General features: G+C 33.9%; 14 protein-coding genes, 1 long non-coding RNA gene and 1 other non-coding gene across 19 annotated transcripts in view; 6 read left to right on the forward strand and 10 right to left on the reverse strand.

Annotated features, from left to right (window-relative positions):
• The window catches only part of LOC112758483 (uncharacterized), a 2,751-nt gene extending 211 nt beyond the window's left edge, over window positions 1–2,540 (reverse strand). The window contains exons 1-6 of the mRNA XM_025807180.3: window positions 2,018–2,540; window positions 1,580–1,672; window positions 1,023–1,053; window positions 421–447; window positions 191–323; window positions 1–68 (exon numbers count right to left, since the gene is read on the reverse strand). The exon at window positions 1–68 is cut by the window's left edge and continues 211 nt beyond it. Of these exons, the coding sequence (XP_025662965.1) occupies window positions 14–68; window positions 191–323; window positions 421–447; window positions 1,023–1,053; window positions 1,580–1,672; window positions 2,018–2,083 (405 nt within the window). The 5' untranslated portion in view covers window positions 2,084–2,540 and the 3' untranslated portion in view covers window positions 1–13. The remainder of the gene's footprint in view (window positions 69–190; window positions 324–420; window positions 448–1,022; window positions 1,054–1,579; window positions 1,673–2,017) is intronic.
• Window positions 2,541–13,075: 10,535 nt separating this feature from the next.
• LOC112758998 (probable pectinesterase/pectinesterase inhibitor VGDH2) lies at window positions 13,076–14,776 on the forward strand. Its single transcript, XM_025807804.2, has one exon. It carries the CDS (start codon window positions 13,076–13,078, stop codon window positions 14,774–14,776), a length of 1,701 nt encoding a protein of 566 aa, XP_025663589.1.
• Window positions 14,777–34,838: 20,062 nt separating this feature from the next.
• Window positions 34,839–35,375, forward strand: LOC140179999 (protein MAIN-LIKE 1-like). Its single transcript, XM_072220376.1, has 2 exons — window positions 34,839–34,855; window positions 34,913–35,375. The coding sequence occupies exons 1-2, from the start codon at window positions 34,839–34,841 to the stop codon at window positions 35,373–35,375; spliced, it is 480 nt and encodes a 159-aa protein (XP_072076477.1).
• A 2,261-nt stretch (window positions 35,376–37,636) lies between these two features.
• Window positions 37,637–38,203, reverse strand: LOC114925476 (uncharacterized). The gene has a single exon (XM_029293798.1). It carries the CDS (start codon window positions 38,201–38,203, stop codon window positions 37,637–37,639), a length of 567 nt encoding a protein of 188 aa, XP_029149631.1.
• Window positions 38,204–47,228: 9,025 nt separating this feature from the next.
• LOC112758568 (peptide chain release factor 1, mitochondrial) lies at window positions 47,229–50,411 on the forward strand. 2 transcript variants are annotated; one of them, XM_025807272.3, is made up of 10 exons: window positions 47,229–47,754; window positions 47,885–47,985; window positions 48,096–48,194; window positions 48,311–48,543; window positions 48,628–48,706; window positions 48,833–48,907; window positions 49,009–49,086; window positions 49,273–49,431; window positions 49,817–49,912; window positions 50,004–50,411. In XM_025807272.3, exons 1-10 carry the CDS (start codon window positions 47,625–47,627, stop codon window positions 50,196–50,198), a joined length of 1,245 nt encoding a protein of 414 aa, XP_025663057.1. In that variant the 5' UTR covers window positions 47,229–47,624; the 3' UTR covers window positions 50,199–50,411. The 2 variants fall into 2 exon arrangements, with proteins under 2 accessions (XP_025663057.1, XP_025663059.1); XM_025807274.3 differs by having other exon boundaries at window positions 47,609–47,754; window positions 47,847–47,985.
• A 7,071-nt stretch (window positions 50,412–57,482) lies between these two features.
• LOC112757257 (uncharacterized) lies at window positions 57,483–60,501 on the reverse strand. The gene is made up of 5 exons (XR_011873921.1): window positions 59,766–60,501; window positions 58,789–59,082; window positions 58,429–58,600; window positions 57,963–58,072; window positions 57,483–57,871 (listed from the first exon to the last, which is right to left on the reverse strand). It is a non-coding gene; the product is annotated as an uncharacterized lncRNA (long non-coding RNA).
• A 2,117-nt stretch (window positions 60,502–62,618) lies between these two features.
• Window positions 62,619–65,281, reverse strand: LOC112758421 (uncharacterized). The gene is made up of 4 exons (XM_025807095.3): window positions 64,553–65,281; window positions 63,868–64,454; window positions 63,147–63,662; window positions 62,619–63,063 (listed from the first exon to the last, which is right to left on the reverse strand). The coding sequence occupies exons 1-4, from the start codon at window positions 64,854–64,856 to the stop codon at window positions 62,926–62,928; spliced, it is 1,545 nt and encodes a 514-aa protein (XP_025662880.1). The 5' UTR covers window positions 64,857–65,281; the 3' UTR covers window positions 62,619–62,925.
• A 1,494-nt stretch (window positions 65,282–66,775) lies between these two features.
• LOC112758512 (two-pore potassium channel 5) lies at window positions 66,776–68,871 on the reverse strand. Its single transcript, XM_025807210.3, has 2 exons — window positions 67,642–68,871; window positions 66,776–67,127 (listed from the first exon to the last, which is right to left on the reverse strand). The coding sequence occupies exons 1-2, from the start codon at window positions 68,649–68,651 to the stop codon at window positions 66,980–66,982; spliced, it is 1,158 nt and encodes a 385-aa protein (XP_025662995.1). The 5' UTR covers window positions 68,652–68,871; the 3' UTR covers window positions 66,776–66,979.
• Window positions 68,872–77,757: 8,886 nt separating this feature from the next.
• Window positions 77,758–79,618, forward strand: LOC112759019 (acyl transferase 4). The gene is given in 3 exon segments (XM_025807831.3): window positions 77,758–78,253; window positions 78,573–79,196; window positions 79,199–79,618. Coding segments are annotated over 3 exon segments (1,293 nt in total). The 5' UTR covers window positions 77,758–77,824; the 3' UTR covers window positions 79,439–79,618.
• A 6,099-nt stretch (window positions 79,619–85,717) lies between these two features.
• LOC112759018 (ABC transporter B family member 21) lies at window positions 85,718–90,871 on the forward strand. The gene is made up of 12 exons (XM_025807830.3): window positions 85,718–86,085; window positions 86,175–86,229; window positions 86,324–86,499; window positions 86,598–86,819; window positions 86,931–87,169; window positions 87,247–87,772; window positions 87,860–88,133; window positions 88,228–89,069; window positions 89,168–89,434; window positions 89,521–89,784; window positions 89,880–90,173; window positions 90,247–90,871. The coding sequence occupies exons 1-12, from the start codon at window positions 85,837–85,839 to the stop codon at window positions 90,601–90,603; spliced, it is 3,765 nt and encodes a 1,254-aa protein (XP_025663615.1). The 5' UTR covers window positions 85,718–85,836; the 3' UTR covers window positions 90,604–90,871.
• Window positions 90,872–91,602: 731 nt separating this feature from the next.
• Window positions 91,603–96,158, reverse strand: LOC112758697 (kinetochore protein NUF2 homolog). Of its 2 annotated transcripts, none has more exons than XM_025807413.3 (11): window positions 95,557–96,158; window positions 95,175–95,399; window positions 94,843–94,936; window positions 94,585–94,764; window positions 94,237–94,326; window positions 93,605–93,712; window positions 93,016–93,069; window positions 92,710–92,824; window positions 92,307–92,464; window positions 92,130–92,225; window positions 91,603–91,852 (listed from the first exon to the last, which is right to left on the reverse strand). In XM_025807413.3, the coding sequence occupies exons 1-11, from the start codon at window positions 95,721–95,723 to the stop codon at window positions 91,781–91,783; spliced, it is 1,359 nt and encodes a 452-aa protein (XP_025663198.1). In that variant the 5' UTR covers window positions 95,724–96,158; the 3' UTR covers window positions 91,603–91,780. The 2 variants fall into 2 exon arrangements, with proteins under 2 accessions (XP_025663198.1, XP_025663199.1); XM_025807414.3 differs by having other exon boundaries at window positions 95,175–95,418; window positions 95,557–95,695.
• A 2,131-nt stretch (window positions 96,159–98,289) lies between these two features.
• Window positions 98,290–99,003, reverse strand: LOC140180000 (secreted RxLR effector protein 161-like). Its single transcript, XM_072220377.1, has one exon. The coding sequence runs from the start codon at window positions 99,001–99,003 to the stop codon at window positions 98,290–98,292; it is 714 nt and encodes a 237-aa protein (XP_072076478.1).
• Window positions 99,004–99,049: 46 nt separating this feature from the next.
• Window positions 99,050–102,031, reverse strand: LOC140180001 (uncharacterized). The gene is made up of 4 exons (XM_072220378.1): window positions 101,971–102,031; window positions 101,065–101,904; window positions 100,719–100,947; window positions 99,050–100,016 (listed from the first exon to the last, which is right to left on the reverse strand). The coding sequence occupies exons 1-4, from the start codon at window positions 102,029–102,031 to the stop codon at window positions 99,050–99,052; spliced, it is 2,097 nt and encodes a 698-aa protein (XP_072076479.1).
• A 6,768-nt stretch (window positions 102,032–108,799) lies between these two features.
• On the reverse strand, window positions 108,800–111,604 carry LOC112758360 (uncharacterized). Of its 2 annotated transcripts, XM_025807007.2 has the most exons (7): window positions 111,290–111,604; window positions 111,110–111,184; window positions 110,957–111,014; window positions 110,548–110,603; window positions 110,191–110,253; window positions 109,942–110,010; window positions 108,800–109,321 (listed from the first exon to the last, which is right to left on the reverse strand). In XM_025807007.2, the coding sequence occupies exons 1-7, from the start codon at window positions 111,347–111,349 to the stop codon at window positions 109,013–109,015; spliced, it is 690 nt and encodes a 229-aa protein (XP_025662792.1). In that variant the 5' UTR covers window positions 111,350–111,604; the 3' UTR covers window positions 108,800–109,012. The 2 variants fall into 2 exon arrangements, with proteins under 2 accessions (XP_025662792.1, XP_025662794.1); XM_025807009.3 differs by lacking the exon at window positions 110,548–110,603 and having other exon boundaries at window positions 110,931–111,014.
• Window positions 111,605–118,674: 7,070 nt separating this feature from the next.
• LOC112756709 (sugar carrier protein C-like) lies at window positions 118,675–119,515 on the reverse strand. Its single transcript, XM_072220379.1, has 2 exons — window positions 119,499–119,515; window positions 118,675–119,344 (listed from the first exon to the last, which is right to left on the reverse strand). The coding sequence occupies exons 1-2, from the start codon at window positions 119,513–119,515 to the stop codon at window positions 118,675–118,677; spliced, it is 687 nt and encodes a 228-aa protein (XP_072076480.1).
• A 13,506-nt stretch (window positions 119,516–133,021) lies between these two features.
• LOC112761733 (small nucleolar RNA R71) lies at window positions 133,022–133,129 on the forward strand. The gene has a single exon (XR_003182113.1). It is a non-coding gene; the product is annotated as a small nucleolar RNA R71 (small nucleolar RNA).
• Window positions 133,130–144,179: the final 11,050 nt, after the last annotated feature.

Consider the following 144,179-nt stretch of genomic DNA (forward strand, 5'->3'; position numbering starts at 1 on the left):
ACTTAAGACTCCATCAAGGTAGAAATGGATTGTGTGATGGGTATTCTTCCTTTTGTTTTTTGTAAGCCCTGCAAAACATTAGCAGAAAAGGATGTGTTTTGTGTCAATGAACAAACAACATACTTTATTTGTAAATAAAACCAGAACTGAATGAATCTGCCATATGATTGGTTGTCAATTGTCATATCACCTTGAAGCATTGAAACCTCCAAGTGCAACAGTTCCCAGAATGATACAAATGAAGGGAACTTTAATCAGAGCATGGTTTTTACTTCCTCCTTGACTCCTAGGGACTCCAGTTCTAACAACGCGTGAATACTGAACTGTACAGAAAATTTGCCAAATTAAATTAAGGAAAAAAGGAAAGTGAACAGAACAAGTTTAAGTCATATTCCAAAGGGATTTGGGAGAAACATTTACCAGAGTCTGAAATTCCTCCTCTCCCACCTGTTTCAGGAATTTTGTTCAGAAAGACTAATACACAGTTACACACGAATGAAGTTGCTAATTTTGTTAAAACTCTTACACTCTCGAGGTATTTTTCAAGGGAGATAAATCAACAAATCCATCGAATAAGACAAAAGAAACAGAAGAATACAAGTTTGAATTGCCAGGCTACACTAGAATAGCAAGTCAACGATTTCATTCAAGTTAAAATTCTGTAAGGATGAAGGCAAAATAATGAAATATGCAGAAAAATACATGTGAGCATATTTGCTTTGCAGTTGGTCAATAGCAGCATTTTAATGTACATTTATGGAATTATGGGAACCATGAAAACCGTCTGGGAAAGCTGATCCTTCACTACTGACATGATCTAAAATAATGAGTTTCTGCAAATTTTCATTTCCCATAATCTGGTTATATACTCCAAGTCTCAAGCAATACACTCATTCTGAATTTTGAGCATAGAGTAGGCCACCTTAGAATGCTATAAGTACATCATTTTAAATTTTCAAACAAAAGTCTAAAAAGGGACTCTGGAATGAATAAACTATGAGTCAAGGGATCTCGAAATTTACCAGATAGCAAGCATGCGTATGCTTCCGAAATCTGCAGGGGTAAAAAATGTTCAGTTAATCTTTCAATTTACCAGCCGGGGAATGTGGATATAAGAATGGCTAAAGGAAGGGCCATCCAACTTGAGAAAAACAACTCTCAGTTCAATTTAATTTAACACCCGAAAAACAAGTGTAGATATTGGCGTTCCTTGCCAATGCCTAGAGAAAGAATTGGGTGGGGGGAAAATCCAATTCAAATGAGATTTTTTGATCCTTTGTTTAAGGAATAAATAATATGACCATGAACTTCATTCATGAGTCATGGCATAGGAGGCCATAAGGGAAACTGGATGTTATTATCTTATCTACAAAATAACAGACTCATGTATCAGTCTATAAAGAAAGCATGTTCTGCTATCTGCTATGTTAACACACTGAAGTACTAGGCTTATATTGTAGTCTAACTTCAAATAAAGTATATAAAGGCACCAACAAATTCACAGCTAGTTATAAAAATGCACACACCATCCAAAATTCCCTTGAAATTTGCATACATGTTATAGAACTGAAATGCTCACCAGTTTAAACCTAGATTCAGCAAGAGGCTTTTCATGAGTTGGGAATAGATCAGGGTGAGATTCCCAAACCTTCTTCTTATAAGCTGATTTGACCTAAACAAAAGAAGAGTCAGAATTTTCACAAATAAAACGAGGGCAGAAGCAGAGTAATCTGATGAAGCTCCATTTTTTTTTCCTTTTAATTTTTTTAACTTAAAAGACTGATTAATGTTCAAAGATTATGCATTATGAAGATACCAAATCCAACGAATCAAACAAACTAAACCGCTGGGAGTCAGAGAAACAAGTACCGGAGCTAATAATAAGAACTGGGTAAGGCTCAAAAACTCAAAATGAGTTGATGGAAATAGGAAAGTTTGAATTGGCAATTGCGATTGAAGGATTGAATTGGAAACCCTAAGCAGTAGTTAGTAGAAAAAGGAAGGATTTGTATCAAACCTGGGAGGTAGTGGGACGTGTATTAGGTGGGAAACCGAGCAAGATTCTGGCTTCATTGGCGTCCATTTTGAGATGAAATTGTAGCAGCAGAGACCATTTGGCGGGTTCACTCACAATCGGTGTGAACCTTTAAGCCTCAGCCTCAAAGGGTGAAGGGGTTTACCGGTTTAGTTTGCTTGTTGCACATCGCAGATGCAGAGAGAGAGAGAGATGTAATTAAGAGAGATAAAATTTTCAATTTTATTGGTAACTAAAATTTTGGTACAAATCCATGCACGACAAGTTTGTTTTTGAGAAAGTCTCGATCACCAGCATTTTTATTAAAATTTAAGTAATATTTAATTATTAAAAAATATATAATTTTATATTATTAAATAAAAATATTAATAATAATTAATTAATGATTATAAATCATAAAATATAATGACTCCTAGCATTATTCTTTTCTTTTACTTTTCAATACAGTGCTGGTACCAACAATTTTTCACGTTAAACAAATTAAGAAAGAAAAAGAAAAATAAAAATGGTGGCTGACGGGATGAAGTATAATGATTAAGCAATAAAAATATGACAAGACATGTTTTCTTTTGTTTTTTCCAAATTTGGTTTTTATTAAATCGAAAATAGTTAAATAAAAAGATTAAACCAACTGAATTTATTGATTTTTTTAATAAAATAAAATAATTAATATTAAATAATAATATTTTTTTATTAATTTATTTTATTTTTAAAAAATTAGGTGATTCAGTTGGTTTAGTAATCTTCAATTCAACTATTTTCGGTTCAACAAAAAATCTAAGTTTGATCAATAATAAAATAATGTCATCTGTTGTATTTTCAGCATTTAGTTATAAAAATTCTTCTAATAATATTTTGCGTCTACATTTTAGAATTCTCCAAAAAAAAATTGTTTTCGGTCAAATTAAAGAGTCAGTACTCGAAAAATTTTGCCGCTAATAAAATAATACCTAACTTTTGTTATTGACAAAATATTCCCTAAACAATTTTAAAATTTGACAAGCATGTCTTCGAGTTTGCTGGAACAAATCTTTAGCAAACACAATACTAACGTGGCTACTGTATGTTTGGTGACTTGACAAACCATCCCAAATCCTAATCCCCCCTCCCTCCCCAATGCACACTCAACGAACACTCTCCCTTCCCATCGCAACCCCCTTCCCTCCCTTTACTCAACGAACACTCTCCCTTTCCTCTCTCTCCCCATCACAGCCCCCTCTCCCTCTTTAACACACTCCCCTCCTCTCTTTCCCCAATGCACTCCTCCCTCTCCCTCCCCAACGGTTCCCCTATCATTGGCGCTATCGCCGCTAGCGCAAAACGTGAAATGCTGAAGATGCAGGCTCGTCAACGCCATTAAATTCAGTGATTTCGGGAACAACGTATTTTCATAGACATAATCCCTAGGACAAACAGAGAACTTCAAAGACGTCAACATCTTGCACGAGAAAATCGCCTGAGAAATGTGAACGATATGGCATTTCATCGAGATACCTAAGTTGCGAACCTTATGCGAGATCGCATAATTGGCAATTCTTTTGAGGACATGAGGCTCGATGCAACAATGGCGCTCAAAATCGAGGTTGAGGACGGCAGAGAAGGTGTCGCGGCCAGTGGCGGAGCTTAGTTCAGACAAGGGGTGATTTTCTCATGCAAGACGTTGACGTCTTTGAAGATAATTGTCAAGATACTTTTGGGGGGCCAGATAGAAGATACTTTTTTATTTTTTCAAAAAATAAAAAAGTATCTTGACAATTATCTTCTATCTGGCCCCCCCAAAATTTTGTTTCAAGCTCCGCCACTGGTCGCGGCGGCGAGAAAGGTGGAGACAGATTTCGTGAAGGTTTTGAAGGTGCAGAAGTGGGAAGAGTGAAGAGTGAGGGTTGGGAGAAGCTTCTAAAGATTCCTCTAGCGGCGCGAGAGGACGCAGGTTTGGACGGCGTGTTTGGCGTTCACGAAGGAGAGCACGTAGAGGAGGACGCAATCGGGTAAGTCGCTGAGTCTGTCTTTGGGATTATGTTTCAGTGTGCCTTGGTCTTTTGCTGTTGGGCAAAAATGACATATCGTATTCTGAAGAAGATATTGGTGTCGGTTTCTCAGGTGGAGGGAGATCAAAGACAAGGTTGGGAGACTGTTATACTGCTACGACTGGCTATTATTATTACAGCAAAATACCAATAAAACAAGAACTGGAATAGCAAATCGGTAGAGAGAAGGAGGAACCGTTCTCGACGTATGAGAGATTAAGGGAGGAACCTTTGGGGAGGGAGAGGAGGGGAGTGCATTATAGAGGGAAGGGTGGGGACTACGTTGGGGAGGGAAGGGTCAAGGTTGGAGGGGGTTTGCCAAGTCCCCAAACCATGGTGGCCACGTCAGCATTGTACTTGCTGGATACGCTTGTTAAATTTTAAAATTTTTTAGGAATTATTTTGTCAATAACAAAAGTCAGATACCATTTTGTCAGCGTCTAAATCTTTCGGATACCGATTTGGTATTTACCTCAAAATTAAAACTAAAAGAAAATTCATTATTGTTTACACTAGTAGTGTATGTTACGACTTTAACAGAATAAATTACATTACGAATTCAAAATTTTTACTCATACTTATAAAATGGCTAATAAATACATTTTTTGGGAAAAAAAACACATAATACATATATAATAAAGTTTAAATTATATCTTTTATGGCTAATATACTGAACTTCTTTAATATTAAATTTAATTAAATTTTATTTTTAATTTTTAAATAAATTTTAATTTTTTTCTTCTGTAATTTCAATTTTTTTACAACAGAAAATTATTCAATTTACTTTTTAATTTTTCTCTTAATAAAAAATAAATTTACTTAGAATCAAAGTAATGTGGTTAAGAATAAAATTAAAAAATAAATTTATTTAGAATGAAAGTAATGTGGTTAAGAATAATTTATTTAGATGTACTTAAAAAATAATTGAATAATTATCTATCGTAAAAATTTGATATTATTAAAGAATAAAATTAAAATTTATTTCAAAATTAAAAATAAAAGTTAACTAAATTAAATATTAAATAATTTTAGTAAAAAAATATAATTTATATTTTGTTGAATATGTACTATGCTCTTTTTTTTGCAAATAAATGTACTAATCATTCTACAAGTATTCCGTGATGAGTAAAAATTTTTAAATAATAAAATTAAAAAAAAATACTTTGAATAAAAGTAATGTGATTAAGAGTAATTTATTAAAAAAATAATTGAATAACTATGTACCATAAAAAAATTGATATTATTGAAGGATAAAATTAAAAATAAAATTTATTTAAATTAAACATTAAAAAAATTTGATACATTAGAGACAAAAATATATATTTTATATTTTATTTTATATATATATATATATATATATATATATATATATAATTTTTTTTTATTTTATTTGATTTGATAATTTTTTTAAGAATAATGTATTATTTTTGTCTCTAATATTTTTATCCTATATGTGTTGGGAAAGCCAACAAAAATTTATTCAGGTAAGTCCAAATCCAATATATTTTTAATGTTTAAAACTAAAAATTATTGTGCAATAAAAATAAAAAATAAAAATTAAACTTAGATGTTTTAAATTATAATAAATTAAAAAATTTAGAGAGTCAGACTCGTTACCTCAACTAAGTTCCGCCCGTGAATCCACCCGTCCTTCAAATATTCATACATTGAAACATTGAGACCTACATATGGTATCTGGATAATGCCAAAACAAAGTATATTAACAAAGAAGAAGAACATAGGGAAATCTTTTAAAAACATAAAGAATGAAAAATAAGTTTTGGTTCAAAGGTGTTAGCAGAAATAAAAGTCAACACATTTTTAGTTCAAGAATAAAAAGAGACTTGTGTGCGTAGTACATACAACTCCTATGACTGATTGTAGCCATCCTTTATACAAGGATCGAGGGCATGCTGACAGAGCATGAAAAATTCCTCTGTATTGGTGTTATAAAATTATGGAAGATAAATTAAAAAGTTACAGCCAGCAGTGCTAACTCATCTTCCATAAACAACACTAGTAGAAATAATTACAAATGAAGTAAAAATCCTAAGTTTCTTCTTTTTAACTATACCTGGACAATTAGCAGGATCAATTAGAATTATTTAGTATATTTTAATATGAAAAAATTTAGGAGGTCAACAATTTAATTTTATTAAATTTTACTTAGTATATAAATAGCAAAATAAAAATGAGTAATCTTATACTATTGGAGAAAATCTCACACCATTAAAAATATTATTAATGGCTACTTAATGACTACAAATCACAAAAGTGACTGGCCCTAACATTTTTCTTTGAATATTTATTATAAAATATTATATTTTTATTATTTCGATTCTCTTAACACTTATAAATATCTTTTTATATTGTATTATTTTAATACAACTTAAATATATTTAATAATACACAAATCCTTTTTTCAGTTTAACCTCCATGTCTATACGGTAAGTTGCAAACGTGGCAATGATTCCAGTACATGCGCCGGCTCCAAGACCCAAATGGTTTTCAGATGCAAAATTATTTGAGAATGTATAAATTTCCTTAAAAAACTAACATGCATGCGCCTTGGTTAAGAAAATTTTAAAAGGACAAAACATGTTCTAATGACGTTTAGATGCATCGTAGAGTGATCTAACGAGAAATGCTTTCATTGTATGATTTACAGTTTGTTGCCGATAGAGCTACAAAATACCCCTGCATTAGTATTAAGCAATAGTTTCAGGAACACAATCGCAACAGAAAAATAAAATAAATATCAAAAGATAAAAGCATACTTGGATGCTTCATCATAGCTTAAGAACTTCACTATCCAATCTTTTGAGAATTAAATCAACACAAACATCACGATTTTGACCATTAACGCCTATTGTATAAAGTCTTAATACAAGATTGATGTTTTAATGCATTGAAAAAAATATATAAAAACTTTATTTTTTTAGTACTTTTTATAAGATGTTTTTTTAGCATGTTTTTAACTGAGGGTAATATTAGAGAGACAAAAAAAAAAAAAGTCAAAATTTATCACAATAATTAATAAATATTAAATAAGATAAATTATAACTATTTTTTATTATTTTTTTTATTAGCAAATATTTCCGTTCTTTTAATCAAAGTGGGACGAAAAGCGTTTCATTTAAAGTTTTACTAAACTAAGTTGAATGATAATGTAATAGTTATTAAAGTATATACCAAAGGTAATTATCTATTTGCAAATTAATAATTATGATTAGAGATAAAGTTTACATGATTCAACAATAAACATTACATGGGATAACAATATGGAGTACATAAGTACATAACACGCATTGTTGTTCAATATATAGCCTACATATGTATCATGTATGTATCTGTTTCATCATTTGATCATACGAAATCAACATCATATATATCCACATAGATCCTGTAATATTGTTGATGAATTTATCTAAATTTTCTTTAAATTTATTTTTCACTCCAAACATTATAAATAAAAAATTTAAAACAATGTTATATAATATATGAAAACTCATGTATAGTTATTTTTATGTAAAATTAATAACTAAAAATTATTAAATGATTTGATATGTTTAATTAAATTATTATCTAATTATTTTTAATTATTAATTTTATATAAAAATAACTGTATATAAATTTTAACATAAAATTGATTAATTTTAGTAATATTTGATTAATATTTTATATTTTAAATACTAAATTTTAATTTTAATTTTACATATTGACTAATATTAATAAAAAGTTAATTTCCTGACATTTTCAAAAATAATCCACTTTAAATATATCAGATTAGAAAGTTAACAATGATAACTATTATTATCGTTTCCATAATACATAAGAGTACATAAAAAGTACACAGGATAACAATCCTTGTTATTTTTGGAAAATAGTTATTTTTTAATTTATAATTAAAAAAATCCTTGTTAAATATGGCTTATTTCGGTGAACCTATATATTTTTAGAAACGATAACAATGGTTGCCATGGTTAAATATGACTTTTTATATTTATTTATAATTAAAAAAAATCCTTGAAGAGGTCATGTTTGTTGTCTGTGTATATTTATGTATTCTTATATATATTGTTTGTAGATCTATATACTACTTGGAGATGATTATAATGGATTAAAAAGCGGAATTAAAAAAACTTAAAAGGAGTTTACCGAGGGTTAGGCGAACTTGATTAAATGAAAAAAAAAAATCATATTTAAAAAATTAAAGTCCAAAAATTATATTAGGAAAAATAATAATTTTTTTTAATTTTAATTTTATATATTGACTAATATTAATAAAAAATTAATTTTCTGACATTTATCAAAGGCTTTTATACACCGTTGATGCACAACCATAAACACATTGTAGAGACATGCTCACTACAAGAAAAAAGGGTCTGTCGGCACCTTTTTTTGCCACGCTTTTAAAGCATGTTCAAAAATGGTATATGGGCATGCTTTTGCGAGGGTGGCCATTGATTTGTGATTTAGTCACGTTTTTTTTGCCACGCTTAAAAAGCGTGGCCATAGAGAGAAATCGGCACGCTTTTATGAGGGTGACCACTTATTTAAATTTTGGCCACGCTTTTTTATCGCCACGCTTAAAAAGCGTAACCATAAAAGAAAATTGGCACGCTTTTGAAGCGTGGCAAAATGGTTTCATTATTGTTACATTTTTAAAGCGTGGCCGTTTCCTCTAAATCTTTTGGCATGCTTTATAAGCGCTTGAGCTTAATTAAATAACGATAATTAACGATAATGTTAAGAAAGATAATATTTAAAATAATTTTATATAATATAATATTTATAATTTTATATATATAATATTTATAATTATATATTTATTATATTTAAAAGGTTGAATTACTCTGTTGGTCCCTATAATTTCGCAAAATTTTTAAGTAGGTCCCTATACTTTTTTTCCTTTTAATTGGTCCCTATACGTTAATTTTTTTTTCAATTTAGTCCCTACTAACGTTAAACGTCTAAAAAATGTTAGTGAATTGTGAAATTACTTTTATACCCTTAGGGACCTAATTAAAAAGAAAAAAAAATATAGGGACTTAATTGAAAATTCGGTAAAATTATAAATATTCAATGAAAGATATTTCTATAATCCCTATTCAATGATTCTAAGACATGAAAAATATTCCTATAATCCTTTTTATTTTGTCACTATCATTCTTTTCCTTATTTATATACAAATTGTACCAAAAATACTTTCTCTCTTTTCTTTTCGACTTTCAAAATACCTTATCTTAAGAACCTCAAAAAAAGAATGGATAAAATGAAATAGAAATAGTAGTAATAAGCATATATCAAATTCAGTTTTCATCCTTCAAGTATTGATTATGATAATGCATCCAATTTACATAATAAACTTTACATTAATACTTAAGAGCATACTTACATCTAGTTTGGAATTGGAGGAATGCATCCACCAATTGATATTGTATACAAATAAACAATAATCGATGTAAAATAAAATACTACAATTTTGTATGCGCCCTTTAGCAAATGGACAAAAGATTATCACTATGAAAATCCATGCTATGCCTAATGAATACAAAATTGGGTGACTTCAATTCAATAGGTAACTACTCATGCCTGTCTAAGAACTTCTCTATAACGACTGAGAATGCCCCAAAGCCAGCACAACCAGCACATGCTGCTTTTGGACCACCTACAATCACAAAGCAACACCAAAGCATTCTGAAACAAAGGTAGAGAACAAATTTTTGAACTAAACAAGAAACATTTAAATCTTAATTGAAAACAATGTATTCATGCCGCATTGCAGCCCAATATTAATTCATACCACATTGCGCATGGTATCTCACTCGTCTTTCCTCTCTCTGGCGCTTTCTCGTCAGAAGTTCATCCTTCGCTCTCTCCTTCTCGAGCTCTTTCCTCTTCTTTTCTGCATTAATCTTTCGCTTCTTTTCCTGGATGAGGTTCAGACAAAACACGGGAAGAAACATCATTCTAAATATTGGAATTCTAAATATTACCAAAGGAGTGCGTATAGAAATGAAGTTGCATTTGGTTAGATACAAATATGTTTGATTAAAATGCGAAAGTGTTCTACTTCTATATTTCCTTTTTCAACGGTTAACTTCGAGCAGAATAGATATTATCTATCTTGTATTGCATATAAAAAAGAACTGAACAAATTAGAAGAAATTCCACACCTGAAATCCAACTGGGGGACTAGGACCTTATCCAACTTTAATATCCTTGTATTGCAAACCTGATTCAGTAGTTACCATAGGCACCTTCATTGTATAAAATGTTCAAAGTCAACATTAGTCATTTGGCTATGGATATTCCAAGTAAAATCCATTAATACCATGGTGGTCATTGATCAAGGATCTTAAAAATGTGAATATTAAAACTTAAGTGCAATAATATAGATTGGTTATTAACACATTCTTTGCATGGTGCACAAATTCTTTGAAAATATAAGAATGTCTGCTATTCCTTTAATACTAATAATGCTTTGAATTTCCAAGATTTATTTGAAGAATTTCTCTTAAAAAATAACTGACATTTGAGAAACGTGCTGACTAACATTAGTAGAAACAGGAGATGTAATGCAATTACATCAAATATCAAAGCATTATTAGCAATTTACAACAACCATTTGTAATGTCTTAGCAGAGAAAAACAAAGAAAGGAGGCAGAGAAGGAAACAATGTATTCTCACCATACATTTTTAAGCTCCTTCTCACAAGCTTTATCACGTAGTTTCGGCTTATCTTTCGGGGGCAAACCAGCTCCTTTGGCTTCCAATGAACCAACAAAGAGGCTTGAGATTCCCAAAGCCAATCCAAGAAAGTCTCTGCGGGAATTGGTATTAACCATAGCAGCACATTCAGTTGTACCTGAGGCCTTTGTTTTTACCACCGATCTTCGGTATTGCGGAACCAAGTATCGAAACCTGTCAGCAGCAATGCCTTGAGGATTGCAGCCCAAACTTTTACAAGTAGAACCTGTATGCCTCTATGACAATGATCAATTAAACTCATAATCAATTAATTATAGATAACATACATAATCAAAACTCATAATCAATTCAACTCTCTCAAAGGCATTTAATCAAACACCTTATTTCCAATCTCACCTCTTTTCTTATTTCTAACATAATGAATTAATTACAAATAAAATACATAATCAGAACTCATAATCAAAATTTTTTAGCATAATCAAAACTAATTTTAGCAAACTAAACTTCACAATTAGATCAATTGGTTTTCTTTATCATTCAGAATGCTGGTTACCTAATCAAATAAAGTCAAATTATATACAAGCAGCAACAAAAAATAAGCATAAGCAAAATTAGAGGTATTTAACAATTAAGATTTCTCAACATTGAACCTGAAGCATTAGAATCGGGAGAGGATGCCGTTTGACTACTAGTTATTTTAAGTATAACATTTCTCCCGTTCTTAGTGTAGTGGGAGGAAGACATTATTGAGAAGAATTATTATCCAATGTTGAAAAACTAAAACAAAATTCAATCATCACCTGTTGTTGCAGAACCAGTCCAGACAGAAAAACGCAGAGTCGAGGAGCGGCGATTTGAGGCAAGGCACCGCGAGGCGCGATGAGGCAAGGCGGGACGAGGGGATGCAATAGACAAGGCGGATGAGCGGAGCAGAACAGTGCACCTGTGGGCGACGCAGAGGAACGACGACCACCCAGCGACAGACGACGACGATGCCATGGAAGACGGCAGCAGAGTGCGACGGAGGAGAAATCCAATTGAGAACTTTGGAGAATAACCTAGGGATAGTTAGAGTTCTCTGATTTTGGGGACAAAAATATAAAGGGTATTTTTGGTATTTTATAAAAATAGAGATGTTTTTAATTAAATTTTTTGACTAAATTATGAGAATATTCGATTTTTTAATGGAATATTCTATTATTTCAAACGATTTTATGACGGTAAGGACTAAATTAAAAAAAAAAAAAAGTATAGGGACTCAATTAAAAGAAAAAAAGTATAAAGACCTAATTGAAAATTTTGCGAAACTATAGGGACCAACAGAGTAATTAAACCTATTTAAAATTATATAATTATTATAATAATAATTAATAAATATTAAATAAAATAATTTTTTGTTGTCATTTAAATATTATTGATTAGATAATATCATGTATGTATTTGTTTTTATCGTACAAAATCCACAGCATATCACATAGATGTTGTAATATTATGTATGAATTTATCTTGATTTCTTCAAATTTAGTTATAAGAGACATGCATGCGCTTAATTAACCTTCCCCATTCCTCTTCCGTTAAGAGCTCACACCACATGCACTTAGGTAGCGTTTGGTGGAGAGACAGAGACGAAAAGACTGAGACTGAGAGACAGAGACTAAGAGACAGTGACTGAAATAAATCTCAGTATTCTGTTTGGTGCAAAATGGGAGACAGGAATTAAAACAAGAATGAAACTCTAATTTAATTTGCACAAAGGGTAAAATTGGAATTAATTAATTGAAATGAAAGTATTTTAGGTATAAAATGTTATTAAAGTTTCAATCTCCATCTCTAAAAATTTCAGTCTCCTGTGTCCCTACTTTTTGGAGGTACTGAAATACTGAAATTTTAGAGACAGAGACAGAAATTTTAGTACCAGTCTCTGAACTAACAAACACGATACTGAGTCTCAGTCTCTCAGTCTCTGTCTCAGTACCTCAAAACAAACGCTACGTTACAGATCAAAAGCTTTTGCGAAAGAAAAGGTAAACCTCTAACTGTCTCCGTTTATCATCCTTTTTTTAGTAATATCAGTCACTATTTAAACCCCACCCTCCTCCATTCTTCTTCACCACTCTCCATACCCACAACCATTAGGGTAGGAAGGTGCTTCCTTCCCTAGTTATTTTAGCATTTTTTTTTCTTTTTTCCTTCTCCTCTCGGATATCAGTATCTTTACTCAAACTTTCACCGGAGGTTAATTTAAAAAAAAAAAAAAAAAAAAAAAAAACCGAAAATCAACACATTCCCAACAACAAAATGGCGGGGTCGGGAAAGATTATAGCTGCTGTTGTTTCAATTCTACTTGTAGTAGGAGTTGTTGTTGGTGCCGTGGTAGTTGTGAACAACAACGGCACCGGAAACAATGGAGGAGAGTTGAAGACGTCGAACAAGGCGGTGAGCGCAGTGTGTCAAAGCGCCGATGATCAGAAGCTCTGCCACGACGTGCTGACACCTGTGAACTCATCAAATCCCAAGGACTACATCACGCAGGTGGTGAAATTCTCCACGGAAAGCGTGTTGAAAGCCCTTAACATGAGCGACAGGCTCATGGTGGAGAGCGTGGCCAACGGCACCAGCGACGGAGGCGTCAAGATGGCTCTGGACGACTGCAAAGACCTCTTGCAATCAGCGATCCACGAGCTTGAGGCCTCCGGCGTGTTTGTGAACAGCCAATCGCTTCCGGAAGTGTTCACAAACAGTGCGGAGCTGAAGAACTGGTTGGGCGCCGTGATCGCCTACCAGCAATCTTGCCTTGACGGGTTCGACACCGATGGGGAGAAGCATGTCCAAGGTCAGTTGCAGAGCGAGAGCTTGGATAGCGTGATGAAGCTCACCGCCTTGGCCCTGGATGTTGTCGCCGGTGTCTCTAAGGTTCTGTCTGAGTTAGGGCTCAACTTGACCAACAGGCCCGTTCGTCGCCTCCTTGGGCTTGATAAATATGGCTTCCCAAGTTGGTTGTACCCTCATGACCGTAAGCTCATCAATGAGGCCAGCCAGGGTTCCATTGTCCCGAACGCTGTTGTTGCCAAGGATGGTAGTGGCCAGTACAAGACTGTTTTGGAAGCCATTAATGCTTACCCCAAGAAACACCAAGGCAGGTGGGTTATCTATGTTAAGGCTGGTATCTACGACGAGTACATCACCGTCGACAAGGCCAAGCGTAACATCTACATGTACGGTGATGGCCCCGCCAAAACCATCATCACCGGTCGCAAGAACTTCGCTGAAGGTGTCAAGACCATGAGGACTGCCACCTTCACCACCGTTGCTGAGGGATTCATTGCTAAGGGTATTGCTTTTGAGAACACCGCCGGTCCAGGTGGACACCAAGCAGTGGCCCTCCGCGTGATGGGTGACCGCTCAGCCTTCTTCGACTGCGCGTTCCGTGGCCACCAAGATACCTTGTACGCCCATGCTCACCGTCAGTTCTATCGCAACTGCGAAATTAGCGGCACCATTGACTTCATCTTCGGCTACGCTTCAACCTACATCCAGAACTCCAAGATCATCGTGAGGAAGCCCAAGGCAAACCAGCAGAACATCATCGTTGCTGACGGTACCGACCAGAAGAACATGCCATCGGGTGTAGTCCTCCATAACTGCCAGATCTTGGCAGAGCCAAGCCTGGAAGCAGAGAACGGGAAGGTGAGAACCTTCTTGGCAAGACCATGGAAGGCGTTCTCGAGGGCAGTGTTCATTGAGAACACCATCGGTGGCTTCATCAACAAGGAGGGTTACATTCCATGGTCACCAGCTGCCCCCAACAACGAGCACGCATACTTTGGTGAGTTCGGAAACATTGGAGCTGGTGCTGATGCTTCTGGAAGGGTCAAGTGGGCCAAGGGTCTTATCTCCAAGGATGAGGCTTCTCAGTTCACTGTTGACAATTTCCTCCAAGCTAACTCATGGTTGCACGACACTGGTTTTCCTTTTGATGCTAGCTTCACCAAGAACTAAATTTAAATACGTACAATTGTAACTGTATCTAAGACTAGTCATGGTGATAGCTAGATGTATAACCATGAGTGTGAATTGAAACACACCAGCAATTTGTATAACAGTGTTGAAAATTAAAGAGTGGATCATAAATTTGTGGGACATAGTGTTAAGTCTTGCCCTTTCTTTTCTTAATCATCTTTCTCCTCCCACGCATCTTCAAGTTCATTACAGTATTATCCCGCGGAAGTTAATTTTATATAGATGAGTGCTACATGGACAGCAACTTTTGTGTTTTGTAACCATCAATTGGTCATCAATAGTGTAATAGAAAGTATGAGAAGCCAATAAAATATTTATACAATGGAAAAGTATAGATAACCAACAAGGTTTTTAAACAATGTGTAGACAATGTGAATGAATAGGATTAAAAGAGTAAATTTGATTAGTAGCATTAAATTAGGGTGCAGTGTATTTTCATTTGATTGATGGTTGCTCATGTTGTTCAAAATTTTTATTGTTCCCCTAACACTCCCCTTATACAATGTGTACAATGGAGGATTAGGGAGTATTAGAGATATGACCATTAGTGTTACCTTTTGCCATCAGTTGAAGCTTTTGGGATGACATGGTATTAGAACTCTGAATTTAAAAGGTAAGAGTTCGATCCTTGGAGATGTTCATTTTGTAACTCAATAGCTCATTGTACATATTGTACAAATAGTCCATTGGCTCTCTAGACTCACAGTATAATAGTATTTTTAATAGCGTGAAATTAAATCCAATGTTGTAGAATCAGGTTAAATATTAGCCAACTTTTTTAAAAGTTGCTCGCCTCCTATATTTTCCCTTTTATATATTATGAATTTGAGTTTATTTTGCATTTCGATTGAGCATCATCAATTCATAACCAAGATCTTCATTGGGCAATTTTCTTTATAAAGATTTATATGAAAAATTCAGTGCAATAATTATGAAAATCAGGAAAAAATATTATTCAGATAACTATTTAAAAGAAAAAAAAATCAAAACAAAATTATTTTTTTTTAAAACATTAATCATTTACAAAAATTATTATATTTTTTTTGCTAGGTGGACATCGAGGGTGAGAAACTCCAAAGCAAAAACAAATAACTAAGAAAAATAGGATCACTTTAATAAAGATACTAAAAATGTCTTTTTTTGTTAAGATGTTTACATGTGTTATGTTATTATTGGATAATAAACCTAATTGTCTGCATTATAATTATTAGACTCGATTTGATTCGATCGAATTATATAATTTAAACTGAATATCTTTAAATTTTTTGATAAAAAAAACAAATATATTCCTAACTTTTTGTTTTGTGGACATTTAAATCTTTAAAAGTTTAAAAATACAATTAAATTTTTAAAAAAAATTAGATTTATTATTATTGTTATAAAAAAAATCAGTTTTATTCTAATTTGTTAAGAAATTAAAAATTAACCGATTCATTAATACGTCAAATAATAATGCGACACGTAAACGTCTTTACAAACAAATGGTTTTACGCTTTTTTATGGAGCATCCCAAAACAATAAATAAGAGTACATACTTCCTTTACATACTTAGAGAACAATGGGATAAATATTGTTTTGATCCTAACATTGAGGGTTAGAATCGAAACCGTCCCATCAAAATTTTCGATTTAGAATCATCTTTAAGGTTTTTTTTCGTATTAAAATTATCATTTTTAATAAAATTTTTAATTTTATTCCTAAACTATCCTTATTTTAATAAAAAATTATAAAATTTTAAAAAAATAAAATAAAACACGCGTGGGGTGGGGGGAAGGGGAAAGGGGGAGGGGGACGGCAGCAGCGAAGCTTGGAGCCGCCGTCGCCGTCATCGTGGCCGTCGCTGCCTCGCCGCTTCGCAACCTCACCGCCTCGCCCCCTCGCCACCTCGCCGCTTCATCTGCACCTCGCTTTCTGCTTCTGCATCTTGCTTCCACTTTTTTGCTTTCCTAATTTTGCTTCTTGCTTCTGCTTCTTGCTTTTTGCTTCTGCTGCTTCTACTTCTTGGTTTGGTGGTGGTGTTGGTGGTGATGGTGTTGGTGTTGATGCTGGTGTTGCTTTTTGCTTCTGCTTCTTAGTTTGCTTTTGCTGCTTCTTGCTTTTTGCTTCTGTTGATTTTGAGTTTTTGCATCTGTTTCTGCTTCTTGGTTTGGTGTTGGTGGTAGTGGTGGTGTTGGTGGTGGTGGTGTTGGTATTGGTGGTGGAGGAGGTAAGTGCTGGTAGGGGTGAGGGTATTTTTGTTCGAAAAAAATTAATAGGACGATTTTAATACGAAAAAAACGTTAAGGATGATTTTAAATCGAAAATTACGATTGGATTCTGACCCTCAACGTTAGGGACAAAAACAATACTTATCTCGATAACAAATTAAGCAATCCTTGTTAAGGTATGTAAGGTTTCTATAGCATCAAAAGCCTAGGAAATAGTATAAATCAAGAGTTGGAATATAAAAAATGTAGAGATCATGGAGAAAGATTTTAACCTTTCTTGGCTAGTCATTTATAATATTTGTATATAGATTATATATAATATTTAATTTATTTTTAATACATACTTTATATTTATATTATATATTCTGTACAAATGACAAGTTTTTTTTTTTTACAATAATATAATTGCATATAAAATTATAAATTTTAAAGATAAAAATATTTATTTTTAATTATAATTGCAAAAAAAATTAAAATTCAATATTTTTTTTTTAAATAAATGTCTACATTTAGTTATTTTTATTATGTTTATAAATATTTTTAAAACGTTTTTATCTTTTTTTTCTATCAAATTTTTTAGTTGAGAGATATTTTTACAGTACGGATCAAAATTCTCAATCTTCTAAAAGAGTTATATAACAAATATTTTTAATGGAAAGTAGAGAAGATGCTTGGAACTATGCTAAGAGTACAGTCAATGAACTCATTCATTCCAGAGATAAATTTGTTCAAATTTGTGTGGAAGTAAAACTGAAAAAGAAGCAAGTACCTGCATTTTATCATTTTATGCCTTGGAAAGGAATTTAAAAGTGAATACTAAGGCGTCCATCAAAATCATTTTAGACTAAAAGATATGGACATAAAATAGATGATTGTCGAGAAAAAACCAGTAAAGCAGACGAAAATGCTAAAGGAGAAGCGACTATGGTCAGCCGAAACAACCACCATGATGACAGCAACACTGTTGGGATTAGTCAGCCAGAGCAGAATCACAACAGTATCAATTATGCACTAAGAAAAATCATACATCAAGATTTGAGGTTCTAAACAATCATGAACCCTTCTGAGGAAGATTTGGAAGTAAATGCTGAAAGCAATCAATATGCCAACAATTCTACTCGATAATTACCAGCAGCGCACCAAGAATGGAAAGCAGAACAAAAATATATAAGGCAACTTGAAAAATAATGCATCTAGCAGAGTTATAAAAAAGAAAGAATACATAAACCAGCAAAATTAATTCTGAAGATCAGTCCAAACCTAGGAGCATCGTTCTGACCAAGCAAAAGGAATTAACGAAACAGGTTACTGATAACAATAATGAAAGTAGGAAGACAGAAAAATAAAAAAGATTTCAAAAAATACTGGAGATAATTTAACAAACTCAGCAAAGGAAATCTATTCTATTATATAAAAATCGAATTTCTCCACTTAATAATAGAAACTGACGTGGCATGCTTCTGAGAGTATTTTTCGATTTATTTCTTTTAACTCATTAATATACAAGTTATTACGATAAACTAACTATATCAACTAATTGATTTGATTAGATATTTAAATATCATATAATCATATAATTTATTATAATTTATATCAATTTGATTTGGTAATATTTTCTAATTCATTTATTTTAATATTCTGTTAGTATTTTTTAATTTAATTCTTTTAATTTATTAAACCAAATTTATTGTGTATACTAATTAATTAATTTGATTAATTTATTAGTCATTAAATAATAAATTTATGAATAAAATAGACAACTGAGATATTTTCAACTAATAATTAAATCAAATCAAATCAAATAATATATATTAAGCTAAATTCAAATAATGTGAATTAAATACTAAATTAAAATAAGATAATTTCTTACTTATTCAAGTTGAGTGCAATAAATACAAATTAATTTTGTTAGATAATCATAGTTGTCTGATCTACTATGTAACACCCTACTACACAGTGTTTTATGCTTAAGTCATAGAACAGAGGTAGTGTGGTATTACAGACCTTTAATAGTAAGGATATACATATAATACTGAAAGAAATAATATACTAGGAGCCTTGAAACAGAGCGGGTAAACAAAAATCGCAAAATAAAAAGCGCAACGCTCAAGGAATAGGATTACTTGCGTGCTAAGAAACCTAATAGGAACATGATAAAACAATAAACGAAGGGATAAAGAAAAGCCAAGGAACAACATAACTAGCCTCTGACTCAGCTTGCGAAGCTAAGGCTGGCCGGAGGATACATATATACATATAAACATACATAAGTGTCCCCAAAATATACCAAAATACCAAAGTAAACTCCTATCTCTCCCTCAACCTCTAAGAGGAGCAGCATACATAAGTTACTTGGAGAGTAAGCTACACATATACATACATATATACAAATAGAAACCAAAATATACCCAAGGACTACTTCGCTTTCCAGAATCCAGACGCCTAGCGAGGAGCCTCTCGACCTGCATCTGAGAAACAACAATACAATATGGAATGAGAACCGGAGGTTCTCAGCATGGTAAAAGTGCCACGCGTATAAGAAATACGGTCCTGAGAATGCCATAGGCAATCCTAGAACTCCGTTATTCAATTAACCAACTTAAGTACTAAACAGAAGCCATAAACAGGGGTAGGTATTCTAAATCTGCCTAACTTACTCAAGTTCAAGCTTAACCTAACATCAAACCATTTCCTCCGTTTTCTCCATCCTTTCATCATTCAGAATGTAACAGAAACAAGCAACCAAACAAGTTCACGCACAAGTAATGATCAAATAGTACAAATAACAAGTATAACAAATAGCAGGTAATATATATCAATTAGGCATACCCAAAAAAATGCATAGCAATCAATACAAACAAATGCATATGATGCATGCCTGTCCTATGGCTGATGGGGCCCATCTGTCGGTTATCCAGCCAACCCGACAAGTCCGAAAACCTTAGACTGTCCCCCGTCGCGCATCCCCAAGAGTCTATGCATAGAGTTCACATTCAATCATCATATAATCACTCAATGGGGGCTATCCATACCCGGGAATTTATACGTGCCCGGTCACCCTTACGACGTAGGGTCAACAGAGTATCGAGATTCAACCTGGAACACGTGGTGGCGAGCCACGGCTCTTACCCAGGGAACTCGTATCTCAGATAGCATTATTCATAAGCCATTTCATAGTCATAATCATTATTTAATCATTCATCAAGCCATGGCATATTAACTCCTTTTATTAACAACCTCCCTTTCACATTTTTCATCGTCATTCCCTTATAATTCAACTTGATTACCCTTTCCGGGTCCTGACCAAACTTTTTATCAAACTCTTCTCATCCTTCTTAATATCGAATAATCTTAAAATCAACCCAACTCTAACATTAAATCAATCACATCACACGAGGATTGAACTTTAACTTCTCGAACTCATGACTATCACTAAGACATCCTCGACACTCTATTTTCTTTTCTATTTTTAATATAGCAAATGAACTCGGAATTGCACAAACTTTATGTCCAGGCGTTCATATTGAAATAAGCTTTCTAACAAACTAAATATCATAATTTTCTGATTTTTCTAGCCTCAGGAATAAAGGAAAAACCGTGACTGCTCTGCAGTGCATAAAACCAGAAAAACAGCAGCAGCATGTGATATTCAAAATTCAATATAAAATCCAAGTTAAATCCAATGACTTTGAAAATTAATGTAGTTAAAATTTACTCATCCAGGTTTCTTTCTCAATTGGTTCTGAGTCAATACCATTTTTAATGAAAAAGTTACATTACCTGGAAGTTAAGTAAAAATGAGACAAAATCTGTTTTAAAAACCAACAAGCTTAGTACCTTTCAATTGGAATAACTTTTATTACAAAACTCCAATTAAGCTAAATTTTGATTTGAGAACCCCTAGCTCATCTAAAAACAAGTGTGTCTTGGTTGCAACCCAATTTCTATTTAATTCTAAGAGTTACAAGCATTGGAAGTTGATGCATAGCTTGCTGAAATCTGTTTCTTTTTAGTTTTGACCACCAATATTCAAAAATTCACAGCTCCCAATCCTCAACTCTTAAAATTCTGAAATTTTAGAGAACTAAAGAAAGTTAATCAAATTTTATAACAAAATTGGTTTCGCTCCAAGACTCAACTCGTAAAAGTCGCAGCAAGACAAACAAGTTGCTGCCTGTTTGATCTTTTCTGCTGCTGGACAGATTTAACAACCTAACTTTAAAAATTTGCCATAAATTGTATATTTAACAAAAAAGTCCCAAAATTTCCAGTTTAGTTCCTTATATTCCCAAGTTTAGCCCAAACTTGGTCTCATGCAATTCCGATCATTACATAATTAGTTACAGCATATACAATACCACCACAACACAACTCTACATCCTTATTAACAAACACCAATTCTAATCCATCATAAATAAATATAAGAGCACACTATTAATAGCTTTCACACCTCATAATTCTAATATATAAATTCACTAACAAATCTATTCTAACAACATTACAAGGCTAATCATTAAATACAACAAACAATCCAACTTATTCTATGGTTCCTCTAACCTGAGTTTTCACAACACCGTAAATATTAAACGTGCGAAACTTAAACCATACCTTGGCCGATCACTTAATTCACCCAAGGCAGCTTCTCAACATAAAATCACAGCCCCTCCAAGCTCAATCAAACAGCCCCAAAGCAAGCCTTGTCACCAACAAAGCTCCAAGTAATCCAAATTCAAGTTCAATGCATAAACACCCTCTTAAACTACACCTAATACACATATATATGTTCCAATTCAGTTCTCTATTACCAAAAACAAGATTGAGCTAGGGTTAGGGTGTTCTTACCATACCCATATGCTCAATAGCTTGAGCCCACAAGTTCCGGAATCTAACTTGAACCTAGAACACAAAAATTAGACAAGATTCACTATAGGTTTTCAAGTTTACCAAAGAAAGAGGGATAGAGATTCTGAACTCAATAGAAGGCTTACCAGAGAAATTGTTTGGATAGAAAGGTAGAGCTCGACGCGCTGAGCGCGTGGCCGCGAACGGTGCGGCAATCGGAGCCCGGATGAGGAAGTTATGGTAGTTGGAAGGAATGGTGAGGGTTAGGTTTCTTCTCTTCTCCCCCTTGCTGTGTTTTTCGTTGCTGTGGTGAAATGGAGAAGATGAAGCTGCTGCTTCATTTATGTTAGGGGCCCGGTTGAACCCATGGGTCCGGTTTGGGCCCCGGTTCAACCGGTTCGGCCCTTCCGGTCCGATTTTGGGCCAAATTATCGAAATTGGTATCAAAATTTTCGTTTCGACGAGCTCTATCCTATTTCAATATTAGTTTTGTATTTTTAACTTTCCTAATTAAAATTCAATATATTAACTAATAATTTACCGATTTTAGCGGGGTTTACATCCTACCCACCTAATTAGGAATTTTGTCCTCAAAATTCAGAGGGAGTTACCTGAAAAGAGGTGTGGGTAGTCCTTTCGCATCTCTGATTCAAGCTCCCAGGTATGTTCTTCAATACCTGCCCGACTCCAAGCTACTTTCACCAAAGAAACTTCCTTTCCGCGGAGACGTTTGGTGCTGGTATCATCAATCCTAACCGGAGTTACTGGAAGCGTCAGGTCTTCTCTCACTTGGACTGATTCCGGTTCTAGGACATGACTAGGATCAAAAGTGTATTTACGAAGCTGCGATACATGGAACACGTCATGCAGGTTCGAAAGATGTGGTGGTAACGCGATCCTATACGCCACTGGTCCAATTCTCTTCAGGATTTCAAACGGTCCAATGTAACGGGGATTTAACTTCTTGGTTTTGATGGACCTCCCTATTCCAGTGGTTGGAGTAACCTTCAAGAAGACGTACTCTCCTTCCTCAAATTCTAGAGGCTTCCGTCTTCGGTCTGCATAGCTCTTCTGACGGCTTTGAGCTTCAAGCATTCGACTCCGAATTCTCTTTATTTGCTCAGTGGTTTCACTTACCATTTCAGGTCCTATCAAGCTCTTTTCTCCTGCTTCGTACCAACATAATGGAGACTGGCATTTTCTTCCATACAAAGCCTCATATGGAGCCATTCCAATACTTGCATGATAGCTATTGTTATAAGCAAATTCTACCAAAGGCATATATCGATCCCAGCTCGCCGGTTGATCCAAAACACAAGCTCTTAACATGTCTTCCAAGGTTTGGATTGTTCTTTCTGATTGGCCATCCGTCTGAGGATGATAGGCAGTGCTTAAGCTCAATTGAGTGCCAAAAGCTCGTTGAAATGCACCCCAGAACCGTGATGTAAAGCGAGGATCTCTATCCGATACAATGGTGGAAGGTACGCCATGTAACCTCACAATCTCCTTTATATATAAGCGCGCCAACTCCTCCATAGAACAACTTATCCGAATAGGCAGAAAATGAGCTGATTTGGTCAATCGGTCTATAACCACCCAAATAGCATCACAACCGGTCCGAGTCCTTGGTAAGCCCAAAACAAAATCCATAGCAATGCTCTCCCATTTCCACTGTGGAATCTCCAAAGGTTGAAGGGTTCCTGCTGGCTTTTGGTGTTCGATCTTAACTTTCTGACAAGTTAGGCATTTAGAAACATGTAACGCCACATCATTTTTCATTCCTGGCCACCAGAACATCGTTTTTAAGTCTTGGTACATCTTAGTGCTTCCAGGATGAATGGAGAACCCGCTCTTATGAGCTTCCTTCAATATGTTATGTCGCAAATCCCCAACATCTGGCACAATTATCCGGCCCTTGAACCTCCACAATCCATCTCTATCTTCTGACACTCTCCATTGCTTGCCTTTCTCAATCGCCGGCAAAATCTTATACAATTCTTGGTCGTTCTGATGAGCCTTTATCAGTTCAGCCTTGAATTCGCTTGAGATCTGTAATTGGCTTAAGCATAAAGTCCCAAACTCTTCTCTGATTCCCAATTTCAATCCTTCGAAGGCTCTCAACAACTCTTCCTCTCTCAGCATCATCCAAGCAGCACATAGGGATTTTCTACTCAAGGCATCCGCCACTACATTCGCCTTTCCCGGATGATAGTTTAGCTCGAAGTCATAATCCTTCAGAAGTTCCATCCACCTCCTCTGACGCATATTCAATTCTTTTTGTTCAAACAGGTACTTCAGACTCTTATGGTCCGAGAAGACTTGAAATTTCACTCCATAGAGATAATGCCTCCAAATCTTCAAGGCAAAGACAACGGCTGCAAGTTCCAAATCATGAGTCGGATAGTTTCTTTCATGAGGTCTTAATTGACGTGAGGCATAAGCTACAACCTTATGATGCTGCATCAACACGCATCCTAAACCTTTCAAGGATGCATCACAGTACACCTCGAATGGTTCTCTCGGCTCAGGCAACACTAGTACAGGGGCGGTAGTCAATATCTGCTTTAAGGCAAGGAAACTCTCCTCACACTCGGGAGTCCACACAAAAGGAACATCCTTCCTGGTCAGCTTCGTTAAGGGTAAAGAGAGCTGTGAAAACCCTTTAATGAACCTTCGATAATAACCCGCCAAGCCTAAGAAACTCCTGATTTCCGTCACTGAAGTTGGCCGCTCCCAATTCATCACCGCCTCAACCTTAGCGGGATCCACTGCTATTCCTTGTTTACTTACCACATGGCCAAGAAATTTCACCTCAGACTTCCAGAACTCACACTTGGATAGCTTGGCATACAACTTCCTATCCTTCAGAATTTGTAGCACTGTTCGCAAGTGTTCAGCATGCTCATCCTCAGTCTTAGAATAGATAAGAATGTCGTCAATAAACACAACAACAAACTTATCCAGATATGGATGGAAAATTCTGTTCATGTAATCCATGAATATCGCCGGAGCGTTAGTTAGTCCGAAGGACATCACGGTATATTCATAGTGGCCATAGCGCGTTCTGAAGGCAGTCTTTGGGATATCCTCATCTCTAACCCTTATCTGGTGGTATCCGGATCGTAGATCAATCTTGGAGAACACGCCAGCTCCCTGTAATTGGTCCATCAGGTCATCAATCCTTGGCAGCGGATATTTATTCTTCACTGTAACCTTATTCAGCTGCCTATAGTCAACACATAAGCGCATGGTTCCATCTTTCTTCTTCACCAATAATACTGGCGCACCCCACGGAGATACACTTGGTCGGATAAAATTCTTACCCAACAGATCCTCCAGTTGAGACTTCAATTCGGCCATTTCTAGAGGCGACATCCTGTAAGGAGCACTCGAGATTGGTCCGGCCCCAGGTACTAAATCAATAGCAAACTCAACTTCCCGTTTCGGTGGAAATTCATCAATATCATCAGGGAACACCTCCGGAAACTCACACACAACTGGGATTTGTTCCAAATCTTGATCATCACCCGAAACACCCGCAGCTAGCAACAATATCCCCTGACATTCAGCCCCAGAACAGTTCACCATCATGGAATTCAAGTAGTAGTTATTCACTACAACCGGCCCTTCAGTGTCTTCAGGCATGAAATACACTGTTTTCGCCGAGCAATCTAATAGAACGCGGTTCTTGGATAACCAGTCCAATCCCAGAATGAGATCAAGACCAGTCATCGTCAAACAAATTAAGTTATGCACGAAATCACGCCCTTGTACTCGAAAAGGAACTTGGGGGCACCCTAATCTAGTCACCATAGCCTCGTGGGTAGCATTATATACCTTTAAATCATACCCCAGTACTACTATTTTCAATCCTAGCTTATCAGCCTTCTCAAATGCAATAAAAGTATGTGAAGCTCCAGAATCAAACAAAGCATTCAAAGTTTTACCCGCCATCTCACATTTACCTCGGATCAATGCCTCTGACCCCTCAGCGCCTATAGAAGAAGTAGTGTATACCCTTCCTGGTTGCTGCACCCTGCCTGTCTCATATCTCTTCTTCTCGGGGCAACCACTAGCCAAGTGTCCCGGCTGCCCACAGGAGTAACAGACTCCAGTCCCAAACCTACATTGTCCTGAATGATACTTTCCACATCTGTGGCAACTCATATCCTGCTGTGGCTGCTTACCCTGTCTCCTTCCCTGATTAGCATTGGTATTAGGCCTCCTGGAGTTGCCTTGCCCCTGATTATTCTGAGGAACAAAGCTACCACGCTTGAACTGTCTGCCTCTGGGTGCAAAATTTCTCCCTGTGGTCCTCTGGAATGGCATCCTCATACCCCCTTTTTCTGCTGCAGCCCTTCTAACACAATCCTCTGCCACCCTGCTCCTATTTACCAACTCAGAAAACACCCGAATCTGCATAGGCGCCACAAAGCTCTGAATGTCACTCCTAAGGCCTCCTTCATACTTTATGCATTTCCACTCAGCAAAGTCCTCAGGAGCTCCCTGACAGATGCGTGAGAAGCGGCACAATTCCTCAAACTTACTGGTATACTCAGTGATGGTCATCTGTCCCTGTTTAAGCTGAAGGAGTTCGAGTTCTCTGGCATTTCTAACTGAAGTGGGGAAATATTTTTTATAGAATTCATCTCGGAACAACTCCCAAGATATCACAATCCCATCAGGTTGCAAAATGCGCCTCATGCCCTGCCACCAGTGCTGAGCTTCACCATGCAACTGATAGGTCCCAAACTCAACCCACTGCTCATCCGGAACCTGTTGAGCCTGTAATGCTCGCTCAATGGCCTGTATCCAATTATCAGCATCAGTCGGATTCGAGGTCCCTCTGAAAGTTGGAGGGTGAACCTTCAGGAAGGAATGCAGTGACATAGGACCATTCTCACCATTATTGCCATTATTTCCATTATTAATTTGATTTCCCAGGGCTTCAGCTGTTGCTTGCATTGCTGCTGCCATATTGCCTAATGCAGCCATGAAGTCTATAGGATTAGGAGTGTTTCCTGATGCCTCAGGCATGGCATTGCCTATTCGGCCTCTACCTCGCCCGCGTCCGCGTCCGCGAGTAGACATCTGGTCCCTATACACACCAAACAGGTGATATCAAGTTGATCAGTCTCAATATCGCAAGTTCAGTGCTTTAAGTCCCAAATGCATGCTCAGGAACGTTTATGCCACATACATCAATTAGATATCCTAATAGCACATAAACACATACACAGAGAATGCACAAAAGCACAATCAGTCCGTCCTCAGGCTCTATAGGAACGAACAGCTCTGATACCATAATGTAACACCCTACTACACAGTGTTTTATGCTTAAGTCATAGAACAGAGGTAGTGTGGTATTACAGACCTTTAATAGTAAGGATATACATATAATACTGAAAGAAATAATATACTAGGAGCCTTGAAACAGAGCGGGTAAACAAAAATCGCAAAATAAAAAGCGCAACGCTCAAGGAATAGGATTACTTGCGTGCTAAGAAACCTAATAGGAACATGATAAAACAATAAACGAAGGGATAAAGAAAAGCCAAGGAACAACATAACTAGCCTCTGACTCAGCCTGCGAAGCTAAGGCTGGCCGGAGGATACATATATACATATAAACATACATAAGTGTCCCCAAAATATACCAAAATACCAAAGTAAACTCCTATCTCTCCCTCAACCTCTAAGAGGAGCAGCATACATAAGTTACTTGGAGAGTAAGCTACACATATACATACATATATACAAATAGAAACCAAAATATACCCAAGGACTACTTCGCTTTCCAGAATCCAGACGCCTAGCGAGGAGCCTCTCGACCTGCATCTGAGAAACAACAATACAATATGGAATGAGAACCGGAGGTTCTCAGCATGGTAAAAGTGCCACGCGTATAAGAAATACGGTCCTGAGAATGCCATAGGCAATCCTAGAACTCCGTTATTCAATTAACCAACTTAAGTACTAAACAGAAGCCATAAACAGGGGTAGGTATTCTAAATCTGCCTAACTTACTCAAGTTCAAGCTTAACCTAACATCAAACCATTTCCTCCGTTTTCTCCATCCTTTCATCATTCAGAATGTAACAGAAACAAGCAACCAAACAAGTTCACGCACAAGTAATGATCAAATAGTACAAATAACAAGTATAACAAATAGCAGGTAATATATATCAATTAGGCATACCCAAAAAAATGCATAGCAATCAATACAAACAAATGCATATGATGCATGCCTGTCCTATGGCTGATGGGGCCCATCTGTCGGTTATCCAGCCAACCCGACAAGTCCGAAAACCTTAGACTGTCCCCCGTCGCGCATCCCCAAGAGTCTATGCATAGAGTTCACATTCAATCATCATATAATCACTCAATGGGGGCTATCCATACCCGGGAATTTATACGTGCCCGGTCACCCTTACGACGTAGGGTCAACAGAGTATCGAGATTCAACCTGGAACACGTGGTGGCGAGCCACGGCTCTTACCCAGGGAACTCGTATCTCAGATAGCATTATTCATAAGCCATTTCATAGTCATAATCATTATTTAATCATTCATCAAGCCATGGCATATTAACTCCTTTTATTAACAACCTCCCTTTCACATTTTTCATCGTCATTCCCTTATAATTCAACTTGATTACCCTTTCCGGGTCCTGACCAAACTTTTTATCAAACTCTTCTCATCCTTCTTAATATCGAATAATCTTAAAATCAACCCAACTCTAACATTAAATCAATCACATCACACGAGGATTGAACTTTAACTTCTCGAACTCATGACTATCACTAAGACATCCTCGACACTCTATTTTCTTTTCTATTTTTAATATAGCAAATGAACTCGGAATTGCACAAACTTTATGTCCAGGCGTTCATATTGAAATAAGCTTTCTAACAAACTAAATATCATAATTTTCTGATTTTTCTAGCCTCAGGAATAAAGGAAAAACCGTGACTGCTCTGCAGTGCATAAAACCAGAAAAACAGCAGCAGCATGTGATATTCAAAATTCAATATAAAATCCAAGTTAAATCCAATGACTTTGAAAATTAATGTAGTTAAAATTTACTCATCCAGGTTTCTTTCTCAATTGGTTCTGAGTCAATACCATTTTTAATGAAAAAGTTACATTACCTGGAAGTTAAGTAAAAATGAGACAAAATCTGTTTTAAAAACCAACAAGCTTAGTACCTTTCAATTGGAATAACTTTTATTACAAAACTCCAATTAAGCTAAATTTTGATTTGAGAACCCCTAGCTCATCTAAAAACAAGTGTGTCTTGGTTGCAACCCAATTTCTATTTAATTCTAAGAGTTACAAGCATTGGAAGTTGATGCATAGCTTGCTGAAATCTGTTTCTTTTTAGTTTTGACCACCAATATTCAAAAATTCACAGCTCCCAATCCTCAACTCTTAAAATTCTGAAATTTTAGAGAACTAAAGAAAGTTAATCAAATTTTATAACAAAATTGGTTTCGCTCCAAGACTCAACTCGTAAAAGTCGCAGCAAGACAAACAAGTTGCTGCCTGTTTGATCTTTTCTGCTGCTGGACAGATTTAACAACCTAACTTTAAAAATTTGCCATAAATTGTATATTTAACAAAAAAGTCCCAAAATTTCCAGTTTAGTTCCTTATATTCCCAAGTTTAGCCCAAACTTGGTCTCATGCAATTCCGATCATTACATAATTAGTTACAGCATATACAATACCACCACAACACAACTCTACATCCTTATTAACAAACACCAATTCTAATCCATCATAAATAAATATAAGAGCACACTATTAATAGCTTTCACACCTCATAATTCTAATATATAAATTCACTAACAAATCTATTCTAACAACATTACAAGGCTAATCATTAAATACAACAAACAATCCAACTTATTCTATGGTTCCTCTAACCTGAGTTTTCACAACACCGTAAATATTAAACGTGCGAAACTTAAACCATACCTTGGCCGATCACTTAATTCACCCAAGGCAGCTTCTCAACATAAAATCACAGCCCCTCCAAGCTCAATCAAACAGCCCCAAAGCAAGCCTTGTCACCAACAAAGCTCCAAGTAATCCAAATTCAAGTTCAATGCATAAACACCCTCTTAAACTACACCTAATACACATATATATGTTCCAATTCAGTTCTCTATTACCAAAAACAAGATTGAGCTAGGGTTAGGGTGTTCTTACCATACCCATATGCTCAATAGCTTGAGCCCACAAGTTCCGGAATCTAACTTGAACCTAGAACACAAAAATTAGACAAGATTCACTATAGGTTTTCAAGTTTACCAAAGAAAGAGGGATAGAGATTCTGAACTCAATAGAAGGCTTACCAGAGAAATTGTTTGGATAGAAAGGTAGAGCTCGACGCGCTGAGCGCGTGGCCGCGAACGGTGCGGCAATCGGAGCCCGGATGAGGAAGTTATGGTAGTTGGAAGGAATGGTGAGGGTTAGGTTTCTTCTCTTCTCCCCCTTGCTGTGTTTTTCGTTGCTGTGGTGAAATGGAGAAGATGAAGCTGCTGCTTCATTTATGTTAGGGGCCCGGTTGAACCCATGGGTCCGGTTTGGGCCCCGGTTCAACCGGTTCGGCCCTTCCGGTCCGATTTTGGGCCAAATTATCGAAATTGGTATCAAAATTTTCGTTTCGACGAGCTCTATCCTATTTCAATATTAGTTTTGTATTTTTAACTTTCCTAATTAAAATTCAATATATTAACTAATAATTTACCGATTTTAGCGGGGTTTACATACTATATATAGATGGCCACACAAAATTATAAGAATCATAATTCTTATTACTCTTGCTATTTCAACTCTTTCCTTCTTCTTTTTTTTTCTTTATGTATAATTTCTTTTATGTATAAATGTACCCAAAATGAGAAAGTACGGATGAGTGTTTTATTAATTGTTTGTTTGATAAATATATCTCAATTTAGACATTCTACTAATGTGGATGGAAGTTGACCTGTAGCAATTCAAAGTTGCCAATGTATTTTTTTTATAGTAGACTTGTGGATAGAAGAATATTTGTTAAAATGAATATACTCATTGTAATAAAAAAATTTTTCAGTTGTTATATTTTTATGTTAGTCGTGTAAATTCTTTAAAGGCACAAGATAATAAAATAGGTTGACTTTAATATCATTAGAAGCTAAATTTAATGGTTCAAACAAGCACCACTAATTATGTTAAAAAAGTAATTTGTAATAATAATGTGATTTACATATTAATTTTTTTGAGTAAATTCATTTCAAAATGTAGAAATTAGACTTAATTACGCTAAAATTTTAAAGGTAATATAGAATTTGACAACAAATTTAACACTCATTAAGGAAATAAATTTATTTATGGCTATTTCCTAATTATAAATAATAACAAGACTTATGAAAAAATATTAATGTCATCATTCTTATTAATTAAATCATAATATTAGATAGTTGATAGCTTAATAGGCGAAAATTATTAAATAATTACGTAAAAATTAGCAACGAACAAGCAATAAGAATTTAAAAAAAAATCTATTATATAATGCCAATTTCATAATTAAAATATGTCTTATATCATATTCTCATATATTCTATTTATTATCTATTCTATTATATAAAAATCAGGTTTCTGCACTTAATGATGGAGTTGACGTGACATGCATGCTTATAAGAGTGTTTAGCTATTTGTTTCTTTTAAGTCATTAAATACAATTTATTATGATAAATCAACTATATCAACTAATTTATTTGATTAGATATTTAAATATCACATAATTTATTATAATTTATATCAAATTGATTTGGTAGTATTTTTTAATTTATTTCTTTTAATGTTTTGTTAGTATTTTTAATTTATTTTTTAATTTATTAAATCAAATTAATTATACTAATTATTTGTATTAATTAATTAATCATTAAAATAACAAATTTATGCATAAAATAGGTTCTCAATATATTTTTCACTAATAATGAAATCAAATCAAATCATATATATTGAGCTAAAATTAAATCATGTGAATTAAGAACTAAAATAAAATAAGATGACTTTTTATTTATTCAAATTGAATGCAATAAATAAAATTAATTTTGTTAGATAATCATAGTCTTCTGGTCTTCTATATATAGATAGCCATACAAAATTATAAAAATAATCATTTTTATCACTTTTGCTATTTCAACTCTTTTTTTTATGTATAAATATACTCAAAATGAGAAGGTATGGATGAGTGTTTCATTAATTATTGTTTGTTTGACAAATATTATAGTCTGAAAATGTCTCAATTTAAGCATTCTATCGCTATCGATAGAAGTTGAACCTATAGTAATTCATGGTGACCATGATATTTTTTATAGTATTATATAAAAAAAATTTAGTATAAAAAATATTTTTTAAAATGAATATACCCATTGTAATTAATTTTCTTTGTCAATCTGTTATCTTTTACCTAACAAATAATATCCATGTTGAATATATTATTTTCATCAGAAGCCATACATAATTGATTGATAATTCTATATATAAAAATACTGATGTGGTAACTAAATACCATATTGTTATCTCTCTAAAGTTAATTCTCCTATGATTATGCAAATATGATTCTCCTATGATTATGCGAATGTATAGCACTATCAGATAAAAATTGATTGGATTATATTTATGTCCAACGAGGTAGGTGATCTTTTAGACCTAATCACGATGAGTTGAGGAAGATTTGAAAAATACTAACAATACAAATACTTTTTATTTTTAATACCCAATAATAAATATATAAATTAAAATTAATATTGTTTTGTACAAAATCATAAAATGTATAACATACTCAAAAAATATCCAATCCGTATTAACTGTTATTGTTTATCAGTTACATTATGACAAATTTGGTTATTAAAAAAATTAAAATTAACTTAAATATACACAATATTATTTTATACTTTTTATTTTTATTATCATAAAAAGTCATACATATTATAAGAGAACCTCATCTTTTTACTAACGGTTCTTCCATTCAATGGTTTCTATAAAAAAAACATAATAATATTGTGTTTGGCAAGAATATATGAGATTTTGAAAGGTTAAAACATAGGTTTAGTCCTTAACATATTCGTAGATGAAGTGTAGAGTAGATAAAAAGATAGCTAATAAAAAAGAATAAATTACCATTTGTATCCATGAAAGATACAAACACTGACAAATGTATCCATATAAGAATAAAACGACAATTGTACCCACGGAAGATAGCTTCTGTGTGCCAAGAATACCCTAACAGACCAATTGTGTAACCAACGTCTAGGTACTCTTGGCATACAGAAGCCATCTTCCGTGGTTATAATTGTCATTTTATTCTTATATGGGTACATTTGTCAACATCTGTATCTTTTATGGGTACAAATGGTAATTTATTCAATAAAAAATAAATGGTTAAAGCTTTCTCAATACTAACCGTCATAGTGTATGACAAGTGTTCTATAATTTTTTTAGATTTGATTGTTTCTTTATTATTATATGTTGTTCTATTTAATTTATGCTAAAAAGACTTGTGATAATTATCTTATCGTGGTAGTGTAAAAGTTGTAAGTGTTATATTTACTTTGTATGCTCTTAAATCTCATATCCTTGATGGATATTTGTGACTGAGTAATTATTAAAAGAAATAATTGGTTTAATATCTATTTTATATTCTATTTAATTATAATAATGAGTAAATATTTTTTTTCAAAATAAATAATACAATTTTTCATAAAAACAACATTTAAATAATTGTAAAATTAGATTATAGGGTAAAAAACGTTATTAAGCCATGGGAGGAAACATTTTACTCAAATCAGCCAAAATGAATTCTGATACACCATTCCACCAAATAACACTTTTATATAATCCGAATCAATAAAATTCGAATTAGGTTTACACGTAATTCGAATTGAATCACATCGAATTACTCCCAAGCAATATTCGAACGTAGTTCGAATCAAGTAGTATCGAATTATGCATGCATAGTTCGAGTTATATTAACTCGAATTACTTGGAGCACGTGGCCTAGGGTAGCTCGAATCCAATTGATTCGAATTACGTGCATTTTGGTTGCAATAGGTAGTTCGAGTGGAATTGATTCGAATTACAAGTGTTTCACCTATATAAGGAGTTCGAACCAAGTTCATTCGAATCACTTCTTCATTTTTAAACCCCACCAAATCACAGAGAAAACGACCAACAATCGGGCCGACAAAGACCGGAGCGGCATATTCAGGCGATGGGGACGATTCGGGGAGGCTTTACCGTTTGGATGGAGTTGCTCATATCGCCGAGGTGATCAACAACGAGGTTAGTGGTTTCTGATATTGCGCTGTTGATAGCTTTTTTTGTTAGTGGTTAATGGTAGTCTTTGATGATAGCCGTTTATGATAGTGGTATTTGTTAGTGGTTTAGGATAGTGATTTTTATCAGCGGTTTAGGATAGTGGTAATAGCCTAGTGGTTTATGTTAATGGTTTTTGATAGTGGTTTAGGATAGTGGTCTAGCCTAATGGTTTTTGTTAATGGTTTTTGATAGTGGTTTACGTTATTGTTATCGGTTTAGGATAGTGGTATAGGCTAGTGGTTTTTGTTAATGGTTTTTGATAGTGGTTTATGCTAGTGTTAGTGGTTTTTGTTAATGGTTTTTGCATGTGGATTATGTTAGCGCTTTTTGTTAATGATTTTTGTTAATGGTTTTTGCATGTGGATTATGTTAGCGGTTTTTGTTAATTATTTTTGTTAATGATTTTTGCATGTGGATAATTTTAGTGGTTTTTGTTAATGATTTTTGCATGTGGATTATGTTAGTGGTTTTTGTTAATGGTTTTTGTTAACGGTTAATGATTACCTTTTTGGTTCTTTACGACGTGAATTTTATATGTTAGTGGTATTTTAATTTGTTCTAATTATGCGGTTCATCTGTTGGCTAGCCCCAGCGTTGCATATCGAGCGTGCGGCGGCAGCAGGGGATGCGTCTTGATGATAGGTACGTTCCGTACTTGCAGATGGCCGGATTATACCATCTTGCGAGACTGAACGACAGATGGTTCCGCATAGACGAGCCCCTTGTGAGTGCATTCGTCGAGAGGTGGCGGCCTGAGACGCACACCTTCCACATGCCGTTCGGAGAGTGCACCATCACGCTTCAGGACGTCGCGTACCAGCTAGGGTTGCCAGTGGACGGACATTACGTTAGTGGTTTCCTGACAGACTTCCACCTATACATTGAGGGTGGCCGGCCAGCTTGGCAGTGGTTTCATGAGTTGCTCGGCGTCTTACCTCCTGAAAACCAAATTAAAAAATTTGCAGTGAACTGCACCTGGTTCCAGGAGACTTTTGGGGAGTGCCCCGACGGGGCCGATGAGGAGACAGTTAGGCGCTTTGCCCGTGCCTATATCATGATGTTGTTGGGCACCCAGCTGTTTGCCAACAAGTCCGGCAATCGTATACACATCAGATGGCTACCCTTCGTTGCTAGGCTTGAGGAGATGGGTGGCTACAGTTGAGGATCGGCGGCACTAGCGTGGTTGTACCAGTGCATGTGCCGAGTGACCAACAGACATGTCGTGAAGTTAGGTGGGCCATTACAGTTACTCCAGTCGTGGATCTTTTGGCAGTTTCCTGGTTTTAGGCCTCGTGGGTATGATGCGTTTAGCTGGCCCCTTTCCTCGAGGTACCACTATTGTTTTCTACTATGTATTCTTGTTGTAGTTATTTTCAATTTTGCAAGCAATTTAATGGCTTTTAAATTCATTCATGAATGTAGTACAATGTTTAACTTCTTAAGCAGGTGGTCAGGTTACAATCCTGGGATTAGCAACAAGGGACCTCGGGTGCAGAATGTTCGACTGAGGATCGACTTGCTACAGCCTCGGGATGTAAGTGCGCTAAGCTCATATTTATATTTAATACTTGTTTCAGTCTATATCGTTTAACAAATTCGTCAAATGGATTTCATTTGCTTTTTTCAATTTATATGTATGCCCTATAGCGCACTCGACGTCATCCAGGTTGTCCATCCGGAGGTCTTGGAGCCTAGGCATACGATGTTATGGCGGTGTGTGACGTCCCTGATATATTTTGCGGTGGTTGAGTGGCATCAGGTTGATAGAGTGTTACCGCAGTTTGGCGGCGTACAGCCCCCACTGCATCCCGCCCTGAACATCGACTTCTTGATGTCGAAGGACGGGAGAGGAGGTGACCGTTGGTTCCCGTCCCACTTACAGTACTGGCATCTTCACTGGGAGACTCGAGCGGAGCACATTTTACAGTTCGACATCGTGGCCGACCCGAGTCCGTCGCATGAGTTCTTGGGATGGTGGCATCAGCACGGAAAGAGATTCTTGTCACCAGAGATGTACTTGGGGGATCAGAGAGGTATTCCTATTCCGGACGAGGCGACGCAGAGGGGTGCCGGCCGAGTTCCTGATATGGAGCGAGTCGACGACGTTCCTGACAGGCGTCGGGACACGTCGTAGCCAGCGTGAGTGGCGGTAGCTGGATCATGCTATGGAGGAGGGTGATGAGGCTGGTAGGGGGGCGGGAGACGACGTGGGCGTGGAGGCAGGAGGAGGGGGGCTGCTGCTAGAGACGATGTCCCTGATCATGGTCGGGGTGCAGCTGGAAGAGGTGCTGCTATGGGGGATGCTAGGCCCGTTCACGGGGGGCATGATGGTGAGTGGTATGGATCTGGTATGGGAGATCCCTCGAGTCAGACTGCCACTGGGCTTGGCATAGGACCGCTCGGAGATTACTTCGTCGGTGTTCCCGGTGACGACCAGACACTTCAGGAGAGTACGCCATGGGTGAGTTCGGGGTCCATGTTTCCAGACTTCCTTGCTGGTGATGGGATTGTCGCCGAGTTCGGTGGACCACATTTCCTTGATGATATCCAGACCATCATGCAGGAGGATGAGGCTGCCCGAGGACGGGGTCAGACGACAGGGACACAGGCTCCGTTAGATGTAGATTTGAACGAGCCTCCCACGGCGGCTCCTGTGCAGGCTTTTGCCCTCGGTGGGACGCCAGCATCCGCACATACTCCTGGGTCACATTCAGTTGCTAGGCCGTCATCATCCAGACCCATACATGTCCCGCCCGGGACGCCCACACAGCCTGCTCCGGATGATGATGGCGATGATATTGAGGATGAGGAGCCGTTTATACAGAGAGGTCAGAGGACACGGGTTCCACGCCGTTGTTTCACGGGGTCGCACCTGTTTAGATGATTGGGGGATGATGGTGTATGATGTCTCTTTATGTTTGTATTATGTATTTTGTTTTTGTTATCGGTGTTATGTCTGAGTGCCCTAGGTCATTATTTCATGCAGCAGTTACGTTGATGTTATCGTATTTTGTATTAGTCACTTCCACAGAATGTGTACTTTGTTTATGTAACTTAATTTTATAATTAGAAAGACATTCAACATACATATGTGGGTCGAAATACAAAATTCATCACTAAAAAATTATAAATGACCATACCTAGAACATCGCTTTCTAACGAAAATAAAATACAACTGACGAAACAAAGACAAATAAAAACAAACAACAGCACGTTCCTATTCATTCCCCCCGTGTGGGTGGCTCCTCCGGCCTGCGAACAACTCCGACGAGTGTGTCCTGCTTGCCTGCATAGGCCACATCTCTTTGGCCGGTTCGGATCTGCCTCATCCATATTGGTACGTATGCGGGTGGACCTCGGACGACCCTCCCTCGCACGCCTCATGTTCGGATCCGGTATAACGGTAGGCCCGTCATATGGTGGTCAGAAACCCTCCAGAATTGGAGGTGTAAATCCCAGCCGATAGACACCGAAAACGGAACTAAGGCGATAGACCTCGTGGACGTATGGCTGCCAAGTAAGACGTGAGTAGGCACAGCATGCCAGTGCGTGTGGACACGGGAAATGAAGTGCTTGGAAGTATCCACAATCACAAGTCTGAGAACCTAGTGAGACCCTGTAGCTACCCAGTGAGAACGAACCAGTCGGAGTCGTTTCTGCTACGGTGTACTCCGAGTTATCCCTATCATAAACAGTCACCGTGAAGCACCTAGCCGTCTTGAGGTTGGCCTCGATACACTTTACCAGGTATTGACTGAATTGTTGTCCGGTGCCCAGCTGCGCCTCGGCCTCCCTCCCCTTACGGACAAATAGCTCTGCCAACCTTCCGTATGTGGCCTTCACCAGCGAGCACACAGGGAGGTTCCTTACCCTCTTCAGGATTGAATTCACACACTCAGAGATATTGGTCGTCATGTGACCGAATCTCCGACCCTCATCACAATACTGGGTCCACAACGAATACTCAATCCGGTTTGCCCATTCACACATTGCCGAATTCTCAGAGCGCAGAATGTCAAACCAGTAGTCGAACTCCACTTCGGTCTTGGCATATGCGGCATTCACAAGAAGCCTCTAGGCGTCCTTGCCCTTGAAGGTGAGGGCGAAATTCGCTGCTACATGTCGAATGCAGAATGCCCGGTATGCAGCCGGAGGTAGCCATCCCCCATCAGGAGCCTCGAGCGCTGCCTTGATGCCGTTATGCCTATCTGAAATAACTAACAGACCTGGCTGAGGTGTCACGTGGTGGCGGAGGTGGGAGAGAAAGAAGGACCAAGACTCAGCATTCTCACCCTCAACTAGTGCAAATGCCACAGGGAGTATGCTGGAGTTCCCGTCTTGTGCAATCGCGACAAGCAACGTTCCCCCATACTTGCCATATAGATGGGTGCCGTCAATACTCACCAACAGCTTGCAATGACGAAAAGCCTCGATACAAGGGGGAACGTCCAGAATAGCCTCTGAAAAAAAGCCTGAGACTCGTCCAGCTGTCCCCCAACTCGAACAGGACAAGTCCTGAGGACTGCAACAGTACCAGACATCGTCAACTGAACTCCTAACACCCACCTAGGAAGCTCGTTGTACGAATCATCCCAGTCCCCATAGATGACAGCAACGGCCTTTTGTTTCGCCATCCATACCCTCCTATACGTAGGCCTGAACCCAAAGTGTGCGGCCGTGGCATTTAGAAGCACCTTGATGTTGACGGATGCATCAGCCCTCACCATTGGCATAATGAACGTCGCTATGACATGGTAGTCCAGACTCCTATGGTCGCTGGAGATGGAGGTGGCGAGACAAGTATGCGGTCCGTTGTACCGTTTGACTTCCCAGATGTCATTGCGCTGCCGGAGACTCAACCGAATCAACCATGTGCACCCATTCCCAAACTCAGAACACTTTCCCACATACCTGCGATAGTCAGACTCAACTACCTTGTACTGTACCCCTCGGCGGATGCTGTAGGTCTTCACACTCAACAGCGCCTCATCTTTATCCTAAAATTGTTGACCAACCTGGAACTCTGTCATACCGGTAGACCCTTCCGTATCTCTAGCGCCAAATCCAGTAAGCTACCCAGGATGTCCATCCTGCCTCATGGCATCCAGGTCCAACGATGAAAAATGGGGTGGGTACTGCTGTGTGCCAGAACTAGATCCACCTGTAGCCCCTCTCGGATCACTCGCTCCGAGATCATCGCCACTGTCATCAGCGATCATATCCGGCTCCACATCATCGTCATCTGGATCATCAAACAATCCTTCACCAACACCAGCCGGTGTAGGACAATGTACTTCGGTCGGAAGATGTTCCCCATATCGAACCTCGTCGCCAACGTTGCCGCTGAGATCAACAGCGAACGAAGGGGAGGCGACAGGCTGGATCTGTGGCTCATACACAGGTACGGAGGATGAAGCAACTGCAGGTCTCGAGCTTGAACCGGCCACCGTGGCTATAGTGTTGGTATTCTGGTTCGAACCACCCGAGCTGTATACCACGTCAACCAACTTTGCCAACAGCTCTGGTGTCCTCACCTCGGGAAACTGCCTGCGACAAAGAAACATGACCTGCAAGTCCTCATCACTCCCGATCGTGAAACAATCATACTTCACCGTATCATGGAGCACCGTGGTTGGAATGCGATAGAAAAACTTCTTAACCCTTTTCACTCCTTCCAGACCAAGCTTCACCAGCACAGAGCTAACGAGGGCATCGTAGCTCGTCATAGGCCTCACGATAATACATAGAGGATCCTTATCGGTGAACTTCACACCGGACCGAGTTTTTCTCTTAATCCCCCCTCTGTGGTGTACCAAGACTAGAAAACTATCCTCACTAGCCATCTCACCTCTCTGTTTAGAGCAACTCACGTTTACAGCATATATATAGAGCTCTGCTTCACAGTAATTCGAATCAACTTCATTCGCACTATATATATAATTCGAATCAACTAATTTCGAATTCACAAACTTTAGTAATTCGAATTAATATGATTCGAACTACATCTAACGTCACTCTTCCTTAGTAATTCGAATTGAATTGATTCGAATTTCTCCTATCTAATTCGATACATATTGTTTCAAACTACTACTACTTCATGCATGCATGTAATTCGACGTTAGTCAATTCGAACTATGTACAAGTATAATTCGAAACGTATAGATTCGAATTATATTAAATTATGCTTTGGTTGAATGGTGTATTAAAATTCATTTTGGCTGAAAATGGCTTAAAATGCCCTTTATTCTAGGCAAAACAATTTTAAAAAAATGGCTTAAAAAAATGTTAGGAGTACTATAAAAATTTGTAATGTCCTAATGACTTAGGACATTAAAGAAATACTCTACATAGTCAATAATAATTTAGAAATTAAAAAAAATATAGTTACAACCGTTATTTACCTAAATTACTAGGACATTACAATTTTTTATAGTACTCCTAACATTTTTTTAAGCCATTTTTTTTAAATTGTTTTGCCTAGAACAAAGGGAATTTTAAGCCATTTTAAGCCATTTTCTATACAAAATAATTTAAAAAAATAGCTTAACAAATGTTAAGAGTACTATAAAAGTTTGTAATATTCTAATAATTTAGGTAAATACTGGTTATAACTATATTTTTTTAATTTCTAAATTATTATTGACTATGTAGAGTATTTCTTTAATGGCTTAAATTATTAGGACATTACACATTTTTATAGTACTCCTAATATCTTTTAAGCCATTTTTTAAAATTATTTTGTATAGAATAAAATATTTTGTTAGCTTTTTTTTAATGCATGAAATAAAATATATATTTCTTAATTTTTAAATTATTAATTTTTTTAATCAATTATTAATTTTTTAATAAAAAATTGGCAGAATTAAATCATGAGTAATTCGAATCAACATGATTCGAATTAGTGTGTGTGCGCGTTTGTGTATAATTCGAATCAACATGATTGTTGATTCGAATTATGTGTGAATAGAGTTCGAATGAACCTGATTCAAACTATATAGTAATGCGCATTGGTGGATTCATGAACCAGTTTTCCATTTGGCTTATTTGTGTAAAATTTCATTCTCCTTGGCTTATTATAGTGTTTTACTATATATGATGATAAATATCTTGATATTAGATCTGCTATAAAACAAATTTTTAGGAATATTATGTTGTATTATATAATTTAGTTATATTTTTTTTATCTTCAATATATATTATTTAAATTGGCATATTTCTAAAAAGGGTTATTCAATTTTTTTTAATTATTAAATCAAATCAGTTACAAATTATGATTAAACTCAAACTTTTATTTATTTTGTCATATTATTATATATATAAATATTAAATTCTTTGATTAAACACTTATTTGCTTACGAAATGATATTATATGTTACTTTTATATTCAATTACTACACAAATATTATATTTTAAGTAATTGTATATTTTATTGTTATTTTGAAAATTATTATATAACTTTAAGATCATTTAATTATATTTATTTTTTTTAAAAGTATTGTCATTATTGGAGAGTAACTAATGTTTATAATAGTCTAAAATTAAAAAATAAAAATATAAAATATTAATATACTGAATTTTTGAAGTATAAATATTGAAGTAAATATATGTGATTATAATAAATGATCATAATTAAAAGTTTTTATTTTATTTCAATTTGTTCAGGACATATTTATCTTAAATTTTATTTTTTATTAATTAGTATTTTTTATACATTTAATTGTCATTAATTTATATAAATTAAAATGTATAACTTAAAAAAATAGATATGTGTCTAAAAAATAAAAAAATATATTTTTTTGTTAGTGAAAAATTTATGTCGCTTTAGCTTTTTTTTTTTGGCATCATATCTTACATTTTTATTATGATTAAAAGTTAGAGGTAAATTATTAAATATAAATTAGTAAAAAAATATAATACTTAATGAATTATCATAATCACATTTAAAAGTATTTAAGTTATTTTTATATAATAAAAATGATATACTTCAAAAAATATTTGTATATAATTTACTAACAAATATATAAGATATTTATCATAATTTTTATTTTTAATAAAAATCATTGTATTAAAGTGATGCATTTTAAAAATGTATAAATAAATTTTTTATAAAAAAAAATTTTAAGATAGCAAATACAATTTTGTTTTTATTTTATTCTTAACATTTAGTTTTAATTTTACCTTTAGAGTTTCGATATGTTTCAATTAAACCATTAGGGTGAACAACATTAATTATAACTAATTAATTATATTATATGATTTGACCAAAATTAAATAAAAATTAAATTATTTAATAAAAATGATATAATAAGGATACATGTGATTGTATAAAAATGATATAACTTAAACGTTGATTATCTGAGAATTTATTGAGTGGCTAGAATAACTCCACGTCACAAACCAATGAATGCTAGCAATATGGATGATCACAAAAACAGCTAAAAAATGTATTTGCAGGGATTACTCGCATTTTAGGGTTAGATTGGGACACGTGAAATCCTCATGACCTGCCACCCGAAAATGGATGGGAACTTGGGAGTGCAAACGGGCCAAAATCCGTCGGACTGACCCGCATAACCCGACAAAAAAGGAGGGTTGAGCTGAAAATTTGAGACTGCCAAACTTAAAAAGTCTGCCTACCCCGCACTGCCTAATCCATGAGCTTTGGTGCGCTTCGGTGAGACGGTGCAGGTTTTCCCGTTGGGCCAAGCTTTTATTTTGTCAAGACCATCTTTTTACAAATTTCTATGATGTTATTAATCTACAAGAGGATAAAGATGATAATTGAAGATGTTCTATTTATATTTTGGATTATATTTTTATGTTTGATTGATTATAAACTTGAAGATGTTTAATTATATATTTTCGACAATATTTGTTTTGCTTTAGACAACATTGATTTTATTATTTTGTTTCAAAAAATTTGGTTTATAATTATGTTTATTATATATTTATAATTATAATTATTTTATATTTTTAGAAATTATAAATTTATTAAAATTATTGTGAAATTATATATATTATTTAATATTTAATAATTTATAAAAAAATGAAAGCCTGCCAATCCACCAGCCTACCATTAGGTGGGGTAGGAGAAAAATTTTAGACCGCCTTACTAGGCGGGGCGGGCAGGCTAGCCCACCAGATCGTAGATTTTTGGCGAGACAAGACGGGTTTTTCTGTTTGCCACCCCTAATGGGGACACAGACATACGCACCCGCCCCATAGAATAAAATTATTAATTTATCCTAATTTATATATACATAAATTCATTTCTTGAATTTAGTAACCCTAATTTCTGCCTCCAATTCGAATTCTTCCTTTTTCTTTCAAACTCATTCTCAGCCTCGAGCCTCGATCCTCTCTCTTTAACTCACTTTCTCTGCCTCTCAAGTCCGTCACTACATCGCTCAATATCATCCCAAAAAATTATGTTATGTTATTATGTTGGAATATATTTTTATGTTTTCTCCTTTTGAAATGTTATTTTTTATAACAAATATGTTATAAATTGTGTTGAATTATATTGAACTGATTATTTTATGATTATTACATTATGTCTTTTTGTGTTAATTTTTTTCAAAAGTTTACCGAGGAGATCTGCATTTCCTAAGGAGTAATTAAACAAAAACTGAAGAACCTGCAATGACAGAGAAGGAACAGGGATATTTTTTTTTTAAATAGGAGAGAGGGATGAGAAGGGGAATTCTCACGCTCCTCTGAGTACTCATTATCATATCTAACTAGCAACGGAGATCCAATCTGAGTCTATTTAAGAGGGGACGTGAGGACTTCATCTGCATTGAGCCTTTAAGCTAATGAACCTAAGTCGGATTTGGGACCTTAACAATGGATTTTAGTTGATCTTGCTTCCATTGAGGTCTTACTAGGCCCAAATATATCTTAGATTAATATTTTGAGTCATTATTATAGCAAATACTATACTATTTAATATTATAACACTTAATATATGTAAAAGTTGAATATATTTACAAGACATTTTTTAATTCAAATTAAAAAAAATTAATTATCTCTTTTTTACTTTTAAATATTATTTTTAATGTAACAAAAAAAGTAAAAATAACAATAATAACTCACATAATTAAAATATATATATATATATATATATATATATATATATTAAGGATTATTATATATGATATATAAATTTTTTTTCTGTAATGAATATTTATATAATTTATTGAACAATTTTTTATCTTAATATTTAATAAATTAACATACAAAATATTATTTAACATATAAGATAAGTAATTTAAGTCATCATCTAGGACAATAAATATAATAGTGTAAATATTTATTTATTTATTTATTTATTTATTAGTAGTGAAAAATATGTAAATAGTATAAACTAATTTTTTTACTATAAAAATAATAATAAAAGTTATTAATTAAGTTAATTACCTAATTAAAAAATTATGAAAAGTTGTTTAAATAATAATAACAGATCACTATTTTTTAATATTACAAAGTTTATGAAAAAAAATTTGGATAATAAATCAATTCTCAATAGATTATACATTAATTCTGTCAAAAAAATAAATAATTAATACATTGGATATTATTATTTACGTGTGTATATATATATATATATATATATATCGATTATTAAATTTATAATTAATTTTTAATTCCATTTTTGGTAATTAAAATTTAAATGATTGAAATTATTAAATGCTAAATATTTTGCATCTAATCAATTTATTTTTTTATTGAAATTAAAAAAATAGTCATTAATCAATTCTAAATTTAAATTTAAATTTGAGTAAGAAAATAAAAAATATTTTAAATTTTATTTCACTAACCAAAATTAATTTTAAGATAAGAAATTATTTTGCACATCATATATATATAGATATTATGGTCATTTGTTATTTTTTAATAGTAAATATTATCAAATAAAATGGTATAAGAAATTAGAAAAAAATGTATTTATAAATTTAGGAAATATTAATTTATTTTTTAATAGAATAAATTATATATTGAATAACAAAAGTTATTATTGGTTTCTCTTTACACTAATTAATACTCAATGATGGTGTTTCGATACACCATGTTATCAAGAAATATTAATCAATCTAATAACTTTTGTAATGACATAAGTTTATGAATTTGAAAATTTAAAAATTATTTCATAAAATGTGAAGTTTTAACAAGTAACAATGTTGATCATATTGTTTTGACTTTAAGAATGAATATGATACCAATAAATAAAAGTGTCCTAAGTAAATTTCAACAAAGACAAAAGTCCATAAGTATTGCTATTAATGAAAAATTAATTTATTTTAAAGACAAATAAATTTTTTTTCTACGAATTTTCTAACTCGGCAAGTTGAGGATTAATCCACCACATATTGATACTCTATTTAGTAAGGGTGAGATTGGAACTTTAAATACTTGCTTAAGCAGACAAATAAGATAATCATTCAACCAATTCAAATTGATTAAAATAAATATTAATTATTTTTAATATTTTTAAATTATAAAATATTTATAATAATAATTACTATATATATTTTTTATTTAAATTTTAATAAAAAATTTTTTATATAATTTTATGGCACGTTCCTACACTAGTTAATAGGAGTTAAAATAGGAAGAAGTCATTTCAATTAGTGGTACTGTTGATCAACATTCAAGGGACTTAATTGCTAAAATTATGAAAGGCAAAAATAAAAAGCAAGATTCACTCTACAAGTGAAGACAAGATTAATTCAAAAGATGCTATAGTGGAAAATGATAATGCTATGCAAGAAATATAATTTTGATTTGATTATAAAATAATAAAAATACTAAATGCCTCTGTAAGTTAATTTTTTTTCATATTAAAATGTCTTATTATGATAAATATAAACAAAAATTAAAATACCGTTTAGTTCTTTTTTAAAGGATAAAATACTTTTTAAGTGTTCATTTTAAGAAATTCAAATTTAACATTAAAAGATCTTTTTAATTAACTTTATAGGACTATTCTTGAGATCTCGCAGTGATCAAACATTGTGGTTAACAAAAACAAAAGGATAAATTTTGTTATGAAATAAAAATTTGTTGAAGGAAAAATGTTAATATAGATCAAGGGATAAAAAATCTATTGATGTTTTAAAAAACAAGATTTACAAGAGAATAAATACGATTATACTGTACTTTTAATAAATTGAATTATTAATAAATATAATTTTTTAACTTTTACGAATGTAACGAATCAAAAAATAAAAATATATTAATTTACATTGCTAAAATATTTATAAAAGTCACTATTAATAGAAGATCTATTTCGTATAATTTTTTTAATTGTTAATAAAATAATAATTTATAAAATAAAAAATATATTTTATTATTAAGACTATTTAATAATAATGTTATAAAATTTTTTATTTTGAGGGTTAGAAACCGGAAAGCAAAAATAGAAACCAAAATCCAAAAAAGACAAGTAAAAAGGAGTACGTACTCCCTTAGTCCCTTCACATACTTAAAGAACAAATTAAGCGATCCTTTTCAAGATAAGGGTTCCCATAACATCAAGGGCTGTACCAGGGTGTAAATCGAGAGTTGGAATATAAAAAATTTGGAGATCATGGTGGAGGTTTTGACCTTTTTCTTTTAACCCAGTCATTTACAATATTTGTATATAATATTTAATTTATTTTTAATATATATTTTATATTTATTATGTATTCTATATAAATGATAAATTTTTTTGGTACAATAATATAGTTATATATAAAATTATAAATTTTAAAAATAAAAATATCTATTTTTAATTATAATTGCACAAAATATTAAAATTTAATGCTATTTTTTTTAAAAATAAATGGCTACATTTAGTTGTTTTTATTGTGTTTATAAATATTTTTAAAATGTTTCTATTTTTTTTCTATCAAATTTTTGAGTTGAGAGATATTTTGGTAGTTTATCAAAATATTTTCCATCTATATTTTTGAACATTATTAACTTCTGCTGTTCCTATAATATTTCTCAACTAACTTAAAAATAGAGCTGAGTCCACCAGTTTTTTTGTACTTTGAACTCTTTATCTAAGAAACACGCGCAGGGGTGTCTCCCTCAAAATGCAGTCCCTTTTAGAATAATTTGTTTTGTTGTTGCAAGAGAGGGGCTAAAAGCTCATACCCCATAGGGCCCAGGACCACGAACAAAACACAAGGAATGTTATACACCGTTGGCAAGAGGCTGATTAAAGATGAAGAGGGTGGGCTTAACGTAGCCCATTACCCAAAAATTAATCAGATTTCCATTAACAAAAGTGCGGCGGATTGGCAGTCGGGCAGAGCATCTAACGACCTAACCGCGAAATTGGCAGCCCGTGATCTCTTCTTCTCAATACTCTCATTATTTACGGTGAAACTTCGGGAATTTGGAAAAGAGAAAGGAATCGACTATGAGAACTCTTGCAAAATTTATTTGTCGTTCTCTTTGTATCTTGCCCAAGCACTTCCAATTAACTCCGCCATTCTCACACCCAATATTCCACCCTCGAATTCCATCTTTACTACGTTTTTACTCTGCCGGTACCTCATTCCATTCTTTTCTTCTTTATTTAAAATTTATTGTATTAATTTCTTGATGATGGATCGTTAGAGCTTGTGAAATTCATTTATAGCTAGAAGATTGATCGCATTTGAATTGATTCGTTAACAGAAGTGCAACCTCAACTATCTACGGAGCTCTTGAGCATAATGGAACAGAGACTATCTGCTATTGAGTACAGGTCTGCCACTCTCAACAATCTTCTCAATCAGGTAATGCAATGCCTTATTTCATTTCTCTTGTTTCTTCACAATTTCTAAGTTCAAATTTCACTCTTCATGCTCTATCTTATGTTTTAATTTTTCTTGTTATTTGAAGACAGCCCGAAATACCACCATCAGAATACGCAAGAGCAAATAAGGAGCTTCGTAAACTGAGCAGTTCGTTACACCTTATTAACGAGTTGAGGGCTAAACAGAAGGTATTGAACTCTCTTCATCATGTTTCTTTCAATAAAGAGTAATGTTAAGAAGCTTGTTTTGTTTTGTTTGGTTTTGTCTTGCGTTAGCTTGTGTTATTTTTTTCTACTGTGTGCAGGAAATTGATGGCTTGAAGTCACTGGTGGCTGAATGTTCCGATGACAAAGACATGCTTAACATGGCGACAGAGGAAATGGGACAAGCCATAGAGGAAGAACGAAGACTGCAACATTTGCTGTTGAAGTCCTTACTTCCTAAGGATGATGCTGATGAAAGGGACTGCATTTTGGAGGTCAGAGCAGGCACTGGTGGGGAGGAGGCTTCTTTGTTTGCAATGGACATTTTCAAAATGTAAGGTTGCATTTGTGTTATCGAAATCAAATGGAAACTATTATTACAGTTTTCTAAAAAGTGATATTGTCTAACATAATACAGGTACGAAAAGTATGCTCACAAGAATGGCTGGAAATTTGTAGTAGTAGATATTGCTCAATCAGATTTTAAAGGATACAAGGTACATATTTTATACATTTTGTTTTTGTATGATCTGATTTCTGTGCTTTCCTCAAGTTCTTGATATAATAGAACTGCATTTCATCCTGCATCTGATGGATTTCTTGATTGAACTTTACTTTCTCAGGAAGCTAGTGCAGCAATTGCAGGAGATGGTGCTTTTGGGAAACTAAAATTTGAAAGTGGAATACATAGAGTACAGGTTTTGGCTACAACCGTTTACCATCCATGAACAAATCTACTTTCTATCATTTGCTGACTTCTTTCTTTTTTGTTTAAAAAAAAAAAACAACAAAATAAAAGAGAGTTCCGGTGACAGAAAAATTAGGTCGAGTTCATACCAGTGCTGTTTCTGTCGCAATCCTCCCCCAGGCTGACGAGGTAATTAAATAATTAATAGCTTATCAAAATTGAGCACATTTTATTTAAGTATATGAAGTAGTAGTTTTAACATTTTGTTCTCTGGACATAATTCAAAGGGAAAGGGTATCCTATAATTTATGTACAGTCTAGTATGAGACAATATGATATGTTCCTACTTGTCTTTGCTTTTGTGCCGTTATGCAGGTTGATGTTCAATTGAAGAATGAAGACTTAAAAATTGATACCTACAGATCTGGTGGTTCGGGTGGTCAGCATGCAAATACAACAAACAGTGCTGTTAGAATAACTCACATTCCGACTGGGATTACAGTTGCTATACAAGATGAGCGTTCTCAACATCAAGTGAGTATTTTCAAAAGATTGGGTATAATTTTCGTTTGAATGATTTTAACAAGAAATGTGTTCCATCAGTTAAGGTATCTCAAATTTGATGCACAGCTTGTATTCCTTGGCTATTTTTTTGTTTAGAGAAAGCAACTTTGCAGTATTGATAGTTTGATACATTTTATTCTCAATACTTTCTGAGTGCATGGATTGACTTATCAACCTGAAGAAAAGCTAGAAAACATATTGGAAGCTTATTGACTGTTATGTCTTTCTATTTAGTTTGTTGATGAATTCAATATTTTGTTGCTGTGGACATTTCTCGTAATTGTGTGTTTATGTTTGTCTTTTTTTTTTTTTTTTGCTTCTTTACATTGTACATATGTTTCCTTATTTCTTTTAGAACAAGGCCAAAGCACTTAAAGTACTGTGTGCAAAGCTATTTGAAATGGAAAGGGTCCGAGCTCATAGTACACGATCAAAACTTCGGTCAGAACAGGTAGGAGAGTTTTTTTGGTTGTGAACTGTGTTGAATTGCCTATACCTTAGTTTGCTTTTTGGATTGACTTCGAGTTTGTCAAACTGTAAAGATTGGCAGCGGTGATAGATCTGAACGCATCCGGACATACAACTTTCCTCAAGGTCGTGTCACCGATCATAGAGTTGGTATAACTTATCACTCAATAGATGATGTGATGCAAGGTGAGAATCTTGAGGTATTTATTGATGCTCTTTTATTGCAAGAAGAAATGGATGCAATTGCAACTTTTAGTTCTTCTCAGTAACACCAACTGATGGAACCAAGCATTACTGATTAGTGACTGTTAGTTCGGGGACTCATTTTTGTACTTCCCATGCTGAAAAAGAAAGGTTATTGTATTTTGAATAAGATATGCTAGATTTAGAGAGAAAAAAAAAGTTGAAATTCTGATAGCATAGTATCCAATGATGTGTGTATGATTATTTGATAATATAATTACACGATATATTTGTTCGCTTGTGTTTCCCATTTCAGATTATATCCCTTTATTTTTCAACTTTGCTTTTGCACTAAAACTCTTGCCTTTCAAAAGAGCAGAGTATATTTTGACAAAATCCAATAAAGGAAAAAGAGTATAGTATGACTTAAATTAAGAATATGCACAAAATTAAATCATTTTGCTAATATGAAAATGTTTTTAAATAATTAAATCATTTCGTGTCTAATCACCAAAAAAAAAAATAATTTGGTGTCCAATCTTAGAACGTTAAAGCGTTTTTAAATTCATAACCACGACAAGTCACTTACTTTTCTTGCAAGACATAACATTGAACTATGAAAGATCAATGATAAATTGATAACGATAATTAAAAAGTGATAAATAGCTTTAGGTTTGCCTTCTCTGCCCTACCATGGTACAAGTATATTATGTTAGAAAAATATTCCACATATTTATTTTATTTGATACATCAAATTAACATAAGATAAATGTTAGGAGACTAATATTTTTAATGGTAAAACATGAAGAATTGGTTAGTATTAGCTCAAATGCAAGATAAATATAATAAAAAAATTGATCTATTAACATTTTTCCTAATACAAATCTGTTTACTTATTAAATTGAGTGAGAAACTTGTCTTATATATTATTTATGACAGAGAAATGTTCATTATAATATTGTGCGAGACAAAAAAATAAATACAACTTATAATATGGTTTGGCTTAAGGTACTTATTAGTTTATGCTAATTGTTACCCCTTTTTTCTCTTTATTTGGCTACTTCACAAGAAACCGAAACTTCAGATTTCTTTTGAAGCAGAAGCACTCCTGTTGTTCCTAAATGTTCCTTTGTTACTAGTTGCATGTTTGTATTTGTGTTCAATCCATACACTGCTAAGTTTATTGAAAAGCATGATATTTGTTCCTAAATGTTCCTTTGTTACTAGTTGCATGTTTGTATTTGTGTTCAATCCATACACTGCAAAGTTTATGATATTTCGGCCCAATCTAGCCTAACATTAACGTAATGTTGTAACTTGTAATATTCAATTGCAAAGTGATGGTAATAAGTGGCTAAGAGAAGGGGCTTGAATCTTAGTCCATTTTTTTGAATATTAATTTCTGTTTTTTTAAAAAAATTTCAGGAGATATTTCTGCTTTTGTCTGATAACAAGTCAAGAGACATTTTTTTTTGTTTCGTAACGAGTTATGAGATATTTTTTATTTTTGTTTCCTACACTATAGAAACAGAATAGGAGTAGAAGAGAAAGAGAAAATCACACCAAGATGTATCTTGATTCAGCTGCTAAGTGCAATGCAGCCTACATCCAGTCTCTGTCACAATAGTGACGGAATTTCACTATAATCATAAGATTACAAACACCAATTCTTCCCTAGCATCTACCCAATCCTATCTGGGACAAATTCAAATTCTATTTCCAAATTTGAACTTGACTTGGACTCCTACCAAGCTTTCAACTGCAAAGTGCTAACCCAATTTGCAAGGGAATCCCCTCAAGATCATGACAACAAAACAGAAATACATACAAATAATTTCTGAGATAACTATAGCTTTTTCTTTAACTCTCTGTCTTTTTTCACTTATTGACTTTTTCTTACAAAACCTCATAGTTTGCCTTTTACCAATAAAACATAGACAGACTCACTGAAAAAAAGAAATATTCAATAAAAATCATGAAGGAGAAGAATAAACAGCTCAAAGAGTTATGGGAACCCAAACGTGTGCTCTCACTCCTTGATCTCAAACCTTGGCCATTCACCCTTATTATAGAAGGGGAAGCTTCCAAGATTGAAACCGGTTCAACCAAGCAACTTCTTCTCCAACCAAAAACAGCTTCAGTTCCGACAGAGAGAAGAGAGAGAGAATACCAAAAACTAACATGCAAGTACCTCTCTCAACCCTTTTCATCAAACTTTTTCAATCTGAGCTCTTGATCTTGACTTTGGCTCCAAGAAAGAATTTCAACCCTTGATGATTCTCTGGTCCTTGATAGCTCCAACATTTTCATATTTGCTTCTTCCTCTTCGTAACTCCAGTAGCTACCTTCTCTCTTGGATGAACAAAAACGGAACAGAGCTTTAGCCACAGAGATCTTCCTCTCTGACCGAGACGGATTGCTTCTATTTTTGGCTTCGAAAATCTTGAAGCCCTTCTTCAAATCATGCCTTCAATGGCAAAAATTTTGCCATGCCTTACTTCAGATCTTCCTTCCTTATAGCCTTTCTTCCATAGGCTTTTCTTTGTGACTTTACTTTTCTTCTGATAACTTTCTATCTTCTTCTTTCCTGTTGATATGACCGAAAGACAAGAAAGAGGAGAGAGAAGAGAAAAGAAAATTTTTGAAGAAAGTAATGAATGAAATTAAAACAAATTGAAGTTCCACTTCCATTTTTCTATGCATAAAGTAACGTGTAAAGCACTCAATATGATTAAATCAAATTTAATTTTCACTTCCAGTTACCAATGTATGGAGTCACGTATTAGGCTTTTTGGTTACCAAGGAATGCATTTAATTGAATTGAGATTTGGGTTCCAGTAACTATGTCATGAAGACTTTCCAATGAGATCACCATATGGACTTTAGGAAGCTTTGGTTTCTTACTTTAATTCATCATGGGCTTTGATGGATTTGGACTTATTTTGGATTTCTTTCCATTTTATCATTCAGCCACCTGATTTGATTAATTTTGTCCAAGGCTTGAATTTGTTCGATGATCAAATTGGACTTGTTTAACTTTTGGCCCAATATGAAATTAAATTGCTTGCATGCACTCTTGAATAGGGATGTTAATGGGGCAGGGCGGGGGCGGGGGATGCCTCCCTGCTCCCCATCCCCGCCCTCAGATTTGCTCCCATCCCCGTCCCATTCCCCGCTGTGGGGGAATATTGCTCCCCATCCCCATTCCCCACGGAGCCCCATTTCCCGCGGGGATCCCATTCCCCATCTACATAATAGTTCTAACTAATTATTAATTTTCATATGAATAGAGCTACAAGTATCTATCTTATACAAAAACTGCAAGATTTTATACAAAAAGTCTAAATGACACGATGGTGACTTCTTTCGAAATAACGCAATGGGGGGACGCAACGACGAGCCAAAGGAAAAAGCAGTGGACGAGGTGGGAGACGCGGCAACAGAAAGGAGAATGGACACGACAGCAGAGTTACGAAAAGGAACGCCGCAAATAGAAATTACGACGCGGTAAGGGTGATGGCACGGTGAGGTGTGACGATGCGGTGAGAAGGGTGACGAGGGGGTGGCTGCAGAGAGGTTGGATGGAGTATGGACAGCCTTAGGGATCTCTGAATTGAAGAGGGGTTATGCAAATAAAGTTTTGGGTTTCTATATATATGTGTGTGAGAAATGACTAAAAAATATATATGAGAAATAAACTATTAAGGATAATTCAAGGAATTCATAAATTTCGGGGAATAGCGGGGACGGAGCGGGAATCCCCGCTCGGGTCCCTGCACCTGCTTCGGGGGAATTTTGTCCCCCATCCCCATCCCCGCGGGGAAAATTCCCCACAATCGGATCCCCATTCGGAGCAGTCCCCGCAGGGATCCCCGCGTCTCGGAGAATTTTGCCATCCCTACTCTTGAACACAAATCATCAAACAACCTATTGGAAATTATTAAATAAAATACTCAATAATAATTTTAATAATTTTCTAATTTATATTTTAATAATGTTTGATCATCATTTCAGTTTTTCAAACTCAACAATCTCCCCTTTGATGACAAACATTATTAAATTGAATGGAAAGAGTTAGGATAGATAACTTCCCTTTAAAGATTTGCCAAAATCTCCCCCTTTCTTTTGTTCAATGTGCTCCCCCTTAATGTGTACCTGATTAACAAAATATTCAAGAAAACCATCACCTGTATATAAGCTCTAAAGAGTTCCAAGAAGACAAAGTTTTCAAAACCTGAAACCTTTAAGACCGAGCCATTATTTTCACAACATGATCCAGACAGAGCTCAAGGTGAAATTCTCTAACACAAAGTGCTCAAAACAATGAGCCAAAACAGAGCACAAAGCAGAGTATAAATATTAAACAGAGTACAAATATGAAACAGAATGCTCATGTCCAAATAGGGCAGCAAAGAAACCGTTTCAATTCAGCAATTCAGCCCTTCTTTCGTTTTTCTCCCCCTTTTGTCATCAAGGAGGGACACATCATATGTCAAAATTTGTAAGACTCTTATCAATTCACAAAAATCATCAGCCAGCCTTGAACCAAGCATGAATCAGAGCTAAACCAAATATTAATTAAAAGATATTTCTTCAAGAGCTCAGATGCTAAGCTATAAACAATATTCACAACCAGATCAAACTGCAGATTTTTAAATACAAATTCAAAAAATAAATAGCAGAAAATTCAAATTATAAACAACAGGTTCAAGCATTATCATCATAGATCAATATAGAAATAGACAACAGCCTTTCAATTCATTTTTCTTTCTCCCCCTTTTATCATTAAGGAGGGACATCTGCATGAAAAAACAGTTCACCATATATGCAAAAAAATGTAGAACAGGTAAAAGTGTAAAGATTAATTTACAGTCACCCAATAGAGTTCAACAACTAAAATAAAAAAATAGAACAAAAATAATGATAAACCAATGTTTCAGAAACAGTTTTTCAGCAGCAACATCATGGAACAGCCTTAAAAAAAAAGACTCAGATACCAAAACAAAACAAAAACTATAATAAATATAAGCAATATTTATAATCAGACCAATATGCATACTCATAATTGCCTGAAATAATAGTGTAAAACAAAAAAAATTGCAGCCAGTCTCGAGCATCATAAGTTCAACTTGTTTCACTATAACTGTTTTAATTTATTTTCATACAATGCTTACTCCCCCTGTTATTATCGAGAATAGTAATCCTGCACGCAAAAACAGTTCAATATGCAATCCACAAGTGCAAAACAGGTATGAGTGTTAGTGTCAACAGAAGTTGTAAAATGTATCATCAAAAAATAGATTATAAAAAAACAGCTGCATCAAGTTAGACTAGACATCAGATCCCTCATCCTCGGTTGCAAGAGGATCTTCTTCTTCTTTCAAAATTGTGTCATTGGCTGCCTTTGTGCCATTTTTCTTAGATTTCTTTATAGCACCACTACCCATAAGATATAAATTCTATCCTGGGTTTCATTACTCAGATCGACACCAAAATATTCAAAAATGCAAGTTAAAAGTATTCTATATGTAAGAAAAAATGGGAGTAGTAGAGAAGATGAGAAGTTATCATAATAACTGTTTTAAATGTTCAAAAATCCTTTGAAAACACAAACCAATTCAATAAAACGAGATTCAAAGAATTTTAAATTTTAAAAACAATATAGGCAGTTTTGAAATGACAAATCAAATAAAAGATTGAAAAGATTTTGAAACTGATTTGACTTGAAAAATGATGAATGCAAATACTCTTCTTTTTGGCGTATGTGATCAAAATAAGCAATGAGACCCACTACATAAAATAAAACAACTTTCTCTTGGGCTTAGTGGTGGTTTTAAGGAAACAAATTTGACCACCAAGAATTTAGTTCAGATCTAAATTCATTTAAAATTATCAACACATAGTCTGAACTTTATAGAATCTAGAGGGAGTCATCATCTGCCCAATTTTGTCTCCCTGTAACCTGCGAGACAAAAACAACCAGAAAAATCTTTAAGCATATTTAATTCAAAAACTCAGCAATCAATAGTCCCTAGAGTAGTTCTCAATTTACAAAATCTATCTTCACATAGAGGTTTTGTAAAAATATCAACCAACTGATCCTCAGATTTCACAAATTGTATGTCAATTGTTCTCTTTTGCACATGTTCTTTTATGGAATGGAATCTTACTTCAATGTGCTTAGTTCTTGAGTGTAAAATATGATTTTTTTAAAAAAATTATTTCACTCAAGTTGTCACAAAACATAGGGATACTATTGACTTGTAATTTGTAATGTGCAAGTTGTGTTTTAAACCAAGTCAATTGAGAACAAGAGGAAGTTGAGATATATTCAGCCTCAGCCGTGACACAGGTAGCTTGCTTCTTGCTTAACCACACATGGATTGTCCAAGACAACAACAAATTTTTGAAATGCTATTCCTATTCACACAATCTCACGATCTCAGCAAGATCTTATTTTGCTCAAATTGGACCAGTTCTTCCTCCATTCCTTTTATCCAAGAGGGATCTTCAATAATGAATTTATGAAGATGGTTCTTCAAGAACTTTCTTTCTTGATTTTGGTGAGGTGATCTCAGGTTGAGTATGAACATGATCAGTTCTATTGTGATTTTCAGAAATCTCTGTATCAGGAGGAGACAAAATAGAATCGTCTCCTAGATTCTGGTCTGCAGAATTGTGAACAACATCTTCCATTGTAAGTTTAAATTTGTCTTTTCCATGAATTCTATCTGAATTTTGTGCAATTTCGGTTCCTGCATCAATTTTCTCAACAGCACTTGAAATGGAGTTAGATTCATCAAAAAATGATATTTGAGCTAATACTAACCAATTCTTCATGTTTTATCATTAAAAATATTAGTCTCCAAACATTTATCTTATGTTAATTTGATGTATAAAATAAGATAAATATGTGGAATATTTTTCTAACATAATTTACTTGTATTGTACCATGGTAGAGTAGAGAAGGCAAACCTAAAGCTATTTATCACTTTTTAATTATGGTTATCAATTTATCATTGATCTTTTTCATAGTTCAACGTTATGTCTTGCAAGAAAAGTAAGTGACTTGTCGTGGTTATGAATTTGAAAACGCTTTAACGTTCTAAGATTGGACACCAAATGCTTTTTTTTGGTGACTAGACACCAAATGATTCAATTATTTAAAAACATTTTCATATTAGCAAAATGATTTAATTTTTTGCATATTCTTAATTTATGTCATACTATACTCTTTTTCCTTTATTGGATTTTGTCTCACAGGATTTTGTCAAAATATACTCTGCTCTTTTGAAAGGCAAGAGTTTTAATGCAAAAGCAAAGTTGAAAAATAAAGGGATATAATCTGAAACGGGAAACACAGTTACACAGGTGACCAAATATATCGTGTAATTATATTATCAAATAATCATACACACATCATTTGATACTATGCTATCAGAATTTCTACCTTTTTTTCTCTCTAAATCTAGCATATCTTATTCAAAATACAAGAACCTTTCTTTTTCAGCATGGGAAGTACAACAATGACTAACTCAGTAACGCCTGGTTCCATCAGTTGGTGTTACTGAGAAGAGCTAAAAGTTGCAATTGCATCCATTTCTTCTTGCAATAAAAGAGCATCAATAAATACCTCAAGATTCTCAGCATGCATCACATCATCTATTGAGTGATAAGTTATACCAACTCTATGATCAGTGACACGGCCTTGAGGAAAGTTGTATGTCCGGATGCGTTCAGATCTATCACCGCTGCCAATCTTTACAGTTTGACAAACTCAAAGTCAATCCAAAAAGCAAACTAAGGTATAGGCAATTCAACACAGTTCACAACAAAAAAAACTCTCCTACCTATTCCGACCGAAGTTTTGATTGTGTTATCTATGAGCTCGGACCCTTTCCATTTCAAATAGCTTTGCACACACTACTTTAAGTGCTTTGGTAAGTGCTTTGGCCTTGTTCTAAAAGAAATAAGGAAACATATGTACAATGTAAAGAAGCAAAAAAAAAAACACAAACATAAACACACAATTACGAGAAATGTTCACAGCAACAAAATATTGAATTCATCAACAAACTAAATAAAAAGACATAACAATCAACAAGCTTCCAATATGTCTTCTAGCTTTTCTTCAGGTTGATAAGTCTATCCATGCACTCAGAAAGTATTGAGAATAAAATGTATCAAACTATCAATACTGCAAAGTTGCTTTCTTTAAACAAAAAAATAGCCATGGAATAAGCTGTGCATCAAATTTGAGATACCTTAACTGATAGAACACATTTCCTGTTAAAATCATTCAAATGAAAATTATACCCAATCTTTTGAAAATATTCACTTGATGTTGAGAGCGCTCATCTTATATAGCAATTGTAGTCCCAGCGGAATGTGAGTTATTCTAACAGCACTGTTTGTTGTATTTGCATGCTGACCACCAGATCTGTAGGTATCAATTTTTAAGTCTTCCTTCTTCAATTGAAACATCAACCTGTATAACAGCACAAAAGCAAAGACAAGTAGAAACATATCATATTGTCTCATACTAACTGTACATAAATTATAGGATACCCTTTGTTCCCTTTAAATTATGTCCAGGAAACAAAATGTTAAAACTACTACTTCATATACTTAAATAAAAAGTGCTCAATTTTGATAAGCTATTAATTATTTAATTACCTCGTCAGCCTGAGGGAGGATTGCGACAGAAACAGCACTGGTATGAACTCGTCCTAATTTTTCTGTCACCGGAACTCTCTTTTATTTTATTGTATGTTATAAAAAAAAGTCGGCAAATGACAGAAAGTAGATTTGTTCATGGATGGTAAATGGTTGTAGCCAAAACCTGCACTCTATGCACTCTTTATCGTCCCTACTGGGTATGAGCTTTTAGCCCTCCCTTGCAACAACAAAATAAATTATTTAAAAAGAAACTGCATTCTGAGGGAGACACACCCGCCTGTGCATGTTTTCCTAGATAAGGAGTTGAACGAAAAAAAATGGTGATTTAACAAAAGTTAATAATATTTAAAAATATAGATAGAAAATATTTTGATAAACTACCAAAATATCTCTCAACTCAAAGACTTGATAGAAAACAAATAGAAACATTTTAAGAATATTTATAAATACAATAAAAATAACTAAATATAGATATTTATTTTCAAAAGAAAATAACATTGAATTTTAATTTTTTTTGCAATTATAATTAAAAATACATATTTTTATCTTTAGAATTTATAATTTTATATACAACAATGTTATTGTACAAAAAAAATGTAATTTATATAAAATATATAATCAAATATAAAATATATATTAAAAATAAATTATACATATATTCTGTAACTGAGCCAAGAAAGGTCAAAACCTCCCATGATTTTCACAATTTTAATATTTCAACTGACTGATTTACACCATATCTTAGCTCTTGATGCTATGGGCCAGTATCCTTAGGTTGAAGAGATTGCTTAGTTTGTTCTCTTAAGTATGTGAAGGGAGTACATGCTTTTTTTCATTTTTCTTTAGTTTTCTGATTTTGCTTTGGGTTTCTTTACCATTTGTAACATCCACCTATCAATTGCAGAAGAAATAGCTAAAATTCACTCTTTCGTTGCAAATTACTTTCTTTATTATGGAACTCAGAGAAATTGTACCTCTTCTAATACGACTTCAACATTTCTCCGTCTTATTTCAATATCATGTTTCTTATATTCTACATCAGATGTTGTACCATTTAAGTATTTTGTTGATTTATCCCGCGTAAATAGTGCACTCTTTCTCCATCTGCCTTTTCTTTTCTTTCATCTGTAGAACTAAAATTAAAACGCTGAAAATATTTATTCTGTTATGTAGAAAATGATTGGAATATAAATTTTTTTATAAAATATTGACGGTAATATTTATTTATAAACTGTACAGTCTATAATATTAGCTTGGGGAAGTAATTTATAGATTGCAGATGAGAAAAATATTTATAAACTGTACAAGCCACTTGACATAACAGCTTGGAAATATTGAATTGATAGAAAAATTAGGTGACTGAATAATAGAGCAGTTAAAGGTAATTGAATAGAGCAGTTAAAAAGATAGGATTTATAAAATAGAGTAGATTATTGCAGCAATTATTCCACGAAGAAAAGATAAATAAAAAAGGAAAAAGAAAGAGAGAGCCAGGGAAGAGGCAGTGCATGAGCGTAGCCACAATAGATGAGATGATGTATCATGTCTTTATCTATGTGTGTATGTATATGTGTGTGTTTCCCTCTGTAACTCAATGAACAAATGTGTCTATTGATAGCTCCATTCATGCTCTGCCTGTTCCCAGTCTTTATCATCTCTTCTCTTTTTCTCTGGCTATTATCTCTTATCTGGTTTTTCAGATTATGCAATTATATGTGATGCAATCCTATTCCTTATATAACATTATTATGAATTAATAATTACATATTTATTATAGTACAACATGTACTACTATATACTATGTCCAATGTTTCTCCTGTACTACTTGTTAAATCTTAATTGTGAAACAAGAAGCTCCAAGGAGATCTCAGTTGTACTACACTACTACTACGCACAAGAGTACCAAAAATATGCCTATGTGCTTATGTCACTTTCTTGTGCTGCTGAAATGACCATTTGTCACTTGCCAAAACTATTTTGGTTAATAATTATTCATGAACAAAATAGTATGCTTCCTAATTTTATTTTCATTTTCTTCCCCTGTTAAAAGAAAATGATAGCATTCGTTATGCAAAATAAGGGAAACTATCATTTGACAAGATGTAATAGGTCAAAATGTTAGAGTTGAATTGAGTATGACAATTTTTCTGCTGAAATTGTGAGTATTTTCATTAATCGTTTTCTAATTTTAGAGAATAAAAAAATTGAAAATAGTATTTTTGCATGTGGATAGAATAAAAAGTAAAAACATCTAACTTAATCACCCGATCGTGTTTACCTAAAACATGTGCAACTGGCCATGTGCAATTCAAGAGAGACAAAGTCCAATTTCATCGAAACATGAATAGTGGGGATCCAATCCTAATTAGTGTTAAGTAGTTAATGGATTTAGTTAAAAGGAAGCATAAAGAGTAATGGGTGGTTGCAGCTTGTAGAGCAATTACGGATAAGTCGCACGCCTGCACATTCAAACTCGCTACTTAGGTTAGTTTGGATAATCAGTTTAATACTTTAATTAATTTTTTTAAAAAAATAGATTAAATAATAAATAGCTATATTAAAAATGATTTATAAATAAATTATTTTATGTTTGAATTTTTAATTTTAAAAATATTTATTTTATAAAAATATGATAAAATGTAATAATATTATAAGAGAAGTAATTTTTTTTAATTTTTCTATAAATTTTTAAATAACTTTTTAAAAAATTGTAATTTAATTTTAAAAATTACACTTGACATTAATATTATTATTTTTTATAAATTAAAAACTCAAAAAAGTTATTTTTAAAGTTTCTCAAACATATCCTTAATGGTTATTACTTATTACTTATTAGGTGTGTATTATAGAGATTGATAGAATCTTCCACTGCATGTGGTAAAATTAATAGAGATATAATTGGTCACGGTAATATTTATTCTGTACATCGAACAAAATTAAAACGCAAGAATTAATCGCCCTATGTAGATACATGCTACTATAAAATAATAAAATAGTACCATGAACCTACCCCTCCCCTCCATAAAGTCCTAATTATCCAAGTCCTTTTTGGTGGTTGTAGAATGGTTACAGTCATCGTTATCATCATGATTTATTTTAAAATGCGTTTGATATTTTATAAGATCATTTAATTATATAATTATTCACAGAATTAATATAAAATATAATTATTTTATTTGTGTAGTATTATATAATTGGATCTACATATTAAATTTTTTTATACTAGTGATACATTAAAATTAAATTTATATTTGAAATATAAAGTTGACGGTTTATATTTTTACAATATCAATTCATTTCAATTTCATTGAAATCTTTTAAAAAAAATAAGAGTATAATATCAGTTATAAAATAAATCTATAAATTTTATAGCTCAAATCAATTTCTATTTTTTTATATATGTTTTAAACGGAAAAAAGCTAATTTCTAAATCAAATAAATTTCAATTGCGAAAAACTCACCTTAAATAAAAAAACAAAACAAGGAGTTGCTAGCTAGAACCCATGAAGCTCATGGTGTCTTTTGTTCCAAGACTAGAACTTAGGTTGATAAGTTAAAGTTAGGTGAGGGCACGTGGTGGTAGGTCCTTTGGGCTCAACTATCTGCTATTGCTTTACATAATTACATGGAGTCCTTCACGGACCGTGATAATTGTGTGGAATGACTCATCCTAACTTCATTTGTGAGTGTGAACCTTTTTTTTCTTCCAATTATTTGAATTTAATTTCTTAATTAGCTGTTTTGCAAATGGATAATTCTAGGTGATTTCTTCTCTTAATTGATCATCTTATAGATCGAGTATTGGATATATAATATAATAAGCAGCATTTAAAAACTAAGCTCTTTTATTAACATAACATCAAATGATCCAATAGGTGGCTTTTGAATTAGCTCTGTGGCTTCTTTAGAAGAGAAGGGGAAGAAAAAAAGTAAAAGTTAAAAACTAAAAATTGATCTCTTTTTTTTGGTGATTTCTGAAAGCTTATTAGCAAGATTAAGATGTCTTGCCCTTTTGTCTCAGTCAGATAATTCCTCCTTGCTAGTTAGTTTCTGCCAATCAATCTAACTCTTACAACAGAAAAAAAGCAGGGAAAAAAATAAAAATAAATAAATAAGTAAATAAATAAATTTGATTCATGACTTTGGTTCTGTAAGAATAACATCAAAATCACTAAGAGTCCACTCTGCTACTTCATCTTTTGTGCTGACAAATATCTCAGTTCCAGTATCCACAGAAGTCCATATTCTTTTAGCAGGAGCTGTTCCAGGATCCTATACCAACATAAATTAAAACATGCCCATTATTCATTTTTCTATTATGTAACAAAACATAAACTCAAATAACATTAACATACCTGATAGAAGTATAGTCTACTTGAAAGACCACCAACATCAAGTTCCCAAGTTCTTGGATCTCCAACCCAACCATCTCCTTTTTTTGTTGGATAGCCATAATCACCCCATATAGGGTGAGGCAACAACTGAACAATCTCTTGTGCTTGAGGATTGCTATAAGGATCACAAGTTTTAACAGGTTGCTCTAATTGTTGAGCATTACCAGGAGCACAGTAAAAGTGATAAGCAGAATAGGGGAAATTTTCAGTGTCATTTCTATGGATTTTCTTGTTGTCTGGTGTGATATGAAATGGAGGGCAATTTTCCAAACCCTTTGGGCTGCACCAGGCTGGTGTTTCAGGATTTATGATCATCTCACTGTATCTGGTTACATCAGTTAGGACATCTCCATCACAAGGAGCACCATTGTTCTTCCAGCAGCTACCTATGTCTAACAGGTAGAACTGGCTCTTGGGACCCCCACCCTTTTTGATATCTAAGCTCAACTTGACCTTAAAATTTGGTGATTCTGGAAGCTGAAACATGGACTCAAATGGTTAATAATAGTGCCTAATCATCCAACTTATAATTATTATAAATAAAAACAAGCGGTTGTAAATGTTCTTAGAGCAGACATTAAATGTGTTCTAAAAACATGAAAGTATGGAACGAAATTGAGCAACTTTACCAAATTTTATGGTTTATTGAACACAGAGAAGATAAATTAAGCTATATACTTACAATTTTAAGCATTCCTCTTGTGTCATAATGATACCCTCCAGAGAATCCTGTGGTTGCATCAGCTCTAAGGTACAGCATCAACCATGGATATTTCTTTGAAGTTCTGAGCTTATGTTTGAAGATCCAACTCCCAGAATCATCAACTTTCTTCTCCCACACAACTTCATAGTAAGACAAGCCATCTTTCTCACCCTTGCAATCAGAATCCAAATCATATGTACCATGAAACATTCCATGCATTGTTCCATTTTTTATCCTTGTTTGTTGATGACACAAGATGGGTTGGTTCATGCACCCTTTCCCAAAGCAAGGAAACCTCCCATGACTACCAAAAGGTGGAACCTTTCTCCCATCCATGGGACACAAACCAGAGCTTGTGTCATAGTTTCCATTCTTCAGCATTATCATCCAAAATTGCCAAGGCTTTGGTGTGTCTTCAACTTCACACAATGAACCAAGATACAGTTCTTTTTCAACAGCATAAAGGTCTGTGTTGTTTATATCAATTGAATCTGATTTTATACCAGGAATTGGTTTTCCAACCCCAAGTTTGTTATCATCTTTTGTTACCTTGTGTTTGAGAGAATCTGTGATAACATTACAACCAATGCATCATAAAATTTAGAACCAGATTCTTTAACCAAAGACAAAAAGATCTATATTTTGTTGTGTGAATTGGACTTACTTGAAAGATCAAAGCAATCAGCAGCTCTTGGGCTACCCATGTGAGGAGCTTCTTCCCCAACCTCATTGCAGAAATTCCAAGCTTCAAATGCTACTCTCAGTTCATTTCTCTTCATTCCTGGATCTCCTACTGCAGAAACATGATTCTCACTCTCTGCTACTGTTGAGAGATCAAAGAAGCTGAACACAATAAGAACATTCATCAACACAAACAACCTATGCAACTGCTTATCCATAATTATCATGTGTGCCTCAAAATTAGAGCACACTAGACAATGGATATAGGGTCTAATGTAGCATTTCATTACGGTGGTTTTGCTTTTGAAGGATCTTCTTGTTATAAATACTAAATAAAATAAGTTATTATTACTTTTGATTTGAATTTTAAATAAAAATAAAATTAAATATTTTATTTTATTTAAATCTATAAAATTTAGTGAGAATCAATAATTAAATATAAATGAAAATTTTGGTTCCTAATATACTAAAATCTTTTTGTAATTCTTATTATATTATAGAGTTGCTATTTGAAGTAAGATAAAGATTCAGTATATTTTGGTCGAGAAAGATCAAAAGAATTACAAGAACTAAATTATCTCAATTATGCTCATAAATTCAAATACATTTTGACACTCCTAACTTTTTTTATAATTTAATATGAATAATCTTAAGATAAAAGAATCTAAAAAAAAAAATATTCATCACTTGGTACTTTTATCTCCAGCATTATTTATAAGGACAATTCCTCAGATACCTAACCATTTTACGTTTCTAGTTTCTACTGCTTTTTAAGTTTTTTATTTTGTGAAGGACTTGTTTTTATTGTCTACAAATTAAAATTTGGTGTATCATTTTTGTCATTTTAAGGAATTAATTAAAGGGTCCCAACTATATGTAGAAATTATATTCCAATTTTCATATTAAAAAAAATATCACTCCATAAAATCTTGTACCTATAAGTGGGTGAATGAAAATAATGAGAATGATTTTATTGATGTTAAACTAATTTAATTAGATTTAATTGAAAAAGAACTTGTACCTATAATATTACTCCATGAAAAACCTAAAACAGATTCTCATGTAACTCAGATAAAAATAGTAATAAATCACAAGGGAATAATATGGGTTGGAAACTTGGCATTGTTCACAAGTAACAAAGAAAGGCCATTCTAGCACTCGGGTCTTCATTTTTATATTAAAATTTAAAAATAATCCCACTTTTTACAATCTTTTAATATTTAAGTATTGTTATGGCTTTTCTCAAATTTACTGTCTGATTAATCACTTTTTTATTTTTCAATTCAGTACTCTTACTCATTTTCTTTTTTTACATGCCTTAGTGCCTTATGGTCTAACACGTGTGATGTGTACCATTTCTGCAAATTAGCACACAGGAAATATCTACACCTATCAATTTTGTAATCACACTTATCATAAGCAGTGTTGGAGATTCAAGTATAATTATTTTTATGTCAATTATTAATTTGACATAAAAATTAATGCACCTAAATCTCTCATGAATTTGTAATTTTGTGTATATGAATTGTGAACAGAATAAATTAACTACAACTTTTTCTTTTTGGTATTTAAATTAACTAATTTTTTTTTTTTGGTAATAAAAATTAACTACTTTTACTTTGCATGAAGTCGTCTTCTTTTTCTTTTCAGTGTTCGTTGAGTGTGTGGACCCTTTTTTATTCTGTCCACCATATAAAGTCCAAAAATAGTGGTCCACCTTAGCTCTAAAGCCCAATGTGAAGCTGATTAGAGTGGGAAAAAACCCATAGCAGAACTGTAATTGTTATTACTTATTATCGTATCTCCCAACCTGACAAACTTAAAAACTAATCCGTTACGAATATTAATTCTATTTAAAAGTCTGTTGTTAGTCAATAAATTAATTTATATACAAGACAGAATTCGAATTCGACACCTATTTAAACAGACTAGTGAGCTGACTACAAACTTTAATTTTCATAATTTCTTTAAATTTACTCCAATAAATCTTAGTTGTAGAGATGAGTGCCATTTGGCTTAACAGAATGCCATTGATTACAGATGCATTACAGTTTAATTTGATCAACCTAAAATTTTCAATGTGTTATTACTTATGATGACAATATACTGTATAATATAATGAAGTAATAATGCGAAAATCTTTTCCATGGTATGGTGTTGGGTATGGAATGATATGGGTCTCAAGCTTTCTCCTTTCTAGAGAACCTTTCTACAAATTGATTGATTTTTATTTTTGTACAAAACTTACTTACAAATAATTTCATGAATCATACCTCCCACTACATCAAGATAAGGTACATCTGCATAATTCTTGCAGAGCTTCCTATCCTCTTTTCTTTGCTGAAAAATTATGCATATATACATATGAATGTTATGATATAGGCTGAATTGAAGTGCTTCTTATACTGTGTCATGAGTTATCCCCCAAGAGATGAGGAAGTGTAATCTTGCCACAGTTAGAAGGGTCAAGCTTCCTGAATTGGTCACATATTTGCATTACATCTTTTTCCTGTATTTTACCCATTTCTTTCAGCTTGAAAATTACATACTCTGACTTACTGCAATAAAAAATTCAAAAATAATAATTCTCAGTAAGAAAAAAATCAAAGTAGAATGACACATTTGTTATTGGTCCTATTAAATAACCAGACAGAAAAAATTGCATAAATGCATGCATTATTTATGCCTAATACTATCTATCATTACCTATATAACTCTGCATAGTAAATACAACTTCATAGGACTAAGACAACTTTTTCTTCTTCTTTTCCCTTTGTTTTTTTAAGAAAACGACATGTAACCGTCACATGTATGATACAAGATCCAAGCCAAGAGCTAATGTCTCATTGTGCTTACTAAAAAATGTCTTGCTACACATTTATAGCTAGCTGTCAAAACCAATAATACCAATAATATCATAATAATAATCATCAATAATCACCTGCCATGTTATATTAGCTAATAAGGATGGCAATTTGATGAGATTAGATTCTCCTATTCTATTCATCAAGTACTGATCTAAATCCAGAAGCATATGAATGAAAAATTAGGAGAGTAATTAATGAACATTACCTGATGAAACCAGTGTTGTTGATATCAGCAGCAAGCCAATCATCAACAGTGATATCTCTATGCAAAACCTTCTTAGCCATTCTTCTATGCCTTCTATCGATTCTAGCTTCAGCCAAATACAAGAATGCCCTTGCAACCATCAAGGTCGAAAACAAGAGCCAAATAGCCGCAAACAAGCGACCTTTACGAGTCTTGAAAGCTCTATCACCATAACCAACTGTTGTAACAGACATAACAGACAAGTAAATGGAATCAACCCAATCCAAACCCTCCACAAAGTAGAGCACAAAACCCCCAATCCCAATGCAAAGAACAACCACACCAAGAGCCAAACCAACCTTCAATCTTATCCTCATCCTCCCCTTTGCCACGTCAATAATGTAATTCCTTGCTGAGAACCCTGCTTCTTGTTGCTGTTCCTGATGAATTGGAGACCCCATTTGTAAGCCAGCAAGGATGGTGTTTTCTTGCAAATCCAAGACATAGTTGACGAGTCCGCTTAAGAGTATGTCTATGAATCCAAACCCAACTAAGACGAAGACGCAAGCGAAGACCTTTGTGACTGGGGTCAGAGGAGCTATGTCACCGTACCCTATGGTGCACATGGTGACTATGCAGAAGTAGAGTGCGTCGATCACAGGGTGTGTTTCAATGCCGGAGAAACGTTCCCTGTTGAAGGAGTATATGGCAACTCCAATAGACAGGTATATCACAAGCAAGATAAGCCCTTGTCTGATCACCGAGCTGTTCTGCGGTTTTGGAACTTCCGCTTCTTTCTTTTTCACTTCTTTCATTGTGATCATGGCTGGAGCAGTTTTGCAACGACTCAGTTTCTTCTTCTTCGAAGAAGCTGGCAATGGCGGCTGTTGCTGCTGTTGATTCAAGGATTCTATCTCTGTGTTCTGCAGGGTCAGGGTTACCACATCGCTGAAGGATTTTGAAGGTCCGAAGTATTGTACATCGCGGTTGTCCATGATTTTGGAGGTGCTTAACAAAGGTTCACTCTCCATGGCAGAGAGAGAGAGACTGAGAGAGAGAGAGAGAGAGAGAGAGAGAGAGAGAGAGAGAAGAAATAAAAAAAAAGTGTGTTTTTGAGTGGAGGAGATGAGGTTTGAGGTTTGTGGTTGGTGTGCGGAGAAAATTATTCAATTGATTATAATTATTTAATTTTTATTTTTTCAAATATCTCTTATTTTTGTTAATGATTAACTGAATAATTCAAAATGAGTTTAATTTTATAATTTTATTTATTTGGTTTGGTTGATTGCACCAATGGAGTGACAAGAGAGCTAACTGTTTGGGCAAATAAGAGGGGACCCCAATGCCACGCAAGACGAATGTGACATAACCTAATAAATATTTGCAAAAGTAAAATAAAAGATGGTGGATTCTCATATGAATTCTTAATTCTAGCTAAAGAAAGAAGGATTAGGGTGCAATTTGTTTTTATGTTTTGCTTCTGTTTCGGGAATATAAAGTAATGAAAAAGGAAAAATCATTATGAATTGCGTGCTAAAGTAAAGTTCAAAGGCAATCATACAAAAGAAGAAGGACTAATATATTTCTGGTATGTGTGGATTAAAATAAGACCAATTGGATGGGTGTGGTTCGTTTTTGTTGTGCTCCAAAAAAGAAAGCACTGGTTTTTCTAGAATGGATTCGATAAGTTTGGTAGGTTGATTGTTTCGTTCCTGCGCCGCCGGCAGAGTGACTGTGACAAAATAGATTATATTTTTTATTTATTCATTGTTTATTGTTATTATTCAAATTTAAACTTATTATTCATATGATTTTGGTACTTAACATAGAGGTTAAAAATTTATTTCGTCTTCGACCTTTTTTTTATTATAAAATGGTCCCAAAGGTTTTAATTTGTTTTAAAATCATCTTTTTTACCTATTTTATTTTTTTATTACTAAACTACCCCTCATTAAAAAATTATAAAATAAAATAAATATAAAATAAATCAAAAAAAAAGAAGAAAGAAAGGGATACAGGGAAGGAGGGGTGGGGAGAGAAAGAAAGAGGGGGCGCGAGAAAAAGGGGAAGGGGGGAGGGAAGGGGACCGCCGCCCGCCGCCTTGCCGTCCTGCCGCACCGCACTACCACCACCACCTTCTTCTTTTTCTTCTTCTCTCCTCGCTGCCGCTACCGGTCTTCATTACTGCCGCCGCTCTTCGCTGCCATCGTCGCTCTGCTCCTCGGGAAAAGGGGGAAGAAAACGCGAAGGGAGAAGAGGGGGGAGGGGGGTTTCGGGAAGAAGAGGGGGAAGGGGAAGGGTCCTCGCCGCCGCCACCGGTCTTCACGGACGTCGCCGCTCTTCGCTATCGCCGCCACCGCTGCTCCTCCTCGTCTCTGTTGGATCTCACCGCCAGATGTCGCCGCTGCTCCTCTTCCTGGATCGACGTCGGCGCCAGCAGATCCGCGAGGGTGGACGTCGTGCGCCGGTCGCCGTTTCTGTTCCTCCTCCTTGCTCGGCCGCCGAGGTCGCTGCTCTGGCCGGTTTCTAGTTTCTGGTTTCTTGTGGTTTCTTTTGGTTCTACTGCTTCTGCATGCTTATGATTATCAATCTGGTTTCTGTGTTGTTGTTGTTCTTTTGATTCCATTATCGATTGAGTTCTAAGTTATGGGTTTTCGTTTTTCTGATTTTGGATTCTGAGTTTTGACGATGACGATGATTTTGAATTCTGGGTTGTTGTTCTTCTATTATTGTTGTTCTTCTATTTCTTGCTATTTTTATTGTTGTTTGTTTGAGTTTAGATGATGATTTTTTGAGTTTTGATGATGATAATTTTTCTGAGTTCTGAGTTCATTGGTGTTGTTTCTGCTTTTGTTTTGCTTTTGTTTCTGTTCTGCTTCAGCTTCTGTTTGGCTTTTGTTTCTGTTATGCTTCAGCTTCTGGGTTCAGCTTCGCTTTTGGTTGATTTGGGAGAGAAGGGATAGGGGCATTTTGATCCGAAGGACGGTTTTAAAACAAACTGAAACCTTGGAACCATTTTGTAGCGAAAAAAAGGCCAGAGACGAAATAAATTTTCGGCCTCTACGTTAGGGACAAAAATCATACTTATCCCTATTATTTATTATGAAATTAACTAAATAATTCTCAAATATAATTTTTAAATATATAAATAATAAACATTAAAAACATTTAATACATTAATAATAGTAATTCTATAATATACTATTAGTATTATGATCTAAATAATTTTTATAATAAAATAAAAATTAATAAACATATTATTCGATATTATGAGTAATAACAAATTAAATTTTTCATCTCTTTAAACTAAATTAATAATTCTATTTAATATCTTTGCATTAAAACATATATATACTATGGAGACCATTTATAAACTCAACAAACTCAAAACATCAATAATATTATTAAGAGGTAAATACCAAATTGTTACCTGAAAGATTTTGGCGCTGACAAAATAGTACCTGACTTTTGTTATTGATAAAATAGTCTCTACAAAATTTTAAAATTTGACAAGCGTGTCATCGAACTCGCCAAAGTAAATCTCCGACAAGCATAATGCTGACGTGGCCATCGTATTTTGGTGACCTACAAACCACCACCAAAGCCCCCCTCCCAAACACACACTCTCCCTCCCGTCGCAGCCCCGCTCTCAACGTACATTCCCCCCTTCCTCTCCCTCCCATCGCAGCCCCCTCCCCAATGCACACTCCTCCCTCCCTCCGTCAACACCATCACAACTTCCACAAGTACCTAAAATCCGGTGTTTTAGTCCGAATCCGCGATTCGCGTATCATCAGCGTCAGATCTCACTGGATCGGCTCCATCTGCTAGATCCCTCTCCGTCACACTTCTCCTCTTTTCTCCCCGTTGCATACGCCGCAGGACACTGCCGCTGCTCAGCCTCAGGCCAACGTTGGCGCTTCCGCTAACGGTTTTTCATTCTTTGTTGCAAGGATCTATGGACCATGTTGTCCAATTGAAAACATTGCTTTGTTTATGATTTTCGTCGCCAGGCCTTATTGTGGCTACGATGGTGTGGTGGTGGTCTTTGATGGTTGAGATTGTTGTTGTTGTTGATGTTAAAATTGTTGTTGCTGCGAGTGGTGGTGTTGAAAAAGGGAGGGGAGAGTGTGCGTTCGGGAGGGGGAGTGATGGAGGTTCCGGTTGTTGTTGATGTTGAGAGACTATTTTTGTCAATAACAAAAGTCAGGTACTATTTTGTCAGTGTCAGAATCTTTCGAGTACCAATTTAGTATTTACCTCTATTATTAATCAATTAATAATACATATTGTCATAAGGGAGCCACTCAGATAAAGATGCTTAAAACGTCTTTTTCTAAAGATATTTTTTAATCATTAAAATTCGATACATATAATTGATTAAACTATGTTATTTTTATCAAAATTATATCAAATAAATTAATTTGGCCAAAAATCAGTAAACTATACCTTGAACCGGTCTAAATTAATATTTTTTATAAAAAATAACTATAATATTCTTATTATAAAAAATGACTAAAATAGTCTTTTTATTTTATATATATATATAAATTTTGAGAATCTTAAATTCTAACCCTTCTCTTTTCTCTCTGTCGTTATAGGATTAGGATTTAGGGTTTTCAATATATATATATAAAGAAGTATTTTAGTCATTTTCAATAAAAAAAAAGAAAGAATATTAATGTAGATCAGTTCAAAGTTTGGTTTATCAATTTTTCGGCCAAATTAATTTGTCTGATCTAATTTTGACAAAAATAATATGATTTAATCGATTATATGTATTAAATTTTAATTACTAAAAAATATCTTAATCTGAGTGACTCCCTTGTCATAAAGTTACAAATCGACAAAGATTCATCAATATAAGAATAATGTGGATTAATTAAAAATTTACGTATATTAAAATTTTAGGTATATTTTGAGTAAAATATATGTAAATTTAATTGAATTTTAATATACTTAAAATTTTAATTAATTTACATTATTCTTATATTGATAAATTTTTATCGATCTAAAACTTTATGACAATATATATCATTAATGAATTAATAATATTATTGATTCTTTGAGTTTGTTGAGTTTATAAGTGGTCTCTATAATATATATTATATTTTTATTTCGTTTAGTATTAGTAGCCTACTCATAGTGCATTTTAATGCAAAGATATCAAATAGAATTATTAATTTAGTTTAAAGAGATAAAAAAATAAATTTGTTATTACTCAAAAAAAATTTACTATATATCAAATAATGTGTTTATTAATTTTCACTCTGTTGTGAAAATGATCTAAATTATAATACGAATAATATATCATAGGATTATTATTATTAATGTATTAACCATATTTTAATATTTATTATTTATATATTTAAAAATTATATTTGAGAATTATTTATTTAGTTTCCTAATAAATTATATTTTAAATTTGAATAATTTATTAATTAGTTTGTACTTATTATACCATATATTAAATAATTTATTAAAAATAATATTAATATAATGAATAAAAAAATAATTTAAAAAAGATATTATTTAAAAAATAAAAACAAAGAAACTCCTAATTAATTTGAATTTAGAGACAATTAGTCCTATGTCCATTTCTAAACCTCATACGTTAGTGTTTTTTGTTTAGAGTTGACAAAAAAATACCCACAGAAACTGCAGTGTTGTGTCGCAATAATAGAGAACATGAATAGAAAAAAAATCATTTTTATTTTAAAGAATTGCAATATCACTTTAAAAAAAATAGACAAAAACTGAATTGGTAGCTCACTCAAGCTATAATATCTCATTACACTTCATAGACAGGTATAATAACATAAAATTCCGTAATATTCTTGAATGTTGAGTGATATATATATAAAGAGAATATGGACAAATTAGTGTATATATTTTTCTTTTTAAAATATTTTTTTATTAAATATAATTTATAAAAAAATTTTTGTTAATTATCAAATTCGAATCCATAATTTTGTAGCTTTAATGTAATATGCTTACTCTTTTGATAATATCAAATTTACTACTATTATTTATATCTAATTTATAAAAAAATGAATTAATAAATAGTACACTAGCATATATAAAATCCTTGAAACAAAAGCAGAGATATCAGAGCAAATAATAATAATAATAATAATAATAATAATAATAATAATAATAATAATAATAATAATAAATTTTGAAACAAGTAATTTTTAGTATTTTTTATCATTATTTGACCAATATTAATAATAAATTATTTTAATAAATAAATTTTATTAATTTATGTGTATAAATTTAAAAAATTTTAGGTACAAATGGTATTAATTTATGTGAGCAAATTTTGATAAATATAAATACAAATAAACTATATACTCTTTATATGTAAAATATCTGTAAATATAAATACGAATTATTACTGGCGAAATACTAATAAAAAATAATAATATTTGTTGGATATCTAATCTACTTAATATACTAAAATTGGGTTTTTCCCCAACTAATAAAGGTGAAGTGTCATCTCTCATGATTCCGTTTTCCCTCCAAAATGAATGCAGTTTTCTCTATTCTAAATTATTTTATAAAAAATATCTTTATAATAATTATATTATGAGTAATATATAATGAATAATACATAATTATACTAACTTAGAAATAAATCTTCATTATAATTATATTAAATTAATATTTAATACATTATTAGACTACTTATCAATTATCAATTAAAAATATTTTTAATCATTTTAATAATACTACTACTAATAATAATAATAATATATGATAATGATATGATAATGGCACCGGTCTAATCATGATAAAAATATTTGATTCTAATAATAAAATGATCAAATCTTATGATATTAATAACGCACATTGATTTTAAATATTTTTAATTATATTAATTTTAAAAATATTGATATAATTCTAATTTTTATTCATTATCTAATAATAATAATAATAATAATAATAATAATAATAATAATAATAATAATAATAATAACTTGAAAAATCCGTATATAAACTATTTCAATTACCCGTGTATTATTATTAAAATTCTATATATTCCTAAATATAAGTCTTAGAAAATACGACATGGCACGGGCTATTATTAGTGTAGAGTTGTTTAAGAAGATATAATAGAATTTATATTTCTAAATTTCAATCTGTGTATATCAGGTATAATATTCTTATTCATTGTCCAGAATTTCTCTGATCATAATAGAAGATAATAATTCTAATCATGATATGACAAAATTATATAATTTTAACAAAATTAATATATGATGTGTAATTATTGTATATAATAAATAATTACCTTAATAATAAGTAATTTACATATTTATTTTTATTTTACTAAAGTCTATATAATAAAAAATTATCTTAATAATAAGTAATTACCTTAATAACAAAATTATATAGTAATCTCCTCAGTATTTACGTTTTAGATCGCTCAATTTTTATTAAGTGTAATAGAAACCATAAAAACCAATAAATCCTTACTTGAGTTTTTCGTTATTCTTATATATAGGCTTTATTTTTTAATAATACAGTCTATATATATTTATATCTATTTTTTATATATTAATAATATTATATATATTTATATATTTCTTTTTTAATTCTTTTTTAAATATTAACATATAATTAATATAGATAACATATATACTGAATAAATATCTCTATTGAATTAATTATAACGATTAATACAAGATAATAACATAAGAATAACCTATTTATAGCAAGAATTTGCATTAAAATTATTGACTAATAATTTGAATACGATTGATATGGTTAAATTGATATATAGTAATTATATCAATTATAATAATAATTCACGTGACTTCATATGTAATAATTTGAATTATAATTGTCACCTAATTATACTTGAATATTATTTAATTTTAGATATTTTATAGGTAAAAGTTATGATCATATGAATTATCATCATTATTCAATAATAATAATAATAATAATAATAATAATAATAATAATAATAATAATTTCGAATCAATATAATTGATATAGTTCTAATTCTCATTCATATGGAATAATTTTATCAGTAGATATTCACAATTTTAATCAGTATATAATAATAATAATAATAATAATAATAATAATAATATATGGATATAAAATTAATTAGTTAACAAATTGAATTTTTATTATGGAGTTTTGTTTCCCCTCAAATTTTTAATCATTAGTAATTTTATTTTTTATATTCACAGTAAATTTTGAATATAAAAAAAATAATATTAATCGTTATCTATTTTATTTATTTAAAGTCATAATTAAATTTGATATAATTATAGTAAGTCCCTATAATTATAGCAATTTAAACATGCTTCATATATAGTAATAATATTATACATATTTATATATCTCCTCTTTTATCTCTTTCGTAAAAATTTTGACATATAATTAATGTGAATAACATATATATATACTTAGCAGGTGTCTCTATTTATATAATTTTTTTTTTAATTGTAGCAAGTATCTCCATTAAAAATTCGTACCTTGTGTGTATATATATATATATGTCGTAATAGTCAATTGTTACAATTATTTATCATCTAGAAAATTCGTACCTCATTCATATTTCTTTTTCTCTTTATTATTTTTCATACCTAATGGTTACAAGCTATGATTCTATCAACAGTATTACTTACAGTAGATTATGTAATGAAAATGTTTGAAAAATAAAGGCAAGGATTATAAGGTTATGGAAAGTCCCATCCAAATTTGACAAGAGTAAGATAACTTACCTAGAAATGGTTCTCATGGATGATAAGGTAGGTTGATTATCCTGTATGATTTCTTCAAGTGATGCTAGGTCCAGTTTATAGATATTTTTTGTTCATATTTTAAATTTATTTGATAAGTAAACCCTTGGACGAATCAACGAGAGTGTGATTTAATAGAGTTATAAGTGCTAATAGTATTCATTTTTAATTTGTTTTACAGTGTGATAAAATCCATTGTTCAATCAAGAATTATTTGGCAAAAATGTTTGACAATGATTTGATCGAGGGAAAGGTTTATGTCTTTTCAAATTTTTTGATTGAGGAATCAAGCGGAATTTATCTTCCGACTACACATGTGTGTATAATAACTTTTTAAGAAGGAGTCACGTATAGTAAATACGATCGATGATCGTAACATTCCTGACAATCATTTTAATTTTCTCGATCATTCTAATATATTGAGACAAACAAATGAAAAAGCTAACTTATTTGGTACGTAGTTAATTTGTATTATTATTATTGTGTTGTTCATTTATTTGTCTTTAATTTCATGCTTTTAATTCGTTTTTTTTTTTAATTAGATGTTATTAGACTCTTGAACAGAAAAGGAGAACTTATGTCATGGTCAAAAGTAGAAAAAAGTGGTCATTACATTGTGTTGATCTCCATGATTTACAGTATGTGAAGATTTAAATTTTCACAATTATAATTTATTTTGTAATAATTATCTATTCATATGCAAAATCTTTTTTTTTATATTATTCTGATAAAATTATATTAATCATATAATTTTATATACTAACGTTGATACAGTGTTGTTTCAAGTATATATTTTACAGGTATCAAAGGATAGCGTTGAATTATTATTCGGTAGGTTTAAATTATTTATTGTTTATTGCAGAACTTTCTGCATTAGGATTCTCTATTAATTTGTTCTTCATTTTGAGCTGATTTTGATATGTTCTAACTTCACAGTAAACTAACATATAAAACTTTGTTGGTAGATTTAAGTATTATTAAATTATTTATAGTTATATTGAGTTTATATGTCTGATTTATTAAAAAAAGTAAATTAAATAAATATTTTATAATTAATACAATTAACACTATATTAAAAAAAGAAAATAAATACATACAAGTTATTTTTTTATTAATTAAATTATTATAATTGAAATTAATTTTAACACAACAGTTTAAAATTATAATTTCAATATTATAACGTGCATTACATATTATTACATGTGTATGGGCTATATGGCTAGTAATAATAACAAGTATAAGAAGAATAAAAAATTAAAAATGCTTGGCGGAGGAGTGCAGTTTTGTACTTAATCCACCAAACAAAAAGTTCAGACTTAAAAGCCAAGAACCTGAAATAGAAAAATATTCCAGTATAAAGATTTGATCAATTATAAATAAACATTAGTCAGAATTCATATTGATATGCCAAAAATTGGATCTCCATAGCAACCTTGATAGTTAGCATGATGGGCACCATGTGTGTGATAAGAACAAAACGTAGTGTCGTTAAGCCAGCTGAAGAGACACCATTGACCACACTAGACCTATCATTGATCGATAAGATACCTGTTCTAAGGTGCGATGCCAGAACGTTGCATGTGTTCAGGCATGGCCCTGAAGCTGCAAGTGTCATAAGAGAAGCCTTGTCTAGAGCATTGGTTCCTTACTACCCTCTTGCTGGGCGCCTCATTCACAAATCGGAACAAAATGATGAAGCAGGGTGCCTCCAAGTTCAATGCTCCGGGGACGGTGCCTGGTTTGTTGAGGCTTCTACTGATTGCACTCTTCAATCCCTTCATTTCTTTGATGACATTCAGTCTATTCCATATCATCATCTTCTTCCTGATGATGTTCCTCAAACCGAAGGCATTGACCCCCTTGTCAAAATGCAGGTATATATGTCTTTGACTTGATAAACGTTATTTAGTTAACTATATAAAAGATTTTGATTATTCAAGTTCACCAATACATGACCAACAATAATTTGGCCTAACACTTAGAAAAAATAATATTTTATAAATTCTAATGGTATAAAATATTAATATTAATAAAAGTTATAATTTTATTCCGAGTCATTAATCAGATATAACCTAATCATGATAATATGAACTAATTTTTATTATAAACATGTTAATTGTCCAAAAAAAATTAGTTATTAAATTATGATGTATATACTAATATATGTTGAATTTTTATGTATGTTATGATCAGGTGACACAATTTGGATGTGGAGGATATATGATAGGCCTCGTATTCTGCCACACCATTTGCGATGGCCTTGGTGCTGCCCAATTTCTCAACGCCGTAGGCGAGCTAGCTAGAGGTCTTCACACCCCCACCATTGAACCGCTCTGGCACAGACACTTCGCTCCCTCACCACCACCATCACCGTCGCCACCTCCACTCCCTAAACTACCACCAACCATGCCAAGCTACAAGCTAGAACACGCTACCGTAGACATCCCCATGCATCGAATCAACAACCTCAAGCAAGAATTTCAGCGGCTCACCGGACTCGCTTGCTCTTCCTTCGAAATTGTAGCCGCGGGATTATGGACAAGCAGAGCAAGAGCCATTGATTTCGAACCCAACGCCGAGCTGAAGCTTGTGTTCTTCGCTAACTGCCGTCAAATCTTGGACCCTCCTCTCCCCGCTGGCTTCTACGGCAACTGTTTCTTCCCAGTGACGATCACCGCTTCCTACGAGTCGCTCAGAGACGCGTCGCTCTTCGATGTGGTGAAAATGATACAAGATGCAAAGACCAAATTACCCTCCGAGTTTGGCAAGTATTTGAAGGGTGACTGCGGGGATGACCCTTTTGCCCCTCCTTTGAGCTATACAGGACGCTCTTCATATCGGAGTGGGGGAGGCTGGGATTCAACCAAGTTGACTACGGGTGGGGTCCACCGGTACACGTGGTGCCCATACAAGGGTCAAGCATAATCCCCGTAGGAATTGTGGGGTACATGCCTCTCAGCCTCCTCCCAAACAAAGGAATTCGTTTGATGACGTGGTGCGTTGAGCAAGATCATCGCCATCCCTTCCTCCATCAAATGCATGCTCTCATGGATATATGATATTATTATTATTATTATAATAAGCTCTTTTTTAATTTATCTTAATCAATAATGCATAGCTAAGGTCTTTGCCCTATTTAATTAGTGTTTACGTGATCCCATGAAATGGAAAAAATATTATTTATATTAAAATCAACTATTAAAATTTATCGATATATATAAATATATATGTTTGTTTAATTTATTTTTAAAATATATTTTATATTTTAATATATATTTTATACTAATAATTAATTTTAATAATTATTTTTAATATATCCATAATATAGTTAATATGATAAAGATGTATATTCTAAAACTAATTAAATAATAATATTACATATATATATATATATATATATATATATTAAAATTAACTATTAAAATTAGTTATTATTATAGAATATATATTAAAATATAAATTATATAGTAAAAATAAATTAAATTATACATAAATATATAATGATAGATTTTAATAGTTAATTTTAATGTATAAATAATATTTTTGTACATTCGGTGAACTACATACTCTGAGATATATATACCTTGCTTCTGCTTCACTTTCGTCTTTCTATTCTGGCTTTGTCTATTCTTAAAGGAGAGTTGACAAATTGATTCAAATGGAAGGATGAATGTAGGTCCTTTTGCGTAGACCTTGTTTTGGTTACGTGGCCAATTCTTTGAGTGAGTTTATTATTGTTGTGTTTGTTTGGATGATAATCGAGAGTTTTGTGATTTCTTCAAAAGTTGTTTTTGGTTCTTCTTTAAATATTTTTGAAGTAAAAGTGCTGCTTAATTTTTAGAAAGCACCGCATTTTTTCCTTTTTACGGAAGGATATTAGAATTGGTTGTTAAGGAAACAGTTTAAGAATTAAACCTTTCTTATTATACAATAATGCTATATGAGTAATTCTATATCTATGTATAATAAATAATAGAAAAAGTATAAGTAATCAACAACATTTTTTAACATTTTTAACAATGGGTAAATAATGTGAATTAATAGGATTAAAAGAGTAAATTAATCTTAAATTTAATTAGTAGCATTAAATTAGAGTGTAATATATTTTTATTTGATTGGTGATTGTTTATGTTGTTCAAAATTTTCATTGTTCCCCTAGTACTCCCCTTCTCCTAAATAATAATATGCAAATTTGATGCATCGGATGTATGAGGAAGCAAGCCAGGTTGCTCATGATGCAGTTGGAAGTATAAGGACAGTAGCATCTTTCTGTGCTGAAGAAACAGTTATGAAGCTATACAGAAAGAAATATGAAGGTCCAATGGAAAAAGGAAAAAGAAAAGGGTTGATCAGTGGAATAGGATTTGGGGTTTCATTTTTCTTTCTCTACTGTGCCTATGCAACCTGTTTCTATGCTGGAGCTAGATTTGTGAAGGATGGCAAGACATCATTCTCAGATGTTTTAAGGGTACTTAGTATTAACTCTTTTAGCACCACTTAATCTGATTAAACATATCAGAGTGACATTGTTAATCATTAGAAGCCTCCTTCTCTAAATACTTTGCAGGTTTTCTTTGCTTTAACTATGGCAGCTACGGGAATTTCCCAGTCAGGATTCAGTTGCTCCTGATTCTAGCAAAGTCAAGTCAGCGGCTGCTTCCATATTTGGACTACTTGATATGAAGTCAAAGATAGATCCAAATGATGAGTCTGGTACAACACTGGATTGTTTAAAAGGTGAAATTGAGTTTAGCCATGTAAGCCTATGTTTGACCATCCATTCTGGCAAAGTAAATTAAACACCCTTATTTCAAACTCTATTTCATGTTAGTATCAACGTGATGAAAATGCATTTTAATCAAATATTGTTGTTCTATGGCCACAGTGCATTGGATGCAGAGTGAGAGAGAGTTGTTCATGATGCATTGTCAATAGAGCCACTGTAGTTGTGGCACATCGTCTATCCACAATTAAAAATGCAGATGTCATTGCTGTGGAAAAGGAAAGGCATGAGACTCTCATTAGTAAGGAGGACGTATTTTATGCTTCCTTGCTCCAACTTCATTCTAGTGCCCAGTGCCCATTCTGAGGGTTTCTAAAAGGTAGTTAGAATCGCAAAATCGATTCTCATTCTATTCCTCCTTTCGTCACGTTCTTGCTCTGCGTCTCAGAGAAGCAGTGTTCGCGCAGAATCGACGAGTAAGCACGCCAAATCGCCAGGCTTGAACCCTAGGTTTATGTGTGTTCAGCTTCATGCCTCCATTTTTTGCCTCTCTCATTAACATGTTTCTTGCTCTCTCCCCTATGTGCTGGTGGCGCCGTAGCGGTGGCTCAACCTCTCCCAGTCTCGCGCCATCTTCATCGCTCTCCTCTCTTCTCCTCTGTCAGTACTCTGCCTGTCGTGCTTCTCTCTCAATCTCTCCTTTCACTTCTCTTCTCGCTGCTGTGTTGTTGTTGTTGCTGCCGTTGGCTTTGCAGATTCTTCTATGCTCTTATCGATCGGTTTATTTTTGCTAGTTCTATTGAATATCTTGTGTGGAAGTGATAGAATTTTAAATGCCAAAGGAAATAGAAGGGAATAAAAGTAACTGTTTAGTCCAATTTAAAATAATTTTTTAAAAAAATTTATTTATATAAAATAAATTGATTTTTTTTAAACCATATATCCACTGCAAGTGAATTTCTGCCTTCTTATAATCTTATTCTAAGCTAGTTTATATATTGCTAATTTAACTGAATATTATATATTGATTATTATACTGTTATGAGCTATGTTGGATCTATTTATTTTATAATTTTGTTTAATTAATACATTTTTGGATTGTTTTTGAATGATTGAATTGTTTTTGTTATTGTTATAATTCTTTAAGGGAAAGTCTTGGAGGTCAACAATTTTTTAAAAAGTTGGCCAGCATTTAACTATCAAAAAAAGATTGAATGATTCTATACTATTGAATTTAATCTCACACCATTAAAAACATTATTGATAGCCAATTGATAATTACAAAATACAAAAATTGCTGATCCACTAGCACTCCTCATTTCTTAATCTTTTTCTGGTAATGGAAAATTTATTGCAAATGAACTAGACGAGGAATATTCATATATATATATATATATATATATATATATGAAAATCATCCTTTAAATGATTTACTTGAGATTTTAATTATTTTTTTTTTTGGTGACTTGAGATTTTAATTGTTTATTTCTAGTAATTTGGTTTATTTAAGATTCACATTTTTTTATTTATTTAAATTAATTTTATGTCATCAAATTATATATTTATAATTTACAAGTTAGGTTTACATTTCGGGTAATGCTAGGTAGACAAAAAAAGCAGTCAGAACTTGTCTTATGTAGCATTTATTAATTATCGCAACAATTAATGAATGCTAAATAAGACAAGTTATTGCTGTTTTTGGCTGATTTTCTTTGGTTACTAAATATTCTTGATTCTATATTAACACTTTGAGTTGAGATAAAAACTACAATTTTATTATATCTGTCTTTCTATTTATAATACCAAAAAATTTAATATCCACTATCCTATAGAAATTTAATAGCTTAATGGATTAAAAGTAGAGTGTTAGGAATAGTAAATTTTGTAATTTGTAGTCATTAATTACTTATTTTTTTTATTGGTTAAGTACCCGCTAGATTTTAATAAAATTGCTGCCCAAAAACTTTCTCGCATTAAAAATTAGAATTACTAAATTTTTGTACGTTACATGGTATTTTGAACAATTTTAAATATCTTATACCCGGTAACAATTTACATAAATTAAAAGAAGAAAAAATAACTTAAGGCAATATGATAATTTTACTTTCAATTAATTTAGTTAAATCGTTTTGAAACAAAGTTATGCGTGGTTGATTCTTTTCTTCCTCTCTGGTCCTTGTTCAAGATTTCTCATAAACATGGGTGCCTTGGTGGTATAAATTTTTTATATTTTATATAGTGATTAGAAACAAAATACTTACGATGATTGTTTTTAGATCTATTTATTTTAGAAGCCATTACAAATTTACAATTTTATTTAATTTTTAATTTTAATTTCTAAATCAATTAAGTATTATAATTTAAAACTTTTGTGATCAAGAAAAAGTTTTTTTCTTTTTGTATATTTACTTACAATTATTATTTTACCACCATAGAATAAAGTATAAATCCTAACTAAAAATGAAGTTATTGTCTTTCTTAAAATAAGTAAAATGACTTGTTTCAAATAATTAAATGAAAAGGGAGCTGTAGGAAAATAATCTTAATGCAAAAATACTAAATACACGTTAAAATTTAGCCACTAAATTAGTTATTATATATATATATATATATATATATATATATATATATATATATATATATATAAATTTTTAACTAAATAATTAAATTATTCATAGTAGAATAATTAAATCTACTCTAATAGAATAATCAAACTTTTTTACATTAGGATAATAAGGTTTTTTTTATGAAATATTAGATATGTATTTTTATACGGTGTATTTCTATACTGATTTTTATGTACCGAACCATAGTTGTTCGTAATATAATATATAACCCATAAACTAAACTTATTTTTCTCTCTTTCCCTCCAAAACTCAACTCCTAACGGAACAACTTAAAAACTGTTTTATTAATAAATAAATGCAAAAATAATTCAGTTGTCATTCACAACACATTAAAATTAAAAGATAAAATCAAATCAAATAAAAAAAGTTATCTAACAAAAAAAAATAAGAATAAAAAAAATCATCTAACAATCAAATTAAATAAAAAAAATTATCTAACAAAAAAAATAAGAATAAACAAAGATCATAATAAAAGACACGCTGCTTTGCTAGCAGCTTCTCTATTCGTATGTCGCAGCTCTATTCAACAAGCAGCACTCCTTTTACTTTTGAGTTCAAATATAAAAAATTAGATATTTTTTATTTATTTAATTTAATATTATTTTATATTTTACTATTTATTTAATTTAATTTTTTATATGATAAAAAAGATTAGAATATCCAATAAGTATTAATATTATTGTATTTGTATAAATTGATAAAAAAATTCAATAAATATCATAAATGACTAAAAAGTTTAATTCTAATTTAATTATTGAAGATTTTAAGTCACTAAAGACTCGAAGAATATTATTATAAACTATTTTATATTTTTTATCTGTAGAATTATTTATTTATTATCTTATTAGTAACAAATTTAAAAAAATAATTATATTTATAAATTTTATTTTAATATAAATATTATTATTAAATTTTTATGTTAAATTTTTTGTCACTCCAAAATTTTGTTTGAAGCTCCCACTGATTGTGGGCGAGGTGCTCTGTATTTATGGCTGGGAAAATATTTGTCAACCCCTTTGCTTTTCTGGGTTTTTACACTTTTACTACATAGTTTTGACTTTTGCGTGTGGTTTGGGCCTCTTGATATATAATACATATGGAACCATGCATGATGTCAATCAAAGTCTTGTTTAAGTTACCGTATTTTGTGATGCAATCCACACTCCCACTAAGTTGCTGGTATTTTAATTGTGAATATATAATTTTACCTGTTATTATTATTAATAATATCTTCACAGTAGTATTTATTTATCTCCTATACCAAGTTACTATCCAATAGACCAATACCATGACTAAGTAATATATAATGCATGACTTTTTGGCATTCTGTTGTTTAGTTTCTTTCTGCGGCAGTTAGTTAGTTGGTTGGTCAGAAGATGGAAAATATTTTCGGTCCCTCCTTTACCTGGATAACCAACCCAAAGTGTGTGTTGCTGTTTTTCTGCAAAATTATAGTACCTTCAAGTCTATGTTAATCGAATTGGAGAATCAATAAAACACACTTCAATTTACTTCATTAACATTTTTTTTGGTTGCCCATAATATTCTCCAACCCGACAGGCTAAAGATTAATCCGTTGCGGATCTAAGTTTCATTTAAGGACTTGCCGTTGGCCAATGGGTTGTTACATGCACAAGGCGGGATTCAAATATCCGACACCTGCTTAAGCGGACTAGTGAGCTGACCGCTCGACAAACCCAAGTTGGTTTATTTCATTAACATTTTATTTATGTATTTATAATTTGGTGTTCTTGTTTTTGAAAATCCTGTGGGATAAGTCCATGTTCTAAGATTAAAAAAGAAAAGGATATCAACCCTTTGCATCATTATGGAATGGCCATGAAGGAATCTACCTTAGGGGTACTTCCAGGAAACACACGTCGCAATAATATGTCTATGTGCTCCTTTTGTTTGTTGCTTAGCCTTCACGTATCTTTAGAGTTTCACATTTAGTCACAACTTGGTATGCTATAAAACGTTATTATATACATGATAAGAATTTTTCTAACTAAGTTGTTTGGTTCTGTTTCAACCTTACACTGCTTCAATAATTTTGTTATTTTGTAGTAGTGTTACATAACATAGGACTTAAGAGTGTACTAGGGAGATGGGGCGTGAGAACGGTTACAAACGTGATGATGAGACAAGTTCATCAGAGAACCAAAAAGAAACAGTTCCATACTTCAAGCTGTTCTCGTTTGCAGATTCCACTGACATCTTGTTGATGATTGTTGGGACCATTGCCGCCATTGGAAATGGTATGGGAATGCCTCTCATGACATTAATATTTGGCCAAATGGCAAACGTCTTCGCTGATAACCTGTACAGTGAAGATATTGTCAACCAAGTTTCCAAGGTAAAATCCAGGAAACTAATATTCAGCTTAATGTGTATGTAATTGTGAAGAACCAAAATAATATTTAGTTATGCTGACCAAAATTGCAGATCAGTCTGAAATTTGTGTACTTGGCAATAGGCATAGGTGTTGCAGCATTCCTTCGTAAGTACCCCATAATTAGGTCACTGATTTTTGTTAACTCAACACAGTTATATATGAGTTATTCAGCAATGAAGATCATTGTTTCATGCTGCAGAGGTGGTATGTTGGATGGTGACAGGGGAAAGACAAGCTGCAAGAATAAGGGGTTTGTACTTGAAGACTATTCTAAGACAAGATATTGCTTTCTTTGATAAAGAGACAAACACTGGTGAGGTCATAGGTAGAATGTCAGGTGACACAGTCCTTATTCAAGATGCCATGGGTGAGAAGGTAATACTAATAATACTACTATATCTATATCTATATCTATATATGTATCATATGCTGCTGCAACATTCATATACTAAAAGGCTTGCTTGCATAAACAGGTTGGGAAATTTGTGCAGTTAATTGCAACATTTGTTGGAGGGTATGTGATATCATTTGTCAGAGGGTGGCTTCTAACTCTTGTCTTGTTGTCTGCTCTTCCAATTCTCGCTATAGCTGGCGCAGCTTTGGCCATCACCATAGAAAAGATGGCAACCATAGGTCAAAATGCTTATGCAAAAGCAGCACATGTAGTTGAACAGACAATAGGTTCTATAAGAACAGTATGTTAACAAAGCCTAAATAAATATCTTTGAAATTTATTGTTAGCTTCAGAGTCTTATATCAGGTTCTGCCATGATATTGATTGTTTCCTTTTTTACATGTATTTCAAGGTTGCATCCTTCACTGGGGAAAAGCAAGCAGTATCTAGTTATGAAAAACGTCTTGAAGATGCATACAAATCAGGAGTTAGCGAAGGCATAGCAGCTGGAATGGGTTTTGGTGTTGTTACCTGTGTCATTTTTTGCGGTTATGCTTTGGCTGTATGGTATGGTTCAAAGATGATAATGGAAAAAGGATATAATGGGGGTATGGTGGTCAATGTCATGGTTGCTGCGTTAAGTGCTTCCATGTAAGTACATAGATACCTTCGGGATAAAACTAGATGCATTCTATTTGCTTGCCTAATTCTGTGTATGTATATGTTAGGTCTCTTGGGGAAGCAAGTCCTTGCTTAAGTGCTTTTGCTTCGGGTAAAGCAGCAGCCTATAAAATGTTTCAAACAATTGAGAGAAAGCCTGAGATTGATGCTTATGATCCTACTGGAAAAACATTGGAAGATATTCATGGCGATATAGAGTTGAGGGATGTCTATTTCAGTTATCCGGCCAGACCCGAGGAGCTGATATTCAACGGATTCTCTCTGCATATTCCAAGTGGCACAACTGCGGCTTTAGTAGGACAAAGTGGAAGTGGGAAGTCCACAGTTATCAGTTTGATAGAAAGATTCTATGATCCACAGGCAGGTGAAGTTCTTATTGATGGCATTAACATTAGAGAATTTCAGGTTAGATGGATCAGAGGAAAAGTTGGCCTTGTCAGCCAGGAGCCAGTGTTGTTTGCATGTAGCATCAAGGATAACATTGCTTATGGAAAGGAGGGAGCAACAATTGAAGAGATTAAAGTTGCAACTGAACTTGCAAATGCTGCTAATTTCATTGATAAACTGCCACAGGTTCTACAATATCAAAGGAATTTTTGGATTCATAATCTAACTCGTTAAGTAAACTTAATTAAATGCTTCCTTGTGATGTGTATGTAGGGATTGGAAACAATGGTTGGTGAGCATGGAACACAACTATCTGGTGGACAGAAGCAACGCATTGCCATTGCAAGAGCTATCCTAAAAGATCCAAGGATTTTGCTTCTAGATGAAGCCACAAGTGCACTTGATGCAGAATCTGAAAGAATAGTGCAAGAGGCCCTAGACAGGATCATGATCAACAGAACTACTGTTATTGTAGCTCATCGCCTAAGCACGGTGAGAAATGCAGACATGATTGCTGTAATTCATACAGGGAAAATGGTTGAGAAAGGTACAGAGCATGCAAAGATAAGACATGGATTCTCTCATCATGATAAAATTTTGTTTTATATATATTTGTAACTGACTTCATGTTTATCAATCAGGAACACATGTTGAATTAGTCAAGGACCCCGAAGGAGCTTACTCTCAGCTTATACGTTTACAAGAGATAAGAGAGGATGATTCATTAAAGAATGCAGACAATCAAAACAAGTCTGAACTCTCAAAAAGTAAAAGGTGGTCATTTCAAAGATCAGAATCATCTGCTGGTAGCAGTAGCCGCCACTCGACTTCCTTCGGCTTATCTACAGGAGCTAATATCCTTGACCCTAAAGTTGAAACTCCAAGAGAAGAGGATGTACCATCACAAGAGGTTCCACTATGGTGGCTTTTTTCCCTTAACAAACCAGAGATTCCAGTGCTTCTTATGGGATCTATAACTGCCACAGCAAATGGTGCTATATGGCCAGTGTTTGGTTTGTTGCTTTCTAGTGCCATCAAAACATTTTATGAACCATTCAATGAGTTAAAAAAGGACTCAAGGTTTTGGGCACTAATGTTTATGACCCTTGGACTTGCATCTTTAATTGCTCTTATAGCAAGAGGATACTTTTTCTCTGTGGCTGGCCATAAGCTAATCCAGCGAATTAGGTTGCTATGTTTTGAGAAGGTGATCAACATGGAGGTTTCATGGTTTGATGAGGCTGATCATTCGAGTGGCGCAATCGGTTCAAGGCTCTCGACGGATGCTACATCTGTTCGCGCCCTTGTTGGGGATGCATTAGGACTACTAGTTCAAAATATTGCAACAGCATGTACAGGCTTGATCATTGCTTTTGTTGCAAGCTGGCAATTGGCGTTGATCATTGTTGTCATAGCCCCTCTTGTTGGACTGAATGGATATGTTCAAATGAAGTTCTTGAAAGGCTTCAGTTCAGATGCAAAGGTGAGACTTTTTCCATCTCAATACTTTGCTATGAAAGTACTTCATGGTTTATTAGACTCAGCGAAAAATCCTATGATAATGTGCATATTTTTATGCAGCGGATGTATGAGGAAGCGAGCCAGGTTGCTAACGATGCAGTTGGAAGCATAAGAACAGTGGCATCTTTCTGCGCTGAAGAGAAAGTTATGGAATTCTATAAGAAGAAATGTGAAGGTCCAAGGAAAACAGGAATAAGGCAAGGCTTGATCAGTGGAATAGGATTCGGGGTTTCATTTTTTCTTCTCTATTGTGTCTATGCAACCTGTTTCTATGCTGGAGCTAGATTTGTGAAGGATGGCAAGGCATCATTCTCAGATGTTTTAAGGGTACTTAGTACTAACTCTTTTTAGCACTTGCACCTGAATTTTCAATATTTCTTCACTAAAAGCTTCCTTCTTTGGATTTGTTGTAGGTTTTCTTTGCTTTAACTATGGCAGCTAACGCAATTTCCCAATCAAGCTCACTTGCACCTGATTCTAGCAAAGCCAAGTCAGCTGCTGCTTCCATATTTGGACTTCTTGATATGAAGTCGAAGATAGATCCAAGTGATGAGTCTGGTACAACACTGGAAAATGTACATGGTGAAATCAAGTTTCGCCATGTAGGCTTTAAGTATCCATCTAGACCGGATATACAGATTTTTCGAGACCTAAGTTTGACCATCCATTCTGGCAAAGTAAATTAAGCACTCTTCTTTCAAGCTCCATTTCATGTTATCAAACTGATGAAGATGCATGTTATCAAACTAACCATTTCAATCAAATTTTCCAGACAGTGGCCCTTGTTGGTGAGAGTGGAAGCGGGAAATCCACAGTGATTGCTTTGTTACAAAGATTCTATGATCCAGATTTTGGTCAAATCACACTTGATGGGATAGAAATTCAGAAGTTGCAGCTCAAGTGGTTGAGGCAGCAGATAGGACTTGTAGGTCAAGAGCCAGTATTATTCAATGACACCATTCGTGCCAACATTGCATATGGTAAAGGAGGCAATGCAACTGAAGCAGAAGTCATACAAGTAGCAGAACTGGCCAATGCTCATGGCTTTATTAGTGCCTTACAACAGGTAAAAACAACACTCAACTTGTTGGTATTTGTGTTTTTCAATTGAGTTATGGTTTTTGGATTTGGTGTAATAGGGTTATGATACTGTGGTGGGAGAGAGGGGAATACAGTTATCTGGTGGGCAGAAGCAACGTGTAGCCATTGCACGTGCTATAATAAAGAGTCCAAAGATATTGCTACTTGATGAGGCCACAAGTGCATTGGATGCAGAGTCGGAGAGAGTTGTTCAAGATGCATTAGACAAAGTGATTGTGAATAGAACCACTGTGGTTGTGGCACATCGTCTATCCACAATTAAAAATGCAGATGTCATTGCTGTAGTTAAAGATGGAGTTATTGTGGAAAAAGGAAGACATGAGACCCTCATTAGCATGGAGGATGGTTTTTATGCTTCCTTGGTCCAACTTCATTATAGTGCGTCAACAGCATGACAATAACTTTGTTATGATGCTAGGCAATTCGTTATCCTTGCTTATCTTTTCCAATTTCCAAGATGAAAATTGGTACGTAGTGTGACTAATGTAATAGTTGTGTTGAATTCTTAGTAAAGAATTGGAAATAGATCATGCAATCACCATTTGGTAATGTTTGGAAAAAAGACAGACTGAGAGACTAAGATTGAAATAAATTTTAGTATTGTGTTTGATGTAAAATAAGAAACAGAGATTGAAATCAGAATGAAATTCTAATTTAATTTGCACAAAAGATAAAGTTGGAATTAATTAATTGAAATTGGAATATTTTAGGTATAAAATATTATTAAAATTTTAATTTTCGTCTCCAAAAATTTCAATTCTCTGTGTTCCTACTTTTTGAAGGTACTGAAATACTGAAATTTTAGAGACAGACTAAAATTTGAGTAATAATTTTTAGACCAACAAATATACTCAGTCCCAATCTCCATTTCAGTACTTCAAAACAAACGCTACCTTAATATTTTAGAGAAAGTAAAAAAAGAGTTTATAATATCCTACAAAAAGGTTAGTATTAAGAAAATTTCACCTTTTACAAAAAGGTTAGTATTAAGAAAATTTCACCTTACGCACAACACATACATGTATTTGTTAATGTTACAAGTGCGAGGAATGTATGAAATTAGTCTCACATTAAAGAAAACAAGGAAGAGTGAGAAGTTTATAAGATGAGAAACCCATTAACTTATAACCTTAAAGTTTTGAATTGGATGTGGTGTCTTCTCATTTTATGTTATCTCAGTTGATTCCTCCCCGAAATCTCCGCGTACTGTACTTAAAATGGACTATTTGTATCCAAAATGCATTTTATCTTAATAGTAGCCTTAAATATAGGTCGGAACCAAAACTTTGTTTTTGGATACAAAATTTAGAGGATAAATCTGCCTATTTTCTATTAAAGTGACATGCATGAACAAGAACTAACTAGATCATGAGCCATAAACAAAACGCATAAGCTAAAAGAAGCCACGAAGAAATAGTTTGATTTGTCCATACTGCCCTTTCATCAAAGATCACAAACTTCAGAATCAGGTCTATATTATCTTCATAAAAAATATATATACAAAATGAAATAAAGATGCTTCACTGTTGTGTTTTAGCAAAAGTAAAGGATGTATTGCAAATTGCTTACGAATTAAATATCAACACCAACGCCTTCTGGCCCAGATTCAACCACACGTGCAATCGAGTTTACATACTTTCGAAACTGCAACAATCAATGCATTATAGTTAGCTATTTCTCATTCATTATTACACCACCACTAAATTTTCAATCTCATCAGTGCTAAGAGTAAGGATTTAAGCACTTAGAAAATTGGACTTCTGTAGTAGGTATAAGTATAACAAATATAGCTCAAGTCATGAATCTTAATTTTCATTTCCTTGTGATTAAGGAGGCATTATGGATGCACTGTAAAGCTATTCAAGGCAACAAGGAGACTAGAACAGGCACAAATAGTAAAAGTAAACAATTGACCATGTACCTCTTCGATTATCTCTTCAGACTTGTGACCTAACAGTTCCACTTTAGCAGCTCCAGATTCCTTTACTGACTTCATTTTACCATTTGTAGCATCCACCTATCAATTGCAGAAGAAATAACAAAAATTCACTCTTTCATCACAAATTACTTTTTTTATTATGAAACTCAGAAATTGTACCTCTTCTAACACGGCCTCAACATTTCTCCGTCTTGTTTCGATGTCACGTTTCTTATATTCCACATCGGATGTTATACCATTTAGGTATTTTATTGATTTTTCCTGCATAATAGTGCACTCTTTCTCTACCTGCCTTTTCGTTTCTTCCATCTGCAAAACTAAGGAAGGGAAACAAGTAGAGAAGTTGCATGGTTTTATACTAAAAAAGCATTACAAAATAATCTAGCATATAGTTATGCCGCATTTCAGTAAACAGATGCCATTGAAAAGTTTGAAGAGAAAAATACAGCATTGAGTGAAAATAATTTAGGTCATTTGTGAACAGCTTTCAGCAATGTCTTCTGTAAAAATAGCAATATAAATTGGAAAAGGAAATGCGAGCGTTGCCTGCCCAAGAATGTACCTTTACTTTGTTTTTCAGCCAATTTGGACTCAAGGGACTTCTCCAATACTTGTTCATCGCTAAGTTTAGCTTTCAAAGCTTTAAGCTCCTTTTCAACCGATTTAGCAGAATTTACCTATATGAAGTGCTACTGATATCAAACAAGAGGTTTTGCACAATAGTAATCATTGAAGGAAGTTATATATATATAACAAAAGAAGCAGCTTTTCTCTCCATAGACCATGTTAATGTGGAGAATTCATATTATATTTTCAATCACTAAGACAGAATGAAAGCAGAACTCCAATGGCAAAACTACGTTGATACCTGTTCCTTTATAGCCAGCATTTGCTTGTAGTGCTTTGACATTTTCTTGCCAACCTAAGAAAAGAAGTTAAAAAGATAAATTGATTTGTACACTAAGAACAAAAGATTATTTATATATGCATGTTCATGTTGACATTGTGAATTTTATAGGTGGATTGATGGCTAGAAGCTGAGACAATCTGTGAATAAAATCATTTAACAGTATGACACCGAAGAGAAGAGGAGGAGGAGGAGGAGGAGGAGGAAGGGGGGGGGGGGTCAGGAAAGACAACATATGAACATATAGGCTCTTGGGTTCATAGAGTGGAAAAACACAATTCATAATAATAAAACAGAAAACTTATTTTGGAAAGTGAAGTCTGCTGCTCTGCTGTCTAAAATGATTTCTTTCAAGCTAGGCAGCAGTATCCTAACTCTGAACTCTTAACAGAAAACAACAATCAGGAATTAGAAATACTATGGTGGCCACCTAAGCTTTTTCATACTATAAGAAGAAGAAAACAAAATAAGAAAATGTCTATACTAGATTACTTTACTGCTGCCTAAAATACAGATGACGGAAAGAAAAACCTGCCCTGGAACAATATACCTTGGAATAAACTTCAAGGAGAGAAGTCTTCTCATGAAAAGTTTGCATTGCCAACCTTTCAGCTTTCATTGCCTCTTCTCGAGCTAATTTCTTCTCTTCTAAAGCCCTCTTTAGCAAAAAGTAGAGAAGATAATTTACATTAGTGAATAGGCAGAGAAAATATCTTAAGTCTCTACACAACAATAAAGAAACATATAACAATTAGTCAGTTATGCAAACAGAACATGTTAACTTGCATCATTAACAAAACAGAACAGAACAGTTTAGTTCAAACCTCACATAACAAAACACAATTTAACATAAATATAAAAAAGTAATAAACAAATAATGATTAGAAAGAAGTAGCTTATTTCATGGCAATTTTCATCACGCAGACACCTAAAAAATGGAAAGCATTAGTATCTGATCATACTTAAATTATTAAGAAGACAGTAAAGTAGTCCAATAATCTCCAGTTTAATGTTCACACAAGCAGGCTTGCAGGGAGAAAAGTATACAACATATTGGTTGCAAAGAACATAAAAGCAATTAACTTAGGTGATGCCTATAAAAGAACAATGAAGTGAACATCATCAACAAAGTTAATTTGCAATCGATGCTAATTATTGATACGAAACAGATAGAACTTGTACCTGAATTTTGTCAGGTGATTGGGCAATTTTTGAACGTAGATTCTCATTTTCTTGAGCATTTTGTGACAGTGTAAATTCAGCATTAGAAATCTGCATTAAGAAATGGAGAATAAGTCTATGATAAGGTTAACCATTCATTGCTGATTGTTATAATTAGCTTGTAATGTATTCAGAAGTTGCATTATCTATTGAAAGGAAATAAATTTTTACTCCTCTATAGATGTTCTGCCCATATACCATCCAAAATCACCAAGAATAAGCCAATAAGGCATAAGATTTGATAACTCACAATGATAAGCTTCTATAGACCAAAGCTACAGATGATATGATAAGGGAAAATAAACTCACCTTCGCATCCATTTCTTCTGCCTGGTCCTTTGACTTCTTTAAAGTAGTCCTCAGTGACATCTGATTTTTATTAAGGGTCATGATAGTGTTACGAAGTTCCGCAACCTTTGCATCAACCTCCTGAACAACAGCCATCTCTTTTTCCCTAGCTTCATTCAAGTTGGAAATCTCTGATTTCACCTGCAACCAGAAACGGTCAACAAAGGCTAATACTCAAGTAAATTCAATAATGATTACGTGATCCATCCACAAATAAACCTGAGGAATCTCATTCTCCTCCAAATTTATTCGCTGCTCCTCCAGAGCGCTGACTTCGTCTCCAATTTTTGATATCTCAACCAATTTCCCTTCCCTACAATTTTTTAATTGAAGAAAAGAAAATGAGAATTGAAAACAAGCAACAAGTATGACAATTAGGCAGTTATGCCAACACCACATATTAATTTCCCTACAGAGTCTATGAACTATGAAGAAACCATCTCTAAAAGTATATGAGAGACATATATGAATGCAATCGCTTGGATTATTGTGCTAAGAAATGCTTATCAGTTTCTCCTAACTTTCTATAGAAAGGGCAAAGAAGTATCCACCTATAGAGAACAAAATTGACAATAGAGCCGATGAAAAACTCGGTGCGCTGAGTGTCCGGCATAAGGAGATCAGCGAACGTGAACACAATTCTCCTAGGGCACTCGAGTATGGCCAGCACCTCCTTAATCTTGTAGTACAGTTTTGTAGCGCGGATGGACTCCATGTGAAGTTCAGGATCATCGAAATTCGACACCGCTTCAAAATCAAGCTGCTCATTCTCTTCCCTGTTGACAGAGACACCAACTCGCAAATTCGAGAACACAAAACGGAAATAAGAATGGTCCATCGTAACTAACTTTTTTGAGTAACAGAATTCAGGTTAACGCAAGAAAACTAACTCGTAACAGAATCAAAAACGAAGAAAGAGTAACAAATTAGTACTCAAGAAAGTCGAGGTGGATGAGGAGGCGTGTATAGAGTTCGAAGATCAAGTCAGGGTTTGGGTGGATGAAGTCTTGCTCAATCATGTTGGCAATCTGCAATTGCGCTAAGGTTGTGATTATCTCTGGTCTCGAAAGCGTTGGGTACTCGTACTTCGACGTCGCCATTGTCGTTGTCTTCTTCTTCCCCCAGAAGCAAAATCGGCAGACTGAGAAAGCCGGAACGGTGATGATAATAAAAGGGAAAAAAACTAAAATAGAAATTAATACCTAGTTGCACTTGAAATTAAAATAGCGATAACTTTTCCCGCCATTTACTTATGTTGAGTCCGATGGAGGCTACTTATATACAACATTGTTCGCGTATATGTTAGGCCCAATACGGATTATGCCAGTGTCTAAGTGAGTTGAAACTAAGCCCATCATGTCTTCAAAAAGAAAAAATTAAGCCCATCATGGACACTGCTCGTATCGAACATAAGCCGGCGGCTTATTGTTAAGCGGCCTAAATCCTCCATTTTTTTTCCCGTAAAAATAGTCAACTTTCAGCAACTGAGGCTTGGGAAAGATAGAGGAACTGTTAGACTCCCATCAAGCTGCAATAGGGCTTGAACAAATTTCCTTTCACATCTTTCTAATTTCTCAATTAATGAATCTACTCTGAGTTTTTTTAAGTGCTATTAAATTGTTAAAAAAATTCAACAAAAAAATATTTTTTTATTTTTTTTGTATGTTTGACAAATTTTTAAAAATAAAACTAAAAAATTACTAGCAAAAAAAATATTTTTTTTAAGAAGTTATAATTTATATTTTTTAAAAGATTTTTATTTAAAAAAGTGTTTTAACATAATAAATAAACAAAAAATACTTTCGTATTGATATTTCTAAATATAATTGATAGATCAAAAAACATTTTATCATGTCCAAATAACAAATTACTTTTATATTTTTAAAAAATTTTTTAAAAAAAATAACTCAAAAAACATTTTTTTCGAAAGCTCAAGCAAACAAACCCTTCATCCAATACAGATGGAGAAGGAATTAAAAGCTGGACCGTTTGTGCTGCTTACTTGATTTAAAATTCATTTCACCGAAAGGTTAGGTCAGATATGTTATTATATAACAGACAAACTGAAAATAACTATTTTAGGAAAATTTCTTGAGAAAATAATGTAAACGATAATCACGCTGCACCCAATTGTATATGATAACTTCTTTTTTTTTTTAAGACGTGTTTTATGGTAACAGTCCCCAAAAAAGAAAAAAGAAAAAAAAAAAAAAAAAAAAAAAAAAAAAAAAAACTTCTTTGAAAGTAAACGGCTATCATAATTTAAATTTTAACAAGAGCCAAATCCTATTCATGCTCAATTTTCTATTCCACAAATAAAAAATGTACATGGTTAAGTTGGATGTGATTGTGATGCCTTGTTGCCTTTTAGGCATCCACAATGGAAGTGTTAGGCATGAATGACATACAACAGATAACTAGAGGCTATGGCTATATGATAAGGAACAAGATCTCTAACTTGTCATAATACAAAAATCAAATTACAAGTCCTCATCACTTTCGTCACTGTAGGAAACAAGGGCATTTAATGATTGTGCTGGCTTAGGCAAATCATTTTCAGTAGTAGTTTCAGCTTTAGAAACATCAGCATTTGCTCCATCTATCTTGGACTTTTTAGCTTGGGGTTCACTATCATCATCCTCGAGAGTGGTTTCCGCTTTTGAAACTTCTTCAGCATTTTTTTCATCCGCCTTGGCCTTTTTAGCCTGGGGCTTGACTTTTATAACCATGCTTAATGGACGCGAGGACGGATTCTTCTTTACTCCAGCAGACTTTTCTTCCTGCAAGAGAAAAGAGGTTATTCGATAACCATGAAAATAACAAAGTTCTGACATTCAATTGTCACAAAAATCATCGAGCAATGTAAGTATAATACCCACACTTCAATTGGTCCCAAGATCACTCACTTTTTTAAGTAACACTATCATATTTTCAATCTCTAAAACTCACCAACACTCATGAAATAATAGAATAAAGAAGGACTTCACATAATCATCATATCTTTTTTCATTTCATGGAACACACAAAATACATAAGGCATATGTGTCTTTATATAGGTAAAGTTTCATACTAAAAGTTCATGATTCTACTAGCTTCTTAATACACATACTTATCCAACTTTGCTTCTTACTTTGACTATTCAAATAAGTAACTTCTTGTAATTTCTAACACATCTTGAAAATTCTTTATTAAGTTTAATCATCAATCTTGAAGCTTCCAATGCACTTCATGATTCTTTTAGTATGGGGTGATGAGTACAACTTCTATTCAATTCCAATTCAATTTGATTTTGAACTTCTTAAATGTTTTAGTATATTGTAGTTGTACTACTTTCTTGAATATTCTTGATTTAATTTTCTAACATTGCCTCCCTTAAATCAAGCTTATAGAGTTTATCATTCCAACCATCTTCTTCAACTTGTAAAATAACTCGGTCTTCAATGGCTTTGTAAATATATCTGCAGCTTGTTCTTCAGTTGGACAATACTCGATTACAACTTCTTTCTCATTCACCAACTCTCTGATTTTGTGAAATCGAATATTAATATGCTTCGATCTTCCATGGAATATTGGATTTTTGCAAAGTGCAATAGCTGACTTGTTATCACAAAATATTGTTGTTGGAGTATTTTGTTTCTCGTTCAATTCCTCAAGAATTCTTCTTAGTCAAACTGCTTGCGTTGCACAACTTGCTGCTGCTATATATTCTGCTTCTGCTGTAGAGAGTGCTACTACTGGTTGTTTTTTTGACGGCCATGAAATTACACCAGAACCAAAATGAAATACAAATCCTGAAGTACTTTTTCTTGTTTCTATATCTCCGGCCCAATCACTATCAGTGTAACCGACAAGATTTACTTCATTAGTATTTTCATAATAAATACCATCATTTAAAGTACCTTTGATATATCGAAGAATACGTTTTGCCGCTTGCAAATGGTTGGTACAAGGCTCCTCCATAAATCTACTAAGCAAACCAACTCCAAACACAATATCTGGTCTAGTTGCAGTTAAGTACCTCAGACTTCCAATCAAGCTTTTGTAGTATGTGGGATTTACTGCTCTTCCTTTATCTTCTCTTAGCAACTTGAACTTCTCTTCGACTGAAGTAGGAACTGGTTTTGAATGTTCCATCTGAAATTTCTTCAAAATATCATTTGCATATTTCTTCTGAGAAATGAAAATACCATCATCTTTTTGAACCACTTCAATGCCAAGAAAGTAAGACATTAAACCCATATCTGTCATTTCAAAGTGCTTTATCATAGCCTCCCTGAATTGTGTAATTATCTTCAAATTGTTGCCAGTAAAAATTAAATCATCAACATAAAGACACACGATCAAGATATCTCCAGGTTCAACGAACTTGATATAAAGCATATGTTCAAATGGATATCTTCTGAAACCATTCTGAATAAAATAAGAATCAATCTTCTTGTACCACGCTCTTGGTGCTTGCTTTAACCCGTACAAGGCTTTTTTTCAACTTGTAAAATTTATCTTCTTCTCCAAGAACTTCATATCCTGCAGGTTGCTCGACATACACTTCTTCTTCTAAAGTGCCATTTAGAAATGCAGACTTAACATCCATTTGATGTATCTTCCACTTATTTTGACGCGAGAGTGAAATAATCATACGAATAGTGTCTAATCTTGCAACAGGAGCAAATACTTCAAAATAATCGATACCTGGCTTTTGCTTGTATCCCTTAGCAACTAATCTTGCTTTGAAACAATCAACTTCACCGTTGGGTTTGTACTTAGTTTTGTAAACCCACTTTACTCCAATCGGCTTCTTATCTGTTGGTAAATCAGTTAGCTCCCATGTGTCATTCTTCTTAATGGCATGAATCTCCTCATCCATTGCTTTCTTCCAATTGTTGTCTTTAGAGGCTTTTTCAAAGTTCAACGGCTCACAATCTGAAAATAGAGCAAAGTTTATGATTTCTTCATCGGACGGATCGTTGTCATTGCCAACTTCATAATCTGCTAATCTAGCAGGTAGTCTCCGCTCTCTTTGAGGTCTTCTAGATGATTTTGGTTGTTCGGTTGTGTCAGGTTGCATTTCTTCTACTTCATCACATGTATTTGGAATTATAGTCAGCTGCTTTTTTGTCTTTGTGTTCCAGTCCCACAAGTCTTTCTCGTCGAACGTCACGTCTCTGCTAATGATTACTTTCTTTGTTTTTGGATTGTACAACTTGTATGCTTTTGAGTCTGTGCTATAGCCAATAAAGATATACTTCTCGCCTTTGTCATCTAACTTCTTCCTTAATTGATCTGGTACGTGGGCATAAGCAATACACCCAAAGATTCTGAAATGATGAATGGAAGGCCGCTTTCCACTCCAAGCTTCCTCTGGAGTTTTATCACGAACAATTTTTGTTAGACACCTGTTTAAAATATGAACTCCTGTTGCGACTGCTTCTGCCCAAAATTCTTTATGCATTTGTTTTGACTTGAGCATGCATCTGACCATATCCATGATGGTTCTGTTCTTTCTTTCAGCAACTCTATTTTGTTGAGGAGTGTATCTAGTTGTTAGTTGGTGTTGAATTCCGTGTTGCTTAAAGTATTTTGAACACGCAAGATATTCTGTTCCTCTGTCTGTTCTGAGAATTTTGATTTTACAGCCACTTTGTTTTTCGACAAACGTCTTGAATGTCTTAAAGACATCACATGCTTCTGATTTCTGCTTCAGAAAGTATACCCATGTATATCTACTAAAATCATCAATAAAAGTGATAAAATACCTGCTACCACCGTTACTTGGAACTTCTACAGAACAGAGATCTGAATGCACACTTTCAAGTAATCTTCTGGCTCTCTATGACTTTCCTATAGGGAATGGATCTCTGTGTTTCTTTTCCAGTTGACAAATCTCACAAACACAATTGGGAATATGAATACGTGGTAGACCAGAAACAAGTCCTTTTTTTGACAAGTAGTTTAGGCCAGAAAAATGGAAATGCCCAAACCGCATATGCCACAACCAATTATCATCAAGTATCACAGAACTCATGCAAGAGGGATTAACATGTTGAATTTTTAATGGAAACATTCTGTTTGAAGTCATCTTTGCTTTATCTATGAACCTTCTGTTGTTGTCAAACACAGTGCAATATCCATGATAAGTTATCATCTTATATCCCTTCTCAGATAATTGCCCCATACTCAATAAATTGTAATCAAGTTCAGGAGCATAGAAAACATCAGAAATATAACTCAGAGAACCATCCTTCAATCTAATTGGTATGTGCCCTTTTCCTTCAACAGGGATCTTTGTACTATTACCAAACTTCAATAATAGTTTAACTGAATCATCTAGAGAAGAAAATAACTCCTTTCTACCAGACATATGATTACTGCAAGCATTATCCAAGTACCATATATTTTCATCTTCAGCACATGAATTACTTGTAAAAAATAAAGTTTGAGTACCCGGATTATCATTAGCATTTTGATTCTGATTTTCTGCAACGTGTGCTTGATTGTTATTCACCATTTTGAATCTGCAATATGCTGCTTTATGTCCATACTTTCCACAATAAAAGCAGTTAAAATTGGTTCTTTCTTGATAAAAATTGCCTCGACCTCTTCCTCGGTTGATAGGCCTGAAATTCGTTCCACCTCTTCCTTGATTAGGTGGTGTAAAATTATTATAACTTTCTTGGTTGTAATTGCCAGGACCTCTACATCTGAAACTTCCTCTGCCTCTACTTTGAAAATTAAAACCACGACCTTGTCCTACTTGTGTATGACTTGATTCTGCAACATTGTTTAAATTCACTAGACTTTTCAGGGCTTCCTCAATTGATTTTTCTGACTTCTCCAATATTCTGCTGATGTGACTTTTCATGGTTCCTTGCAACTCTGCAATCGTCATGGTGTCCATATCGTGGGACTCTAGTATCGTAGTCACCACATGGTCATACTTCATCGGCATGGTGTGAAGAATTTTCTCCACCACTTTGCTATCGGACATATCTTCTCCATAGACTCTTATCTTATTGACGAGATCTGTAACACGAGTAAAATATTGCTCAACGGTTTCTGAGCTAGACATCTCATACCTTTCATATTCTCTTCTCAAATACTGTAGCTTTGCTTTCTGAACTTTATCTACGCCTTTATATGACAGCTTCAATGTGTTCCATGCTTCTTTTGCACTTTTGGCATTTGTAATTTTGCCAAACACCGTATAATCTACTCCTTGGTGAATTTGAGATAGCGCCAATTGATATCTCCTCTGTTGGGCAGCATCTGCTCCTTCTTGCAAACCTGGTTCAATGAAATTTCACAGGTTCTGGACCTTCAAATGGGTAGACATTAAAGTCTCCCAATAACTATAATCAAGTTTCCCATCTACCTTGGGACCAGACCACACAATATTGAAGGTGTTTGCCATACCAACTCTATGAACAAACAACTATGTGAGAACTCTCCCACACCTCACAAACTCTCTAACACCAGGCGCTGGATTAACCAGCTCTGATACCAATTGTAAGAATAATACTCACACTTCAATTGGCCCCAAGATCACTCACTTTCTTAAGTAACACTATCATATTTTCAATCTCTCAAACTCACCAACACTCTTATGAAATAATAGAACAAAGAAGGACTTTACATAATCATATCTTTTTTCATTTCATGGAACACACAAAATACATAAGGCATATGTGCCTTTATATAGGCAAAGTTTCATACTAAAAGTTCATGATTCTACTAGCTTCTTAATACACATACTTATCTAACTTTGCTTCTTATTTTGACTATTCAAATAAGTAACTTCTTGTAATTTCTAATACATCTTAAAAATTCTTTATTAAGCTTAGTCATCAATTTTGAAGCTTCCAATGCACTTCATGATTCTTCTAGTATGGAGGTGATGAGTGCAACTTCCATTCAATTCCAATTCAATTTGATTTTGAACTTCTTCAATATTCTAGTATATTCTAGTATATTGTAGTTATACTACTTTCTTAAATATTCTTGATTTAATTTTCTAACAAACAATGATCTATTAATCAAATCCAGATTAAATGAGTATTTTTATAATGCCTCATTGCAGAAAGCTGCATAATCATCCATGAAGATCCTTATTAGATTGCTAATTTCATAGGTTGATTTCAATAAGCCATATAATGTGCATATCAAATGACAACTTGTGTTTCTTAAATGCACATTTATCATTTTAAAATCACATGCATTGCTTTCATTGATCAACAAATTAGGCATCCCTTCAGAGATTGGCCCTTGCAACATTACAACTTATGGCTTCTATTTACTTCGTAGTTGAATAAACACAGTTAAATGTGCAGATGTCAATAATAAGATAATATAAGCAGTCTATAATACCGCCACAAAATAAGACAGTCATCATTTGGGAAACCACCATGAATGATTTCGTATAAACTTTGAAATCATGGAAAATAGAACTACAGGGATAGGAAAATGCTGATGGTGGGCATTAAGTAAGGATGTTATTCGAAAACTCAGCAAATCAGTAGTAACATTAATTTAACTTTGGAAGCAACGCACAAAAATTCAAGCACCAACCTGAACCATAAGTAAAGGGGTTCTTTCCTTAATTTCATGCACAAAATTGGATTGTGCTGCCACTCCCTTCTTCATTCACTTAGAGTTAATACTCAAAATCGTCCCTAAAAGATATTCCGATCTCCATTTTGGTCCTCGAAAAATAAAAGTAATCAAAATCGTCCTTGAAAGATACAAGACTTGATCACGTTAGTCCTTCCGTCAGTTGGATGATGACGTGTCACGTTAAGTGCCACGTGGCACATGATAACGTGGTGGGTGATGCCACGTGTCACGAGATGATTGGTTGACGTGTCAGATCAGTGACACGTAATGTAAAAATGTTATTTTTAATCAAAATAATCCTTGAAAGTTTAGACGTAAGTCATTTTCATCCCTAAAATTTTAAAAAATAATCAAATTAGTCCTTATATAATTTTTTTAATTTTTTTATAATATTAAATTTGAAATAGAAATGTAATTGACAAACAAAAAATTAGTAATGGTATCTTTTCTTTTCTCTCCTTTAAATCTTCTCAAAATCTCTCTTATTCTTTTCTATTCTAAAACTTTTTTTTTACATTATCACATTTTGCTAGAATATATATATACTCAAAATTGAAATGTATGTATTTGTTAACCTAAACAAAGTTATATGCTCAAAATCAAAATTTATGTATTAAAAGTAAAATTATATAATCTACCTCAAACATATAAAACACACAAAAATTATATAATCTTTCACAATTATAAATTGAAACTAATTAAATTTAGAAAGTTCTAAGAAAAATTGAATTTCTTTTTAAATTCATTATTTAGAAAAAGTAAAATGACACTCCTTCGACCCTTGAATAACATCACTTATAAATTTAGATGTGATAATCATGTAATTAGTTTAATAATTTCGTTTGTGCTATTTTATATTTGTTTCTTGTAAATATTTAAAAAAAAAAAAAAGATTTAGATTTCTTAATAGATTTATTTGACTCAAACCAAAATAATTTGACAACTAAGATATTAACGCTGGTAACGAATATATATTATGACCAGATTAATATTTTCTTTAGTACTTCCATATAGTTAAAAATATTTAATATTTTGTGTGTCTCATATGTTTGAGATAGATTATATAATTTTTCTTTTAATACATAAATTTTGATTTTGAGCATATAACTTTGTTTAGGTTAACAAATACATACATTTCAATTTTGAGTATATATATATTCTAGCAAAATGTGATAATGTAAGAAAAATGTTTTAGAATAGAAAAGAATAAGAGAGATTTTGAGAAGATTTAAAGGAGAGAGAAGAAAAGATACCATTACTAATTTTTTGTTTGTCAATTACATTTCTATTAAAATTAGTAGTATCAAAAAATATTTTAAATTTAATATTATCAAGAAAAATTAAAAAAAATTATATAAGGACTAATTTGATTATTTTTTAAAATTTTAGGGATGAAAATGACTTACGTCTGAACTTTCAAAGACTATTTTGATTAAAAATAACTTTTTTACATGTCAAGTGACACGTGTCACTAACCTGACACCTGGCGTGCCACGTGTCACTGATCTGACACGTCAACCAATCATCTCGTGACACGTGGCATCACCCACCATGTCATCATGTGCCACGTGGCACTTAACGTGACACGTCATCATCCAACTGACGGAAGGACTAACGTGACTAAGTCGTGTATCTTTCGGAGACGATTTTGATTAACTTTATCTTTCGAGGACCAAAATGGAAATCGGGATATCTTTTAGGGACGATTTTGAGTATTAACTCATTCACTTATTATTATCAACTACTATTTTCTAATTAAAATTACTTTAATTATAATATTTATATGGTCTCATGTGAATTTTAGATGTATTGTCTAGTCACTGAATTGCAAAATTCGTCCCTTTTTCTAAAAATATTTTTCAGGAACAAATACTTGACTATGTGAGACTTTCTAATCAAGAGTCACGATCTGCAATGAGTATTTATTTTTATCGAGTTCCTAGATGTATATGCTCTATATGTCACAGGCAGGATCCAACCATTCTTAATTATTCTAATTTTGTTTAAAATGTATAATTATTTATTTTAGAACTTGTAAAGTATTTGTAACATTCTTATTCAACTTATATTTGAATTGGTTAGGCTTGCTAGGAGACTATTTTCCTGAGCGCCGGTCATAACTCATTTTGGACCGTGACAAAGTGGTATCAGAGCTTAGGTTTAATTTGTGTAATATGAAGCAAGTGTCCTATGGTAGGATCATAAATACAAGCGCACCTATTTGTACAAATTATGGCACTATCAGAGGCCTATAGGAATGTCATCCTTGTCTTTTATGTCATTCTTGACTTTTTTTGTCATTCTTGTCTTGTGGTTCTTGCTATCATGCGTTCTTTGTCGCTTCTTGCCACCTCTTTCTTCTTTATACCCAACCCTGAGTTATTCTTTTGGTAGCTTTTCTTGAATTTGCTTTTGCAATAACTTCAGTTTCGATTTTGATTCGCGATTTTTGCCTTATAGCTAATTCTAATCTTTCTCGCTTTTGTGAATGTATGCTTTAATCTTCTTCATCTTCATGTTGTTCTCTATAATTCTTGATGTCAACATTTTATGCATTACTTGAAAGATTCGAACGGTGTTTGCTGTGAATTATTATCAAATTCCCTTCTAAAACTGTATTTCGATTTGTGGATTGCATGGATTTGCTGAGTTTCTGATCAAAATATTTTGTTCTGAATTTGATAAGCAATATTGAATTTTTTCTTCTTATGTTGATAATCTTTGAAGTTATGACATAATTTTGATTTGCTTTTAATTCTTTCTTTCAAATCAATAATTTTAAAAATTGTTATTTAGTTGCTCAAGAAGGACTATGTGATGAAACACATGAATAGAGTGTTGAAAAAAGTCTCAAAGTGGTCTCTGAAGTTGCACTCGAATCTCATAGTAGTCCTTGAACTTAAAAGTTATCCATATTCGTCCCTAAAGTTGCACTCCGGGACTCAGATTCGTCCTTCTGGCACACTCCATCCACCTAACACCACCAGAAAGCTGATCTAGACTCCTCCGTGACACGCTGGACAGGTAACGGCTAGCTGACGTGGATTAGTAAATTTTTATGGTGCAATTTGGTCCCTAAATTAAAATTAAAAATTTTAATCCCCAAATTTAATCATCATTCTCTTCTCTATAGTAGTAACTCCTCTCTTTTCTTTTCTTCTCTTCTCTTATCCATATGGATGTAAAAGAGATCACAAATTACAACTTCATTGAAAGCACGCATATGTTTTGTTAATTAAAAGTCACATACTATGTCTTTGTATTTAACATTTTATGCACTTATTAACTCTAGTTTAATTAAAATGCTTTACAAAATTTAATTTTATATTTTTATATGACTTTACAAAAATCTATCTCTTATATTTACAGAATTAAAATGTTACATCATTATTATTATATACTACATTACATTTCCTTTCTAATCTTGTTCCAAAATAACCATGCATCATCCTAATTTAACTGTCATTCATATAGTATTAATATAAAGTGTTATATTATGGCATTTCAAATCATATGACATCTTTATTAAAATGACGTGTCTAAGATTTTATTATAATTAAATAGGTATTTCAAATTAATTAAGGGTAATATTAGAGAAACAAAAAATAGCAAAAATTTACCTAATTTAATATTTATTATTTTAGTCTCTAATTAATAAAAAACTAATTAAGCAAAATAAATATAACTAACTAATTTAAGACACTAATTTGATCATATTAAAATATTAATCATATCATTTTTTTGTTTGTAAATGTCATGCTGACATTTTAACATTTTATATTAGCATTAGAGATGAGTTGAGATTCACAATTTATGAATTTAGGAATCAATTTAATCATTTTTAAAAGTCAACAAATTTTTACGAACGTTCACAATTTTAGAAACTAAATTTTTCATTATTTCTTTAATTATATATATCACATAACTTTTTTTATGTTATAATCTCACCATCTTTCTTTAAAAAAAAAAGGGATAAAAGCGATTAAACTTGTTCAAATAATGGTTGTTAAGAAGACTCTAGTTGTTGTTATTGTTATAAGATACTTCAACTAAAAATAAACAAAAAGAAAAATCTTGTGAATTTGGGATATGAAGATCTCTGCATGTAAAGAAAAGAGGGATTACTGTAGAGAAGAGAATGATGATTAAATTTGGGGATTAAAATTTTTAATTTTGATTTAGGGACCAAATTGCACCATAAAAGTTTACTAATCCACGTCAGCTAGCCGTTACCTGGCCAACGTGTCACGGAGGAGTCCAGATCAGCTTTCCGGTGGTGCCAGATGGACAGAATGTGCCGGAATGACGAATCTGAGTTCCGAAGTGCAACTTCAAGGACGAATATGGGTAACTTTTAAGTTCAGGAACTACTATGAGACTCGAGTGCAACTTTAGGGACCACTTTCAAACTTATCTCATAGAGTGTTATTGTTGTTTGTTCGATTAGTGATTTTCTTTGCTTAAGTGTAGTGAATTATTTGGGTGATCAGTTAGTTGAATCGAAAGTCTTTTCCGATCTAGAAGTTTGGTTGTGCTTTTCTAACTTGATGTTCTAGTTCCGTTATGGTTCTTTGTTGTTGGACATGGCTTTTCTGTCACAGAACTATTTTCGGCTTGATCAGTTGAGAGAGAAAGATTGTGAACACTTGTTTTTTTGTTGATGATTATAAGATTAATTTTGTTTTTGGCTAAAATATGAAACTTGAGAATTTTCTTAACCCTTTGCTTTTTGAATATTCTCTTGTTCTCAACCATTGTTTTTATTCTTAGATATTTAGGAGATTTGTTTTTTTTATTTGTAGTACCCTTGAGAATTTTCTTAACCCTTTGCTTTTTGAATATTCTCTTGTTCTCAACCATTGTTTTTATTCTTAGATATTTAGGAGATTTGTTTTTTTGATTTGTAGTGCTCTTGTGAGATTAAGATTGTAGATTTTAGAGATTGAAAAGAATTGATGGCGATTTCTAATAAAAAGGACTAGATATCTAATTTCTTAAAGTTAAATAAATTCCTTATAAGAAAATTTTTTTCTTTGTTACATTCAACTAATTATTATAAACCATATTTTTTTATTATGTTCCCCTTAATAACTCTCGTTTTAAAATTATCTGATTTCTTACCTGATCTTTATTAATGAATCTATAGATTTTAAGTGCTATTAAATTGTTTTAAAAAAAACTCAATGAAAATATATCTTTTTTATTTTTTAGTATGTTTGACAATTTTCTAAAAAGAAAACTAAAATATTAGTAAAAATAAAAAAAATATTTTTTAAGAAGTTATAATTTATATTTTTTTTGAAGATTTTTTTACTTAAAAAGTATTTTAACGTAATAAATAAACAAAAAAAAATACTTTTATATTAATATTTTCAAACATAATTAATAGAACAAAAAACATTTTTACCTAAGATGTCCAAAATAACAAATTACTTTTATATTTTTTAAAAATAATTTTAAAAAAATCACTCATAGCTCAAGCAAACAAACCCTTCATCCAATACAGATGGAGAAGGAATTAAAAGCAGGACCGTTTGTGCAGTTGTGCTGCTTACTTGATTAAAATTCATTTCAACAAGAGCCAAATCCTATTCATGCTCAATTTTCTATTCCACAAATAAAAAATGTACATGGTTAAGTTGGATGTGATTGTGATGCCTGATTGCCTTTTAGGCATCCACAATGGAAGTGTTAGGCATGAAAGATATACAACAGATAACTAGAGGCTATGGCTATATGATAAGGAACAAGATCTCTAACTCATCACAATACAAAAATCAAATTACAAGTCCTCATCACTTTCGTCACTGTAGGAAACAAGGGCATTTAATGATTGTGCTGGGTCTGAAGACTTAGGCTTATCATGTTCAGTAGTAGTTTCAGCTCTAGAAACATCAGCATTTGCTCCATCTATCTTGGACTTTTTAGCTTGGGGTTCACTATCATCATTCTCGAGAGTGGTTTCCGCTTTTGAAACTTTTTCAGCATTTTTTTCATCCGCCTTGGCCTTTTTAGCTTGAGGCTTGACTTTTATAATCATGCTTAATGGACGCGAGGACGGATTCTTCTTTACTCCAGCAGACTTTTCTTCCTGCAAGAGAAAAGAGGTTATTCGATAACCATGAAAATAACAAAGTTCTGACATTCAATTGTCACAAAAATCATCAAGCAATGATCTATTAATCAAATCCAGATTAAATGAGTATTTTTATAATGCCTCAGTGCAGAAAGCTGCATAATCATCCATGAAGATCCTTATTAGATGCTAATTTCATAGGTTGATTTCAATAAGCCATATAATGTGCATATCAAATGACAACTTGTGTTTCTTAAATGCACATTTATCATTTTAAAATCACATGCATTGCTTTCATTGATCAACAAATTAGGCATCCCTTCAGAGATTGACCCTTGCAGCACTACAACTTATGGCTTCTATTTACTTTGTAGTTGAATAAACACAGTTAAATGTGCAGATGTCAATAATAAGAAAATATAAGCAGTCTATAATACCGCCACAAAATAAGACAGTCTTCATTTGGGAAACCACCAAGAATGATTTCGTATAAACTTTGAAATCATGGAAAATAGAACTACAGGGATAGGAAAATGCTGGTGGTGCGCATTAAGGATGTTATTCGAGAACTCGGCAAATCAGTAGTAACATTAATTTAACTTTGGGAGCAACGCACAAAAATTTCAAGCACCAACCTGAACCATAGGTAAAGGGGCTCTTTCCTTAATTTCATGCACAAAATTGGATTGTGCTGCCACCGCTGCCTGAAATTTACAAGAACAATATTTATAAAATAAAATTTGACTAAATAATAGACTCGTACTATTAAATTCAGATCATCAATTATGTTATTTTCAGGTGAATATTCCTTGAGACATACAAGAAAAATGCGTATACTACTTCTTAAAGAAAAGTAAAAAGACAAAAGAGATAAGACGACCAACCTGAAAGCTACGTAATTCTTCAGCTTCCGCATCTGCTACTTTCCGTTCATATTCTCTCCTAGTCTGAAAGTTGGAGATAAAACGAACAAAGTTTACTTAAGAAAAGAAGAAGCATTTTCATAGTTTCATAAACTTTGTGCAACAATGTGTTCAGGCATTTCTTAACCTCTATATAATGTTGAGGACATCAAATTGTTTTTAAACCATCTAAAATAGCTACTTGTACATCCCTTGGAGCAATGTGCTTGTGTACATATCAAAATCAAATCAGATAAATTTTCCCAAATGAAACTTCCAGGCTCTAGTCACGAAAAACTCTAGAAGAATGATGCTGTAAAAACAAAATCAGAAACTCACTGATTCATAGTTATCAAGAAACTCAGTCTCATCTTCATCTAAAGCTTTAGGTGGTCCTGTAATTATTAAAGACAGGTCAAAATCGAATCTGGAATGGAAACTAAAACCACATGCACACAAGAGAAAGGCATAAAACAATTAGCACAATCTAAACCTGTCTAAGAGGGCCAATCAATAATCAAACTCAAGTGTTCATTTAAACTCATGAAACTTAGATAACTCAAATAGTAAATCTCAATTAAACTTGATATGAGACCTAAGCTTGTATTAGTAAACTAAAAGGTTGATAAGCTTGAACGTAATGCACGGATTTATTAACAGGTTGACAATCAGTATTACTACACACTATCACATTCAATTCTTCCAAGTAAGAAATGAGTTACATATTCAATGCTGGCTGAACACTCACTGTGCTTAAACCTTTCATTAAACTCCGCATCCTTCTTATCTTTATTCTCCTTTAGAATCTGCCAAAGAAATATTTTGAAATTAAGGGGAACCGGGAAAAATATTGAAAATTGTGAAATGGGAAGTTTTGAGAATTTAGCAATAACGAGCGAACCTCGTAGAGAGGTCTATCCCTCTGAGCAGTTCCATCTTCGACTCGTTCTCCCCTTGTTCGTTTAGCCTCCACCAGCTGTTCCAATGCAAAATTAAGAAGTAATTTTGAAACCCTACCCTAATTTATGGCGGTAAAAAGAATATTGAAGAGCTTGTGCAAGAGAAAGGTAGATAATTTTACTTGGTCCTCGGAGACGAAGTTCATAATCCTGAGAGGGCGATCGGAGTCATCTTCAGCCATGGATGGTTTTGCGATTTGCAAAGGTCTCAGAATTCAGAATAACGAACAGAGTTTACTGATTTTGCAGTTTGCGATTTCTGTTTCAGGTTCTGAAAGCTTTTGGGCCCTTGCGATATTGTTACATTTGAATCCAATCCAAAAAACAATTTTGTGAAGTTTATGAAGTGGGTAAGTTGGGCTTTCTGGAGTTAATATTTAGAGTAAACACCCAACCCCTTGTTGTCCATTTGTACGGAGACAACGTGATTTCTGTCCAAAAAAAAAGGAGGATACTTCGACCCTCAACCTTTATATTTTGGGACAATACGATCTTTCTATTAAAAAATTCGTTAAATAATCACAAAAGTTAGTTTTGTGAAGGTTTTATTTGTATTTTGTAGGGGTTTTAAACCTCTACAAACTACTAATAAGTTTGTTTTTAAAAAATTCTTTCGCCAATTGTGGTTAAGTGAAGAAAAACTATTGATGAAAATGATGCCGCAAAAAAAGTAATTGTAGTACAAATATCTTTTAAAGGAAAAAAATAACATCGAATAAGAAATGAAAGAAGAGAACTTTAATGTTGATAATATTGGTATTGGACTATTGGTGATGATCACAATAGAAGAGATAATGATGATGATAAAGTATGGTTACACAATAAAAATAATAGAAGTAGGAGTGATAATAATGAGGATGAAGGAAGTAGTGGTAGTAGTGATAGTAATTGGTTATATTGTTGAAAAGAAAATACAAATAAAACACCCCACAAAATTAATTTTTGTTATTATTTAATAATTTTTTTAACAAAGGGATCATATTGTCCCAAAATAAAAAGGTTGAGGATTGAAGTGTCCATTTTTTTTTTGGACAAGGATCGCGTTGTCTTTCGTAAAATGGATAACGACCGGATTGGATCTTTACTCTAATATTTAATTTGGCCTCTAAATTTGCATGTGATTTTTAATTTAGTCTTTAAAATTTTAGTTGTCTTTTTTTAGTTCTCAAATTTTGTAAAGATGACACATTAGTTTTTGAGACAATTTATGACACAAAAACGTTAATGAAGCATTGACATGGACAACCAAATGTTATGCTAGAACTTGTGAAACAATGTCATTTTGGTTGAATTCTCTAAATTTTGAATTTTCACTTTAGAGGGTAAAGTATGATCTCTTACCCTTAAATGGTTTCTCTCTCATATCTACGTCAGTATTCCGTTGACGTTGTGTATCGAAAATCATCCCATGGACTAACATGAATCACATTTACAAAGTTTGGAGACTAAATAGAAGAAACTAAAACTTTAGGGACTAAAGTGAGGTTCGAGTTGAGGGACCAAATTGAGTATTATCTCGAGTTTGATGGTCTCATAACTATTAAATAATTTTAATGGTAAATACCAAATTGGTACCTGAAAGATTCTGGTGGTGACAAATGGTACCTGACTTTTGTTATTAACAAAAGAGTAATTAGCCATTTCTGACCATGAAAGATTGAAACGCTGACAATACTGACCATGACTAATTTAAATTAACTTTGTAACCATGAAATATTTGTTCCGTTTGACATTTCTAACCAAACGTCAATTTTTTAAATTTGCCGTTAGTGAAGCTTCCTATGTGGCAAGTATCCTTTCAACTTGGCTTTCCAACGTGGCATTACTGCCTAATTTTACTATAATGACCTTATGTGCGTCTTTTTCATAAGTGTGTGAATTATTCGAAAATCTGAAACCCTAGTTATGAAAGTAGAATATGGATTTATTATGATAGCTATTATGCTTCTTCTTCTGCGTTTATTATGCTTCTTCTGCGATGATGACAAGATTGCGTTTATCATGCTTCTTCTTTTGTATTTATTATAAAATTAATTATGAAGATAGGAAAGATTAAGGGAGAAATTATAGAAATTAGGATATAAATTTTGTCAATTGTTATAGGACTTGTGTTGTGCTTCTTTTCAATCATGTTTCTAGCATTTAAAATATAGAATTGAGGTTTGATTTGAATATATTCTTTTTCTGAGTTGATGTTGAATTGGAATGGGAAGGGGATAAGTATATATTTGTTGACATATTTAACCACAAAAATTTGAGAATTTGACAAAAGTACATACATCTTTGGCTTATTAACGGCAAATTTAAAAAATTGACGTTTGGTTAGAAATGTCAAACGGAGCAAATCTTTCATAGTTACAAAGTTAATTTAAATTAATCAAGGTCAGTATTGTCAGCGCCTCAATCTTTCATGGTCAGAAATGGCTAATTACTCTTAACAAAATAGTCCTAAAAGATTTTAAAATTTGACAAAATCACCCAGCCGTGAAAGGATGACGTCACAGTGAACGAAAAAATGCTGATGTGGCTATCGGAATAGAGCTCCGATGATGGCAGAGAGCTCCAGCAATCTTCTTCTTTGTGTTCGCGGCATCTTCTTCTTCAACACGATGCTGCGTCCCCTTCCGCCATGGCAGCTAAAAAAAAAAGACCGCCATAACACGTAGCTGCACCTCGTCGCGTTCTTTGTGTTCGCCGCTTCTTCTTCTTCAACACGCTGCTGCATCCCTTTCCATCATGGCAGCACCTCGCTGTTGCGTCCCCTTCTTTGCCATCATTAGAGCTCTCTTCTGACGGCCACATCAGCATTTTTCATTCACTGTGACGTCATTCTTTTTACGGTTGGGTGATTTTGTCAAATTTTAAAATCTTTTAGGAGCTATTTTGTTAATAACAAAATCAACTACCATTTTATCAGCGCCAGAATCTTTCGAGTACCAAATCAGTATTTACCTCATAATTTTAATAATCACAAAATATTTTTAAATTTTTTAATAAATATTAAATAATTATTTTTTATTTTATTTATGAATTAAATTTGTATATGTTATTTAATTCTAAAATATGTTATGTATTTTATATATTATTATTTTATTATCTATCATCTATCATATCTTTATAATTTTATTATTAATAATTTGACATTTTTTGAGTATATATTTTTAATTTCTTTCTCAATTTGATTTTAAATTTAAAATCCTAATTTTATCTTTTTCAATTCTAAAATTAATAATTTCTTAATCTATCATCAATATTTTTTCAATTGTCAAATTCTAAAATGGTAATTGTTTATCATTTATTGTGATTAATTGAATTGTTTGAAAATCCTTTTCTTTTTTTATAACAATCAATTGTTTTACAAGCAAAAGTTTAATTTTTTTTAGATAATCAATTTTATTATCCATCCAATTAATTGGTTAAAATGTCTAATTAATTAGTTGAATTATCCGATGGATTGATTGAAGAAAATAATTAATTAAATATCTTCAGAATTTGATTTTTTTGAATACAAACAACAACTAATTAATTTTAAAAAAAATTTTAATCGATTGTATTCACCACCAACACGCTTTTTTGATTGTTTACACCATCAAACATATCAAATATACAATTTATTATATAAATTATTCTCAAATGGTTTACGTTATTTTTTCTTCTTTTTCAAGTAATAGTTCAATTCATAAAAATAATAAATATTGAATCTTAATTTTCAATATAACACTTGAATTTGAGAAATCAAATTAGTTAAAATTATTCCTACATCGAATTTATGATTATATTCATTTAACATATTAAATCAAAACTAAGGTCACTTTTAATAGATGTTCTATTTCTTTATTGTTTTAAATTATTAATGATAAAGTTATAAAAATAAAATAAATGATAAATAATAAAATAATAATTTATAAAATAGAAGACAAATTTTAAAATTAAATAACATATAAAAACTAATTAATAAATAAAATAAAAAAATAACTATTTGGTAATTAATTAAAAACATATCTTATTACAAAGATCATTTAATAGTCTAAAAATATTTAAGGATCATTTAATCTTTTGTTTAGGAATGTTCATGGATCGGTTAATTCGGGTTCGGGATAAAATAAAAATCGAACCAATTAAATTGTATTTGGTTCGGTTTTACATTTTCTTTTGTCTGTGTATTCAAACTAAACTAAATTGATTAAGAACGTATTAGTTCGGTCAGATAATTAGGTATCCGATGAAATAGAAATTCAAAAAAGAATGAGAAATTGATTTAGAAAAATTATATAAATATGATAAACATATAATATCAACTAATAAGTCAATAATATTTTAACAATAACAAAATACCTATAAATTATTAACAATTATAATAGAGTTAAGTTTATTAATGTAAAAATTATATATATTATTAGAATATATATTTTTTTATTTAATCAAAAGATCATTGGGTTTACGGGTTGGTTTGAGTTTGTTCTCCTAAAATTAATACTCGAACCAATTATAATTGAATGTCATTGAGTTGATCTAATTATACACGATTATCTATTAGTTTTATAATTAATTTAAGGTTTAATTACCCTGTTGGTTCCTATAGTTTCACGAAATCTTCAATTAAGTCCCTATACTTTTTTTCCTTTTAATTGAATCCCTATACGTTAATTTTTTTTTCAATTTAGTCCCTATCGTGACAAAAACATCTAAAATAATAGAATATTCTCTTAAAAAAACGAATATTCTCTCTTTTAGGATAGCAGGACACTCTTATATTTTTAAAATTCCAAAAAAATCCTTCTCACTTCCACACCTACATATCCTTAGCCCTAACATCTACATCGAGCTCTCTCCGGATCTGCCGCACGGTGCCCTCTCGCCGCGCTTCCTCCTCTCGGCATCCCTGTCGTGCCGAGCTTCCATATCCATGCTCTTGGTGACACTACCAATGGCTGCAATTCCACGGGTCCTCACTTCAATCCTCTTAACAAATACCATGGAGCTCCTGCCGATCATCACCATCATGCTGGTGATTTGGGTAACATTCTTGCAGGCCCTGATGGTATGATTTTTTTCAATTCTTTTTATTTTCTCAATTCTTTCTATCAATTGATTTTTCTCCTAACAACACATTTTGTTCTTTTCTCATTCAGGGGTTGCTGAGATTTCTATCACAGATTCACAGGTAATTGCTCAACTAAACTTTGGTTATTGCTGTGTTTGTAGAATTCAAATTTGACATCTTTTTGTTGTATAATTCACATTTCAATTTGATAAATGAACCCTTAATTGTACTTATCTCTTTCAACTTTAAATGTAGTTCAATTGGATCTAGAATGCTTTAGTTTTTCTTTCTGATGCCTTTCCGTTCTCGATGTAGATTCCGTTGAGTAGAGTGCATTCCATACTTGGCAGGGCGGTTGTTGTGCATGCTGATCCTGATGACCTTGGAAGGGGTAAGATAGGCCAAGTAGTTGAACATGTCAATGTGATTTACTCTTCTTTTACTCCATAACCGTTACTACTCTTGGATTATTTTTCCTCAATATTGAGATGTTGAAAGAGAGAATTATTTTTTGTTTTATTGATAATTAAATTGTGCCAGCATGTTAACAGCTCTTTATTTCTCGTAGGAATTGAGCCCTGGACTTTCGTTCAGAGGTTAGGAGAAGCTGTTTTCATTCCAACAGGTTGTCCTCACCAAGTCAGAAATCTGAAGGTAAGAACATACATGATGCATTAGTGATTAGTCACATCTTTAGTGTATTGAGTTGTTTCTTTATATATCTGCAATATTTTAATTCAATAAAAAATATAAAGAATTTTCTTTTGTAAAGTGAGCCGGGTGAAATTGCTAATCATATTCAAAATAGTTATCCCACAACCATTCTAGCCATCACGCCAAATCTGGAGGATAATATTACAACTTTAAATTTAGAAATAGAACCAGATATCGGCTTCTCGAAAGGCCTATTTCTGCTTATTAAGAATTTATTTTTGTATATCAGAAGTTTATTGTCACTAACCAATTTGTTTAAATTTGATAGTTCCAGCATGAACTTTACGTGTCCTTCATATTGCGAGCTTAATAGTTTCTTGCTGGTGTATAATGTAAATGCTTTACACTTTCTGAATTGCTGTGTTATTTACACCAGCTGAAGAAAATTAGAGTACACACAATGAAAGATGTGGTTGAAAATTTGGAGAAAGCACGGTTAGTGTTTGCGATCTTTACTCCTATCTGGTTTGCATTGTGATGCATGCATGATTTGATTACAATTTTCACTTTGATAAGGCATTGTTAGATTATTGTTTCTAGGTTCATGAATCATGACTATGAATTTAAGTTTATTATTTGATTTACTAAATTAGTGATTTTTATACAGGTCTGGGAAAAGTGAGGTTCAGGATGGTTGCATATATTTACTGATGAACTAAAGTCTGCTCTCTCTGCTCTCTTAGAATTCTTCTCGGCTCAAAATCGTCCGTTATCAATGTTATTATTGATCTCTATGCTAGTTCATGGAGTGGGAGGCTGCAACACGAGAACTGATTTTCAAATTTTAAATTTCAATAACACAAATTACATAGCCTTGTGGTTTTTTATTGTGTACCATGATATGATAAAGACACAAATTATATTCTATGAATCTATACAAATGTAAAATGTTACATTATCATCTACTTAATATACTAAAATTGGGTTTTCCCCCAACTAATAAAAGTGAAGTGTCGTTTCCTCATGAATCCATTTTCCCGCCAAAATGAATGTACATTTTCTCTTCTAAGTTTATTTTATAAAAATATCTTTATTATACTTATACTATAATTAGCATTTAAGTATTAATGCATAATTATACTAATTTAGGAAAATATCTTTATTATAATTATATAAAATCAATATTTAATGCATTATTAAACTACTTATCAATTATCAATCGAAAAAATAATAATAATAATAATAATAATAATAATAATAATAATAATAATAATAATAATAATAATAATAATAATAATAATAATAATAATAATAATAATAATAATAATAATAATAATAATAATAATAATAATAATAATAATAATAATAATAATAATAATAATAATAATAATAATAATAATAATAATAATAATAATAATAATAATAATAATAATAATAATAATAATAATAATAATAATAATAATAATAATAATAATAATAATAATAATAATAATAATAATAATAATAATAATAATAATAATAATAATAATAATAATAATAATAATAATAATAATATGATAACTATAGGGATAAGTATTGTTTTGTCCCTAACGTTGAGGGTCAAAATCGAAACCGTCCCCAGCGTAATTTTTTATTTAGAATCTTCTTTAACGTTTTTTTCATATTAAAATCATCCAATGTAACAATAATTTTTTGTTTTGGTATTTTTTCCAGAGATAAATACTTAGGCAAAAACGTTTAAAATGTAGGATTTGATCTCATTCGTTGAATAGATTATAATATATCAGACATAGATGCAAATAAACATCATCACCACAATAGCATACCACACTGGCAAATCACCGGGTTTCCATCAATTCTGAACTTGGCTCCAATAGCAGCGGCTACTACGGCCTGACATATGATCATTTGGGCTCCGCCTTCTAGAAAAAGGGCTCTCCTACCCCACTTGTCAACCCCATATATAGACACAACAGTGGCAGCCACATTTATGACGCCGGTGATGACAGATGACATGAGAGCATAGTTGTCCTTGAAGCCAATGGAGCCGAACAACACAGGCGCATAAAACATGATGACAATAATGCCTATGAATTGCTGGAAGAATGGAATCATGATTGCCATGGTGAGGTGAGGCCTGTACTTGCGCTGCAGCAGATTCCTCCAAGGGTGTTCCACCTTCTTCGATTCCTCACTTGCGGCAATAAGATCGTTGAACTCTTCATCAATGTCTTCCACGCCCGGAACCTTCCTCAGTTGTTGCCTAGCCTTTTCGTGCTCTCCACGCTCGATCATGGAGTTGGGTGTGTCTGGAAGGACCAATGATCCGATTGTGATGATGAGTGCAGAGACCATTGCACCACCAAAGCTAAGCCTCCATCCCCATCCACCTTTGATATTTGCGAAGAAGTAGTTGAGCACATTCGCCACTAGGACCCCAACTGTGATGGATAATTGGAACCCAATGTTCAAAGCTCCTCTGATTCCAATTTTTTAATTTGTTTATAATTTAATTTTTAATGAAAATATTATTAGAGACTTTCTTTATTTATTATTATTTTTTGTAAATTTTGTAATACTATTTTTCTGTTTTTATTTAATTATCAGTTTGATATTTTATTCGATCTTATCACGTGCATGGCACGTGCATCGCACGGGTAATTACACTTGTAAAATTGATATAATTTGGTTTGAATTTTTTTTGTTTAAAATTATTTTTTTAAAATTGTTTGATTTGAAGCCTAAGATCACCTTGATTTTTGTCATCTTAAATTACACTAACCTGTTCTGAAATTAAGTAATATCATGCTTACACCAGGCGTTTTATAACTTAAATGAAGAAATGTCAGTATAATTTAACCTTTTTATTATGAATTGACAAGTGTAGTATCACTTGATTTATGTATTAGTTCTTCTTGAAAGATTGCAGAAGGGCTCACAGTTGAGGGTATATTGAAGACATGGATCAAATTGAAGCCTATTGTGATGGAAGAATGGGATGAGAATAGAGATGAACTGATAGATCTTTTTGGAAAGGTCAGAGATGATTAGTTGCAGAATGATTTCTCTGGTTGGATGGGAGCAAACAGGTAGTTCAATTAAGAGAATGTCTTAAATGTGCCGAGTTAAACTTAGCATTCAATTCACCAAGATGATCTAACAGTATAGATTTAATAAAAGTTATCTGTTAGTACTGTCCAGAATTATGTTAAGATCTTAAGGTATGATGCATGTATATTCATACTATTCGATACACCAGACAAAAACAACTGAGATTTGATTTTCGGGTTTTAGAAAAAGGGTTCGCGTGATTGTGTTTTTGACTTTTGAACTCTTGCTTATTGGTGATTGTGTTTTATACCTATAGATTCTATCCTGGTACTGCTGATGCACTAAGATTTGCAAGCTCAAAAGTTTACATTGTCACCACAAAACAGGTAATAATCCTTAAGAATACATAATTCTAGTCCTATATGAAATTTCACATTGCTATGATCTCTTCTTACTTTTCATTTTTTCCTTCTTCGATTCCTCACTTGCGGCAATAAGATTGTTGAACTCTTCATCAATGTCTTCCACGTCGGGAACCTTCCTCAGTTGTTGCGTAGCCTTTTCGTGCTCTCCACGCTCGATCATGGAGTTGGGTGTGTCTGGAAGGACCAATAATCCGATTGTGATGATGCGTGCAGAGACCATTGCGCCACCAAAGCTAAGCCTCCATCCCCATCCACCTTTGATATTTGCGAAGAAGTAGTTGAGCACATTCGTCACTAGGATCCCAACTGTGATGGACAACTGGAACCTATTGTTCAAAGCTCCGATGATTCCAATTTTTTTATTTGTTTATAATTTAATTTTTAATGAAAATTTTATTAGAGGTCTATTATTGTTTTTTTATAAATTTTGTAATACTATTTTTTATTTTTATTTAATTATCAGTTTGATATTTTATTCGATCTTATCACGTGCATGGCACGTGCATGGCACGGGTAATTACACTTGTTTTGTTAATTTATACACTAATAATAATAATAATATAACATTTCATTATAATATCTAAATTAAATTACTACTTTAAATAAATTAAATTAATATTGTGTATAATTTGTGATTCGAAGAATTGATGAGATCCATCAGAAGTCAAAAAAGAAATTCATATTTCTAAATTTATCTATTGATATAGCGGAGAGATTACTAAACTGTGTACCTATATTTGGTGGCCTGTACCTATATAATCACAATCACGTGAATAATTATTTTATAGTCAATTAGATGTCAAAATATCTTAATAAATGTCAAAATTTTCCAATTATGATAAACTAATTGAATGTATCACGCGTTTTAATTATAATGTATTTGGTAGGTACTCTGAAGTGTCGAAATTTTCCAACTATATGATCAGTTAATTGAATCACCCCACTTTAATTATAATGGCACTATTCAAGAATTCATACAATGTGTCAAAATTACTAGTCAAGGATTTCTACAATGTGCAAAATTTTCTAATTGTCAGTTGTGGATGTAATTTCTCTGCAACTACAACTTTTCATCGATGTCTTCCACGTCGGGAACCTTTCTCAGTTGTTGCGTAGCCTTTTTGTGCTCTCCACGCTCGATCATGGAGTTGGGTGTGTCTGGAAGGACCAATAATCCGATTGTGATGATGAGTGCAGAGACCATTGCGCCACCAAAGCTAAGCCTCCATTCCCATCCACCTTTGATATTTGCGAAGAAGTAGTTGAGCACATTCGCCATTAGGATCCCAACTGTGATGGACAATTGGAACCTATTGTTCAAAGCTCCTGTAATTCCAATTTTTTAATTTGTTTATAATTTAATTTTTAATGAAAATTTTATTAGAGATTTATTATTGTTTTTTATAAATTTTGTAATATTATTTTTCTATTTTTATTTAATTATCAGTTTGATATTTTATTCGATCTTATCACGTGTATGGCACGTGCATCGCCCGTGCATGGCACGGGTAATTACAATTGTTTTGTTAATAATAATAATAATAATAATAATAATAATAATAATAATAATAATAATATAACATTTCATTATAATATCTAAATTAAATTACTACTTTAAATAAATTAAATTAATAATGTGTATAATTTGTGATTCGAAGAATTGATGAGATCCATCAGAAGTCAAAAAAAATTCATATTTCTAAATTTATCTATTGATATAGCGGAGAGATTATTAAACTGTGTACCTATATTTGGTGGCATGTACCTATATAATCACAATCACGTGAATAATTATTTTATAGTCAATTAGATGTATTACCGTTTAGTTAAAAGTTACACTAGTCAAATGTCTTAATAAATGTCAAAATTTTTCAATTATGATAAACTAATTGAATGTATCACGCGTTTTTAATTATAATGTATTTGGCAGGTACTCTGAAGTGTCGAAATTTTCTAACTATATGATCAATTAATTGAATCACCCCACTTTAATTATAATGGCACTATTCAAGGATTCATACAATGTGTCAAAATTACTAGTTAATGATTTCTACAATGTGCAAAATTTTCTAATTGTCAGTTATGGATGTAATTTCTCTGCAACTACAACTCTTCATCAATGTCTTCCACGTCCTTAACCTGCCTCAGTTGTTGCGTAGCCTTTTCGTGCTCTACAAGCTCGATCATGGAGTTGGGTGTGTTTGGAAGGACCAATGATCCGATTGTAATGATGAGTGCAGAGACCATTGCGCCACCAAAGCTAAGCCTCCATCCCCATCCACCTTTGATATTTGCGAAGAAGTAGTTGAGCACATTCGCCACTAGGATCCCAACTGTGATGGACAATTGGAACCTATTGTTCAAAGCTCCTGTGATTCCAATTTTTTAATTTGTTTATAATTTAATTTTTAATGAAAATTTTATTAGAGGTCTATTATTGTTTTTTATAAATTTTGTAATACTATTTTTCTATTTTTATTTAATTATCAGTTTGATATTTTATTCGATCTTATCACGTGCATGGCTCGTGCATCGCACGGGTAATTACACTTGTAATGAATACTTGAAGGATGAAAATTGAATTTTATATATGCTTATTACTATTATTTCTATTTCATTTTATCCATTCTTTTTTTTTAAGTTCTTAAGATAAGGTATTTTGAAAGTAAAAAAAAAAAGGTATTTTTGGTGCAATTTGTATATAAATAAGCAAAAGAATGATAGTGACAAAATAAAATGGATTATAGGAATATCTTTCATTGAATATTTATAGTTTCACCGAATTTTCAATTAAGTCCCTATATTTTTTTGGTTTTCAATTAGGTCCCTAAGGGTATAAAAGTAATTTCACAATTCACTAACATTTTTTTGACGTTTAACGTTAATAGGGACTAAATTGAAAAAAAAATTAACGTATAGAAACCCAATTAAAAGGAAAAAAAAGTATAGGGACCTAATTAAAAATTTTGCGAAACTATAGGGACCAATAGATTAATTAAACCTTAATTTAATTGATTCAATTTGAATTTAGGGATTATCCGAATTTGTGAATACCACTATTTTTCTTGGATAAATTGTAATGCAAAATAACTTTAGAGTTTAAAGAGTATTTTGGGAGAAGATGAGTGTGATCGTTCAACTTGCGTCAATAAAATTGGAAAGTAATTACTCTTATTAATACAATATATTACTTGACTAAATATAACAAATTTTCCTATCTTGCGACTTGACTAGTTATATATATATATATATAGAGAGAGAGAGTCCAGCTGGCCCACTATCCGAATCCGACGTATCGGCTGATCCGTTGGTCTCATACGACCCAAACTGGGAGGCAGTTCGAGTGTCATCACCCTTCTCGTGAGGTATCTGACAGTTGGAGAGGAAGCTTTTTCGAAGGTGGGTCTGCTCATGTGGGATCCGCCCTAGTGCAGACTATATAAGGAGAGGGTCCTACCCCTCTCCAGAGGTATGTCACCTAACTTTTACCCTAACTGCCACATTTGTACGGACACTGATTAGAACGTCGGAGTCCCTTTGTAGGTGGCATCCTCCCTCTTCATTCCACATCGTCAACCCAGGAGGACCTCGAGCTCTGACCTTCTCCCCTACACACTGGTCCTGAAGATCTAGACGCACGAAGGTGATCCGAATCTAGTTTTTCTATCATCCCTGAGCATTTAGCACATCCGACCCGTTTGACACACGAGCAACGAATATTGGCGCTGTCTGTGGAGATCCCTAGCACGAATGGATTTTTTGTTGGGGCCAGTTGAAGGGCGAGAGGAGGGCAAGCCGCGAGAAAAAGAGGGCGCTCACCGAACCAGCAGGGTGAGCTTCCTCCCGCGAACGCATGAGATCCCCCTCTCGCGGGGACGAGCTCCCCTCCCGTTTCCGAGAAAGACATCCTTTCGGAGGGACGGGAGGTGATAACGTGAGAATCATGCAGGAGTAGCGCCACAAAGTACAAAACCTTGAGAGAGAGCTCGCGGCCAGGGACTGTTACCAACCCGGCCCGAGTCAACCTCATGCCCGATCTCCTCAAAGGAGAGGGGAGACCTGGGGAAGAAGCCCTCGGAAGAACCACGTCAGACGTAGAACGGGTTCCCGTTCTCCCTCAGCCTGCGTGGAGTCCGAGAGCCAAGGCAAAAGCAGGGAAATACCGAGAAGACGACAAGACCCCATCATCTACACTCGGCCCTTCGCGACTCATGCTGAGGCGGAAGACTGAGAAAAGAGCAGGGAGAGACCGAGAAGGCGAGAAACCCCATAATCATGGGAGCAACCCCTTTTCACCACTCCATTCTCGAGGTCCGGCTGCCGAAGCACTTTGATAAGCCAACGGACATTAGATATGACGGAACTCAGGACCCTCAGGAACACCTAACGGCCTTTGAGGCCAGGATGAACCTGGAGGGTGTGGGCGACAAGGTGAGGTGTCGCGCTTTTCCCGTAACCCTAGCAGGACCGGCATTCCGATGGTTCAATGCGCTCCCCCAAGTGTCCGTGACGACTTTCGCGGACATAACTCGCAGTTTTCTAGCGCAATTTACCACGCGCATTGCCAAAGCCAAGAACCCGATCAACCTCCTAGGGGTAACCCAAAGAAATGAGGAACCGACCAGGAAGTATCTTGACAGATTCAACGACGAATACCTGGAGATTGATGACCTGACCGACTCGGTGCCCAGCTTGTGTCTGACGAACGGGCTGTCGAACGAAGACTTTAAGAAACACCTCACCACCAAGCATGTATGGACCATGCAGGAAATTTAGAACGTGACAAGAGAATACATCAACGATGAGGAGGTCAGCCAGGTGGTGGCGGCCAACAAACAGCAGCCCACCAACCATCCTCCCCGTCAATCCGGGAATGAGGAAAGGCCCAAGGAATACTCCAAGGACAGCGGACCGACTAAACCTTTCAAGCCTTTCACGCGAGTAGGAAAGTTCAAAAACTATACCCCTCTGACGGCCCCGATCATTGAGATATACCAACAAATAGCCGACAAAGACATCTTGTCGAAACCCCACCAACTCAAGGACAGAACTGGTGGGAACAAGAGTCTCTACTGCGACTACCATAAAGGTTTCGGCCACAAGACCCAAGACTGTTTTGACCTAAAGGACGCTTTGGAACAAGCAATCTGCGAAGGCAAATTGACGGAGTTCTCACAGTTTATAATAGAACCCAGGAGGCGAGAGCACGACTGATCCGACGATGACAGAAGCCGGGGTGTGAAGCCGAGACAAGAGCCCAAAAAGACAACGACTACAGCCTCACTGTCGTCAACGTTGTAGTCGGAAGAGACGTAACACCAAGGTCAAAGTCGGCAGCAAAGAAAGACTCCAAGATCTTGGCCGTATCATCAACTAACCATGGGCCCTCGTCCAGGAGAACCCCAAGGATATTGTTCGGACCAGAGGACAAATAGTTCTACGACACCCCGGAGAACCCCTATGGTGATCACGGCAAGAGTCGGAATAAGTCTGGTGAAACGAATCCTCGTGGACACCAGAGCCGACTCCAACATCATGTTCAGGAATATTTTCGACATCATGGGACTCTGAGAAACCGATCTAAAAACCCACCAACACGGAGTGGTTGGCCTAGGAAACAACTTCATAAAGCCCGACGGGGTAGTTTCCCTCCCGGTTCGCATCGACGGAGAAGGAGGTAAGAGGTCGGTAATGGCGGAGTTTGTCATCCTGAGAGACTCCACGTCTTACAATGTCATCCTGGGAAGGAAAACGATCAATGAATTATCTGCTGTGATATGCACTAAGCTTTTGGTCATGAAATTTGTCACTGACGAGGGATCGGTGGGATCCCTTAGGGGAGACTTAGAAACGGTGGTTACATGCGACAACGCCAGCCTCTCCCTAAGGAAGAGATCAAAGGAAGCATCTGGGGTCTTCCTAGCCGACTTAGATGCCCGGGTTGAAGACAGATCAATACCCGAGCCCGAAGGAGATTTGGAAAAATTCAGGGTTCGGGACACAAAGGACAAATTCACCTTCGTGAATAGGAACCTCCCTCACAACTTAAAAGAGCCCCTTATGAAGGCCATAAGAGAAAACGGCGACCTATTCGCTTGGACACCAGCCGACATGCCGGGAATAGATCCCAAATTTATGTCACACTGACTAGCTGTGAGACCGAACGCTAAGCCCATGGCCCAGAGATGAAGAAGGATGTCCCAGGAAAAAGCCAACGAGGTAGCCAAGCAGACAGCCAGCTTGTTGGAAGCAGGGTTCATCAGGGAACTAGACTACTCGACATGGTTGTCGAACGTGGTCCTTGTCAAGAAGGCCAATGAAAAATGGAGGATGTGTGTTGACTATTCGGAGCTCAATAAAGCATGCCACAAGGACTCCTTCCACCTTCCTAACATTGACGCCCTGGTGGACACGGTAGCAGGTTATCGTTTCCTGAGCTTCATGGACGCATACTTTGGGTATAACCAGATACTGATGCACCGGCCAGACGAGGAAAAAACGCCGTTCATAATGCCAGGGGGCACTTATTGCTACAAGGTAATGCCATTTGGATTGAAGAATGCAGGGGCGACTTACCAGAGTCTGATGAACAAGGTTTTCAACGATTTAATCAGGAAATCAGTAGAGGTATACGTGGATGATATTTTGGTGAAGACCAGTCAATTGGAAGACCTAGTCGGTGACCTAGAAACCGTGTTCAAGTCTCTTCGTAGGCACAATATGAGACTTAACACCCTCAAATGCGCCTTCTCCATGGAAGTCGAGAAGTTCCTAGGTTTCAAAATAACCCAAAGGGGAGTCGAGGCTAACCCCGACAAGTGTGAAGCCATTTTATGAATGACAAGCCCAGGTTGCATCAAGGACGTGCAAAGGTTGGCTGGAAGGCTTAAATCCCTATCTCACTTCCTCGGTGCATCGGTGGTGCACGAAATTGTGATCTCAACGGAGCCAAAAACTTGGTACGCACGATCATAATCTCAATTCTTTTTCACAACTCCGCATAACTAACCAGCAAGTGCACTGAGTCGTCCAAGTAATAAACCTTACGTGAGTAAGGGTCGATCCCACGGAGATTGTCGGCTTGAAGCAAGCTATGGTCATCTTATAAATCTCAGTCAGGCAGATTCAAATGGTTATGAGGTTTTGATAATTAAAATATAATTAAAACATAAAATAAGATAGAAATACTTATGTAATTCATTGGTGAGAATTTCAGAAAAGCGTATGGAGATGCTTTGCTCCTTCTAAATCTCTGCTTTCCTACTGCCTTCATTCAATCATTCATACTCCTTTCCATGGCAAGCTGTATGTTGGGGGATCACCGTTGTCAATGGCTACTGTCCGTCCTCTCAGTAAAAATGGTCCAAATACGTTGTCACCGCATGGCTAATCATCTGTCGGTTCTCACTTATGTTGGAATAGGATCCATTGATCCTTTTGCAGCTGTCACTACGCCCAACACTCGCGAGTTTGAAGTTCGTCACAGTCATCCCATCCTAGATCCTACTTGGAATACCACAGACAAGGTTTAGACTTTCCGGATCTCAAGAATGCTGCCAATTGATTGTAGATTATACCACGAAGACTCCGATCTTTTGGAATGGAGGCTAAGAGATACACACTCAAGCTATTGCAGATAGAACGGAAGTGGTTGTCAGGCACGCGTTCATGGTGAGAATGATGATGAGTGTCACGGATCATCACATTCAACAGGTTGAAGTGCGAGTGAATATCTTGGGATAAGAATAAGCTTGAATTGAATAGAAAAACAATAGTACTTTGCATTAATTCATGAGGAACAGCAGAGCTCCACACCTTAATCTATGGGGTGTAGAAACTCCACCGTTGAAAATACATAAGTGATAATGGTCCAGGCATGGCCGAATGGCCAGCCCCCTTAAACGTGATCAATGATCAAAAGTGATACAAAGATAGTCTCAAAAATGATCAAAAGATGTTAAATAAATCACTAAAAGTAGTTTTTATACTAAACTAGTAGCTAGGGTTACAGAAAATAAGTAAATGATGCAGAAATCCACTTCCGGGCCCACTTGGTGTGTGCTTGGGCTGAGCATTGAGCTTTACACGTGTAGAGACTTCTCTTGGAGTTAAACGCCAGGTTGCAGCCTATTTGTGGCGTTTAACTCTGGTTTGTAACCTGTTTCTGGCGTTTAACTTCAGAATAGGGCAGGAAGTTGGTGTTTGAACGCCAGTTTGCATCGTCAAAACTCGGGCAAAGTATGAACTATTATATATTGCTGGAAAGCCCTGGATGTCTACTTTCGAAAGCAATTAAGAGCGCGCCAATTAGGTTTCTGTAGCTCCAGAAAATCCATTTCGAGTGCAGGGAGGTCAGAATCCAACAGCATCTGCAGTCCTTTTTCAGCCTCTGAATCAGATTTTTGTTCAGGTCCCTCAATTTTAGCCAGAAAATACCTGAAATCACAGAAAAATACACAAACTCATAGTAAAGTCCAAAAATATGATTTTTGAATAAAAACTAATAAAAATATAGTAAAAATTAACTAAATTATACTAAAAACTACCTAAAAATAATGCCAAAAAGCGTATAAATTATCCGCTCATCACAACACCAAACTTAAATTGTTGCTTGTCCCCAAGCAACTGAAAATTAAATAGGATAAAAAGAAGAGAATATACTATAAATTCCAAAATATCAATGAAACTTAGCTCCAATTAAATGAGCGGGACTAGTAGCTTTTTGCCTCTGAATAGTTTTAACATCTCACTTTATCCTTTGAAGCTTAGAATGATTGGCATCTATAGGAACTCAGAATTTAGATAGTGTTATTGATTCTCCTAGTTCAGTATGTTGATTCTTGAACACAGCTACTTTATGAGTCTTGGTCGTGGCCCTAAGCACTTTATTTTCCAGTATTACCACCGGATACATAAATGCCACAGACACATAACTGGGTGAACCTTTTCAGATTGTGACTCAGCTTTGCTAGAGTCACCAATTAGAGGTGTCCAGGGTTCTTAAGCACACTCCTTTTTTGCTTTGGACCACGACTTTAACCGCTCAGTCTCAAACTTTTACTTGACACCTTCACGCCACAAGCACATGGTTAGGGACAGCTTGGGTTAGCCGCTTAGGCCAGGATTTTATTCCTTTGGGCCCTCCTATCTATTAATGCTCAAAACCTTGGATCCTTTTTATTTTACCCTTGCCTTTTGGTTTAAAGGGTTTACTGGCTTTTTGCTCTTGCCTTTTGGTTTAAAGAGCTCTTAGCTTTTTCTGTTTGCTTTTTCTTTTTCTTTTTCTTTTATTTTTGCCATTTTTTTCCACAGGCCTTGTTTTTCACTGCTTTTTCTTGCTTCAAGAATCAATTTTATAATTTTTTAGATTATCAATAACATTTCTCCTTTTTCATTATTCTTTCAAGAGCCAACAATTTTAACATTCATAAACAACAAATTCAAAAGACATATGCACTGTTCAAGCATTCATTTAGAAAACAAAAAGTATTGTCACCACATCAAGATAATTAAACTAATTTCAATGATGAATTCGAAATCATGTACTTCTTGTTCTTTTGTGATTAAAAACATTTTTCATTTAAGAAAGGTGATGGATTCATAGGACATTCACAGCTTTAAGGCATAGACACTAGACACTAATGATCATGTAATGAAGACACAAACATAAATAAAAATAAAGCATAGAGAACAAAAAAAAAAAAAAATAAATAGACAAGGAGATTAAGGAACGGGTACACCTTAGTGAGGGTGGCGTCTTCTTCCTCTTGAAGAACCAATGGTGCTCTTGAGCTCCTCTATGTCTCTTTCTTGCCTTTGTTGCTCCTCCCTCATAGCTCTTTGATCTTCTCTAATCTCATGGAGAATAATGGAGTGCTCTTGGTGCTCCACCCTTAGTTGTCCCATGTTGGAACTTAATTCTCCTAGGGAGGTGTTAATTTGCTCCCAATAGTTTTGTGGAGAAAAGTGCATCCCTTGAGGCATCTCAGGAATTTCATGATAAGGAATTTTCTCATGCTCTTGTTGAGGTCCATGAGTGGGCTCTCTTGTTTGCTCCATCCTTTTCTTAGTGATGGGCTTGTGAGATGAATCTATCCATCTCTCATGACTCGGAGGTGAAAGCAATTGCCTTCCCTTTCCTCTTTCTTGAGGTTTCTCTGGCCTTAGGTGCCATTATTGGTTATGGAAAAACAAAAAGCAATGCTTTTACCACACCAAACTTAAAAGGTTTGCTCGTCCTCGAGCAAAAGAAGAAAGAAAGTAGTAGAAGAAGAAGAAAATGGAGGAGATGGAGGGAGGTATGTGGTTCGGCCAAGGGGTAGAAGTAGTGGTTGTAATGTGTGAAAATGAAGGAGTGGTGAGGGGTTTATATAGGGGTGGGGGAAGGGTTAGGTTTCGTGTATTAGGGTTAGGTTTGGGAGGGAAAGGATTTTGAATTTGGAGGTAGGTAGAGTTTTTAGGGGAAGAGTGTTATGAAAAGGTGTGAAGAAGAGAGAAAAAGAGGTAGGGTAGTGGGGATCCTGTGGGTCCACAGATCCTGAGGGGTCAAGGACTTAGCATCCCTGCTCTATTTAGGCGTGCAAAACGCCCTTAGAGTGCAATTCTGGCGTTAAACGCCAGGTTGCTGCTTGTTTCTGGCGTTTAACACCAGCTTTTCTCCCTTTCTTGGTGTTTAACACCAAACTGGTGCCCTGTTCTGGCTTAAACGCCAGTCTGGTGCCTGTTTTTGGCATTTAACGCCAGCTTGATGCTTCTTTCTGGCGTTAAACGCCAGTAAGCTCTTCCTCCAAGGTGAGCTATTTTTAATGCTGTTTTTCATTCTGTTTTTTATTTTTTAGTTATTTTTGTGACTTCACATAATCATCAACCTACAAAAAACATAAAATAACAATAAAAAATAAATAGATATAATTAAATAACATTGGGTTTCCTCCCAATAAGCGCTTCTTTAATGTCAATAGCTTGACAGTGAGCTCTCATGGAGCCTCACAGATAGTCAAAGCAGGGTTGGGGCCTCTCAACACCAAACTTAGAGTTTGGTTGTGGCCTCCCAACACCAAACTTAGAGTTTGGTTGTAGCCTCCCAACACCAAACTTAGAGTTTGAATGTGGGGGGTTTTGTTTGACTCTGTATTGAGAGAAGCTTTTCATGCTTCCTCTTCATGGTTACAGAAGGAGAACCTTGAGTCTTGAATACAAGGTAGTCCTCATTTAACTGAAGGACCAACTCTCATATGTCAACATCAATCACAGCTTTTGCTGTGGCTAGGAAGGGTCTGCCAAGGATGATGGATTCATCCTCATCCTTCCCAGTGTCTAGGATTATGAAATCAGCAGGGATGTAAAGGCCTTCAACCTTTACTAGCACATCCTCTACTAGTCCATAAGCCTGTTTCATTGATTTGTCTGCCATCTCTAGTGAGATTCTTGTAGCTTGTACCTCAAAGATTCCCAGTTTCTCCATTACAGAGAGTGGCATGAGGTTTATCCCTGACCCCAGGTCACACAGAGCCTTCTCAAAGGTCATGGTGCCTATGGTACAAGGTATGAAGAATTTTTCAGGATCCGGTTTCTTCTGAGGTAATGTTTGCCTCATTAATACATTCAGTTCATTGGTGAACAAGGGGGGGTTCATCCTCCCAAGTCTCAGTACCAAATAACTTGGCATTCAGCTTCATGATTGCTCCTAGATATTTAGCAACTTGATCTTCAGTGATGTCTTCATCCTCTTCAGAGGAAGAATATTCATCAGAGCTCATGAATGGCAGAAGGAAGTTCAATGGAATCTCTATGGTCTCTGTATGAGCCTCAGATTCCTTTTATTCCTCAAAGGGAAACTCCTTTCTGTCCAGAGGACGTCCCATGAGGCTTTCCTCAATGGGACTCATGTTCTCCTCACTCTCTCCAGGTTCGGCCATGTTGGTCATGGTTATGGCCTTGCACTCTCTCTTGGGATTTTCTTCTGTATTGCTTGGGAGAGTACTGGGAGGAGTTTCAGTAATCTTCTTACTCACCTGACCCACCTGTGCCTCCAAATTTCTAATAGAGGACCTTGTTTTATTCATAAAACTTAGTGTGGTCTTGGATAGATCAGAGACTATGGTTGCTAGGCCAGAATGGCTCTGTTCAGAATTTTCTATCTGTTGCTGAGAAGATGATGGAAAAGGCTTGCTATTGCTAAACCTATTTATTCTACCATTATTGTTGAAGCCTTGTTGAGGCTTCTGTTGGTCCTTCCATGAGAAATTTGGATGATTTCTCCATCAAGGATTATAGGTGTTTCCATAGGATTCTCCCATATAATTCACCTCTGCCATTGCAGTGTTCTCAGGATCATAAGCTTCTTCTTCAGAAGATGCTTCTTTAGTACTGTTGGATGCAGCTTGTAATCCATTCAGACTTTGAAAAATCATATTGACTTGCTGGGTCAATATTTTGTTTTGAGCCAATATGGCATTCAGAGTATCAATTTCAAGAACTCCCTTCTTCTGAGGCGTCCCATTGTTCACAGAATTCCTCTCAGAGGTGTACATGAACTGGTTATTTGCAACCATTTCAAAGAGTTCCTGAGCTTCTGTAGGGGTTTTCAGATGAAGAGATCCTCCTGCAGAATGGTCCAATGACATTTTTGACAACTCAGACAGATCATCATAGAATATACATATGATGCTCCATTCTGGAAGCATGTCAGTAGGACACCTTTTGATCAATTGCTTATATCTTTCTCAAGCTTCATAGAGGGACTCACCTTCCTTCTGTCTGAAGGTTTGGATTTCCACTCTAAGCTTGCTCATCTTTTGAGGTGGAAAGAATTTGGCCAAGAAAGCACTGACCAGCTTTTCCCAAGAGTTCAGGCTTTCCTTAGGTTGTGAATACAGCCATGTTCTAGCTCTATCTCTTATAGTAAAAGGGAAAAGCATAAGCCTGTAGACCTCAGGATCAACTTCATTGGTCTTGACAGTGTCACAGATTTGCAAGAATTCAGCTAAAAACTTATGAGGATCTTCCAATAGAAGTCCATGAAACTTGCAATTCTGTTGCATTAGAGAAACTAATTGAGGCTTAAGCTCAAAGTTGTTTGCTCCAATGGCAGAAATTGAGATGCTTCTTCCATAGAAGTTAGAAGAGGGTGCAATAAAGTCACCAAGAATCTTCCTTGCATCTCCACCATTGTTATTGGGTTCGGCCATGTCTCCTTCTTTTTCGAAAATTTCTGTCAGGTCTTCTCCAGAGGGTTGTGCTTTAGCTTCTCTTAGTTTCCTCTTAAGAGTCCTTTCAGGTTCAGGATCAGCTTCAATAAGAATGTCTTTATCCCTGTTCCTGCTCATATAAAAAAGAAGAGAACAGAAAAAAAGAGGAATCCTTTATGTCACAGTATAGAGATTCCTTTATGCGAGTAGAAGAAGAGAAGAATAGAAGAATGAGAAGAGAAAAATTCGAACACAGAGAAGAAGAGGGGGTTCGAATTATGAGTAGAAGAGAAGTGTTAGTAGATAAATAAATAAATAGAAAGAGATGAGAGGGGGAAGAATTCGAAAATTAAATAAAATAAAAATATTTTTATTTTTATTTTAAATATTAGTTATAATTTGAAATTTAAAAGAGAAATAAAATTAAATTAAATTAAAATTTAAAATAATTAGTTAATTAAAAAGGAATTTTGAAAAAGATGGGAGGAGTTTTCGAAAATTAGAGAGGGAAAATTAGTTAGGTGGTTTTGAAAAAGATTTGAAAATCAATTTTGAAAAGATAAGAAGTTAGAAAAGATTTTGAAATTAAGTTTTGAAAAAGATATGAAAAATAAATTAAAAAGATTTTATTTTTAAAATTAAAGTTGATTACTTGACTAACAAGAAACTAAAAGATATGATTCTAAGATTAAAGATTGATTCTTTCTTAATAGGCAAGTAACAACTTGAAATTTTTAAATCAAAATATTAAATGCTAGCAAAGAATTCGAAAATATGAAACAAAATAAGAAAAAGATTTTTGAAAATCAATTTGAAATTTTCGAAAATATGAAAGAAAAAATGAAAAAGATTTTATTTTTGAAAAAGATAGAATTTTTAAATTGAAAATTTGACTTAATTCATAAGAAACAACTAAATTTTTAAAAATTTTTGAATAAGTCAACTCAAATATTCAAAATTTATGAGAAGAATAAAGGAAAGATGTTTTTTTTTATTTTTGAATTTTTAAGAAGAGAGAGAAAAACAACAAAAAGACTCAAAACATGAAAATTATGAATCAAAACACACAATGCATGCAAGAACACCTTGAATGTCAAGATGAACACTAAGAACACTTTGAAGATCATGATGAACATCAAGAATATATTTTTGAAAAATATTTAAGAAAAGAAAAAAATATGCAAGACACCAAACTTAAAAATTTTTATTCTCTAGACACTAATAATTCAAAAACGCATATGAAAAACAAGAAAAGACACCAAACAAGAAAATACAAATCAAAAAAGGAAAATATGCAAGAACCACTTGAAGATTATGAAGAACACATGCATGAATTTTCGAAAATTAAAGAAAGATTAAAAACATGCCATTGACACCAAACTTAAAATTTGACACAAGACTCAAACAAGAAACACAAAATATTTTTGGTTTTTTTTATGATTTTATAAAAAAATTTTTGGTATTTTTCGAAAATTAATTTTGAAAAATAAAATAAGAAAATTCAAAATTTTTAATAAGAATTCCAGGAATCATGCAATGTTAGTCTAAAACTCCGGTCCAGGAATTAGACATGGTTTACTAGCCAGCCAAGCTTTCAGTGAAAGCTTCGGTCTAAAACACTAGACATGGCCAATGGCCAGCCAAGCTTTAGCAGATCATTACATTCAACAGTAAGATTGATAGAAATCAACAAGCTCTTGTGATGATAAGTTGAAACCTCGGTCCAAAAGATTAGACATGACTTCACAGCCAGCCAGACTTACAACAAATCATCATGAAACTCTAGAATTCATTCTTAAGAATTCTGAAGACATAGAATAATTTATTTATTTTATATATTTTTTTTGAAAATTTTTTTCGAAAATAAAAATAATAAAAACAAAAGCTTAAAATTAAAATAAAATTACCTAATCTGAGCAACAAGATGAACCGTTAGTTGTCCAAACTCAAACAATCCCCGGCAACGGCGCCAAAAATTTGGTGCATGAAATTGTGATCTCAACGGCGCCAAAAACTTGGTACGCACGATCATAATCTCAATTTTTTTTCACAACTCGGTACAACTAACCAGCAAGTGCACTGGGTCGTCCAAGTAATAAACCTTACGTGAGTAAGGGTCGATCCCACAGAGATTGTCGGCTTGAAGCAAGCTATAGTCATCTTGTAAATCTCAGTCAGGCAGATTCAAATGGTTATGAGATTTTGATAATTAAAATATAATTAAAACATAAAATAAGATAGAAATACTTATGTAATTCATTGGTGAGAATTTCAGATAAGCGTATGGAGATGCTTTGCTCCTTCTGAATCTCTGCTTTCCTACTGCCTTCATTCAATCATTCATACTCCTTTCCATGGTAAGCTGTATGTTGGGGGATCACCGTTGTCAATGGCTACCGTCCGTCCTCTCAGTGAAAATGGTCCAAATGCGCTGTCACCGCATGGCTAATCATCTGTCGGTTCTCACTCATGTTGGAATAGGATCCATTGATGCTTTTGCGTCTGTCACTACGCCCAACACTCGCGAGTTTGAAGCTCGTCACAGTCATCCCATTCCAGATCCTACTCGGAATACCACAAACAAGGTTTAGACTTTTCGGATCTCAAGAATGCTGCCAATTGATTCTAGATTATACCACGAAGACTCCGATCTTTTGGAATGGAGGCTAAGAGATACACACTCAAGCTATTGCAGATAGAACGGAAGTGGTTGTCAGGCACGCGTTCATGGTGAGAATGGTGATGAGTGTCACGGATCATCACATTCAACAGGTTGAAGTGCGAGTGAATATCTTGGGATAAGAATAAGCTTGAATTGAATAGAAAAACAATAGTACTTCGCATTAATTCATGAGGAACAGCAGAGCTCCACACCTTAATCTATGGGGTGTAGAAACTCCGTGATGACAAGTCATCTTAGCCTAGTTTAACTAGTCTTTTTCTTTTGTTTTCATTAGAATTATGCACTTTCTTGAACCATAAGCAAGCTAATTGAGTAGATTTTCATGTTTCCCTTGATTGAATCAACCATGTATGAATTCATGCCATTTCATGAGATTTTATGCTATAATTGTTACATATTATGAAAGAATGAATATCTCATGATTTTAAGCATAGCTTTGATGTGTTTGGTTAATTAATGATAGGTGAAGAAAGCTTGGAGAAAGGTTGAAGCAAGAAGGAATAGCTAGGAGTAAAGAGAAGACAATGGAATAAGTGAAATTGAACCAGGAAGCAAAAAGCTGGACCTAAAGTTAGCATCAAACTTTTGCACAAACTTTTGGTTGAAAAGTTAGCCCCAACGTTAGCCCCCTAACTTGGAGGCTAACGTTGGAACTTGAAAATCACTCCCTGGGTACCAAAAGTTTGCGCCAACGTTAGCCCCCTAACTTTGAGGCTAACGTTGGCACATGAAATTCACCCCTGGGCACCAAAAGTTTGCGCCAACGTTAGCCCCCTAACTTTGAGGCTAACGTTGGCATGAAGAAAACCTCCCTGAGCACCAAAAGTTTGTGCCAACGTTAGCCCCCTAACTTGGTGGCTAACGTTGGCACATGAAAATCACAAGGGGAGGAGCAAAAGTTTGCGCCAACGTTAGCCCCCTAACTTGGTGGCTAACGTTGGCGCCACAAGTGCACAAGGTGAAACTAACGTTGGGGCCAAAGTTAGACCCCTAACTTTGGCACCAACGTGAGTAGCAGCAAATTTTGTGGGCTGATATAAAAAGTTAGACCAAAAGTTAGCCCCCTAACTTTTGCTCAAACTTTTGGTCCAACTTTTGCAAAACTCAAACTCGGTTCAATTGGTTCACTTTGGTTCTTCTCCAAACTTCAAGAGCAATCAACCAAGGCCTCTTTCAACCCAATTCCACCAAGAGCAAAGGCCCAACTCAAGGCTTGAAGATCATTGGAAGAAAGTGCATAAATAGGATAGAATTCAAGTTCTTCGGAGAGCTTTCTTTTGGGAATTTTCATAATAGTTTTCGGAGAGCTTTTGATATTGAGTGATTTTTAATTTCTTTGTCTTGGGGAAGGAGAATTCACTTCTCTTCCTCTTCATTTTATTGCTTTCTATTTCAATTGCAATTGTCTTGGATCTTGGATTGGAGAATTGAAGGAATTCTGTTTCAATCTCATCCTTGGATCTCTCTGCTTTGTTTACTGCAATTTAATTTCCGTTTCTGTTACTTGCTTCTCATCTACTTTCCTTACAATTTACAATTCCCTTGCAATTGTTCTTGTTGGATCTAGGAAGGCATTGAGATCTAGACTTGGCTTTCTAGTCTCTGGGTCCTGAGATCTGATTTCCCATTTCAATTCTCTGTTTACTGCTTTATATGTTCATTTACTTTTCTGTTTCGGATCCGATTCAATCCCAATTCCCTTCTACTTCTCTGCTTGATGCAATTTACTTTTCCTTGTTTAAATTCTGCAAATCCAATCCCCAATTCCCTTTACAATTCCAGCCGTTTACATTTCTTGCACTTTAAGATTCCGCAATTTACATTTCTTGCATTCTAAGTTTCTGCTATTTAATTTCTTGTTCTTTAAGATTCAGCACTTTAATTCCCTGTTCTCTTTACTTCCATGCAATTTAATTTCTGCAAAGTACAAAACACTCAACCAAATCTTGATTCGCTTGACTAAATTAACCACTAAGCTAAAATTGCTCAATCCTTCAATCCTTGTGGGATCGACCTCACTCCCGTGAGTTTTTATTACTTGATACGACCCGGTACACTTGCCAGTTAGATTTGTGTGTTTTGGGAGAAATTTATTTTTCACCAAAAAACTCATCAAGTTTTTGGCGCCGTTGCCGGGGATTGATTAGATTGACAATGATTAAGTGAGGTGGTAATCTAGATCAAGCACTTTTTCTTTAATTTTTGACTGACACACTAACTGTTTGAATTTTTGCCTGAGCTAATTGAAACCTCACTTTAGCAATAGAGTGAAGTTTTCTTGGTTTATCTTGCTGAATATGATTCTCATAGCTTGATAAATAAACGAGAGAAGTGATTTTCGTTCATTAATCTCTCAAGTTTACCAACTGTTTGACACATGGTGTCAACTAATCCTCTGACTACATTCTGGCATGAGAATATCCAATTTTTATTTGGATTGTTTGTGATTGTGCAGGTCATGGAGGAAAGGAATCCTACAGCAAGAGGAGAAAAACTGAGGCATTATGATTTCCAGCCTCCATAATCAAAGAGCAAGATGTCAAGCTAGTGACAATAAAAGAGCGCTTGTTGGGAGGCAACCCAACCTGAGGTAACTTTCTTTTCATAGCTATTTTAATAAAATGGTTAATTAGTTTTTATCTATAATGCAAGAAGCTAAGTTTGGTGTTGCACACCAAAACAATCTAAAGGAGAATGCAGGATTCTAAATTTGGTGTTCCACCAAAATCCCATCATAAAACACATTCTCATTTTCTGCATAATGCTGGCTTCAAGCATGTTGGATGAACTAGTTAACTATTCTGCTATTTCCTAGTTTTCAGTTTTGTCACTTTTGAAAAAGAAAAAGAGTTTTACACATGGTTAATCTAATGCACAAGAACCATTGGCAAGGTATTAAGTTTGGTGTTCCCACACCAAAGTAAGTACAAAGGCCCACAAATAAATCCTGCATGCTAACCATTGTTTCTAAGTGCTTGGGGAACAAGCAACTTTCAATATCATTGCAGAATGTCATACAAGCTTTTGGAGGTTTGAACATCATCAAAAAGGAGAAAGATGAACATGAAGGTCAGCAACAATGATGATGAGAAAAAGGAAAGCAATTGAACTCCAACAGGTTGTATTGTTAAGTGATTATTCTACATCAAATATTGCTGTGATTGAAAGTTGGATTGTATCCTTAATTGCCCTGCCTGTCTGCATAGTATAGTTTTCCTTCTATATACCCCTGCATGCCTGCATAGCATAGTTTTTTTCTTATAATTCAATAAGCAAGATGTCTGATCAATCACAATATTCTTATCTTCAAAACTTGTTTGCACTCAATTTTCAAGAAATGCATCACATGAAAGTTCTTTGAGAAGAAGGATTGAGGAATAAATTAAATTTGAGGCAAGCAAAAGATTAGGAGAAGTGGCGGTTCTAGTTGTATGATTATGTATTGAGGTTGCATGCTTGTGAAAACTTGCATGGGAGCTCATAGGCAGGACATGAAGTCCAAAGAAGTATTGTGAAGATTCTCAAAAATCTATTGATCCAAGAAGCAGCAAACAAAACAAAAGAAAGAAAAGAAAATACAAAAACAAAAAGAATATAGCCCAAGGCTCTGAGCATCAATTACTAGGCAGAAAAAGAAAAAAAAAAGAAACAAAACTCAAAGAGTTGTTAGCCTAGTAAATGCTTGTGGTTGAGTTGTGTCAAAGAAAGAGGCTTGAGCAAGTAAATCCTTAGGGGTGCTTTAACACCTAATACCTTAAAACCAATTGGTTTAGGAGTATTGATTGAAAGTTTATCTAAAGAGCCGCTTTGAGACATGATACTTAGAGTCGAGGCCAAAGCACAGAAACTATAAGCTGCTTCAAGGTGATTACATATATAGAGATCTCCATGACACCATTTGGATGAAAATCCTAAGACCTAAGATTCCCAATATGTGAGGACTAGTAAGCACTGAAGCCCTTGCAAGAGCACATGATTTAGAGTTCACCCCACTGTACCTGATCACTTCACTCACTGGACTTTACAAGTTATTCTTCAATCCATCTTAATTGAAAGAACCTTGGAGCATAAATTTATTTCTTGCTTGGGGACAAGCAAGCTTTAAGTTTGGTGTTGTGATGACAAGTCATCTTAGCCTAGTTTAACTAGTCTTTTTCTTTTGTTTTCATTAGAATTATGCACTTTCTTGAACCATAAGCAAGCTAATTGAGTAGATTTTCATGTTTCCCTTGATTGAATCAACCATGTATGAATTCATGCCATTTCATGAGATTTTATGCTATAATTGTTACATATTATGAAAGAATGAATATCTCATGATTTTAAGCATAGCTTTGATGTGTTTGGTTAATTAATGATAGGTGAAGAAAGCTTGGAGAAAGGTTGAAGCAAGAAGGAATAGCTAGGAGTAAAGAGAAGACAATGGAATAAGTGAAATTGAACCAGGAAGCAAAAAGCTGGACCTAAAGTTAGCATCAAACTTTTGCACAAACTTTTGGTTGAAAAGTTAGCCCCAACGTTAGCCCCCTAACTTGGAGGCTAACGTTGGAACTTGAAAATCACTCCCTGGGTACCAAAAGTTTGCGCCAACGTTAGCCCCCTAACTTTGAGGCTAACGTTGGCACATGAAATTCACCCCTGGGCACCAAACGTTTGCGCCAACGTTAGCCCCCTAACTTTGAGGCTAACGTTGGCATGAAGAAAACCTCCCTGAGCACCAAAAGTTTGCGCCAACGTTACCCCCCTAACTTGGTGGCTAACGTTGGCACATGAAAATCACAAGGGGAGGAGCAAAAGTTTGCGCCAACGTTAGCCCCCTAACTTGGTGGCTAACGTTGGCGCCACAAGTGCACAAGGTGAAACTAACGTTGGGGCCAAAGTTAGACCCCTAACTTTGGCACCAACGTGAGTAGCAGCAAATTTTGTGGGCTGATATAAAAAGTTAGACCAAAAGTTAGCCCCCTAACTTTTGCTCAAACTTTTGGTCCAACTTTTGCAAAACTCAAACTCGGTTCAATTGGTTCACTTTGGTTCTTCTCCAAACTTCAAGAGCAATCAACCAAGGCCTCTTTCAACCCAATTCCACCAAGAGCAAAGGCCCAACTCAAGGCTTGAAGATCATTGGAAGAAAGTGCATAAATAGGATAGAATTCAAGTTCTTCGGAGAGCTTTCTTTTGGGAATTTTCATAATAGTTTTCGGAGAGCTTTTGATATTGAGTGATTTTTAATTTCTTTGTCTTGGGGAAGGAGAATTCACTTCTCTTCCTCTTCATTTTATTGCTTTCTATTTCAATTGCAATTGTCTTGGATCTTGGATTGGAGAATTGAAGGAATTCTGTTTCAATCTCATCCTTGGATCTCTCTGCTTTGTTTACTGCAATTTAATTTCCGTTTCTGTTACTTGCTTCTCATCTACTTTCCTTACAATTTACAATTCCCTTGCAATTGTTCTTGTTGGATCTAGGAAGGCATTGAGATCTAGACTTGGCTTTCTAGTCTCTGGGTCCTGAGATCTGATTTCCCATTTCAATTCTCTGTTTACTGCTTTATATGTTCATTTACTTTTCTGTTTCGGATCCGATTCAATCCCAATTCCCTTCTACTTCTCTGCTTGATGCAATTTACTTTTCCTTGTTTAAATTCTGCAAATCCAGTCCCCAATTCCCTTTACAATTCCAGCCGTTTACATTTCTTGCACTTTAAGATTCCGCAATTTACATTTCTTGCATTCTAAGTTTCTGCTATTTAATTTCTTGTTCTTTAAGATTCAGCACTTTAATTCCCTGTTCTCTTTACTTCCATGCAATTTAATTTCTGCAAAGTACAAAACACTCAACCAAATCTTGATTCGCTTGACTAAATTAACCACTAAGCTAAAATTGCTCAATCCTTCAATCCTTGTGGGATCGACCTCACTCCCGTGAGTTTTTATTACTTGATACGACCCGGTACACTTGCCGGTTAGATTTGTGTGTTTTGGGAGAAATTTATTTTTCACCAAAAAACTCATCACTCCACCGTTGAAAATACATAAGTGATAATGGTCCAGGCATGGCCGAATGGCCAGCCCCCTTAAACGTGATCAATGATCAAAAGTGATACAAAGATAGTCTCAAAAATGATCAAAAGATGTGAAATAAATCACTAAAAGTAATTTTTATACTAAACTAGTAGCTAGGGTTACAGAAAATAAGTAAATGATGCAGAAATCCACTTCCGGGCCCACTTGATGTATGCTTGGGCTAAGCATTGAGCTTTACACGTGTAGAAACTTCTCTTGGAGTTAAATGCCAGGTTGTAGCCTGTTTGTGGCGTTTAACTCTGGTTTGTAACCTGTTTCTGGCCTTTAACTTCAGAATAGGGCAGGAAGTTGGTGTTTGAACGCCAGTTTGCGTCATCAAAACTCAGGCAAAGTATGAACTATTATATATTGCTGGAAAGTCCTGTATGTCTACTTTCCAACCCAATTGAGAGCGCGCCAATTGGGTTTCTGTAGCTCCAAAAAATCCATTTCGAGTGTAGGGAGGTCAGAATCCAACAGCATCTGTAGTCCTTTTTCAGCCTTTGAATCAGATTTTTGCTCAGGTCCCTCAATTTCAGCCAGAAAATACTTGAAATCACAGAAAAATACACAAACTCATAGTAAAATCCAGAAATGTAATTTTTGAATAAAAATTAATAAAAACATAGTAAAAATTAACTAAATTATACTAAAAACTACCTAAAAACAATGCCAAAAAGCGTATAAATTATCCGCTCATCAATCGGCAGCCAAAGCCCTCCCCTTCTTCAACCTCATGAAGAAAGGGATCGCTTTCGAATGGACCCCGGCTTACGAAGAAGCTTTCAACCATTTCAAAAACATATTCTCAGCACCATCGATCCTAAGTAAGCCCAAGGAGGGCAAGACATTATTTCTATATCTAGCTGTAACGGATGACGCCTTGGCAGCCATCCTCATCCGAGAAGAGGGAATGATCCAACAACCGGTCTACTTCACTAGCGAAGCGCTACAAGGCGCTGAATTAAGGTATAGCAAATTGGAAAAACTAGCCTACACACTCCTGATCTCGTCTCGAAGGTTGAGACAGTACTTTTAAGGGTACCGGATCACCATCAGGACGGATTAAGCGATTCGCCAAGTTCTGCAAAAACCCGACCTAGCAGGACGAATGATGACTTGGTCGGTTGAGCTGTCTCAGTACAATCTGCCTTATGAGCCCAGACACGCGATTAAGGCCCAGGCGATGGCCGACTTCCTAGTGGAGGTAACGGGAGACCCTCACGAGATCCTGGACACACGGTGGAAACTCCACATTGACGGAGCTTCCAACCAAACATTTGGGGCGGGGGGGCAGGGATAATCCTCGAAAGCCCGATCGAAATGATATACGAGCAGTCTATCAAGTTTGATTTCCCAGCCTCAAACAACCAGGTAGAATATGAGGTCCTTATAGAAGGTCTGCTCTTATCAAAGGAAGTTGGGGCATCCAAAGTGGAGGTGAACAGCAACTCCCAAGTCGTCACCTCTCAGATCAATGGGACCTACCAAGCGACAGATTTTTTGTTACAAAAATACTTGGAAAGGGTCAAAAATTTGAGTGAAGAATTCGATGAGGTCATGGTGTAGCACGTTCTGAGAGAAAGGAACACCCGAGCCGACCTCCTGTCAAAGCTGGCAAGCACAAAATCGGGATCAAGAAACCGATTCCTGATCCAAGGATTGCTAAAGGAACCGACGGTCACTTTGCACATAGCCCAAGCATCCGACATCCCCTCATGGATGGACCTAATTACCGACTTCTTTGAGAAGAGGAAGCGCCCTGAGGATGAAAAGGCTGTGAAGGTGGTAAGGAGGGAAGCGGCCAAGTACGTGATAGTAAAAGGTCAATTGTTCAAAAGAGGACTGAACCAACCCCTTCTAAAGTGCCTACGCTCCGATCAAACGGACTACATATTGAGCG

This window comes from Arachis hypogaea, chromosome 16 (assembly GCF_003086295.3).
Source record: "Arachis hypogaea cultivar Tifrunner chromosome 16, arahy.Tifrunner.gnm2.J5K5, whole genome shotgun sequence".
NCBI lineage: Eukaryota > Viridiplantae > Streptophyta > Magnoliopsida > Fabales > Fabaceae > Arachis > Arachis hypogaea.

What these genes read in the sequence shown, in the direction of transcription:
- LOC112758998 (XM_025807804.2), top strand. Translation starts at nt 13,076, where the DNA reads ATGGCGGGGTCGGGAAAGATTATAGCTGCTGTTGTTTCAATTCTACTT.
- LOC114925476 (XM_029293798.1), bottom strand. Translation starts at nt 38,203, where the DNA reads ATGTGTGAATGGGCAAACCGGATTGAGTATTCGTTGTGGACCCAGTAT.
- LOC112758568 (XM_025807272.3), top strand. Translation starts at nt 47,625, where the DNA reads ATGAGAACTCTTGCAAAATTTATTTGTCGTTCTCTTTGTATCTTGCCC. An exon ending in ACTACGTTTTTACTCTGCCG is followed by an intron (nt 47,755 to 47,884) that starts GTACCTCATTCC and finishes ATTCGTTAACAG; the next exon opens with AAGTGCAACCTCAACTATCT. An exon ending in CAAAACTTCGGTCAGAACAG is followed by an intron (nt 49,913 to 50,003) that starts GTAGGAGAGTTT and finishes CAAACTGTAAAG; the next exon opens with ATTGGCAGCGGTGATAGATC.
- LOC112758421 (XM_025807095.3), bottom strand. Translation starts at nt 64,856, where the DNA reads ATGAAATGCTACATTAGACCCTATATCCATTGTCTAGTGTGCTCTAAT. An exon ending in CAAGAGGAATGCTTAAAATT is followed by an intron (nt 63,663 to 63,867) that starts GTAAGTATATAG and finishes TCCATGTTTCAG; the next exon opens with CTTCCAGAATCACCAAATTT. An exon ending in GTAGACTATACTTCTATCAG is followed by an intron (nt 63,064 to 63,146) that starts GTATGTTAATGT and finishes ATGTTGGTATAG; the next exon opens with GATCCTGGAACAGCTCCTGC.
- LOC112758512 (XM_025807210.3), bottom strand. Translation starts at nt 68,651, where the DNA reads ATGGAGAGTGAACCTTTGTTAAGCACCTCCAAAATCATGGACAACCGC. An exon ending in AACAACACTGGTTTCATCAG is followed by an intron (nt 67,128 to 67,641) that starts GTAATGTTCATT and finishes TTTTTATTGCAG; the next exon opens with TAAGTCAGAGTATGTAATTT.
- LOC112759018 (XM_025807830.3), top strand. Translation starts at nt 85,837, where the DNA reads ATGGGGCGTGAGAACGGTTACAAACGTGATGATGAGACAAGTTCATCA. An exon ending in TCATTGATAAACTGCCACAG is followed by an intron (nt 87,773 to 87,859) that starts GTTCTACAATAT and finishes ATGTGTATGTAG; the next exon opens with GGATTGGAAACAATGGTTGG. An exon ending in AGGGAAAATGGTTGAGAAAG is followed by an intron (nt 88,134 to 88,227) that starts GTACAGAGCATG and finishes TTTATCAATCAG; the next exon opens with GAACACATGTTGAATTAGTC.
- LOC112758697 (XM_025807413.3), bottom strand. Translation starts at nt 95,723, where the DNA reads ATGGCGACGTCGAAGTACGAGTACCCAACGCTTTCGAGACCAGAGATA. An exon ending in TTGAGGCCGTGTTAGAAGAG is followed by an intron (nt 92,226 to 92,306) that starts GTACAATTTCTG and finishes TGCAATTGATAG; the next exon opens with GTGGATGCTACAAATGGTAA. An exon ending in CTGAAGAGATAATCGAAGAG is followed by an intron (nt 91,853 to 92,129) that starts GTACATGGTCAA and finishes TGATTGTTGCAG; the next exon opens with TTTCGAAAGTATGTAAACTC.
- LOC140180000 (XM_072220377.1), bottom strand. Translation starts at nt 99,003, where the DNA reads ATGCTTTATATCAAGTTCGTTGAACCTGGAGATATCTTGATCGTGTGT.
- LOC140180001 (XM_072220378.1), bottom strand. Translation starts at nt 102,031, where the DNA reads ATGGCAAACACCTTCAATATTGTGTGGTCTGGTCCCAAGGTAGATGGG. An exon ending in AGATGGGAAACTTGATTATA is followed by an intron (nt 101,905 to 101,970) that starts GTTATTGGGAGA and finishes TCATTGAACCAG; the next exon opens with GTTTGCAAGAAGGAGCAGAT. An exon ending in GTGTTTGACAACAACAGAAG is followed by an intron (nt 100,017 to 100,718) that starts GTTCATAGATAA and finishes TATTTTAAACAG; the next exon opens with GTGTCTAACAAAAATTGTTC.
- LOC112758360 (XM_025807007.2), bottom strand. Translation starts at nt 111,349, where the DNA reads ATGGCTGAAGATGACTCCGATCGCCCTCTCAGGATTATGAACTTCGTC. An exon ending in GGGATAGACCTCTCTACGAG is followed by an intron (nt 111,015 to 111,109) that starts GTTCGCTCGTTA and finishes TTTCTTTGGCAG; the next exon opens with ATTCTAAAGGAGAATAAAGA. An exon ending in AAGAATTACGTAGCTTTCAG is followed by an intron (nt 110,011 to 110,190) that starts GTTGGTCGTCTT and finishes TGTAAATTTCAG; the next exon opens with GCAGCGGTGGCAGCACAATC.